At 40.6% G+C, this 144,179-nt stretch overlaps 2 protein-coding genes across 5 annotated transcripts; both read right to left on the minus strand.

Moving 5' to 3' along the window:
- Positions 1–837: 837 nt before the first annotated feature.
- Positions 838–11,104, minus strand: ABHD10 (abhydrolase domain containing 10, depalmitoylase). Its single transcript, XM_063126830.1, has 5 exons — positions 10,982–11,104; positions 8,509–8,692; positions 7,031–7,142; positions 5,685–5,822; positions 838–3,699 (listed from the first exon to the last, which is right to left on the minus strand). The coding sequence occupies exons 1-5, from the start codon at positions 11,073–11,075 to the stop codon at positions 3,364–3,366; spliced, it is 864 nt and encodes a 287-aa protein (XP_062982900.1). The 5' UTR covers positions 11,076–11,104; the 3' UTR covers positions 838–3,363.
- Positions 11,105–16,957: 5,853 nt separating this feature from the next.
- PHLDB2 (pleckstrin homology like domain family B member 2) lies at positions 16,958–114,045 on the minus strand. 4 transcript variants are annotated; one of them, XM_063126838.1, is made up of 21 exons: positions 113,960–114,045; positions 96,204–96,313; positions 90,054–91,393; positions 75,868–76,251; positions 73,075–73,218; positions 71,005–71,142; positions 54,156–54,284; positions 51,920–52,075; positions 50,509–50,619; positions 49,441–49,530; positions 47,141–47,284; positions 44,904–45,077; positions 43,381–43,515; positions 41,945–42,044; positions 40,000–40,014; positions 31,713–31,920; positions 30,479–30,569; positions 29,179–29,325; positions 25,293–25,512; positions 24,210–24,295; positions 16,958–21,127 (listed from the first exon to the last, which is right to left on the minus strand). In XM_063126838.1, the coding sequence occupies exons 2-21, from the start codon at positions 96,247–96,249 to the stop codon at positions 20,987–20,989; spliced, it is 3,999 nt and encodes a 1,332-aa protein (XP_062982908.1). In that variant the 5' UTR covers positions 96,250–96,313; positions 113,960–114,045; the 3' UTR covers positions 16,958–20,986. The 4 variants fall into 4 exon arrangements, with proteins under 4 accessions (XP_062982908.1, XP_062982909.1, XP_062982910.1 ...); XM_063126839.1 differs by lacking the exon at positions 40,000–40,014; XM_063126840.1 differs by lacking the exons at positions 40,000–40,014; positions 44,904–45,077.
- Positions 114,046–144,179: the final 30,134 nt, after the last annotated feature.

Genomic DNA, 144,179 nt, shown 5'->3' on the forward strand with positions numbered 1-144,179 from the left:
CCTTGGCACTTTACAAATGATCTCATGATTTCTGAAGGAATGGAATGTAGGCAAGTAAAAGTCAAGGCACTAGTTGGAGACTAAGGGCTGATCTACTCTTTAGCATGCTGCAATTTGTAGGGAAACCAGCAGCCAGTGCCAGTCAACTCACTGAATTTCATGATAAAATGGATAGCCCAGTCCAAGCCTGCAGTAAGCAATAAGCTGATCTTTGTACCATAGGTTGTGTTCAATTCGCGTCCAGTGAATAACACTACATGAACTCTGTTCTGGGGCTAATTTTCAATGCTATTATTTGCCTGAATTAGAAAAATGTGCTTACTATACAAAGTTTACACATGCCACTATTCATGGGATCTGTGAGGATGAAATGCAGAACATTGAGAGTTTTGCAGTCGCTGAGCTTCTTTAAAAGAAAATTATCCTGTTTTAAGAGCAAATGAACCTTTCACATACCACACAAACTTCTCAGGTGGACAGTGCCACAATAATGTAATATATAAAAGCACATTTCAGAACAGCATCTCTTTATTAAAGGTACTGAACAGCATGCAATGCGACCGGGGGTGGATGGGTGAGGGGAATCCTAGCTTTCGTCATTACAGTTCATGTCAGGTCATAATTTTCACACACTTGCAACACGGCTAATTTCACTCTTAAAACATTTCTACTCTGCATTTAATTGGACAAGACACATTTCTTTTCGTACAGAATTTTGTACATTTGAGAAAACTGTATTTAGTCAATGGCATTTTTGGCATGGCAGTTCTCTATGCTCAATTTTCTGACAAGAGAGAATTGTATGAAGAAGATATAAAATAGGCAGGAGAGACTAAGAACTGGGAGATAACCTTAATTGGCTAGGACAGATTCCTTCTTATACCCTTGCAACATAACAGAGAAGCCTATTTGGGTAGTCTATAGCCAAATACTGGAACAGTTACAGATCTTACCAGTGACAGTGCTTTTACATTAACACATTCTCTACGAATACACAGAAATAGCATCATAAAGGCAGTATCAGAGAACAGTTTTTTGTGATGCAATATTCAGCACAACTGAATTTATTACACGGAAGTCAGTCCCACTGCTTCCACCATAGTACCTCCATGTCATACTGTGATCCAGTAGATTGCACATGCAACACAGACTTGTGCTTTTGTTGTTTAGCAGGTGCATACTCAGGTCATCCAGGCTTGTGTAGACATGCAGTGTCATGTTTCTCAAAGTTGCCAAACCACATTTGCTACCTTACAATTAAAGGTAGCATTTCCCCTAGAGATGTGAAATACGAAGAGCTAAGAATCCATAAGGCACTTCACCAGACTCCCAATTGCTGTGGAGTCTCAATGGGAATAGCACCTACTGAGAGAGAGATTTTCTGGAAATTAAGCATCTGACAACATCAGGTATGGTTAACCATTGACAAAAGGCAGACTCACCATGACTTGTCATCTAGAACTTTTTACAATGCATGAAGGATTTAATCTTACATTTCACACTAGTCAGAATCCCTGTATGTGCAAAGGGAACTTTTCCTTTGAAAAAAATGCCACGTCCTTGGGAATGCACGTGCAACACATACCTGCAATAACTAGCAACAGGATCCATGTTTTAGATTGCTTCCATGAACTGTAACAAATAATATTTGAACCTATGATCTAGTAACATCTCCTTTTCACAGCAAAAATTAATTCAGTATTTGGCTTGAAATATGTAGAATTTCATCTTAAAAATTGCATAACTTACATTGACTTTTTTTGTTGAGCTATAATGGCACCAGATCTGCTGCCTCCTCACTAAAGGATGAAACCCTCAAAAGAACTGGGAGAAACACTAACCCTAGAATGCCATGATGACATTGCTTTTTCAAGGCTACTTTCAGAACAATACTTTTTAGTGATGACATTGGAGTTTTAAGTAGCATTACTTAGGAGAAAGCAATTCCTATAAAAGAATTTTATCCCCAAACCATGTCTATTTATTAGAAAGCTTGAAGATCCTCGTCATTGACAAATAAAGTATTTGCAATCACAAGATAAATCAAGCTTGTGAAATATGCAGAAGTCCACTTTACAAATACGATCATCTTTGGCAAACCACCAGTATATAAAAAAAACCAGCAGTCTAGAATGGAAGCATTGCACTGTTTACATCTAAGATATACTTATGATCTGGTTCTACTCTGTGTGACTCAGGGCTTACCTATACGCAGCAATAAGGGCACATCCTATGCACGTTTATACAGACAAAAGTCCTACAACTCCCAGTATGGCTGGCTGAGGAATCCTGTAGTCTGTAGCTCTCATCTGTAATTATAATAGGCAGGAAATATTTTTCTGTCTAAACATGCATAGGATCACAGCCTAAATGTGACATCAGTGTTTTCTCTCTAATTAAAACCAAACAGGATGCAGCCAATATGGATTGGGACCACAGCACCCATCAAGTAGCAATAATAAAAAGATTCCATTAGCACCACAGGGATTTTTTCTATTGCTGTGTTTTAATTAAAATATCACTAAACCCTGATATCACTGTGATGCATTTAACGTTATAAGTTGTTGGGCCCTGCTATACCAAGCCCTAAACAAATTTGAAATAAAGCCCCATTAGTTTCAATAGGCATCGTTTCCTGCAGTGTTTAGGCATCTGATAAATAAGCTTACAACTAGAAATATTCCTTCTTTGGCGCAGAGATGTATATTAAGTGAAGAGTTTGTTTGTGTGTTTACTTTGGTGTCTGGCTGGGTCTAAATTAATATAATGTACAGCTGTAGTAGCATATCACTCCTATGCAGGAAACACATAACCAATTCAAGCTATTTTAGGTAATTCAAGATGAAATGTGTATTTCCCTTAGCTTTTAATACTCCTCAGCATTAAAAAAAAACCTCAACTATTCATGGTAGAAGTAACACATGAGTATTTCAGGTGCATTTCTAGATAGCATGGATTTGGATTGATAAATTACGTTTCATAACTCAAGTGGAAGGACATTATAATGCATATTTATTTAAAGAGTAAAAAAGGAGGAAAGGTCACACAATACTTCAAGGTAAGTAGTAGGTACTGGCACAAGAATACCCAGGTGTGAAAATGTAAGAAATACATATTGCATAAAAGTCAGTGGTAATTTGAGTGGGGGAAGAAGGGATTGAACAGCAGCATTTTATTCACATTTTATTGTTTGTGCAAATGCAGCATTAAGAAGATAGCTGTATTTACCAAAATAAAAAATAAAAAGGTAAGAAAATAATTGTAACTCTCCAGGTCCTTCAGGCTGACCAGTTACCCTTTGAACTTAGTTCCCCCCACCTGCCATCTGAGCTTTCTTCTGCTTCTGTCACTGCACAATGCATGCTAGGTGCTCAACTGTTCAATCAAGTCTTCCACAGTGTATATCATAAGTTTGATATCATCCTTCTCTTTCATCCGGTGTTCACCAGCTTTGCGGAGAATAACATCCACATCTCCACTGACAACGTTCTCTGCAACCTTCAAGGAAGTCTGCCATGGGATATCTTCATCCTTTATGCCATGAATAAGTCTCACAGGGCATTTTATGGGAAGAGGGCTACTCAATACACAGTGATTTTCTGCTTCCTGAATGAGTTCATATGGCAGAGAGTAAAATCCTTCTTCATTGTGCTTGGTTGGCAACTTCCATTCACCTTTTTCTTCTATTTCCTTTTTGGTCTTGGAAGTTAAACATAAAATAGACCGACTTACTGGAAAGGAAGTGAAAGACAGCTAAACCCTACTTTCTGTACAAGGAGAGATTGTCCAAGTGTTGACCCTTATACACATATCATCAATGTGTACTTATTTGGGATGCGGAAGATTTTTGTGGATACATAACCCACATTAAAAAGATATGCACTAACACTTTTGAGTTGTGCTTAGAAATGTAGCCAAGTAGTACATTGCCCTAGCTCAGTTAACAACGTAGCAGTTATATTTTACACTAACTGTAGTTTCTTCAAAGTCAGCCCCGTGTACAATACATCGAAGTAGTCTAGTCCAGAGAATACCAGAGCATGGATAACTCTGATCAGTCTCTCTCTGCCCTGGAGGGGTCTTAACTAGCATATATCCAGCCTCAGTTGGTGAAAAGTCTCTAAACAACTTGTTCTGAGAACCTTCAAACTAAACACCTTAGCCTTTAGGGGACCTGAGGGCAACCTCACCCCCTCAGACCTATCCAGTTCACGGAGGTGCCCAATCTGGCCCACAGAGGTGAGCATCTTTTGCGGGGCCCTCCCCTCCCCTCCCCTCCCCAAGCTCCAACCTCTGGGGAAGAGGAATACCCATTGTTTGCCTTCCCAATCAGAAGACGGTTGATATAATGGGGATTTCCCCACCCAACTCAGACAGAGCTTGCAGGAGTTGGTCCTGCAAGCTCTTGGTACATCCCTTCCTATAACTCAGTTCAGAGGTGAACAGTACAAGAAATATGAGCTGGTGCTTATAGGAGCTGACTCCTGCAAGCACAGGCCAAGTCTTTGGCTCAGTTCAGGCAACACGTTAGTCAACGCAGTGTGAAAACTCCACTCAACAGTTGTGTTTATAGGTGGTCCTCCCCACACAACATGTTCTAACTCTACCGGTGTGTGACTGTGGGCTACCGTGGAGTTGAGTAAAATCTATCGAGACGTTTGATTGACAGTTCCTCCACCCTCTCTCCTTCCCTGGTCCTCCCAATGGTATCCCATCAGCCATTGCTGCAAATAAACAATCCCAACAGCTCTCCTAGACCAGCACTTGCTCTTCTGTCATTCTTGCCAGGGAACTCTGTAGCCAGTGGGAAAAGTCAACTCAACGCAACAGAAAACTCCATGGAGCCCACCACACAACACACAATGGTTGTGCAGGAACTCTCCTCTGCACAGCATGGAAATTCTGCGTGGAGTGTTTTCCAAACAAACTCCACCATTGTTTGGAGTTTTACTGCCAGACAACACATTTTCCAACAGTGGTGTAAAAACTCCACTTTGGAGTTCTAAAGCCACCATTGAGAAACATGTCTGAACTGAACCCTTTTCTTGTGCTCCATGCCTCTCTCTGCACAGAGAAAAAATACATTTTGAAAATGGGCAGAGCAGACCAGATGACTTCACAGGAGGGGGAGGAACTTTGGGGTGAGAGTCCTAACCCCTTGACTTCATCTGGCTTGCCAGCTTGATCCAGTGGAGCAATCCAGTCCTCAGCCCAAATGTGACTGCCTATTCCTACAGGGTGACCACCACCTTTTAGCAACAGTATGTTCATCATCAGGATCTAGCTTCAGCTTATTAAGTCCATTACTGGCCATATATCAATTCCACATTTCTACTGCCTCACCCAAGGAGAGGGGGAGAGAGAGAGAGAGAGATCTAGGTGTCATCAGTATTTGCCCTGCATTACTGCCACAAGGTCAAGCAATAGTGCCCCAGCATACAGCCTGCCTGTCATGATGACAGCCTTTTAGCCAGTTATGCCATAAAATGTAAGAAGGGACATATGCAGATATCCTAATAATGGAAAGTATTTACTCTTAACTATCCTCAAGTGGCTTGCAAGAAGGAAGAATGCTCTCTGCAGCACTTCTTTCTACAACAGTAGTACCTCACATCCTGAAGTTCTACACTAAAAAGACCCCAGTGTCCTTGCTTTTGATCAGAGAATACAACATCTCTTCTTACCTCTACAGGAAGCTGTTGAAAAGCTGCTACAAGATAGTCTGCAGCAACTGCTATTCCAACGAGTGCAGCCACCTTTTCTGGACGGGCAATTGCTGCATGAAGCATCAGCCATCCGCCCAAACTGGAACCAACTAAAATCTTAACATGAAAACAATATTAGTGCTTTTGTGTTATAAAAACACTCCACAAACTTTTACTTGTGAGTTCATATATACTGACCAATGGTGCCACCTTAAATTAAGTCAATTTATTTATTTATTTATTTATTGCATTTGTATACCGCCCCATAGCCAAAGTTCTCTGGGGGGTTCACATAATCTCTGGGTGGTTCACATAAATTAAGCTGCTTTATGTGATATGAGCATTGCCTATGACAGGAGTACAGAACTGTTTTCTAGTGGGGGGGGGGGGTTTGAAGTGCAAAACACCAAGTCCATTACAAGCCAGGGGCTACACCCCCTGTACATCCATGACACTACCCCCTTTTTCCTCCAGGATCCAGGCTGCCCCACATTCCCAACACCTGCTGCCCTTCATCCCCACTGTTATCTCCAATCTGAGATCGCAGCAGGGGGATGCCCTCCAAGGAGATTCCTCCAGTGGCATGGCTTGGAACTTAGGCCACACTCCCTGGGCAAGCCCCAAGAGGTAGGATTGGCCAGGATTGGGTGCCCTATGGGTCAGTATTTCTGCAACACTCGCCTATGATCACATAAATACCAGTTGACCTGGCAACCATATTTGCAGTCAATGGCTATGTTTGGGTGATCATATCTTTGTTTAATAATCCTCTTGTGCTTCACACTCAGCCACTTTAAACCATGTCTTAAAAATCTGGCTGCTAAACACAGTTTCCTGGATTGGATGCAATGGGAAACTATATTTAACCAAAGACTTCCTGGCGTGTGAAGGAAGACTGTGAAAATGAAGCAACCATGTGTGGGGCAATGAGGCTTGTTCACCTCTCTGCTTATAACACTGAGATATGATTGTCCAAACTATCCAATGTTATATAACTTAAATGGTATCCCTGGGCCTATCATTAATGTAATTCCCAGGCAGTTGAGTGCCTCTAATTACTTGCTGGTTTAAAAAATATTATTTCTTTGGAGGGTTTATATCAAACTTCCTACCTGTGCCCTCAAAGCAGCTTTATTTAAAAGGCAGTTTTACACAATTGTATCATGAGAAACAACCATTTCCCACTACTTTATCAACTAGCAGCCTAGTTCCTGAAGTGTTTTACAAGTCAAGGATATGTTTGCTGACAGCAGTGACATACCCAGTACAGGGGCAACATTTCCAACCATAAGGGGTAGTACAACTTGAAAGAAAAGAAAATCAACCTGTGGTCCTTGAGTGAGTTCATCCAGTACAGAAAGAACATCCTTCCGCCACTTTCCCAATGTACTCTCTTTAATATTGCCTTCTGAACTCCCACAGCCTCTGTAATCAAACCTGTAAAATCAGACAAAAGAGGGGTCTAAATGAAGGCATAGCTTTGCACAAGCATCATTCAACAGGTCTACCAAATGAAAATAGTTTGGGAAAATGTTACCAATAATTTAAATACCATATTTCTTCGATTCTAAGATGCACTTTTTTCCCTAAATAAGCAGCTCTAAAAATGGGGTGCGCCTTAGAATCGATGGCGTCTTAGAATCGAAGAAATACGGTAGCTCAAATATAATTCACTAACATCAAGACATTAAAACAATGTTCAGGTGTCACCAATATGCAGATGACACCCAGCTCTATCTCCCCTTTTCATCAAACCCAGGTGAGGCAGTGGCTGTTCTGAATCAGTGCCTGGGCACACAAGACAGAAGTACTGTTAGTGTGTGGTTTGTCTGTCAGGTGAGTTGATGTTCAACCTGCTCTGGAAGGGGTTGCACTCCCCCTAAAGGATCGGGTTCATGGTTTGTGGGTACTCTTAGATCCAGAACTTTCACTTGAAGTGCAGAAGGATTCAGTGGCAAGAAGCACCTTTTATCAGCTTAGGCTGATATACCAACTGTGCCTTTATCTGGACATAGATAGCCTAGCTACAATTATCCATGCTCTGATAACCTCTCATCTGGATTACTGCAATGTGTTACACGTAGGGCTGCCTTTGAAAATGGTCCAGAAACTTCAGCTGGTACAAAATAGGGCAGCACATTCGTTAACAGGGACTTGTCAACAAGACCACATCACATCAGTCCTTTTCCAGCTTCACTGGCTGCCAGTCCAGGTCTGAGCCAGATTCAAAGCACTGCTATTAACATTCAAAGCCCTGAACAGCTTGAAACCAGGTTATATAAAGGAACACCTCTTTCCATATGTACCTGCCCAAACAATATGATCATCCTCAGGGGTCCTTCTCTGTGACCCCCTGCCAAAGGAAGTGAGGCAGATGGCTACCAGGAGGGCCTTCTCTGCTGTGGCACCCCAGCTGTGGAATGAGCTACTTAGAGAGGTTCACCTGGCACCTACATTATACTCTTTTGGACACCAGTTGATGACCTTTTTATTTTCCAAGTATTTTAACAGTTTATCATCTTTTAACTTTGCTATTTTAAATCTGTATTTTATAGCTGCATTGATCTCTGCATTGCTGCTCAGTTATAACCTGGTTGTGCTTTTATATTGTACTTTTATACTGTGTTTTTAAACTGTTGTTTATATTTTGAATGGTTTTTACGGTTTTAATTCTTGTGAACTGCCCAGAGAGCTTCGGCTATTGGACAGTATAGAAATGCAATAAATAAATAATTTACCAAGGCAACTTAATAAGAAGTGTTTGCATCTCATTATACACTAGAATGTACTCTTTAAGACATACCTTACAAAAGCATGACCAACAGATTTGCAGTAGTCTTCCAGTGCAAGTGCTTTTTCGCCATTCATATTTGAAAAAAGACCGGGGAGGAAGACAACTCCAGGATTCTTGCCTTTTAGTTTATGGTAAGCTAGATTTGGATTATCAGCTCGGTTAAGGAAACTGTGCGATGATTTTTGTCTACAACCTGAAGAGAAAAAAAAATCAAACCATTTATATTTTGCCTGTTGGCAGTATTGAAATACATTCTTTAAGACATCTAGGTCTGACATTGGCTGCTTAATACTCCTTGAATTATTTGCCTTATTTTAGACACACTTTTTAAAATAGTATTTTATTGTACGTATTTTCAAATAAAACAAAACAAAATACATGAGTCCAAAGACAAGAAAGCGTGATACACATCCAAACTGAACATTCACATCAAATAAGACAGATCTTCATAGAAATAGCAACAATACAGAATCAAAGTGATATTAACTCCTTCCCAAAAGATATGTGATTGAGAAATTATAGTGAGGAGTTACTGTTTATGTAAGAAAAATATAAACCACTTATCAACAGATTAGTATGAAAGTATTTTTTCCATCAGTTACACATATTTGTTCTGTAACGGTGTTTTAGCAACAATGTACATTGATGGTGCTATATAAATAAATAATAATAATAACAACAATTCAAGATCAGTGTTGGCTGTCCTGTCATAATTTGAGTTTGACAAATTCTAAAAAAATTCTATGATGGAGAGTGTATTCCACCCTTGCATTTAATTATTCACTTGGTCCACATAGGTAACCAGAAATTCTACACAGGTGAGTAGATGGAATTCCATTCCACATACCCCACTCCAGTGGGCTGGAAAAAGAGTCACAGACCACTCTGTTCCTCTTCTGTCAGTTTGCTCATCTTCTGTCCTGGCTAGGGAGCAAGAAGTTTCACATCCTCTGCAGCCAATATGAAAATCGAGCAAGTGGGCAGGGAAAGGACACAGTGATTCATCCCTCCTCTGCCAGCCCACTGCAGTTCAATTCTGGACATCTAGGTGAAACCTTTTCCAACACACTCACCATAGAAACCAAGCAAGCTGTTGGAAGGCACAGGAAATGCCCCATGTCTTTTCCGCCAGCCTGCTGCATTTCTGGCCTGTTATACGTGCTAGAAGCCAGTTTTATTGTAAAAAGCAGGTGAACAAAACTTTTGGCAGACGAGTAAGTTTTGGAAGCTTATTAACAAAATTGGTGTATTCATTAACTAGACGTATGCCCAGTAGTAAATAATCAATCTTCCCAAAGCTCTTAGTGATTGGAGCCCTCTGTCTGGAAGCACCCCAGGTTTGGGTCTGGCCAGAGCATGGAAGGAAGGCAACCAGTTAACTCCACAGGCACCACCTTGAGTCCTATGATGGAAGGAAAAGGGGATATAAATTATATGTGTTGGGGTTTCTTCTATCCACCTCTACAGCAGAATTCGGTGCAATGTTTTACTCAGAAATCCCATTTTATTCAATGGGGCTTATTTTCGGGATAAGTGTACACAGCATTGTATATACCAAGTCATCCACTCTAACCCCCACCCTGCCTACCTACCTGAGTCATTGGTAGTGGATAAATTGAAACTCAAATAATAAATGGGAGGGGGTAGTGGAGTTTAGAGTTGTAAAATTGTTAGTCTAACTCAGCCTTCCAGTGCAACCCATCTGGAGTGCTCCAGGTTGGGAAAGGCTTGTCTAAGAACATAAGAAGAGCTATGCTGGATCAGATCAAGGGTCCATCTTGTCCAGCATTCTGTTTACACAGTGGCCAACCAGCTGCCCATGGCAAACCCACAAGCAGGAGATGAGTGCAAATGCACCCTAACATATTTTATGCTGTACTATTTGGTTTTAATTTTTGTGAACCACTCAGAGATGTTCTGCTATCGGGAGGTATAGAAATGAAATAAACTTGTTCCATCCCTTTCAATGGGTCTACTGAAAGTAGGGCTAACACTGGATGCAGGTGTGGGGGGAGCAGCTGTGTGGGCAGTAAGAAAAATCCATATAGAGTAAGACCTTTATTAAGGCCAACTCAAGGATCACTCTGCCTCCCGTGGTGGTGGTGGTGAGAGTCCTACAACTCCCAGCATCCCCTAGCCAGCAGGGGAGTTGTAGGGCTTTTTTCTGTCTAAACATGCATAGGATCGCGCCCTTAGTGCGAATGGCGTGCTAGGCGCTGTGCAGGACCTGGAAGCAATAGACCATCTAATTTATTAGGACAGGGCAGGGGGCGGAGCGGGCGAAAGGAGGCCAGGCGGAGACGGCTGTAGAGGAGGAAGGTGAAGCTGCGCGGATCCTCCTTGCTACAGCATTGAGGCGCTTTCGGCGGGGGGGGGGAGGCGCAGCCATCCTTCTCCTCCTCCTCCTCCTCCTCCTTGGCTAGCGACTCCGGCTGCCTCGCCATGCTTCAGGCCGCGCCCGCCTCACCCCGCCTGCACTCACCCAGTAACTGAGGGAAGCCCAGCCCCGTCCTCCGGGCCACGGCCAGGCCCCAGCTCAGCCTCTCCCGCCGCCACAGCGCTCTCGCCGCCGCCATGCCCCTCCAGCCTGAGCGACCCGCCAGAGAACGACACACGCACACACCCCTCTGCCCTCCCCACCGGCAAGGGAGCATGCGCGCGGTTTGGTGGGGCGGGCAGAGGAAGAAGAGGCGACCGCGACTACGCATGCGCCCTGCTCTAGAACTAGAGGAAAAGAAAAAGCTTTAACTCTATCCTGCTTATCTCTATGGTTATGTACTGGAAGATTGATTGTTTAACGGGTAGACTGACAAGTCCTATATGCGACTGCCTGGTTGCTTTTGCTGCTTTTTTTAGCCTGAGGGAGTGAAAATGATGAGAAAACACGGAGAAATCTAGGAATTTATACTGTAGTTGGGCAGCACCTCTCCCCAATCCAAAAAGCTGAAGCAAAGGCACGAATTGAGGGTCTTTCTAACTCAGGTCTCTGCTTCTAAGAAAATAATAATAATAATAATAATAATAATAATAATAATAATAATAATAATAATAATAATAATATACATTTTATATCCCCCATAGCCGAAGCTCTCTGGACAGTTTACAAAAATTCAAAACATTAAAAACAATATGCAAAATTCAAAAACATTAAAAAATGCACAACAGATAGTATACACAGAGACAATATTACATCCAAAAACAACTTTGAGCAACTAGCCAAACTGTAAAATATATCTAGGATTAAAACTCATCACATGCTGCCAAATGCCTGAGAAAAGAGAAAAGTCTTGACCGGGTGCCGAAAAGATAACAATGTTGGCACCAGATGGGTCTCACTAAGGAGATAATTCCACAATTGGGGGGCCACCACTAAGAAGGCCCTCCCCCTTGTTGCTGTCTTCTAAGCCTCCTTCGGAGTAATACCTTAGATATTGAGTGTAGAGTACAGGTAGGTTCATGTTGGGAGATCCATTCGTCAAGTATTACGGTCCCAAGCCATACAAGGCTTTATAGTTAAAACCAACACCTTAAAGTGGACTCAAAAACATACAAGCAGCCAATGCAAGTGGGCCAGAGTTGGTCTTATATGTTTGAACCTTCTGGTCCACATTATCAATCTGGCTGCTGCATTTTGCACAATCTGCAGCGTCCAAACTGCTTTCAAAGACAGCCCTACATAGAGCTTTATCACACCAGCGTTATACTGCAGTCACTGCAAATTGCGTACAAAGGACTCCGAAGTTTTCCAGTTTATAATCTGCTTTTATTGTGAAGTACTCCCATGCATCCTGCTTTAATTGTGCTTCAAAGGCAAAAGACCTGCCCTATTTTGGTACTACTTTTCAAGCGAATTACTTGTTGTTCTCCAAGTGGCCACTGGGGGTGCAGGAGCAGGTTTTGATATGTTTAAAGAAAAATTAAACAAATGCTTACATCTGCATAAGCTTTAAAGATAAAGACATCAAAATTGGCACAGTAATAGATATTAAGGAGAGCTTTAAGCATACTAAATTTGAATCGGATTGGGTCATCCGTTGATTTTTTACATTTCCCCCCTTAAACCCATTTCCTGGTATGCAAAGGATATTAGGAGCACTGCCGCCCAGGGTGTGATTTGACAACAATGGCGACAGCTTAGCGCTGTAGGGGATAATTAGAAGGAAACAGGTATGTGGGATGAAGCTAATAAAGTGCATTGCACTCTACTTCGAGGTTACCAGAACATAGACAACTAAAGTCAGGTTATCTCTGTCCAGGTAGGGGCTGAGCCACCAACCAAAGTTGGTAGAAGGCACTCTGTGCCACTGTAGGTACCTGAGCTTCAATGGACAGAGATGGTTCTAGGAAAAAATCTCAAGCTATGAACATGCTCCTTGAGCGGGGAGTGCAGCCCCATTCAGAATTGCACTATTTATTAGTTCTTAAAGTGCAGTTCTATGCATGTTTGGACATTAAAAAAAAAACCTACAATTCCTAGCATGTGCTAGCCAGTATGGCTAGCTGGAGCATATTGGGAGTTGTAGGGCTTTTAAAAGTCTAAACATGCATAGGATTGCACCCTTAACCACTTCAAAGTTGTGTGTTAAGTGCAAACTTATAATTGCTGTGTTTCAGATGGTGCACCTGTGGCTGAAAAAGACTGGCTTATGACAGTCTTTAGCTCTGATTTGGGACAGTGTAAGAAATGGGCCAGAATGGCCCTTTTATTTAAGAAAACCATGCAAAAAAATAGTGACATGTGTTAGAGACACTTGAGAACAATATTTTAGGATTAAAAACTATTGTAATATATTATTAACCCTATAATGCCCAGCACACATCTGGAACAGAATGGAATGGCCTGGAATAAGCCAAATCAACAAAACTCTTAAGTCCATCACAATTGCTTGACAGGTGATGGATTTGGTGTTGAAGTGCTTCTCACACCCATTTTGAGACTAGGAGAAATTTAGGATAACCAACTGGAGGAAGAGCAGTGGTGGTGAGTCCTCTTTGCAATGTATATTTGTATGTCAGTCAGGGACAGCTGAGTAATGGTACATGCCATTGTCAGAGGGAGAGTTAGTAATGGTACATTCCATTGTGACCCTCCTATGTTGATCACAATGGAATTTGCTGAGGCTGAGCTAGGCAGTTGGAAAATCACTTGAAGACCGGGACTGCTGAAGATGCTGTTTGCCTTTGGGCTTACTCTGTATTTTCATTCTACATAAGTGATCAAGGCAACACAGGAGAGCGTTGAAGTCCTGCTTCCCTTCTTACATTTGGGAAACATTTCTCAGACAACTTTTGACAATGCAAGCCTCCCTCTCTTGCTTTCAACCACTTTAAGTATCTCCTCTCTGGAGAAGGCAAACACTTTGGAAGGGCTGGGATATGGCCTGCCTCCTGGTCTTCAGGGGCTCTGATCAGATGTTGCCTGCCTCCTTTGGAAGAAGAGAAGGAACTCCTTCCATGGATACAAAGGAGCCTCAGGGGAGGAAGAAAGGGAGGGTGAGAGAGACAGCGATTTCCACCTTTTATTCCTGGGGTCTCTTGACTGATGCTTCGACACAGTGGCTACTAGGAGGGCTTTCTCCGTTGTGGCACCCTGGCTGTGGAATGAGCTCCCCAGAGAGGTCCGCCTGGCACCTACACTGTACTCCTTTCATCGCCAGCTGAAGACCTTTTTATTCTCTCAGTATTTTAACACTTAATTGTAACTTAAATTTAAATTTTACTGTTCTAATTCTGTATTTTAATCATATCAATTTCTGCTGCATTGTTTTATCCTGGTTGTGCTTTTTATACTGTATTCTGTATTTGTGTTTTTAGACTGTAGGTTATTTTATTATGGTTTTAATTATTGTGAACTGCCCAGAGAGCTTCGGCTATTGGGCGGTATAAAAATGTAATACGTACATACATACATACATAGGCATGCTAGCATGAACATGGAAACTAAATCCCAGAACTAGGCCATGGGCACTTCTGGGCACTTCTCCTCATGCTATTGTGGCTGAATAGGAAGAGGTGGCAGGATGAGTTTGTAGACAGGTCACACATCCTCATCAGACGATTCCTCCCTCTGGGGTACAACTTCTGGGCATGAGATTGAAAATGACCCCTACATGGGTACTTCTGGTCCTCCACATGTACAGCAGGGCTCTACACCCTCATTCTATTGGTCCATGGAGGCATGATGAGCTCATAGAGGAGTCACATGACCTCATCCACTGATCACTTCTTCTGGGGCAGGACTCCAGAAGTGGGTCTTCCGGGGATGGGATTTGGACTTCCGGCACGGGCAGAATTAATCATCTGCCCCATTAGAATAAGATGCAAGGCTTCAAGGTTGATGTGACGTAGCCGTATTCACTTCTCCTGTGTGTGTTGTGCTCAGTGCATGTCTGGGGGATAAGACCTCTCTCTGCCCCACTGCAGGTTGAACCTGCCACAGTGTGTCCTTATGAGGCATATGAATGGGGCACCATGGTAAAGCAACGACTTGAATGGCTCTGCCTGGGCACCTGTTTTTGGACTGGAGGGAGGTATATTGCCCTAAAAGGCAGCTGTAGAAGCAAGAGGCAAGCCAAAACTGAAAAGTCCTCAAAGACTCTGCTAGCCCTCGTAATACTTCAGTTGACTGTGTTGTGCGCAGTGCGTGCATGGGAAGTAAGACCCAGAAACTAAAAAAAAAAAAAAGTATTTGAAATAAATCGAGGAGCCATCTTTAGCAATTGCCCTCTCTGCCTCTGTCTGGAGACTAGGAGCAGCGAAGCATTCTCCTGTGCTGAGGACTCAGTCAGGTGCTGTTGTGCTTGTTGATTGATTGGTATTTAATCTGAAGTAAATCCCGTTTACTGGGGGGTGGTTTCTTCCTATTAATTGTGTAAATTTGCAGCTTAAGAACCTGGGTTACTCTGGCCTACATCCCTGCACTCGCCCTTGCCAGTATGCCATGTTTCAGTTTGCTTTCAACCAGTAAATGTTTAAAGTGCCATATAGCTCTTTGGGGTTTGGTTGGGCCTCGTCAGCTACACTTGGCAAACCTACAGCATGGAGAAAAGGAAACAGACTTTTTCTTCCCGGAGATAATTTGAGCGTGTAACTTACACATTTACCAGTAAGCTAGGGTGACCATATGAAAAGGAGGACACGGCTTCTGTACCTTTAACAGTTGTATTGAAAGGGGAATTGCTGCAGGTGTCCTTTGTATATAAGGGGAACCTGGAGAAATTTCCTCTTCATCACAACAGTTAAAGCTGAAGGTGCCCCGCCCTCTTTTAAATCTGGTCACTCTAGTATAGCTCCTGCAGCTTTAACTGTGGTGATGAAGAGGAAATTCACCACCAGTTAAATGACAAATATACAAATGACACCTGCTGAAATTCCCTTTTCTATGCAACTGTTAAAGATACAGGAGCCCTGTTCTCCTTTTAACATGGTCACCCTCAGGGCCGGCGCCAGACTATATTGCACCCTAGGCAGGCACGTTCTGAAGCTGCCCCCCCTGCTCGCTTACTGCTCCCCCCACCCGCCCCCTCCCGCTCTCAGCTTTGAAGCCAAGACGCTGGGGTTGGGGGGTGGGGCAGAGGCTTTGAAGCAGTGCGCCTGGGTCGCGGAGCCGGAGTGCGTCACGAACGAGAGCCGGGTCCGGGGCGAGGCGGCAGCTATGCAGGGTGGGGACGCTGCCGCCGCGGGCCGGCCCACTGACCCCCTCACAGCTGCTGCCGCCGGGACGTGAGGAGCCGCTGCTGAGGGGCTGCCGAGGCCGCCCCCCGCCCGGCTGCCCCTGCTGCTCCCTCCGCCTCCAACCCCAGCATCCTGGCTTCGAAGGAGCCAGGATGCTGGGGTTGGGCGGAGGCTGGGGTGGCGGCTTTGGAACAGCACACCCGGAAGCCACTCTAGGAGAGCAGCTTCCGAGTATGCTGTTCGGCGCCCTCGTTTGCTTGGCGCTCTAGGCGGCCGCCTGAGTTGCCTCTATGGCAGCACCGGGCCTGGTCACCCTACAGTAAGCCTAGGGGATGCTGGGAACTACAGGACTTACTCCTATCTAAACATGCTTAAGATTGCACCCTCAGGCTTCAGTCCTACACATTTTTACCAGATTGTAAGCCCCATTGAATGAAATGGGACTTGAGCAGAAATGTATAGAATTGCACTCTAAAACATTTAGCCTGATTCTATGCATGTTTACTTATAAATAACTCCCACAGTATCCCATATAACTTACTTCCCAGTAAGTGCAGTTAAGTATGCAACCTTAATTAATTTGATTTACAGCCTAATTCTATGCATGCTTAAACCTACTGATTCCAATGGGGTTAAGCACATCTAATGCTACACAGGACTGGATTGCACACAGATTAAAATTTATTTTCCAATGAAATAGTTTGAGTAAAAAATCAGACTCATTATTTAAAAATACTGAAATATATTTTTGAACATTTATTTAAAACGTTATTACAACATGCAAGATACAAAACAATTAAAAAAACTGCAAAATTATATAGAAGTAAAATCAGAATACATGAAAGAAATTATATAAACCATTCACTTCTGGAACTTATCTTCAAATGTTGCAAATATTGTTTACCTGATTATTATTTTTAGAACATTCAACTTAGGCTTTATGGTAACAGTTCCTTCCTTTTATTGGAGTCTACAATGGGTTAGATTTAGTCCAATGACTTCCTGTCTGGTATGCGTCATTTGCAGTACAATCCTATGCATGTGTACCCAGAAGTAAGTTCTACCGAGTTAAATAAGGCTAACTCCCAGGTAAAGGTATATAGGATTGAAGTCTTACACTGCATTACTTGAAAGTAGTTTACTGAATTTAAGGAAATACAGCCTTTAAGCCCTGACTGTAAGCACACCTAATTTCCTTGATATCTACTTTCAAGTAAATACATTTTGGACTATGTGGCATTTGTTAATTATTTTAACCACATTACTGGGCACATCATGTCAAAAAATTTTTTTTCCTTTACACAGGATATATTTCAAAATTACAACAGTTCTGCAAGTGTAATTTATTATGCATAATTTGCTCACAATTTAGTTTACTGCATTGAGAACATATGGCACTTACAAAGTCAAATGATTAAAAGAGAATATCAAACACAGACTTGAAGTTCAAAATTCAATCATTCATCTAAATACAATATCCAAAGACTAAAGATGTATTTTAAATGGAAAAAAATATTTAAGGAATATATAATCTTTACAAAACATATGGTAATCCCGTGAGTACATTAAAACTTCAGACTCTCCTGGGCTCATGATGGGTGGCCATCTCCAGACCATCAAACAGTAATGGATCCACTTGGTCTGAAATCCATCATTTGCCATAACATCATAGGAAGGTGCCTTTTTTCAGGTACTAGCTGATATACCTGGTGTTGCTCGGGCCCCCTAAGATATATGTCTGCGAGGTAATCATCTTAAAGTAGTAGGCTGGTGCTAGGCCTGTGAGTTAACTTTTAATCGAACTATATCCATTTCTTTTTTCCCCTCCCTGACCCTCAGGACAACCCTGCAATGTAGGCCAATACAAGGCCTGTGAGGTAACATTAAAATGAATTGAATTTGTTTCTTATTCTGTCTCATCCCTGACACATGGCCAGGGCTGCCTTGAAGCCACCACCATGATTTTCCTTATCCCCACAGAAAATGAAAACTACAATTCCCAGAATGTCTTTCGCTGCGGTGCCCAACTTGCCCAATGGGGATCCTGCCACTGAAACTCAAGGGAAGTGAAATCTGGCCAAGACAGTCCACATTGTACGTTGTGATCAGTGCCCATACACAGGGTGTGAGGGAGCCAGCCACCTGACTGTTAGCTTAGTCATTGCCATTGTCAATGGATCCAGAGCTGCACCCTCCTTTCCTCCAGCTCCCGATGGTGCCTAGTGACAGCAGCCGGCCCCAGGCACTCTCCCTTCAGGCTCAGGATGAGGAGCCATTTCCAGATAATGGCTGCCAAAGCCCAATAAGCCTTCCCTCCCGCCCAAGGCATGCTGGGAGCTGTAAGCATAAGCCTAGATCTGTGAATGTATTAACCATTGAACACTGTCTGAGGTGTGGTGGGAGACAATTGGAGAGTGGGTCTTCTTAGTTGTGGCACCCTGCTTGTGAATTTCTTTCTCCCGGGCAAGCTTGCCTAGTGACTGCATTAATGGCTTTCCAGTGCCAAGTGTTCCTCCCCCCCGCCCCAAGGCCTTTTAAGTTGATGAGATTTTTTTATGTTGCTTTTTTTCTGTTATATCTAAACTACAACTTTCCAAGACAGATGCAGGAATTACTGAATAAAGTTTATGATTTTTATGTAAAAGCCTACCATTGAAACAGAAGAGTGAATGGAGAAATGACTGAGAGCTGAGGCTAGAATGAAATGGTGGGCAGGGTTGGTGGCAGTTGGAGAAAGTCAGGCAGAAGGAGAACAAAGACAGTTAGTGAGAGGTCAGGGAAGCGGGAGCTGAGTTAGGATTGAGATAGTGGCCTAGGTTTTTCATTATTATTATTTAAAAATACTTAAAACACCAAATGTCATGTTTTTAGATTTTTCTGGTACATTGTACAGAGACGTATCAACGTGCCAAATTTCAAGATTCTAACTCATATGGAAGTGGGTAAACATTTCTGGTCATACGTCTCACACACATACTTTCAGCTTTATAGGTAGAGAAGACACTTTGTCCTACTCTGACTGGCAGCAACTCAAGCAAATGTTTTCTTATCACCTGCTATTGGATCCTTTTTAACTGGAGATGCCAGGGTTTGAACCTTGGACCTTCTGCATTCAAAGCATGTGCTCTTCCACTAAGCTCTGGTCCCCTGTTTGTTCTTCGGATACCATACGGCATAGAAATTAGTATAATTTATTAACTCTACTTGATTTAGGGGAATTGTAATGACATTTTATGTTTACATTTTTGGAATATTTATCACAGAAACAACCTCCTTCAAGTACATTTGGGAAACAAAATGCTTAAAGATTAAAGAGCAACGTAAGGTATGAACTCACATGGTAATTGAAGACATAAAGAATGCTGTGACGACACCCTAGAGGATGGAATCAGAAGCACAGCAGTAAGAGGAGTGAGCAATGGAGCCAGCTGCATTGTTTACAATGCGGAATAAGTTTACATGCCTTCTGTTCAGGCATCCATTAAACTGCAGCCATTGTGTGTGTGTGTGTCTGTGTGCATGTGCACACATGCTAAGAAAGAGATACTCCTAAAGTCAAGGACTTTGGTTGAAGACTAATTGTGTCAAAGAAATCTGCCTCAAATTCTGGTCTGTAAATCAACTAACCCTTAGAGAGTATTCAGTTACATTAAAATCTCTCATGGTTATGCGAAAATTGAGTACACAAATATTTTCAATAGGAGTACAGGATATTATTCTCTCACCCATCTGTGGCTCTATGATATATCTATAGGGTCCAAAAATTGTGAATGAAGCTTTTGTCAATTGACGTCTTTTCTGTAGTTTATATAACAAAAAATCTTGTAATTTATTTATTTATTACATTTTTATACCGCCCAATAGCCGAAGCTCTCTGGGCGGTTCACAAAAATATTGTAAGTGGGGTGGAGGGGAGATTGTGGGTTGCTAAATTGCCAAATGGCCTTTTAGATGCAGTTTTTAGCTGTACTAGTCTATCCTGCTAAGAAGAATATCTTAATTTTTAAAGAAATGAAGTAACCACCATAAATAATGACATGCAGAATGTAAGCCCTGTATATATGGATTTTCATTCGATGCTGCCCTCTGAAAAGGATTTCTCTTGGAGGATACTCAATTTTGTGTTAACTTTGAAACTGACCTCATACTTGTAACTTCTGTCCAGCATTTTCAGAATAACATCATAATAGTATTAATATTTTGAAACTCCATTTATGAAGTTTCGCATTTATGAAAAGAACTGAAAACTCTTTACTTATATAGAAACAAGGTCTTATCATATAGTGTGAATCTTTGGCTCTGTAGTGAATTAAGACAAAAACACCACAAACTGTGGTTTTAAAATTTGTTATAAAATACCTATAAGGAAAATAACATTAAAATTGTAGAGAAACCCTGTAATTAAATATAGGCATCATACCTTCCCCTTTAATTTCTTGATACTGAATACTGAATATATCAATACTTCCAACCTATGAAATTTATTTTTATTAAGAAAGTTCTGTATGACAAAATTTGTAAGAAAATGCCACAGAATCTGTGTGCCAGGCTTATGGTGATCTGATTATCCATTTTGGAGCACTACAATCTTTTAGGCAGATTTTCTTTTCTCCTGCAATAACAGTGATTAACAAATCTAAGAATTAATGCTGCTTTTACAGAATGTGTATCATTTTGAAGCATAATGGTACGTGATTTTTTAGTTTTTGCTATTTCATGTAGCTTGTCAAATATAACTAAATATGGCTTTTTACCCCTAGATGTGAGGCTTTTATTGCATTATGCCCTGTCAATGAACCTTTGCACCATTTTACTATAACATGAAGTGGGTATAGCCTTCTGCCCCTGTGACAATTACATCCATCCATATCCGCATAGCTTCTGGTGTGGGGGCCACCATGTAATATATTCTGTCATGAGTCTTAACGCTGAAAGTAAGCAATGGATTAGGACTCTAGAAAGAAAGAAAAGTACATAAAATCAATTGTATAATATGACCTTTCAGAATTGACTGTAATGCAGTGAATAAATGCAAATGTAGACACTTTGTGAGTAGCGAGTCTTTGCCTTTCGCAGTTGATAGTAGGACTGTGACCACATGCAAAGGAATACAGATCTCCTGTACCTTTAAACTGTTGTGTAAACAAGAGAATTTCAACATGAAAAGCTTTCCTCTTGTCTGGGAAGATGCACTTGTCAAAATGTTCTCTCTGAACAACTACGAACCTCATTCTTTGCATCAGGTTTTCATGTTACAGTAGGAACTAGCTACAGAAAGAGTTCTCTGGATCACAGCCTACAGTACATGTATAAATTTTCTCTGCTACTCCTTAAACGCTAACGTAGGAATACAACAGTGTTTCATGAATTTATGACTCAGTATCCTGCCTGTGTCTGCACTACACTATGTATACACACCCACACCGCACACCCCATTTAGCCCATGTGAAGAACAACTGTATGACTAAGAATAACATTTGTATGAAAAGCAGAAATGGCTCTTTTCTCTACATCAGAATCCCCATTGCATTTCTCTGCCTACTGCAAACCATGTCAGTTCATCTGAATTAGCCAAGTTGGTTCACATTCTGTGAACTGTTAGGCCGGACCATACATACATTACCATCATGTACACTGAATATGCATGAAGGGTGGAGCAGGTTTGCACTTGTTAGCTCCACCCTCTCCATACGTGCATTCAACATAACTTATGAAAGTTACTATGAGCGAGGTAGATAAACTGGAACGGGCACATCTTAAATACACTCATAAATTACATTGATTTAATTAAAACATACTTATTTAGAACTGACTGTTATTTTCAAAGGCAATAACCAGATTCCTAGCATTCAACTGTATGGCTTTAAATAAATGTTGAGAATATAATTGAAATATATTGAAAATATAGAGACATGCACAACAAACAACTGGCTATAACAGGTAGAAGTATTACCTTGGGAATAATTACAATTCAAAATGTCTATTAATATTAACAAGGGCAAATATATTCATACAAAAGTATTCATATAAAAGTAAATTAGTTCAATAGTAATACTAATACTATAAAACATGTTAATGAGTAATTACAATTCAAAATGTTTCTTAATTCTAACAACAGCTCACATACTCATGCAAAAGTAGATTTACCCATACAGGATAGAATTCAGTTCATGAGTAATACTATTAAACAGATAATAATGATAGTAAGCAGTAGTGAGTTGATGACAACTCTGGAATTTACTGTCATTTCTATGTTTCATCAGAAGAGGGAGCTTTTGTCAATGAGTATTCACTAAGTTGCTGTGCCATGTCCCTGTCAAACACATATCCTATTCTAAAGAAACAAGATAAAGGCGAAGATAACTCTCACAAGAGCCTAATGGAGATATAAAAAATGCTGAGAAAATTTACTTGTAGCAAAATTGATACCTGAGAACTTGGGAAATAGTATTTTGGAAGCAATTGACTAGACTGTTTCAAGAACTCCAGGAGAGTAACATCATTGTCGGACTGAGATAATGAAATAAGAAAGCAAATTTTGAAAAACAAAACTAGTTACAGCCACTTGCAACCTACTCAATTTTAACACCCAGAAGATTTAGCCTTCCCAAGTTTGTTGCTGTGGAAATCTTGCTCCTGATAGAAAATAAATATAAGCACATGGGAAGTGATATGTGGTTTGTGTGAAAAAGAACGCCACAGAAAACATTTATATAGTCTAAATGAGGGTCAGCTGTGCTATGGCGGATATACAATTTATAGAGACAAGGTAACTGTTTCAGATTAACTGCACATAAATTGAGATCCAATTGATATGAAGGACACATGTTGATATCCTGGCTAGAAAAATGGTCAGAGAAATTCAAAAGATAAAGGCAATAAAATGTTAAAGGAAAAGTTAAAGAAAATAAATTAAAAAAAACAGACCTAGTTTGTCATTTAAGCCTACTGGAGCCATGGATTTTAAATTGTCTATCCAAAGAGCTTCCCTCTTGGACAATGCCTCAGATAAACAGTGTGTTTACGAGGGATCTGTTGAATATGTTTCAAAGCAAAAAAAACCCCAATGAATCGGATGACGTTGTTATAGAAAATGCACAGTCCACGGAGCTTCTGCATTCTGTGTGGGTATCTTGCTTTTATGCTCTGTGATCTTAGGTCTAAGGAGTCCAACTGTAGTTCATTCCATGTAATTTATGTCATCAGATATTACTATCCTAAGTTATATGCTGGACAAACTTCTAGATCCATTATCTATTTAATAATATTCACTCATGAACTAAATTCCATTCTGTATAGGCACATCTACTTTTGTATGAACATATGTGCTGTTGTTAATATTAGAAACATTTTGAACTGTAATTATTTTCAAGGTAACTCATTACTGCTTAATATCATTATCATCTGTTTTATAGTATTGAACTAATTTACTTTTGTATGAATATGTTTGCTCCTGTTAAGACATTTTGAATTGTACTTGCAAGGTATGCTTCTACCTATAATAGCCAGTTGTTTGTTATGCATGTCTCTATATTTTCAATATATTTCAATTATATTCTCACCTTTATCATACTGAGGGTCCCTTGATTTGCTTGATGTTCTTGCCTGAGGGCTTTCCTCCTCCTTGCCTTTGAAATCAATGTTGATGTTAAAACTCGCGAGATCCTAGCATCCAGTTCAGGTAAATTTTCTCTTCCTCTTTGGCCATAGCTAGACCAGGCCTATATCCCAGGATCGTCCCGGGATCATCCCTGTGCATCCAAATGACACACAGGGGATCCCAGGAGCAGGCAGGGACGACCCCTCCATTTGCCTGGGATAATCCTTAGGTCTAGCTAAGGCCAGAGTCTTTCCTTTTATTTCTGTATGCTGTTGCATTTACCATCTGCTTTTTAACAATTAAATGGCTTTCCAACTGAAAACTCCTGGAGATGCATGTTTTCCAATAATTAGCTTCCTGTCAACTTCAGCTAAGGCACAATAAAACTTCAACTAATAAAAAAGTAAAACTATCTGTGTAGTTTTTTTTTTTTTACCTTATAAGCATTCTTTAGATGATCGTAATAGACTTCTTCAATGGCTTGGAAATAAATTACTCCTTTTAATTTAGTTTCATGTTTGTCTACAATAAGGGAAAAAAACTGGGTTGAAACTAACACCGCACCAAAGGGATTAAAGGGTTAGGTATTCAAGCAATAAATCAAAGTCAGGACTAACATGTTCATTTACGAATTATCCAAGGAAAACCTTGGCTTTTTTCATCAGTAGGGTTAGTTTTAGATAGCAACACTAATTCAACATGTCCATGATGCATAGATTTAGTGGAAAGAGGAGAAGGAGAGGCATAAGATTGCAGCTGGAAACAGATTTTGGAAAGAAAGAGATCTGTCTGTGGTTCCAAAGACCACTGGCCATTTTGAGGTGGGTGTGTATTTTTGATCAGGAAAGGGGTTGTGGGAGTGAAGCCTTGAGCTGGTGGCTCAGTTAAGAGTGGGATCAAGTCATCTCTGGTTCAGAAGGTGTGTGTGTGTGTGTGTGTGTGTGTGTGTGTGTGAATTTCATCATTGTGGTCTACTGGGCAGGGAAGTTTAAACACCAGTGTGTCATAATGAGGATGAAAATGCCCCCCTTTTCAGCTGATCTGTATGGATCAGGTGGTCATGCAGCACCCAACATCCTGACTTGCAGCTGGAAATGACTACCTTAAATCCATTTGAAGGATATAGTGTGGCTATATTCACAGCCTGTTAAATAAGTCAGATCATTAGTGTGTAGTCCGTAATCAATATAACATCTTATAGGGTATTTCCCTGGTTGTTGAACAGAATGGAAAAAATGCTGCATGCATAGAGAAGTACTTTAATACTGTAACTGCTGAATTACTGACTTTAGCTTCAATCCATGAGATAACTCATGGATATATTCTTAAGTAAATGTTGATAGTGACTACATACATTGGAGAATTAGGGAAGTCTATGAATTATTACAAAATATAAACAGATAAGCAAGACAAGTAAGATTAAATTACAGTTGCAGAAATAATACAATAGAATTAATACAACTTATTAAGAGTCAAACCACAGAAAGACCCCCTATGTTAAGCAGAGCATACAACTCACCTGCATAATAAGAAAATGTTCTCTTGTTTCTATCAAACACAAACCATCGTTTTTTCCACGTTTTAATTTTCCCTCCCATCTTAATTAGAAAACCTCGGCAGGTCTTCTCAGTAAGTGAGACATGGTAACAGGTCTCTATATTGTGGCCAGCTGTCTCTACGTGGCCGCGGAGATCAAAATCTTCCTTTCTGACCGGCAAATAACGAGTCAAAGGGCGAGACTAATTAGAAAAACAGCAAACATAAATTTTATTATTATTATTTATCTAGTTATACATAAAATATATTGCTATACATTCAAAATCTGAAACAAAATACCCAAAATGCAACTGCTTTCTTTTCCTTTTCTTTTATTGCTTAAGACAACTCATCATAAAACTTGTAAATGTATCAAGGGGCTGAATACATACATACATACACACACACACACACACACACACAGAGAGAGAGAGAGAGAGAGAGAGAGAGAGAGAGAGAAGCCCTGAAAGCTTATGAAAAAGCAACATCTTGACCAGATTGTATATAAAGTACCAAAAGGTTAATGTTAGTGAAATTGTACAATACTGTACAATACAAATGTAATTGAATAGGATGCTCCTTGTCCTGATATATACTGACCTGTAAAGCAAATAAAATTTCATTATTTCATTAACATATGACATTTTGGATCTTGCTAAGAAAATCCAAGTAAAGCTGGCACTGTCTAAAAGCCTGGCACCCAAATCTTACACATATTTTACTTGTCAACAAATCTGTAGAACCCACTTCCTAGTTAAAGAGTGCTTAGTCAGTATCTTAGAAAGTGTCATGTCTAACCCTACTGCCCCTGTTTTGGGAGAAGTTGTTTCAGGTAATCAATCAGATTCAGAACTAGAAGACACAGCGCCAGACACCAGTAGCCTGTACCAGTGGGGGAGGAAGCTCTCATGGGTGATTCCCCAGTTGGTAATCAGCCCTCTCCAGAGCTTACTCCTCAAGGCCAAATCCTACACACTCAGTGGGAAGTGAGGTTTCTTCTGGAGGTGAGCATCCTGACAAGCTAGCTGATACTAAGGTCTGCCGGAAGCTGAAATGCACAGCACGGAAGGAAGGCGTGTGAAAGCCGTTTAGATTACGCCAGAACCTGCCTCCGCACCAGGCGCTCTGAAGTTACGGGCGTTTGAGAAGTGTCTTCCTATTCTTCTTGAACGGACAACTGTCTCGCTTAGTTTGCATAGTTTTGCCTAGGGGGATGTTTCCAAGAGGTTAGACTCTATTCAGGTAGAAGAGACATTTGTTGCTTAAAAAAAGCTTTTTGGATTACCTAGCAAGCCTTGTCATTTGCCTCCCATCGAAAGCAGGAGTGTTCTGAGAAACACAACAGAAACCGAATATCACCAGTCATCAGGATAAACTTTCCCTTATTTCTCGCAGAAGGATTCAATTCCCCATATGACATTTTAAAGTTATACCTCTCACATATTTAGTGTACACCTAAATACGTAAAGTGTGCATAGATGAACATGTACTTGCCCAGCTATAGAGCACAATTTTAATCAGAAAAAGGCTGAAGGAGGAAAAGTTTAACTCATACTAAGCACCATGATCCTGATCGGAATTGGGGGCCCCTAGTGGCTGTTTTTTACAAAAATATAAAGAAACAGCTTATCATGGGTCTCCATCACATTGCCTAGTTTGGTCTTTAGGGTTCACTTTGGGCAATACAAGCATGACAGGCAACCTTGGTGGCTGTATTTATTTATTAAACACATTTTTACCTCACTCTTCAGCCAAAAAGGCTCTCAGAGCAGCAGGCATACAGTCAATGAAAACAAGGAAGTCCCTGCCCACAGGCTTACAATCTAAAAAGACATGACACAAAAGGAAAAACGGATGGGGAGAGAAGAGGAAAACAAACTCAGGCACAAATCCTTAAAGCTAAATAGTAATTCTTATAATGACCACTTGAAAACAGTTCAGGGACAGAAGGAGCCTAATGTAGGGTGACCATATGGAAAGGAGGACAGGGCTTCTGTTTCTTTAACAGTTGTATAGAAAAGGGAATTTCAACAGGTGTCATTTGTGTGTATGTGTGTGTGTGTGTGTGTGTGTGTGTGTGTGTGTGTGTGTGTGTATGTCTGATCGAGAGAGAGAGAGAGAAAGCACCTTCTCTCCTACCAACCTGCCCGGTCATTGAGGTCATCCGAGGGCATGCTCCTGGTGGTTCCACATAGACCCATCCACTAGGGGAAGAGCCTTCAGCGTGGTAGCCCTCTCCTATGGAATTCCCTGCCTCTGGAGGTCAGGCAGGTGCCAGCTTCGTGTTCCTTTCGGCACCTCCTGAAAACTTCATTGTTCCAGGAAGCCGGTCCTTTATGACCAGCCACGGTTCACAGTTCACTTTTCATTTGGCTTCTTTTAAAAATCTATTTTAAGGTGTTTTATTCTGTTTTTATTTTATTTTATCTTGTACTCCGTTCCAAAATTTTGAATGGGGAGCAGTATATAAATAGTGTAAATAAATAAATAAATAAACAAAGGCGTTTCAACAAAACCTCTCACCCACATTTCTCTCCAGGACGAGCCATGTTTCTCACACATTGACTGCAATCCTCAAGTAATGACTTGCAACTGAATGTGTGAAAGAGCCATCCCAGATCGTAGACCAGCCTTCTCCAACCTGGAGTCCTCCAAATGCTTTGGACTCCAACTCCCTTCAACCCCAGCCAGCTTGAGCAGGTGGGAGTACTGGGAGTTGTAGAACAAAACATCTGGAGGGCATCACGTTGAGGAAGGCTGTCATAGACAGAGCTTCGTATCTTTTGATGTCACTTAACACAGTCTTTTTCAATGGAGGCAGTGCCCATTGCAAGTGATCATGTGACAAGCAATCAAAGAATACCTTTCCTAATGGTGTTTGTACTTATCTCCCAGCGTCTACTCAGGTGTGAAATTTAGTTAGCTCTCCTACAGTCATACCATACTAGACCAGGGGAGTGCAGACTTCAGGTTTGTTAGATATACTAGCTTTTCTTACTATAACTCTGATGTCCATCAGGTAGAAAATAGTGGGGTGTGTGTGTGTGTGTGTGTGTGTGTGTGTGTGTGAGAGAGAGAGAGAGAGAGAGAGAGAGAGAGAGAGAGAGAGAGAGAGAGAGAGAGAGGGAAAGAGAAGGACATATACTTAGAAATAAGGAACATGCTCAGCCCAGGGAATTTGTTTTCATATCATAACAGAACATATAGCCTTTCACACAAACATCCACTTCTAATTTCCTCCTAGTTTTCTCAACTGTAGCAGCATAATTTAGAGGGGAAACCTCACCCTTTTGTTGTTGCTCATATTAAATAATAGGGAATCGGAATCCTTTGCCAACCTCTGCAAAACACTCAGACATCTACCAGCAGACGCTGATCTAACTTCTTTCCACCCCTATACTAGCTTACAAGTCTGTGTTATTCCCTGATGGGTGCATTTCTTATCATGCCTAAGAGTATCACTGTGAAAACAGAGAATCTTTCATTGTGCAAACAGTTCAATGTTAATACCCTCACATCTCAAGCTTGCTTGCTGAATTAAGAATGTGAAAGATTAATGCTACTTTCATGGCCATCCAATTCAGAGACTATTTGTGAAGTTTATACAATTGGAAAACAATTAACACATTATTCTAATGGCAATTGGAAAACAACTAACACATTATTCTAATGAGCTGAGTTAAAGCAAAATCTGGGTTACAAATTTCAGTCATTTTGTCATGAATATGACTGACGCTTGTAGGAAGGTTTAATTATTTGTGTGTTAGCGCATTAACACAAGACACTTGTTTTATCTGGCAAATGCATTGTTGTGTATTCAGTTTTCTTTCCCATTCAATACCTTATTTTCTTGTCTATAGATTACATACCTGGGATCTTTGTTTTTCACGTATTTTAACTTCTTTTTCAATTAGTTTTTGGCGCTGGCTAGTTTCTTCTTGCAACCTTTTTTCTAGTTGCTCTCTACGTCGTTTTTCTTCTTCTAATGCTCTTTTTTTAGCTTCCATTTCTCGTTCCTAAAAGCCACATCATACAATGTATTATAAATATTCTCTTTTTTTAAAGTGTTAAGTATAGTTTAATGTCAAACACACTCCCTTCAAATTCATTCATCATGGTAAATATGCTTGCCTCAATTTGAAGGTTTTACATTTTAAAGATTTCTGTTGACATCTGTGTCAACGAGTTTGTGAATAAGAATGTGCAACATATACTGGCTATAATAAAATATAGCCAAAAGACGTTAATGGGACGTTTTTAAATTTTGTATACTTTTAAATGTTTACTGTTTTAACTTTTGTGAACCGCCCAGAGAGCGTCGGCTGTGGGGCGGTATATAAATGTAATAAATAAATAAACAAACAAACAAACAAATAAATATGCCTAGCCCACAACGGCTGTAATAATAATGGTAAAGATGTGGGGGCTTGCTCACGTACAAGGAGAAACGTATTGAAAAGTGGAACGATGGTTCAGTCATAAATACATTTACGATATCCCCGGTTTAAAAAACAAGTTAAGTCATTTCAGATAGTGATCAATTGCTTCTTCCTGAGGCCTTGGACAACACTCAGTTTGAATCCTGTTTCTAATACTGATAAAATAGACGTGATCTAACTCAGGATGAAGGGACACGTAAAACTTATTTGAACCCAATATAGTTATATTAAAATGTCAATACTGCATTAAGCCAGTGTCCATTTAAGACAAGTCATGGAGGCCAATAATTTTATAGACTTCCAAATAAAGGTGGAAACTATTACTCCTCTTATATCAAGACATAACTGAGTCAAGGGCAGCAAAAGGCATTTTGAGACTCTGTGGCTGCAATGTGCTATTTGATTTTGCAGGGACCTCTTGGTGTCTACTTCTTGGACTCTACATGGCTTCATTAATGCCTCTAAAAATACTGGTGCCTCAAGCAACCACTTTGGTTTGCTTATACCTCCAAGTTAACCTGAATCTCTGGACCATAGTATGTATTTAGTCGTCCTATGATTTCTTATACAGGATCACTGTGTACTTTTTAATGTTATGTTTAGCTGGCCAGATTGTAACTTTAAAGGGACTAGATGAACTCTTGTAAAATAGAACAATTCCAGAACCCTAATGACACCACAACCTCAAACTGTATTACTCCAGTGTTTGCAATTACTATTTTTAGCTTACCCTGGATTCAAGCAATCGTGACTTTTCAGCATGAGCTTGTTTCAAAAGTCTTTCCATTTCTTCTATTCTTGCAACATTTGAAGTACTAGCACTGAATAGAAAATAATAATTGGAAAAACAGACCCATAATAGGAAAACTGAACAGCAATAACTGAATAGTAAAAACAGCAAACTCTGACACAGTTTTTAAAGTTACTGTTCCTTTAATGAGCAGCTGGAATGGAAACAGTCCGATGGAATGTCTGTTGAGGAAAAGCCAAAGGCAGCTGGTCTCTCAGTAGAGCCAAGGGAACAGCCCTGCTGCTCTTCTTTCTCTCTGCTCAACTAACAAAACTGTATACTAGGGGTGGGGAACTGGACTGATTCCAGGTGCTGGGTTGCCTATCGAGACCAATCAAGGGGGGCAGGTGCTGTCAAAGGGCAGGACTTTCTCTTGAAGCCCCTTCCAGAAAGCTCCACACCCTGATGTCATCTAGCCCAATTCCCCATGCAGAGAAAGGCATGGAGCAGTGGTTCCATGTTCCTCTCAGCACAAAGAAAGGATACAGCAGCTAGTTTTGCCTTCTTCTCACCCAGATGGCGAGGGCCAGGTGAAGTGGCTCCACACTCACTGGGTGCCTGAAGGACCCTGCAAAGTGCCAACTGCATATGCAGTCAGCTTTGCTCCACCCTTGCTGTCCCTAATCCAAGAATGCAAATAGGGAACAAAGCGGACTCAGCTGGCAGCTCAAGGAGTTGACTGAGTCCTGAACCAGCTTTGCTTGCCTCCCCTTTTCCAATTGGCTCCTCTAGGCACCAATTGGAGAAGGGGAGAGGGAGCAAAGATGGCTTGCTCCTCCTTCGCCTTCTCTGACTGGAGAAGATGAGGGAGAAGTGAAGTGGACCAAGCTATGGACTCAAGAAGATCTCCAGAAGATCATGGCACAGCTGCTTCTATCCTTCTCCCTTTTTGGAGAGGGCAAGCCTTGCTTGAGGCCCCATGGGCTGGATAGGATTCCCAGAAGGAAGACCAAATTTGGCCTGCAGGCCAGAGGTTCCTCATACCTGATATATATGCATGTACATGCTCTAAAATGTTGTTCTGTATGGCCACAAGCAATCTATTATGTGTACATTAAGGGACCTCTAGAAATAAAATCCTTTTCAGATGCTGGCTGAGTAAGTCCTTAAATGGTACGTTCTAAAATTACAGTGCTAGATACGTTACAAAAATGAAATGTTGTCATTACTTTACCTGGAAATATTATCTGGGGAGCAGGCAGATATGCTGGTCTCCATGCTGTCAGAACTGTCTAAGCTTAGAGTGTCAAAGGCATGGTCCTTGAAACTATGGTCAGGATAATGGAAGGTGTTAAGATATACATTAGATTCAGAGGCAGTTCTGCTATAGAATTCAGGAGATTTCTGGCTTTGATCATCACATATATGTTGGTGGTTATAACCTAGAATGAGAAGCAAAAATATTAGTTGACTTTTTAACTAATTATTAGTTAATAAGTTATATTAGTTATAATATAACTTATTAGTTGACTTATAAAATTAGTTATTTATTAGTTGACTTATAAAATTAGTTGAATTTTATATTTATAAATACTCTAAAATGAAAAGCACCACACACAATTTCAACACTATTTCATTCTGAGCTCTTATCAGGATTCAAAGCAATGTATTTCTTTTATTAGTACAACCTCTCTTAGGAAATTGACAATACACTGGCTTTACTAGCATCTGACATATTTCTGATCAGTATTTTGTCATGGGTCTCTTGAATAACTCACTGGGCTGGCACAAATATAGCACTAAACCAGTCTGCCTATCCTGGACTCATGTGCTGCACTACCCCTCACCCAACTGCATGGCTACAAGGAGGAGTTTGGAAATGTTGCTTCTGTTTTAGATTAACTACTTCTTGCCACATTGTCTGCATCTGACAAAACTGTGGTTAATTGTAACTTTGTTTTGTTTGAAACAAGCCAACTTCAAACCATGATTTATGAAGCTGGCTTGTTTCTACAAACCACAGTTAAGACCAACTGTAGTTTAGGTTTTGGCCGGCATGCTAAAATGTGGATGACCTAAACTGAAAGCAGAAGGTTCTGGTCTGTGACAGAGGAAGAAAGGGAAGGGAGAACCCAAGGTTAACTGCGTCTCATTCTTGTAATCGTAAACCAAGGATGCAGAACTTCTTTTGGACTGAGGGCCAAGTTCCACTTCAGAGGAGTTTTCGAGGTCTGCATTCCAGTAGTAGATGGGCCCAAAGGCAAAAGGGATAAAGGCAAACGAGCAGGGCCAAAAATACCAGCATCTTTTAGCTTAGAGTTCTTACAGCCAATGACTAAGGTAGGCACTTCATCCTTTCAGAAAGGGAAAAAACTGGACAAAACCTGTGTAAAGGGATGGGGCCAGATAAATGGAACATGGCCATGTAGGGAATCCCAGACGACCAGATTGGGGCCCCAGGAGAGCCAGATTTGGTCTCCAGGCCTGAGGTTCTGCAGTCCTGTCCTAAACCATGGTTTAATATTACATCTGAACTGCCTTCCTTGGGGAGTGCCTATAAGGGGGCAGGTTGCCGCCTTCTTAAGCAAAACCCTGTGCTTTCTTTGCTGCATGGTGGTGATCGCTAATCCCGATGAAGAGGGGGGCCGCGGGGTTTCCAGTGGCCATTGGCTCACTGGGCCCATCCCCTGCCTTATGCCCAGGCAGATGGCAACCAATCAGGAGTTGCCATCTGCCCGGGAGAATCTCCACCATGACTCTGGAGTAAGGATAGATGGATGCGCCATACTGGTGGGTTCAAAGTGGCTGCAGCAGACAGAGGAGGTAGGAAAGCCCCATAGCACAAGTAGAACTCCAATTACAGTTCTCTGGATCCAAGTTCATGTTATTAATCCAGGCATAATTTCTTTGAATTAAATACACCTTCATTTATTTCTCAGTATTTGTTTACATTTTTATATTACTTGATTCTGGAGAACTGGAGCTGTGGTAGTACAGAGTGTCTGTCCTGTTGCTGAGATAATACTTTTATTATTTTGGCTATATGGCATTTATTATGGTCCATGACAGTAACAGAATCCTTTTACAAAACAAATACTGCAGGGGGAACATTGCTGATACACAAGGTGTTCGACTTTTTAAACAAGCAGTAAAGAAATATGCTGTACATCCTAGGTGAACAAATGTAAACAAGGCTGCAGTTGATAAACTACGTTAATGAACAACGCCAAAGGCACACAACTGCATGCAAATAATTGCTATTTGAGAAACATAAGATGCCTATATAAACTCTTACAACATTTCTGTGCAGATAAAAGGCCAGAGGTTATATATACAAGCAAAGTTGAAGACAAATGACCACTTGTAACCCGTCAAAATTGTATCATATGAATGTTGCATGGATGACAGTTTACAAAACCATGCAAGACTAACAGCTTCATAAGTAACAAGCAATATATGTTCTCATAAATATTATATAAATAACACAATGTAATAATTAACTGCTGCATGTTGTAAGAGTTTATATAGGCATCTTATGTTTCTCAAATAGCAATTATTTGTATGCAGTTGTGTGTCTTTGGCATTGTTCATTACTGTACATCCTAGGTGGCCATATTTACTACTAAATCACTGACAGTACAATCCAATACATGTCTACTCAGAAGTAAGTCCCACTGAATTAAACAGGACTTACTTCCTAGTAAATGTATCAGTGTAGCCTATATATGTTTCCACAAAAGACTTTGAATGCCATAATGCCCTTTAGTCAAAAGTAAGGCTGTGGATTTCAGTGAGACAGTCCCAACAACAATAGTTTGAGCATTCTAGCTGATAGGTACATCTACATCCTACTTAGGGCAAGTGTCACATGTTAAGCCACACTGAATGTTTCCTGAGTGGGGGTATCTCCATGCAACAAACTGCTAATGCACAGTGGCTTATTTTGGCAATCAGAGCATATTTTTTGCTCCATTCTGAGGGGAGGGTGGGATGGAAAACCACTGCATCTAAGGGCTCATCTACACCAAGAAGGATATTCCACTATGAAAGCGGTATGAAAGCGGCATATAAAAGGCAGGAGCCACACTACTGTCTTATAGCGGTATTGAAATGCACTGACAACTGTTGGGGCCCATAGACACATACCACATAGCGCTTTCATAGCATTCAGAGTGTTATATTCTGCTTGGTGTAGATGTGTCATGGGCCTCAACAGTTGTCAGTGCACTTCAGTACCACTATAAAGCAGTAGTGTGGCTCCTGCAGTGCACTTCAATACTGCTATAAAGCAATAGTGTGGCTCCTGCCTTTTATATACCGCTTTCATAGTGGAATATCCTGCTCGGTGTAGATGACCCAAGTGGCTTGCTGCGTGGCAACAGCAGTTGGGGTAGACATTTAAAGCAGCCTGCACATGGAGGCCATTTCATGAGCATTGGGTCTTACTCAGTAACTGGATGCACAGTTTCAGTGATCCTGGTCACTGCACTGTACATGTTCAGGGAACTTCAAGCCCACTGCCACCATCCTTAGTCCACATGGCTGATGAGGAACAACTGCAGGACCAGAGCAGGATAGTTTCCTACTTGTTAGTACAAGATGGGTTCTTGGAGGGAAAGGACACACTACTTCCCTTTCTGGCACAGGGAGAAACAGTTACCTGGGTCTTTAAAGATAGGAACATAGGAAGCTACCCTATACGGATTCAGACCCTTGGTCCATCTAACCCAGTACTGTGAACTCTGATTGGCAGCAGTTCTTCAGGGTTTCAGGCAGGATTCTTTCCTGGCCCTACTTGCAGATGCCAAGGATTGAACCTGGAACCTTCTGCATGCAAAGTATGTGCTCTACCACTGAGCCCTCGCTTAGAGACTAATGTCAAGCACAATATTTTAAAAACTGACTAGATGTTCAAATCATTCTATTAGAATAGGTTGTAATTCATATAATTTGGAACCAAGCCATTAGTGCTACAAAATGCAACCCTAAGACAAACATTATTGTTATCTTATGCACAAGTAACTTTTGCTAAAATTCTGGAAAATATTATCAGGATGTATTTTGCAACAATGGGTTAAATTACCTTTAATACTTGCACTTTTGGAATGACTAATTGCTCCTTTTAAAAAGTTTTTTTTGTTGTTGTAAAAGAAAGGAAGAAAGAAGAAGAGAGAAATTACTATCGCTGGAATTTGGGTTACAAAATCTAGATGACATCTCTGAAGTTATTCAAGTACTGACAACTATTTCTAGCTACTGTATTAGTCAACTTGCTCCTTACTTGTAAGGATAAATTAAAATAAATCTACCACATGACAGCACTGGACTTTTTCAAACTACATGCAGGAAATAACTAAGTAACTAAAGCACATGCATGAGTTATAGGTAAGGTAATATTGCTTTAAAACACACATTTATTATAAGGATTTTTTTTTTATAATAGTGAAATTATTTTTTCTGTAATCATTTCCAGAGAAGAAAGTTAACTGCAAGACAAAATGCACACACTGTTCTTTGGGTAGAATACTTTGTTTTACTTAGTTATAGGTTCTCATATGGAATCCTGCGTTCTTTTTTTCTGTTTGCATGGAAGTAAACATTCACTCCTATTTATTCTCAATGCCAACGTAGCGCATGATGGTGTAAGTATCAGAAATATTGAAATTATATTCTGGGTTGGATGGAAGAAAGAAAAGGAAAACAGGAGCAAGAATTGGAATTCCCAAATGTCCATGCAACTAAACTTTTTGACAACCTCCACTGAACTAGATGGAGGCACAAAGGCTCCTTATTTGATGTGCACAATTTCCCATTTTGAGAACAAACACGAAACAGAAAAGCCCTGAAAGATTAATGCACATGAATGTGACTGGGATAATTTGTCTTCCAGATTTTTTGGGCTCCACTGTGCCAGTGCAAGAAAGAGTATCCTGCCCGCTGCTACAGCGTGTTGAGTGTTGCATGTGGAGATATCCTCCTGGCAACAGTTCACAGACTGGAGCACATGAATTAAACACAACTGTGGGTCAGAGAAAAAAGGCTGATGAGGGTAGCAGAGGAGATAATTTAATCAGGCAATCTGGAGACAATAAATTTGGAGAGAGGATCTGGGCTATCCAGATGAATGTAGAAGCTTGCAAGATGAAAGCATTTCTCTGTTTGTCATCCATTGCATCTGTGGTATAATGCTCCTGAACAAGGAGGTTCTATTTAGCTATTCTGGGTATTAGCTATCCCCCATAAATCTGTCTAATCTTTTTTTTATATAAGCCATATAAGGAAGTGGCCGTAATGCAACTTGTGGCAGTGCATCCCACACATTAATGATGTGCAGGTGTTAAGTAGTAGTATGTGTAACACTGCTTTGTGCTGCCACCTAAGTTTAGTGTTCCTTTTGTCTCTGCAGTCATTGGAAGTCTGAGTAAGGGGAATGAGGAAAGAACCATTTGCAACATGGAGTATTAGGGATTGCAGATTGGGTCTGGGGTGGAAACGTTTGGAGGGAGAAATTATTTAGGAGGTTTAGTGTTTGGGACTTTGGCCAGGCCACACCTTTGTCTTGTATTTAGCTTGTGGTTTTGTGTAAGTCATCTCCCCCATTTACTACCACATTCTGTCCCCAACACTACAGGCTAGCCAAATGCAGCCCAAGGACAATTTATTTATTTATTATTGCATTTATATCCTGCCTTTTTTCCTCCAAGGAACCCAAGGCAGCGTACATAATCCTCCTCTTCCTCTCCATTTTATCCTCACAACAACAACCCTGTGAGGTGGGTTGGGCTGTGAGTGTGTGACTGGCCCAAAGTCACCCAGCGGGTTTCCATGGCTGAGTGGGGACTAGAACCTGGATCTCCCGACTCCCAGCCCAACACTTTAGCCACCACACCACACTGGTTCTCATTAGCATTTCCCTGTTGTTTGTCCCCAGTGTATGGCATTCAGAGATATATTGTGGATAACAGGAGGAGCTTCCATGGGCAGAACAGACAGGAGAAGCATTGGGTGAGTGGAGCCAAAGGGAAGGTATGGTCGGAGTACCTTTGCAGTATAGGTATTTATTTTATTTATTATTTATTTATTACATTTTTATTCCGCCCAATAGCCAAAGCTCTCTGGGCGGTTCACAAAAATTAAAACCATAATAAAACAACCAACAGGTTAAAACCACGAATACAAAATACAGTATAAAAAGCACAACCAGGATAAAACCACGCAGCAAAATTGATATAAGATTAAAATACAGAGTTAGAACAGTAAAATTTAAATTTAAGTTAAAATTAAGTGTTAAAATACTGAGAGAATAAAAAGGTCTTCAGCTGGCGACGAAAGGTGAGACTTGTGGTGAGACTTGTGGCGCAAAACGAAACACCGCACCCCATCCCTGCCTTTTTCAAGCATCAGCCCTCTTTGTGGGCTCCGCTGAGAAAAAGAATGCAGGACCGTGTTTCCTATTGCACTCACCACCATGCAGAGATATTTTTTTAACTTTTAAAAAATGTGTATGTGTGTGGGGGCAGAGATGTCAGCAGCAACACAGACCGACAGATGTAAGACTGTCCCTCCAAAAATCTTAAATGTGTTAATGTGTCAACATTATTCTTCAAATTTAAAACAGATGTATTATTATTGCATTTTTTATATCCTGCCTTTTTTCCTCCAAGGAACCCAAGGCAGCGTACATAATCTTCCTCCTCCCCATTTTATCCTCACAACAACAACCTTGTGAGGTAGGTTGGGCTGAGAGGCTATGACTGGCTCAAAGTCACCCAGTGGCTTTCCATGGCCAAGTGGGGACTAGAACCTGGATCTCCTGACTCCCAGTCCAACACTTTAGCCACTAGAGATACAAATCTCTATGCACTGTCTAGGATTGCAGAACTTTATAGACAGAAAAAAGTCCTACAACTCCCAGCATTCTCAGCATGGCTGACTGGGGAATGCTGGGAATTGTACGATTTTTTTCCTGTCTAATCGTACATAGGATTGCACCCTTAAGCATGAAGGATATTCTATTAAATCTGAAGTTACAAATTCAGAGGGAATGACCATATTCCATTCAAATTTACCATTGATCCATGGAGGCATGCAAAACTACATTTGACAGGAAAAACAAATGGGATTAAATGGTTTTTAGAGGTAAACAAAAAGCCTAATGCCAGAAACATATGGAAAATAAAAACATAAAAATGAAACAGCAACACCGGTTATTTTAAACAGACTGTTCCAATGCCATTTATCTTCTGCAATGGAACAGTGATGAAATCATAACTATTCTTCTTAAGTAACTGCTTTCTTTATAAGGAACACAGTCAAGTAGATATACATGCTTTTTCTGAATATATATATATATATATATATATATATATATATATATATATATAATGTAATATTGGCTATCAATGTTTTGAAATGTTGCTGCTTATATATATGGGGCTTCCTCAACCAGGCAATTCTTTCCCTCTACCTACAAAGGGCATTTCTGTTTTTTAGAGAATAAAGGGAGAGCCACTTAAAAGAGGACAGAAGCAGCCGTAATGCAGCTACTGACAAAGTGGTAATATCGGCGGGTAAACGTGTAGCCAATTGTACACAGCAAGAGAGGATAATCATTGGCTATAAGCTTTCAGCCAACCATGTGGCAAAACTATATAGAACTGTTAGGACAACTACCTTCCTATCTATCAGAGCAGCTTCAGCAGTCATGCAAATAGCCGCTGGAAGCCTTACATAAATTGGAAGAGAGACAATACTTTAATGGGTCAGAAATGGGCAAGCAGGCTACTTCCCGTTTTTGTGGGCTAGCAGCTTTTGTGAACTTATCTGCAGGCTTGTGTGGACAAATACCTTGGACTTGTGTCTTCACAGTTAAACAAATATCAGGTTGCTTATATATATCAACAGCAAGGGATTTACATGAAAATAAATATTTGAGGTTATGGTCTTTTTCAGCCACCACCAAAGAAATTAGGTAGCTCAGTTTCAATACTTTATACGAAGTATTCTATTTGCAATTCCAAGCTGTATTAATCTGCAGCAATGTTCAGAGTTTATTTGTCAATATTAGTGCTTAACAATGTGATTAACAAGGGATTAACGATGTGGGAGAAAGCAAGGCCAACCAGAACCTCCTCCACCATTGCCTTCTCCTCCTGTTCTCTCCACCACCACATGTTGGGGGAATGTCAGCAATGGGAAGCTGCTGAATATTCACAGGTTGTCCCCGTGACCTGGGACCCTGATCGCAAAGGGGGAGCCCTACACATGCTTGGCAAACCTCCCTGTGGCAGATATTCTCTCTGATGCCTGGTTGGCAGGCAGGAGGGGCAGGGCTAGCAAGGGATGTGACATGATTATTAATTGCATGAGAGGGAGGGGGTGCCTGAAGGGCCCTATGCAAACCTTGGGACCTTCCAAAAATATTCCAGTGTAGCGATTTCTAAATGACTTGACAGTGTCCTTTTCCCCAGTGCTAAGCACAAAACAAACATAAACAACCACGCAAAGGGTGTTTCTCATACCTTTTTTGCCTTTTCCTGATTTTAATAAGACACAGAGAATTAGAGAGAGAGAGAGAGAGAGAGAGAGAGAGAGAGAGAGAGAGAGAGAGAGAGAGAGAGAGAGAGAATGTTATGTTGTAGTCATTTAAAAGCAGGAAAATGTTATTTAAAATAAATATTCTTAGAGTATGCAAAGGAAGAACTGTTACTGCAGAAATCAAAGATAGGAGAGATAGGTTTGTTAGTCTACCTCCTGGCAAAGCATTTTCCTTAGCAGAAGTATATTCTGGACTGCAGTATTAGCTCTCCCAATCCCAAAAAAGGCCTTATGGTTTCAATGGAACATATTTCCCTATAAATGCGTTTAGGTTTTGAATAAGACTTTTTTTGAAGTACCCACTTCTCTCAGAACGCCACAACACAACCTGAAAGTCTCAGTTATTTCAACAATTCTAACATTTTACAGATTTTGGCTGCAATCCCTTGTGGTGCACACCTGAAATAAGTCCCATTGAATCCAGTGGGGCTTATTTCTGATTAAACACATTTACGATTGCAGTATTATTTGTACTGCACATGTGCTAAGCCTGGCTCATGCCAATGAAACCTTGCCTGCAGATATCAGCAAAATGCGGCTGCAAGGACAGAGGCTTCTTACACCTCCCATTTGCCATTGTGCAGTTTTCCTTAGCACCTGTAAATGTGAAGGAGCACTGAATGTGTACCATAGTGGTACAACTTCAGTTTACTGATGAACAGCAGCTAAGAATCATTTTTCCTCCGTTAATGGTTTCAAAAATTGATGCTAGTTACTAGCATTCAAACTCAGGCAGGATCTACACTACTGCTTATAATGGTTTATAATAGTTATGAAAACTGTTCAGGTCCAGGACACATTACATACACCGTTTTCATAACATTTTAAAAGCATTATATCCTGCTTGGTGTAGATCGGGCCTCAGTTCAGGCAGTTGTTGCAGTAATACGTAATTCATGTCTAGTGAAGACTTAGGTAGCAGTTCCACAGATGTTACAATACATTATGGAGGTATCTTAAGCTTTAGGAATACATTCTGCAATACTAGAATCTCAGGTCAGCTGTTGGCCTGACCTTATGTAGGAAGGAGCCTTCAAGATCTAACTCACAGGTGGGCAACCCTCAGCCTATTGAGGCTTTCTATGCAGCCTGCTGGAGCTCCATGGAGTCCCAGCCACTTTCCCCCTCAACCCAGCCATCAGCTGGGCAGTGGAGAAAAGACTGCTATTTCCAGCACCAGGACAGTGAACTTGATTAGGATTGCTTGGCCCGGAGAAGTGGGGTGGGGGTGGGGAGGTTTTAACCTTCTTCTGCATCCCTAGCAATCCCAATACATCCAAGATAACTATTACTTTATCTCACTATATATATGTATATGCATGTGTGTGCATTTACATATTTGTGTATGCTGGGGCTGACGGTCAGGACCTCTGCAACTCTGCTGAGTATAGACACATCTTAAGAAATAAGAGAATTTCTAGCAATCCTCTCACATCTGACACGTAAACACTCTATGTGCAGGAAAACTGACATGGGGATTCTTAAGGGAAAACAGATCCCCATGTAGTTCCTGATGTGTACTGTGGGTTGGCACAGAACCAAAAGAAGAGATTTAGGTATGATTAGGAATGGAACATGATTTTTAGATCAGTCCAAACCAGATTTTGTAAAGCACTATCACTCAGGCAATAGCCAGAATAATTTGGAGACTCACAACCACGAAGATATGCTTGATTAGTCAATTTCTAAGTATGGCATCCTGTACTTAATCAGTCTACTTATACTTATTTAATGATTAATGTTAAGACAATGTAATTAACAGCCATAAAAGCATTGTGGCTGAATGAATACAAGTGATCAAATGAAGAAGAAAAGCAATTATTACTGTGAAAGTGGATTCTCTTTCATAACTTTCTAAAATAGCCTTACCTTTGTGAGACCTCCTTGATTCGGACTCCTTGGTTGTGGTCCCCAAACAATGAGGAAGTACACTGCCACAGCTATTGCTTTGTCCAAGTGGAAGATGAGCCTGCATGGAATGTTGCAGCTTTAGTGTACATTTTTTTTCATACCATTAATCTATAGAAGAATCTAAGTTCTGCATATGAATTTCATGAATGACTCTTGCTTTCTGTTCTATACACTCCTTTGCAAATTTGGAACTTGCATATCTCCATTCCTCTCTTCTGGTGAAATTCACAAACTTTTTCTGCATCTGGAGGTTGTGCATTCCAGCCTAGGGCCTCAACTAGACCTACCGGTCTAGCGTGACGGAGGGGTGAAGATCTTGCAATAATTTTATCGCGAGATCTCCCCCTGTTTACACATGGCGCATGACAACCTCAGGGGGAGAGGACGTTGCGCCTGCCATTTTCTTTTTCTAAAAAAACCAGAAGATGCACACGAGCACTCGTGCGCTCAAAGGTAGGTGTTTTTTTATTAAAGAAAAGTAAGCTCCCGCTCCCCCCACCCCACCCCCGATGGGTGCAGAGCTCCTGGGAAGCTCTGCAGCCCATGTGCAAGTCCCGGCTCCTCGCGAGTAACCAGGAAGAGCTGGGACAAACCGTAACGCCCAGCCACACGTTCCGCGGTCTCAGGGTCAGCCCGGGACCGTGGAAAAACCGAGCTCAAAGAGTAGGGCGAGATCCCGGGGCAAAGGAGGGATCATCCCTCCCTGATCCTGGGATCCCCTGTGCGTCACGTGGACGCACTGGGACAATCCCGGGGATTGCCCCGGGATAAAGCCCCATCTAGCTATGGCCTAGGAGAGCTGCACAAATTCCACTTTTGATATTGTAGGGAAGAGCAGGAGACAAGAACCATAAATGATGCCCACTTCCTCTCCCACCACCACATTTGCTAATGTCTGAAAATGCTCAAAGATAGGGCCAAACAACATATTACGCTAATCACATGGCATGTAGTTGAGACTGCGTTGTTGTCTGGTTTTACTCTAGTGTAAGCACATGCAGCCCTGATTTGGATTGGGATCACTGTGCTCGAGGAGGGTTAAATCTCCTCCGCCATTTCCCCCAAAATCCCCCCCAGAGGGGTGTTAAAAAAAGGAAAAGGGTCACTGTTGACTCCAGTTTGGCTCATAACCTGAGAGCTGTCCAAGGGAGGTAGGATTGCTCTCTCAGTCCCACTGAAATTAACGGGACCTATGTTAGTTGTGACTTACTTGGCTCATTAATTTCAATGGAACTTAAGCATGACTAATTAATCCAACCCACTGAGACTATATAACAAGATAGAGAAGATTATCCTCAACAAATAAAACCAAATTAAGAATTTAATTCTTGTCTTTCTTTGACAAACTATTGTTTTGTATAATGTAGATATTGTATTATAATCATACTGCTTACCTTAACACTTCGTCCAAGAGTAGAACTACTAAAATGGGGGGATACAGAAGAAGCCGTTTTCTTGCGCGGCAAAGTATCACTCATGTATGGACCCTCTTTGTGCTGCTTCTTTCTCTCCTCCAGATTTCTGAAGTGCTTAAAATATATAAAATTCCATTGTGCTTATATAGAAGCCTGCATACTCTAAGTATCTTTCTATTTCTTCTTTTCTTTTTTATAAAATCCACTGTGCATTTCTGAAAAAGCTGAACGTTATTTTCAAACAATGGGCAAGGAAAATGATAGGGCAGATTTTTAAATATCTAAAACGTCTTGAAGTGTGTAAAAATTACACCATAGGGAGAAAAAAATATTTACACTGCAATCCTAAATTAAGAAAGTTTTTTTGGGGGATGGGGGGAATAGAAAAAAACATGATGTCCATATGGAATGCCCAACAGTCAAGTTTAGCTTAGTTGCAAGTTATATTTGACCTATTCTGCACTTTGTAGCTCTACTAATGACATCCCCCCCACCCCATTTTTAATTTTTATTAAATTCGAGTGTGCTCTACAAATTTGGCAGGGTGGCTGGTTTCAGCATGGCTGCATGTTACCCACCCCTGGTATGTAGGATTGCATCCTTAAACAGTTTCCCCAAATGACTGGATTCACACAATTATAGAAGGAAAATAAGCCACAGTGGCTTATTTTTGCTCCCTGCTTGTGCCGGTCGTTTGATTTCCTCAATGATTGTGCAAACCCACCCAATGTCAACGATTAACACACACACAAATGTAAAAATAAAGAAATCATGATGACTAATTTGAGGGATAAATGACCAGGATAATTCCTTGAACAAGTTCCACTGATATTGAAGGGATTTGTACAGGAGACATTCTGAAAGCTTTGTGATCATATGTCCCATGTCATGATGGTTAAGATAAACAAACAAAGTGTGACATTTCCACTACAATAAAAAGTTTTCCATACAATAAAAGAATTGAAAAGCACTCTGAGCATGAAATAATGCGACATAAATTATAAATCATGGCAGCTACTGTCTGACCAAAAAGACAAAGTTATTTGGTCAAAAGGATTACAATGGCATTGTGATTGGATTCACTGCAGTTTATTTTAAACACAGGTTTTTATACACTGGTGTCATGGAAGTGAGGAGGGGAGCAATCTTGTGGTCCCTGGGAAAGCATCCCATGAACCATAGGATATTTCAGAATTCCCCCTCTGAGGCTGTAGATACTGCTGTTTCTGTCTTTTGTTTTCCCATCTGATCCAGCAGCTGGGGCTGTGTACATCAAGTTCTTTAGGAAATGCTAGAAATCCATCTATCAACCAGAGGGGAAAGGGAGTGGCAAACTGGATTCAGATGGCCCACATCCCCTTCCCCTCCAAACAGCTGATCCATTGACAGTATTTTAGCTTGAGCCCTGACTACTCTGCATGCACGCCATCTGACTGGGGCAGAAAAGTCCATGCAAAGATAACCACATCATTGTCAAGGCTGCCTGCATCCAGGCACGTTACCTGCGATTGCCTTCGGTGTTTCTTAGCTGGGAGAGGAGGTGGTGTGTCAGGTAAAGGTAAAGGCTCTACATTTGTAGCCCTGACCTCAGGCCAGTGGGCTGGTGAAAGTTGTGCAAGAGGGCGAGGAGAAAAGGAGTGAGGAAACACAAATCCAGAACAGAGAGATGGTCTTAGCTTTATAGAAAAGAGAGAAATTATATTCAGAGGGTTTTTTTAAAAAAAGACACATACGCTGCAGACATTAAACAAGGAGATACAGGTTTATTGTGGTGTAAGCTTTTGTGAACTACAGCCCTCTTTGTCAGATGCATGAAGTGTTATTAACAGTTGCCAGATGGAGAAAAATGCAAACTACACTTCCTCACATTTTGTTGGAGGTGTTTGGTTATAGATTTCTACTATTCTATTCAGGGTGGGGTTATCCAAAGCAACAAATAAATAAAATAAATGGATACTAACAATGAAATGAAAAACTCACTTCTTTTTTACTGACCCTGTTCAGATGACACACTAAAGCCACGTTGGTTAAGCATTTAGAGCTAAACATTATGGCTTAGTGTGTCATGTGAACCATTCTTAACCATGGTGGCTACATAACCACGGTTTAAATGCTCTCACTAACCATTTTGTTGCAAAAGTCTTAGCGGCTTAAGCGTGGCTTAGCGTGTTGTCATAACAGGCCCAATGTAGCTAAAATTCTTCCTCCTATTGTGACTAAACCATTTAAATTAAAATTAGGTATCCCAACTCAACTCTGATAGCTAACAGATACTGGGAAGGTTCTTACTTAATGCTAAACCAGGGTTAAGATCTGCTTACATAAGCAGAAAGAGCCCAAGCAAAGCCTTGGGATCGCTCATGTGCCCCCGCCCCCAAAACCTCTCCTCTTCCCACACAACCAGGAGAAAGAACAAAACAGAATTCAGTTTCACTTTGCCCAATTCCTGGTTTATAAGCATGTGAACTAGCAATAAGCTATCTTCATGGGTTATTAAGCTGGCCAGTTTAATAGACCAGAGTTTATTTAAAGGCATGATTCCTGGTCAACACATAATGACAAGCTAGGAACTGGCTAATGCAAAATGGAATCCTGGTTTATTTCTCCTCCTGACTGTGCGGGAGGAGAAGAGGGGAGGGAGGTGTAAGTGAGCCCAGCACTTCCCGTGGGCCCCTTCCTGCTTGGGCATGTAGCACTGACGTTTACCATGTTGTGACTGCAGTCATAATATATTATTCATAGCAGCAGAAGATTTACTTTTGATAACAAGTTTATTTCTTTTCAGACTCTCAAGTGAGCTAACAAGAAAAAGTGAGGAAAGCAGCCAGATTTAACATTCCACCCAAACAATAGTAAATATTGCTAAGTGACTTTACAGAAGGGGTGGGCAACATATGGCCTATACAGCACATGAGGTCCCCCAATCTATAGTGCACCACTTAAATTTGCACACTCACACAAAATAATCACCGCAAATCAGCAGTCTGCCATTGGCTTAGAAGTGACAAATGTAGCTTTAAGTTAATATAAGCTCCATAATATTTGCCACTGAATTCTTTTTCATAGTGGTTTGTTGCCAAATATTTGGCAGATTTTTGGCTGCCGATTTTAGGTTGTGCATCAGCAGATGTGCAGTCCATGGAGATGGGGGTCCAGAAGAGGGAAGTGGTCCCGTTAAGTTGCCCATTCTTGCTTGACTGCGTATTCTATAAACATTTTTGATTTAAACTCATCTTGCAAAAGATTAATTTTCTGCTTAAGGTGCTAAAATAACATGGCTGACTTTGAATATTAAGCATCTTGACTTGCTCCACCTCAGGCAGCAAAATATCTTGGACCAACTCTGCTGAGCAGTATCACATTTGCTCGAATGTGGAAACTTCCTGACTTTGTTGTTGTTCTCTGGAAACAAAGGTGGTGTGTGACTCTGCTGAGTGGGCAAAGGGAAACCATTTTCTAATTAACATTCTACAGCTTCTAGATCACTTGTACTTTCTCCTTCTGGTGGGGGTGCGGAGGAAGAGGAGGAGGAGGAGGAGGAGGAGGAGGGGAGTGGATGTGCCCAGGACATACACGAGATTTCTCCCTGAAATGAAGTTAACTTAGCTTTCTACCCAATCCATTTTAAACTGTAAAAAGTAATAATAATAATTCAATTTTACAGTTAACCTCCAAACACCAAGGGAACAAAATGTTGAAAGCAAAATGTATACAAATGGGAAATGTCTCTCAAACAAACCTCTTTATTTTGTGGCTGGCTCATCAGGCCAGCTGTGGAAAGTTCAGTGGGAACAGCATCAGCAGCAGTAGGGGGTTGAGTGGAAGGGGATATATTCGTGGAATTGCCATACGGCTCACTAATGTCATTTACACTCATATAACCCTAAAAGGAGGAATTCAGAAGTTAAACATAAAAAAGAAGCAAAAGCCAAAAGGCATGCAAGGGTATTAAGGTTTCCATTTTGCTGTGAAAGTTAGTTTAGAGCGATCCAGCCAATTGTCTGTGGTATTACAAAAATGCTTCATTAAATTATCAAAAATCATCAAAATTACATACACTGAAAAACTGAATGCTTTAGTTTTCTGAAAATGATTATCCAATGTTCATTGTATATGTTTTTATAATAAAGTATACCCATTACAGTTTAATATGTTTGTTTAGCATGTTTAAAATACAGCAGGAAAAAAATGAACTGCTAGATATCAAATGTAACTCCTGCTATCTCCCCTCAAATAGTCAGATTCATGGACAGTATGACTAATTCACGTTCACAAGGGCCTACCTGTTCAGCGTTCTGTCACCACACTGGAGAACAAGATGTCTATGGGAAGCCAACAAGCAAGAGATGAGTGCAATAGCACTCTCCTGCTTGTGTTCCTATCATCAGGACTAATAGCCATTGATAGCCTTATCTTCCATGAATTTGTCTAATCCCCATTTAAATCCATCCAAGTTGGTGGCCATCGCTACATCTTGTGGGAGCGAATTCCATAGTTTAACTATGTGGTGTGTGAAGAAGTACTTCCTTTTAACTGTCCTGAACCTCCTGCCAATCAACTTCATGGGATGAGCCCAGGTTCTAGTATTATGAGCTTATCCACTTCCTCCACACCATGCATAATTTTTGTACATCTCTATCCTGTCCCTTCTAAGCTAAAAAGGCCCAAATCAGTGTTGCAACTTTTCCTCATAGTTGCTCCAGCTCCTTGACCACTGGTTTCTCTTTTCTGTACTCCAGCTTTACAATATGCTTTTTGAGGTGGGGTGACCAGAACTATACACAGTAATACAAGTGAGGTCACACCATATACTGTATTGTACAAAGGCATTATGATATTGGTAGCTTTATTTTTTATTCCTTTCTTTCCAATTCAATGCTGTAGCCACTGGAAGAACAACCACATGAGGGCAGCTCTTCTCAAATAAGCTGATTTTATGAAGTGGCAGCCTGCAAATTTTTTGGTTATTTTCACATAAATCTTGAACAGAAGAGGAATTAAGCTTCCAGGTCAATCTCCTGCAACGTATGTCACTTCATTTCAAGGACCTACTATACTGCAACTGGATGTAGGAATCATTCTTTTAAACTTAGAAACCACCTGCCTTCAATTTGGGACTTAATTCACTTTTAGGCATTTAGGGACAATATCTGGTGTTTTGTAGAATACATTAATGATTTTGCTTTTTTTAAATAAATGGATCAGAGCAGCTGCAATTTTCAGTTAAAATATAAACTCTTTAAGGACTTCATTAGCAGCAGCAGCAGGAGGAGGAACAGCAGCAGGAGGGTTTTAGGCAAAAGCAAGCACTGAAAGGATACTGGAAGGAATTGTGTGTCATCATCCCCCACCCCCGAATTCTAATGGAATGCAATTCCTGAAATTCAGGTACAGTTCTAGGAGGCACTGTCAAAATTGTGTATAGTTCACACTCAGTATGAGCAAAATGGGGAAATATTGACATTTAACTTGGTTTTTGAAGAAATGCAACCTCATTTGGAAGGAGTTAGAAAGGCTTCAAATGAACACTTACTACATTTCTAGGGTTTGGTTATTATACTATTGTGCATGAATGATTTCCATACAGATGTGCACATGTATGTATATTGTCACTTTTGGAAATTTTCTGTAACAAACACAGGAATACCATGCCACAATGAAGCAGACAGAAGGCCAATGTGCTGGTGGAGGGGAAATGCATACAAAACAAATACAATACAAAACAAAACAAAACCCTAAACAAGACACAGGAACATGATCAAATTTTAACCTTCGTAAACTGCCCAGACAGCTTCAGCTGTGGGGCGGTACATAAATGGAATAAATAAATAAAAGAATTGAAAACTACCCTGCTTAGGTAAATTGACCATATTTAAAACATAAATAATTACAATTGCACTATCAATAGTAGCCCTTATACATACATAGAAAACTGCAACCACATGTCATTTCTCAGTGAATATTATAAAACGTGTTGCGATAAATCACAATCTAACATGAGTACAGCAGTAATCATTTTCTCCCAAGTTTCACTTTTACCTCTTTTAGACTGCTAGGACTTACAGGGAATCCTTTTCCTCCTGATAGTGAAGAGTATTTCTTCTCTAGATTGCAAAGGTTCTCTTTCTCCTGTTGAGAACAGACTGAAGTTACAAATTTTGACAGTCACTTATCTCAGATATAAACAAAGATGATCACACACGGTCTCGGGCTTTGTTCACACTTCCCTTCTCCTCTGAAATAACAGAACTAGTGTAAGAATATATGTAGTCAAATAATGCTTCACTTGGGGACTGTTCACAAGTAAATTCCATTCTCAGTTGAATACTTCTAGGAAATGCAAGATGTGCACGCTTCAGGAAAACAGAATGCTGGGAAGATTTGCATGTTTTGAAGACTCTCTCACACTACCTTACAACTGCTTTGTTCCCAATTTCAATTGCTCAAATTATATAGTTTCCCCCAGATCATTTGTATAAGTGTATACATGCAATATAATATTCAAACCTGCTTTGCACATGAATAAAATGAACACCTGAATCAGCTAAGCATTAATAACATGAGACTAAAATATGAAGGAAGTATCATTCAGGTAGATACATTACTGTCCCAGGTACAGCTCTCTGGCTTACCATAGTCTCACTATAACTCTGAACAAAGGTTAGCTACTTCCTCTTAAGATCTATCCAATCCCTAATTTATTTATTTATTTTTATTTTATCCTATTGCATTTATATCCCTCCTTCTTAAGGAACCGGTCAGCAAACATAATCCTCTTCCTCCACTCCATTTGTGAGGTAGGTTGGGCTGAGAGTCTGTGACTGACCCAAAGTCACCCAGTGGGTTTTTCCATCTGTTCACTCCAAATTTTATTATTTATAACATTCTGTAATTGCTCTATTATTACCCAGAGACACAAATACTGCTTTTTAGCATGTTTTTAAATCTAGCGTTTGCCATGCACAATTCCTTATAACAGAACCACCATGGTTCAGTTTAATAAACCTTTGCAAAATGATAGCACTGGTTGGTAACACAGAACAAAACGTCTCTGTAGCTATACAATTATCATACTGCTGTTTTAGAAAATCAAGAAAAAGTGCTTACCCTTTGCAACATCATTAGCAGGTTATTCTTCTCTTTGACAAAATGATCTTGTTCTCTTTGTGCCTGCTGGACAATATGATTGGCTTGTTTTTTGAGAGCAGAGATTTTTTCCTATTATAAAGATGAGATTAACGTATATTTAATGTGAGTTTGGGAATATCATCTATGCAGCACAGATCCTGTTCACCAGTAGTTGTGCTCCTAGTGCTAATAATCCCTCCTTAACATGTTTTTTTTTTTTTTTGTGAAAAGGGAAAGGATGAAAGAAATGCCAGGGTAAACACGAGAGAAGGTTAGAAGTTGAAGCCTAGTCATTTAGACTCCCCATAAAATTCCATGAATGAGGCAAGGCAATGGCGCAATAAAAGCTTTATACCCAATAAAAAATACTCATAGAGGAGATTGAAGATACTTCTGCACCAGCGACACTTTATTTCAGTTTTTCTTCACATAACAATATAGTGGGGTTGAAGAAGTTAATCTATTTATAGAGCAATCCAAAAAGCATTTATTCAGAAATAAGGTCCTTTTAATTTCAATGGAATGTAATCCCATGAAATTGTGCACAGGATTGCAACATGAATTCATTCCATCTCTATTCTTGTGCAACTGCTTATTTCAGAGCTTGGTTATATCTCTAACCTGCAGCTCTTCAGGTATTTTGGACTTCCAACTTCCATCAGTCCCAGCCAGCACAGTCAATATTCAAGAATGCTGGGAGTCCAAAACATCTGGAGAGCACCAGATTGGGGAAGGCTGCTTTAGGCCTAGATCCTGGAGGTGCAGCTTGTAACGAAACTGACTATTTAAACTGTGTATTTATGGACACTTTAGACAAGGTTTTAGGGAGAAAAGCTTTCACAGCTAGATTAATGGCTACAGAACTGTCTGAACACTGACTGTATTGTAGGGAAGACACAGTGCTTTATGCAAAGGTGCTAACCTCTCTCCTTTCTCCCATCATGGTGAGGTCTTCTACATGAGGCTGTTAATCCGCTGTATCTATTTTTGGTTTCGTTGCAGAATTGAAATTTGAGCACTACTTTCATTCCTGCTATATAAGCTCTAGGTGGCACTGGTATAGTGGAATAGTACAAATACAAAAGAAGAAACACGCTTTCTTTTGTTTTCACAATTAAATGCCACACTTCCCCTGCTCTAAAAGAATTTGCTGAAACTGCTGTTTAGACACAGAAACAAAACTGGAGGATCACAAAATTTTCTATGGACCCGTAAACAAAAAGGGTTTGTAAAATCCAAAATATATATAGATTCTCTCAGATATTGATTTTTGTTTACTGAACCAAATGAGAACTTCAGTCACACAGCTGATTCTGAACTGGAATCAAACCACAAAAAAGTAATGCGTTGACCCACTTTAAAACAAACAAACAAAAAACAGGTTTTTTACCTTTCTACTGACAATGGTGCGCTGATATTCAGCTACTTCACGTAGGAGTTGCTGTGTTAAATTCTCTTTCTCTTCATCCAACCTGCTCTCGTTTTCAAGCTGCTGAAACTCTAGATCTTCAAAGTGCTTGCTTTCCACCTCCAACAGGTCAGCATCCTTTAATAACAAACACTGGTGTGAATTTTAAAAAGGCATATAGTGATAGTGAAAACAGAGTTGCATCGCACTCCTAAACGAAAGCAAATCCCAGTTAGTTCAATGGGGCTTACTCTGAAGTGGGGTGCACAAGGGATGGCAGCCTAGTAAAGTAAATTCAAGTATTTATGGGCTGTTGTTCTTGCAGCAATCAGTGATATCAGATGGTAATTCACTTTGGGGGGAGTTTTCATGCTAATTATCTCTTGGTCACTCTGCAGCCTGACTAAGAGATGTGGTGCAACTATACAGATGGAAGGTCAAAGAGAAGTTTAAAAACAAGGGACCAGACTGGGTCAGCAGGTTTGACCTCTCTCACATTCTCCAGGGCTTCTCCTTCCATGATTGTTGCCTCTCATCAAGGAGTGACTGCAAGTTGGATAAAAGGGTTAACTCATAATTCTCTTGTCTAGGATATCAGCAGGACTCTGTTAGAAAGTGTTTAAATTGACCAAACACTGTACTTTAAATGAAAAAGAGAAGATGAGTCTGAACTGGAACATTTTGCTGCATTTCATTCCATTTTACTTATGCTGACATTGTCCCAGTAAAAGTCTTCAAACATTTCCCATATACTCCTGCTTCCATCTCTCATAATTGTGTGCTTTGTGTGCTGCAACAGCAAAACAACACAACATAAAAATTAACACCCACACCCACCCACTGAATTTGTATGATTGCACTCATACAACTATTCACCTAGGCAATAATTCTGAATTGGCCCCTACACACTGGGGGAACAGAACAGCGAGGAAAATCCAAAGGAACCTTGAAGCAGGATCATGAAGTATCCAGAGTTCTGAAAGGTCAGAAACCATTTCCTCCTCAACAGATGAAAAAGCTGCTGAATAAGTGGATTTGTGCAAAGTCAGATGAGAAAACATTTTAAAAAGGGAAATGGCTCCAAATATGAAGGAGAGGCTGAACACTGTCTGGGGAGAAGGAAACCACAAGCCTTTGTATCTCTAAGCAAGATACAACCTTTGAAAAACAAAACAAAGAACAACACCCTCCCTTGAGAAATGGCATGCTGAAAAGAGACAATCAATGATTACAGGCTCTGTCAACCAATTACAGGCTGCATCAGCTCCTTGTACAGCTATCAGCGTAAGAGAATATGGAAGGGATGCCATGTATACTTCTGACAGTCAGGGAGTTTAGACATTTCTTAACACCATGGGAGCTCCATCCAGTGGTGACTTTGCCTTAATGGAAACCACTTCTGCATGCACAAATTAGAGCGCTCAATTTTTGCTGATACTCCCCCCCCCCCGCACTTAAGCCTCCCACTTTTCTTGAAAAGTTGCTCCTAGGGGTTGAGGGACCCTCTAGAACACAATTATTTATGCATTTATTTAATAAAGTTATACCCTGTCTTTCTGGGCAAGAGCCTTCCAAGAGAGCCTATAACAATTTAAAAACAACAACAACAAATAACTTAAAATACAAGAATAGAATATGGCTGCAACAGGTAGAGGGAATCAGCAAAAAAAAAAAAGAGGGAAGGAAGTATTTAAATATAGTTTAATGGGTAAGAAACAGCTTCTGGAGGAGGAAGTGTCATTTCATGGCAGATTACAACTTCAAAAAGCCAGAGGCCATTTTATAGTGCTGCAAAAGAAAAACCTAAAAGCAACTGTAAATGTAATGAGAGTTACACATTAAATACCAGGTCACAATTATTATAGTTGGAAATTTATTTAAACTCACTTACAGCATAATGCCCCCAAACCCAACAAAATATCACAGTTACACACATAAACACCTCCCCACCATCTTATTAGCCAATGGCAAAAGGGTGCTAAGCATTAGCTGGTTGACAACTTTTGAAGTATGTAGCACAAACCAATTCTTAATCCACCTCTTTGCATTCTGTTTATTTGTCACCATGCAATCCTCCCATTAGCAATGCAGGAAACCAGTATTAAACCTCTGAAACAACAGGCAGTCAGTAAGAAATCTTCAGACACTTGTGCTCGGTCATGTTACAATTAACCAGTAGAAGAAGAAAAAATAACCAAAATGGATCCATGCTACTGACCCTGTTTAGCTGCTGTTGTAATTGTTCCCTCATGGACTCAGGGCAATTATCAAGCTGGGTCTTCTGCTCGGAGTAAAGCTCCTGAAGCTTTTCTAGTTTTTCCCTTTCAGCATCAAGCTTTATTTTTTCCTGGAGTTTGAACCAGAAAAATAAAGAACAGAATTACCTTCAAACCCAAGCAGTTGTTAGTGGTTCTGATGGTGTGCCAGGTAGAGTGGGGGTGGGAGTGAGGGGTAAGGCGATAGGGTGGGATTTGATCAGTACTAAAGGTCACAGCAGAGATGCTTCACATTGCTGGAGGTCTGCAGCAAATGAGCGTGTTCTACAGCATGAAAGCACAATTATCTCCGTATCATTTTAATATACCTGGCAATGCCAAATGATGTTTAGCCAACATGTTAGATTTATCCAACATTATTTTTATTCTGCAATTGTTACATCTCAAGCATGAAAAATTAAGTTTATCCCCTTATAAAATAGTTTTAAAAGATGAAGTCAGAAGACTGGAAGCTCAGGGACAGCCACTAAAAAGTTTCCCTACAGCTGCAGAAGGGGGGTAAGGCATGGCTGCAGGTTGCAGGTACCACTTGGTACACTTTTAAGCTGCTACCGCATTGCACATGGCCATTTAAATCCACCTTCAGTTCATGGCGATTGACATGTAATGTAATGGTTTGTCTCTAGGGGAGACACTACCCCTAACGTAAATATGTTGTGCTAGCATAAGGAATCTCTAGTGCAACACCAATAGCATTTGCTGGCATGAGCGGTTTTCTGGGGAAACCTGTAGTGCCAGCAAATGCTATTGGCATTGTGCTAGAAGTCATTTTACTCTGGTGCAACATAATTTATGTTAGCCATAGAGTCACATTCGAAACTTCGCCTTGGTTCCAAATCTTTCAAATTTATCTGTAAACCATATGAGTTAAAAACGTAAGATGTCCCCAATTAAAATGGGAATTTTGCCACCGATTAACACAGAGAAAGGGCTGCATCCTTACTTCTTCAGTTTTTTAAAAAAATAAATGCTAGGATCTGAACATGCCATGCAAATATTGCGTCATATGCAGCTTGTGGGCATACTCACCCCTAACATACAGTTAAGTCTCATTAATTTATTTTTTAGATTATCTAAATATATTCCTAAAACTCTGACATTCTTAATTAGTGAAACTAATCAAATTAAGGGAAGGGTTCATAGTTTAACCACAGGAGTCAATGCAGTAATCTGTTGTTGTTGTTTAGGAAATGTCCTTTAATACTTTCAAAATCAATGGTGGATTAGCTATTTAGAAACAGAAGGGACAGCATGTTAGTTTTCAAATGACAGAAGGTCAGAAAAAGATAAGATCTCACAAAGTGAACTAAATGGGATATTATCCAATATGACACAGAAGGAATAGGAAGAGGCAGAAGTATAATGGTCTTTAATACAGTTTATAAGCAGTGATAGGATGAACTGCAGCAGAGCATAGAAGAGTAACTGGTTTGGAGCAGGAAATTCTGTTTCAGTAATCAAATATGCTGAATGAACAGAATTGGTTCAATTCACCCTAAGGGAATGCTACTCTGATCGCTGAGATAAATTTGGTTCTCATACATTCAAATCCCTATTTGAAAGATGTTCATTTCCCAAAACATGTACATTTCCTTTAAACCCAGGTACAAACAGGTTGAAATTTGATATTTGGCCACTTACTGTGTTTCTCATGAATATGCTATTAGATGCTTGGATTTCTCCAGAAGAACAAAAGCTTTTAGACCCATAAATCCAGAGAAAGATCAAGCATATATGATCAACTAGAGCCTTTACCCTAGACCAGGGGTAAGGAGAAGGTAGATCTCCAGATGTTTTGAACTTCAACTTCAAGTATTCCTAACAACTGGTCATGTTGGCAGAGTCTTCTGGAAATTAGAGTCCAAAAAATCTAGAGATCTACGTTCTGTCCACCACTGCTACAGACTATTTCTTAAAAAAATATTGCACAGTTTCAGTTTTTAAGACAGCACTCCTTTTTACAACAGAAGAACAACGGATCTCAGATTTCAGAATTCTGTGGGCAAATGTTATTTCAGCATTAACAGTACAGAGTCACATTATCAATGTTTACACATATTCGTGAAAGAACTGTAAATATAACCCACTCCGGCTGGTTATTTTGACAACTCTCCATAAACAACATACATCAACTTATCATCTGCTTTGCTGGCACCTATTGATATTCCTGTACTTATCATTTCTTGCGGGGAAGGCTAATTTTGAAACCTGCTCTGTTTGCCTCCCTCATAATCTAAACAACCACTAGTACCAAACTGGTATACAAGGGGACTATTAACACAGTAAACTCCTTTCAAAACGATTCAAATTGAGCTATTTGTTTATTGTTTGCCCTAACAACTTCCAGGTTTCCTGCAACTGCAGCATTAAACTCAACCATATTTCAAGCGTCCAGCTAGTTTCCACCCTTTCATTCATTCATCACTTTATAAATTAAAGAATAGTATTCATCCTGTTAAATTAAAGATGCACTGGAAACTCTATAGTCTGTAACTCTGTAACAATCAAGAACTAACAACAGGATCTGCTGGCATATGTACCTGATGCTGCAGACTATTGCAGTTCCATATGGGGAAAGTAGTTCTTGCCTTAAGAGTAGACTTGGCCATTCAGCTAAAAGTTATTAATACAGAGAATGTTATTTTGTATCACTCTCTTCCCAATAGACCGTTCTGGATAACCCAGCCTCAGATCCTACTGGTATAAAATGAGTGTGTGTGTATTTGTGTGTAAAAAAAAAAAAAAAAAAAAAAAGATTCACAATATGATTATGGAAATCCACACAACAAATAGTTGTCAATGTTATAGCTCATGCATGGATCACTTACCACTAGAGGTCACTTTTTGCTATCATTCCTATGGGATCTATAATGTGCGCCTTCCTCCTGGAGAAATAAATGCCTTTATTTTCTAATTTAGCATTCTAGCCTTCTCCCAGAACAAACCTATAACCTTCCATTGGGCTGTTTTAACCCTGAGGTCTAGTTTTTACCTGTTAGGCCCAAACTAAAGAAGATGCTCAGTGATTGGGTTTCCTGTATTTCTAGCCACTGAGGGAAATGGGTGGGGGAACGCAGGCATACAAGAGCCTAAATACACCCCCCTACAGGGCAAAGAACAGCTTGGGGTGGAGATAATTTAGATAAGGAAAAGAGTAAAAAGAGTTAAGAACCATTTCTCTGGTACTTCCTCAAATTCAAATTCCTCCCATGAATGTGCTATTTGTGGCACTGAAGCCTTATATGGATTTAAAAGTATGGATAAAGGGGAGAGGGGGAGATGTTACACCCACCTCCACAGGATACCTAGTGTGAAAAATACCTGCATGGGGACTTAAGCACAGAGATGGGAATCATACAATTAGTACATTACACATTATAAATTGTGTTCTGATTACACAATTTGCATCTGTACATAGAGGGGAGCTGTGAAGATGTTCTTTTCCATACATGGACACTGGGTGCACCAAGACGGTGGGGTGAGCAGGCAGAACCACAATTCTCCCCATGCGCATAATGAACATAAGTGTTTAACGCAGTTTCTCCCAAACTGCGGACAATGGGAGCTGTTGTCTAAGACATCTGGAGGGCACCAGTTTGGGAAAGTTTCATAAATCTACACCTATACACTGTTATCCACACATGTTTAAATTAGCTGTTGTGGACAATATAACTCCTGGTAAGGCTAGGATAAGAAAATAATCTAAAGTAGGCTATCCTAGTTGGAGACAATGGAAGCTGTAGTCCAACGCACCTGGAAGGAACCAGGTTGGGGAAAGATGTTTGAAAGCAATGAAGAACAAACTATATCACTCTTTGTTACTGTATCTTTTACTAAGGTTGCTGCTGAATTCTTGGAGATATCTGTAGCCTAGCAAATAGGTTAGCCAACTTGATAAAAAGGAAGTCACGGAAAGTGTGAAGACACTCGAACAGCCACAGTGTTGCTCCACTGAAGATAATGAAAAAGTTAATTCCAACGGTTTGCTCTTTATTGGATGGGAAATGCTGTTTATCGAAGCTGATTAGTCCTCTTTAATCAGAGCAGGAAGTGATATTTTAAGTATAAATCTACATCATGTGTTCAGAAAACATTTATGAGACCTTGCCCGGTGTGACTTACTACATGTTGGTTTGATAAAGAGGACAACTACTAAATAAGAGCAATACAACACATTATTTTTGAGCTACAATATACTTATATGCAAGATCATAAAGGCCTGTAAAACTATGGTTTATATTGAGACCCAGGCCATAACTAGACCTAAGGTTTATCCCTGGATCATCCAGGGGTCAAACCTGTTCATCTAGGTGACACGCAGGGGATCCAGTGCTCAGGCAGGGGCGAACCCTGGATGATCCCAGGATAAACCTTAGGTCTAGCTGTGGCCCAATAACCTTACAAACTAGATTACTGCAATTCCACTAGTTATTACAATATGAAAACTGAACTAGTGAATGGATGTACTGCTGAGTAAGAACAGCTCTAAGCCCTATACTTAAATTGCAATCGTGTATTTACTCACATGTAACACGCTCTAGCACCAAGTTCCAAAGGCAGCAGAACAAAGATACATTAGAAATGTCTATCTGATTGACACAACAGATCTATATGATGTATGGCAACTTTCATCAAAAAATATTTCAATTCTTTTCAGTGCAAAATGAGTTCCCTGCATGGTCTACATTTGCTAGGTGAGGGCAACAACTCCCTGCTATCTCATTAGATACACTGGCCATGTTTGGATATCACAATAGCCCACGATGGGTTCATAAGCTATGTACAGTAGCTTGTTTTTGAAATAGTCCACAATCCCTTGCCACATGAGTGGGCTAATATGTTACTGTGAGTAGCTTATTAAGCTACTGTGTGTAATTTAATTCACCCCCTGCCCTGCTGCCGTCCTCAAGTCTGAGCAGTGGCGCTGTTTCACCTCTAAAGTGCTTGGAAGTTTGTAGTAAGGAGCACCTGATCCAACATCAAACCCGATTGAAACTACTCACCAAGGAGCGAAAATCCCCAGTGCACCAAAAGAGGTGATGGCTATAAAGCCTTGGGGCTTTGCAGGATTGGGACAACGCTTCACAGGAAGGCTCTCCTAATCGGGAATCACCCGATCCACCTTCAAAACCCTACATAATTACACCTGGGAGAAGGATAATCCAGGATGCATTAAAAGGGGGTGACACAAATAAACCTTTGGAAAATAAGCAAAAATAAAGAATGTACATTTCCCCATAGCCTAAAGTGCACAAGTACGAATTTGCGCATGTGAATTTGCACAAATTCATATTTGCATGAACTCTCATTTACATTAACTCTCATTTGTGCAAATTTGCACCTGTGCAATTGTGCACTTTATGCTATGAGGGAAATGCACATTGTTAAATAGTCCCTACTGCAGACTGTGGGTTATCAGAGTGGGTTATTTTGGGCAAATAATCCATCATGGGTTAAAAAAATTCCTACCAGATTACACAATAACCCACAATGGGTTAAATAATCCATGATGGGTTCTTTAACCCATCATGGATTATCGTGGATTTTCCATTGTGGATTATCGTGTCATATAAACCTAGTCACTGAGTGTCTGCATTTCAAAAGGAAAACAATGATGATATAGCACCTAGCACACCACCAATGCCAGCTGATATTAAATCACAGTAGTAGTGCATTGCCCATTTTGAAAGAGAGAAAACTGTACTTTCAGATAAAACAGTTTGTATAGAGCTGCTGTCTCCAACTTCCATGCTGGGTTGGGATAATTGGAGTTGTAGTCCAACACATCTGGAAGGCTCCAGATTGGTGAAGGCTGCTGTTGAGCAACAGGAGTGATTTTTAGCCCTCCAGCATCGGGTTGGCAATTGTACATACATATCGGGCCAGTTTGCAATTAATGATAGCCCATTGGTAAACCAACTATTGGGAACAAGCGGGAGAAAGCGGGCACGCTGCCTGCAATATACTTGCCACTTCCACATTTACTCAGCAACCTGTAACTCATTTTTAGGTTGCTGAGTATGCCATTCTAATCTGGGCTGCTGGGTGTTTAGGGACTAAACCAACAAAAGCCAGCAGTCCAGGTTTGGATGTCACACTCAGCAGCCTATGTCTGTGGTTTACTGAATAAAAGCAGAAGTGGGCTGTTGTTAAGTGCAAAACAGGTCAATGAGAAGGGAGATCCTAGCTGCAAGTGAATTCTTCTGTTTCCTAATTGCAGTTACTTCTACTAGATCATTCAGGTCTATGGAACAATAAAATTTATTAGTGTGAATTTCATGCTGCTTCTGATCTTGTCAATTGCACACCTCAAAATATAAGAAACATTCTTGATTATGCTGGGATGGAGACCACGCAATGATAAAAACAAAAAGTGAATTAAAAATAAGCATATGTCCTTGTAAAAGCATAGGTGTGTGTGTGAGAGAGAGGGGGGGAGGGAGAGGGAGAGGGAGAGAGAGCATGGACTGTAGAGTACTTTAATGTACTGAAAAACAAACAAACAACCCCAAAATCTGGGATAGGAGTATGTAAACGGTGACATTACTGCAGCCGCTATCCACTAGAATAGCAGTCCCAGTTCTGAAGCTAGCAAGCTTCACAAATAAACATGTGTACCCCAGGCAAAAATAGCTCTCTATAACATCTCCGGCTTTCTGAAAAGCTATTGTGTCTTACTGTCTATACAGTTTGAAAGACTTTTCCGAATTCCTAGAGCTTCTATTTCAAACACTTTTCTTTGCTAGGGTATCAAGGAAGCTGTAGAGAAAAGCTAACATAGTAGTTTATTAGTCAGTGATGCTAAATACAAGGATGTCATTGAGCTCAACTTACAAGGGAAGCCATTAATTTGGAAGACTAACAGCTGCATGCTATGGATGGACATGGAAACCTGACACCAAGTGGAAGAGCCATTTCCTTTTTCATTTTAAGACACAGTGTCTCAATAAAAAGAGGCATGGTTTCTGCAATATCAAAAGCAGCATCTCCTATGGAACAGGAACATGATTATAAACAAAGCAAACATTTTCTTTCTTTTTTTTAAAGAACAAGAAGAATGCAACTTTATCTCTTAAAGTAAACAACCACTGGTCCAGCCATGTGGGCATGAATAAAGTGTGAGCTGAAATTCTAAAATACACTTAATGCTGGGTAAACACAGTGGGACTTTCTTCCAAGTAAGCATACATTGGAGTGCACTGGATGTTTAGGTTGTAAACTAATTATTTTCCAGCCATAGTTTCCACTTAATTTATTCATTTATTTATTTTTGAATTTATATCCCACTTTTTTCCTCTTGAAAGGAACCCAAGGCAGCTTACATAGCCCTCCTCCTCTTTTTCATTTTATTCTCACAGCAACCCTGTGAGGTAGGTTAGGCTGAGAGTTGGTGACTGGCCCAAAGTCATCCAGTGAGTTTCATGGCCAAGTAGGGACTAGAACTGGATTTCCAAAATCTCAGTCCAACACTCTAACTACTGCTCCATACTGACTCAAGATAATAAATTTAACATTTCAGACATTTTGTGCTAACACTGTCTTGTATCTAATGTTGGTCTAACTTGTCCCAATCATTTGAATGGATCTACTCTAAGTAGGTCTAACAATGGATACAACCTATTAAACTAAGCATGTGATCCACAGTGAGTATGTGCAATGGAATTGTAGAGCGGAAGGGTACAGGTGAAAGCAGGAGACTCAGGTGTAATTGACAGCTGACTATGCCTCTTACGTTCAAGAATAATTCAATATTACTACAGAAATGTATAACATTGTTTCATGAAAGTTACGTGGAATGAACAACAGAATAATCCACATTTTCCCCGCCCCATTGAATTAGATCTCTTGATAGGATAGAGCTTTGATAATAATTTTATTTAAGGCAACAGGGAATCTTTACACACCTCTGTATGCATATGTGTCAACATTAAATCAGAAACTATCATCTCATGCTTTTCCTTTTTAATCTGATGCATTTCTACTGAAACAGACATCTGCAGGTCTCTACGCAAGATTTGCAAGGTACAGCAATTGAGACAAGCCACACAGCTATGCACAAGTAATACTGAAAGCTACCAATGGGGAAAAAAAGTTCCAAAACACTGAACAGTAGTTTGTGATGCTAGCAGGGAATCAGATTTTCCCCCTCTGGCAGTTAGGAAGTCCTAGGATGCATACGCATGCGTAGTTTAGAGGATATCAAAGAACAGCCAATCCCAAACTGACTACATACCCTTTGATGCCTGAAAGGAACCCACAAGCTTAGCCAAGAATCCAGCTGGGAAGTGGCCCAGATCAAACTTCTGTTTCTTAGTGCTGCTGCTACCATTCTCCACTTCCTTCCCCTGTTCACGATAGGTCTTTTTCCACCCAGGTGAACATGCATGATAGAGACCGGAGCTCACTGTTTCCCTTTCCACTGGATCTTTGTTGTTAGGAAGACCTGGGCATCCTGGCCAGGAGATAAGCAGCAACAGAGGAATAGAAGCTGCAGAGGTCCAATGGCAGGGGGAAGCTAAGAGCAACAACCCATCCTGGATATACTTTCCTTCCTCTCTGGCAGCTGTGACCGTATCAAATATCACCACCAAGAGTCCCTGCATGGATTCCCAGCTGTGGCTGGAGGCTGTGAATCCTATCTCTTCCCCACACATGCATAAACAAGGCAAGAACCTCTTTCCTCCAGGGGAAATTCCACTGGTAACACCTGTTTTCCACCAGTCTCATCTTATATCAAAGCCTGTTTCCATTGGGAAAATGATTTGCTTTAAGCAACATTATGGAAAAGGCATTTTACACATAAGCAACCCTTTATAATTACAAATAGCCCAACATAATTTTTAGAAGCTTCTGCAAATATTAAAGTCAGTTTTGAATTATAAAAGATTATTTTTTAAAATTCCAAAAATGTCAAGTTATTTAGAATTGATGGTGCAAGTTGGGTAAGTATTCAAGATTAACAAGAAAAGGGGAGAAACATCTCAGGATGCTGTGGACAACTTTATCATGAACAAGCGCAACATGTTTCGGCCTCTGGCTTTCTGTTAGGCCTTCTTCAGGGGGTTCTAACAAGGTCTTCAGAAATTATTTACAACAGGTTGTCTTGTATCTATTCACAAAAGTATCATTATAAATAAGTTGTAAGTGATCTTATTTGGGTTAAGCAATGCAGGAAGGCTCCTTCCTTAGTGAAAGGGTTGAATCAGCTGAACCTCAAGTCACTCTTAACACTTAACATTCCCACTAGCAGTATGATTCTATGAACTAATATAAAGTTTAAAACAAATGAGAGCTACTAAATATGTGAGCAACACATTTGCAACATATGGACAATCATCCAAGGCTTCATAAACCAAGGTTTATCAAACCATGGACAAGTGCAAAGATCTTGGCTTGTATAAAGCCAGAGTGTGCTATGCTAGCAGGCTGTAGAGCAGGCACTGTAGGCTTCTAAGAGTGTAACCAAAAAAATCCTGGCTGAAGCCAAGGTGGGAAAAGTTACAGCAAATAATCTTGCCTAATGGCTCTGCCAGTCACATATGGAAGGTCAAATCTATGCATTTACCAGTCTGAAGAATCAGTCCCCAGATATAGACTAAAAAGTTCTCAGTGTTGTAATAAGAACTTAATCCCAGAATAGCTGCAGGATCAGCACCCTCTTTGTTGAGTACCTGTCACCCTCTCTTTTTCATTTAAGATGGCTCTAGCAAGGAGTTGTCTCAACCTCATTGTTTCAGTCTGGAAGAGCTATTGTAGCCACCTGGAAATCATTACCTCACCTCTTTGTATTTTTGCCATGCTAGGCATGACATTTTTTGTTGTTTTGAAACTCTTGTTTGAACAATATACGAGCTCCAAGCATTCAGTGGGCCAGGTTCAGAGATTGGTTCCATTCATAGCTGTTGGACCAGTATCATCTGGGTCCATGCTACTGAAAACCACCTTGGGTCTCCTTGCCACCCAACTGTTGGAAGGAGTTCCAACTACTTTTTGGAGTAGAGTCACATGGGCAAGCCCAGAGAGAAACAAAGGTACAGGATGCCACAGTTCTATCGTGTTTTGCCCAGTCTCATTTAAGTCTGACCACTTAGGTTCTTGCTGCACTACAGGTGAGAATCTGTGATCCATTGTAGCTCTTTTTAATGGGCATATTTTTTTTCCTTCAATCACTAGACTCAGGAGTTTCAATGCACCCCAAACTTCAATGACAGGAATGGGAGCGGTATCTTTGAAATTCTATCCTAGTTTCAGGAAGTTCTTGTATAAATTGTAGCCTCCTTCTCTACACACTTTTTTCTATAGTGTGTGTTTATGTGGAAATTTGCTTTAATTTTGCACTATATTTGGTCAGAGCCCCAACCACTTGGTGCAGCCTTTCCCTGGCTGGCTCGTTGGAAGAAGTGAGCCTGGACTCAGATTTCTTGCTTGCCTCATTGTGAACAGCCAAGGTTTTTCAAAGAAACTAGTTTGAGGCATGGTGGCAAGTTTCCGTTAAAAGGAGCAAAGCTGGGGGGAAAGTAGTGCACAAAGCACTGGAAAGTGGAGTGAATGTGTTTTGAACTCTACGTGACCTCCTCCTCTATCCCCTTTTGTACTCTGGCCATGCATCAGGACTGCCCCAAGCACACCACCTCTTGCTAGGACAAACCTCCGCAAATACTCTCTCTTCTCCCCACCTTTAGAAGCTCACCCCAAACCTTCATTTTTACTTCTCTAAAGTGATAGGGACTCCAATTTATTTATTTATATTTATTTATTGCATTTATATACCGCCCCATAGCCAAAGCTCTCTGGTTTACAAAAGTTAAAAACAGTATATTACTTGTCTTAATCTCCACTTTTTGACTAATCACAAGCCCATCCTAGAAGCCTATGCGTGTGTGCATCACGGGGAGGGGGGGTGTTCCCTTGGAAGATGTCCTATTATTAAAGTGAAAATATGTATCTTGAGGACGTGTGAATCAAATGTGTATCATAGAACCTGTCTAGAGGAGCACATTCAATAACACCTATTACATTCAAAATATTAAGAAACCCAGCAAATAATTTGCGTTTAGAATCCCCCATTTTGGATATATAATAAATATTCCAAAATATTTGGAGGGCACCAGGCTAGGGAGGGCTGCTTTAGGAACATAAATTATATTGTGTATAACTTGGTTTGTTCGTAAAATTATCATTGAAATTAAACACTTTTACAAGTAAACACATTTGTAATTATTCTATACATAAACTATACTTTTAAATTTAATATACCAAACAAGATAATCCTATGAACAGAACAAGTTATACATAACACATTTTAGGCTCCTATTTTACATCTGACCAGGGGGAACTTCAGCAAGTAGTCCCTGAAACATCTAAATAATCCTAGAAGACAGAAGAAGCAGGAAGAGCTGGAGGCAAAGGGCAACTGTCCTTGTTTTAAGGAAATTTAGGGAAATGCCTAAACCTGTTCCTATTTCTGGAGTGGAGTTTAAGAAAACTTGATCTGAAAGAAACACTATTGAGATTTTATTTAGCTGGAAAAGTCTCTGCTTAGGAATGGTAAGCAACCATATTTAATTTAAGAACCTTTAAGCAATCTCAACCTATTATTTGAAGAGTGCCGTTTTATTCACTTTTGTAAAGTTTTCATTAATGAACATCTTATTTTTTGTTCATGATGAAAGGTTGTCTCTAGTTCTGGTGTCAATCCCATGCCTATCCTATAGGAATTAGGCTACTAAGTTTCTCTTACACAGAGAGGGTTTATTTTAGTGGCAGAAGTTAAGAGGCTTTATAGAGGAGACAGCATTTCCTAATAGTGAGGTATAAATGAGAACTTTATTAAAAACCGTGGCAGAGAGTTCTGTAGACCAAGCCTCAAACTTATTTTTTAAAAAGAAAAGAAACATAGGTGGGATAACCCACATGCTTCTCCATCGCATCTGGTGGCAGGGACCACCAGCTTCAGTCAGTTGTGGATGTGCTTTTTGTTTTTTAATTGTTATGGAATTATGGGGTCTGCATTACAGAAAAGCAATATTCTTGGTCACAAAATTCTTCAATCCTTTGTAATGTGATTAGGGTCTCTGAAGTATGAAAAAAAAAGACGAGTAATATGAAAAGTCCTTCTTTAGTCTATTTTAAGCATTCAGATGGAAAAACGATTATCTTTTAATTCGTGATATCTCTTTTTAAGAATTTCACAAGCTTCAGGAACAGGTGGTCTACAATGGTCAGCTGAATCTGTGCAAGGCTTCCTGTCAAACAGGTGCCCAGATCAAGAATTAATTCCAGCACTTAACTTTCCATAAACATCATGCTATCACCATTACAAACAGAACTGCGGTCATTTGTGCTGTATTTCTATGAATGAAATGGGTTTTAGCTTTCGAAAGTTGTACACAGATATAATTTCACTATTCACAAAACTCCATTCACTGGTGGAACCAACCGGTACAGCTGTTTATAAGTAAACAGCAATACTATATAGTGAAATATGAGTGGGAAATGATACTGCATGGGGTTTTAGATTGCAGAAGGATATTAACAGTGCAATCCTATACAGGTCTACTAAAAAAAAAAGCGGCACTGAGTTGAATGGCCAGGTAAGTCAGTACATATTCTAGAAAGGGTCAAAAAGATACATAAGCAGAGCCGTGCTGTATCAGACCTAGTCAGCATTCTGTTCACATAGTGGCCAACCAGCTGCACACAGGAAATCCACAAGCAAGAGCTGAGTGCAACAGCACCCTTCTGGCCATCTTCCCCAGGAACAGGAGTACATAGGCATACGGCCTCTGAAACTCAAAGTAGCATATAGCCATCAGGACTAGTAGCCATACCTGGTAAGGATGCAGGTGCAAATTACACCTGCTTATTATAACTAGCCCCCAGCTGTTAGTAAAATACAATTAGAAGCTAAACGTACATATCCGTACAAAGTTTGGCGTCTAACAATATCTTGTAATGCCATCACTGTCTAAGATTATGGAAAATAATAATTCTAAATGAAAATATTAGCAAATTCTATGAAAGTTTTGTGGGTACAAAAACAGATTAATAAACATAATTCTTCAATCATAATCATAATCATAATCGGCAAAGGCCAACATGTCCGTCTAGAAAAACCGCAACGAGCGAGAAAAGAGAGATAATAATAATTTTATTTATTTACAATATTTATATACCATTCCCCATTCAAAATTTTGGAGCGGTGTACAAGATAAAATAAAATAAAAACAGAATAAAAACACATTAAAATAGTTTTTTTAAAAATAGTGATGATGATGGTATAAAGCAGCGACTGAAACAAAGAGCTCATTTAAACAAAGAGTTGAGAAGAGTAAGTGCCAAGTGAATGACTCTGGGGAGGGGATTCCACAATCTGGCTGGGTGCCACCGTGAAAAGGGCCCAGGCTAGGTCCAAAGAGCTTCCAGCCATAGAAGGGGCCCTCTTTCATGAGTGGAACTCTTTCTGTTCGTGAAATGGAATATTTTTAGAGCTCCAATGCTCTAAAAACAAGAGCACCCACAACAGGGTCTCTGATGATGAATCTCAATGAATGGGCAATTTCATATGGGAGACCATTCTTCACATAACCTGGTCCTGGACCGGAGGTGAACAACACCCAGCCTGCATGGAGCCCTCAATGGCCATTTGTGCACCCTATGTGTCCATACCACCAAAGTAGCCATCCAAAGCCCTTCCACTAATAGAAGCAATGGGGAAAAAAGTGCACTTTATCTCCTCTCATAACTCTTTCTCCTCCTCACCCCATCAAGCTGTGCATGGGGCAACACTTGCCTTCTCCAGCTCTGTCACTGCCATGAGCGCTATCACTGTCAAAACTATCAGCAAAAAGAAGATGTGTGCTTTACCTCCTCTCCTAAACCTTTCCTGTCGAGCTGCGCCTGCCCCACTCTTCTTTCCCACCTTCTTTTCCTAGTTGCAAAAGCATGACCACACATTTGCCCTCTGGTTTACCCAGAAACCTGTGAGAAACAGTCTGGTCTGTATTATCATATGGCTCTTTGGTGAAAGAGGACACTCTACCATTCTCCCGAATCATAGAGTTGTCTGTATCCAATAAGTAAAGTAAGTACATGACTTGCTGGGTGGATGAGAGGGAGGTGGAGACAGAATGGGGGATTGAGGATATATTAAGTACAGTAGGGGGCAAAATTAAGGGGAAATTTAAAAAGGAAAAAGAAACAAGAAACTGGAAATTAAGAAAACAAATTAGTGGAACATAAAATCTGAAATAATGTGGAAATTAAAGCACAAATAAAATAATGTGGAAATTATTAGGAAAATTTATTAGGAAAACATATAAACATAATAACATCAAGCTGTGATTCCTTGATGACACCACTTTTTTTTGCTCTATCCCTGTTCCCTTTAGATGTGTGGCTCCCGACCAGTTGCCCAACATCAAACTAATTGTCCCCTGTCCTGACCTAGAAGGATAAGGCTTTTATTAGTCAACTCAAACACTTTGTATTGTGCCTGGAAACAAATTGGGAGCCAACAAAGAGCTCTAAGCAGAAAAGCCTAGCTAATGACCTGTAGCACAATCCTAAGTACAAAGGGGCAGATTCTCCACCATTTTCAAAGTCCTTCTGGCTTGCACCAACTGGTGTGATAGGTGGGGGCAGGCGTCTTACCTGACCCTGTTCCGCATAGGTAATTCTCCCCCTTCTTTCCCCACATTGAAACCAAGGGGCGGGATGGGGGAATTAATTGTGACAACTCCAGCTGGGCTGGGGGGAGCAGGAAAGGAGGCAAGTGTGAAGCTTCCCCAGAATCCAGCAGATCCAAAGCTGTCCCCATCCTGCCCCTCCACCCATCCCCTGAATGCCCTGTTTTGGGAGCAACATGTATGCCCACAGAACTTTCTGCAAATACAAGTCAGTCTTCTGGGGCAGATGTGCCCCTTCCACTGCCAGTGGAGTTCCTCTCTGCTGTGAAGGGGTATCTCCACCTCATGTAACACCCCCCCCCCCCACACACACCTTTTCCATTGTTCACCACTCTTTCTGTTACTTGATCTTTCCTAAACGAAAGTGTCTGGTCACTGACACTTTTCAGAGGCAGCACCAATAATGTGCATTCTCATAATCCTATCTGATATTTCACAAGACATAGATAACAGATGCGAAGTCATCTTTTCCCAGAAGGAAAAGGTGGATGTCTTTACACTTCAAATGACACTTTAAAAAAAAAAGCAGAAGGTTTTCATACTAGGAAGCTTGAAACCATAAAATATAATTAACAATTCAATGTTAATTCTCTGATCAGAGAACCATGGGCATTCTGGTGTGCTTGTGGAACTCCAATGGAGTAGAGTTCCCCATGGAGTACTAATGGGAGCTTCCATTGAAATGCAAATGGAAGCTTTGGAGATGAGATTTTTATTGGGACTGTGCCAGCAAGACAAAGAGTTAATCACATCATCCTGCCCCATGTTCCTGAGGCTACTCATAGTTCCCTGTGGCCGCTGTTTACATAACAAAAATATGTACATTTAAGGCATGTCTCAATTGAGCCTTAGATGTTTCATGAAAGTGTGACAAATTCCCTATGACTCTTCTCTGCCCTGTCAAAAAAGGAGATGTGGTGGGAATAAATATGAAGTAGACAAGTGGGGAGAGATATCTATACTTTCACTGTCTTCCACTAATCTGTGCCAAGCCTCTTTCTTCCTCAAAGAAAACCTCACTGTTTTTAACTTTTGTAACTTGCCAGAGAGCTTCAGCTATGGGGTAGTATATAAATGTAACAAATAAATAAATAAAATCCCAAATACATGTTTTATCCCCACAGAGGGAGACAATCTGGACTGGATGGAGTGTAAGGAGAAAGGATTACGCATCCACATGCAGTTTTCCATTTCTCACCATTCTTTTCCAAAGCTCTATTCGTGAATAAAGGTCATTTGCAGATTTGTTATTGGCATTGGTGTGCAATGTCTAGTTTGGCCCTAAACTCAGTGACTATAAAGATTCTCATTATTGTATAATCTTGCATTTCCTAAATCTGATGGCATTTTATTTATTATTTATTTATTTATTTTTATTTATTTATTAAATTAAAAGGCAGTATTCAATGCTGTGCGTGTTCTAGAGGGACATACTTCTAGGGCAACAGGAAGCTAGCAGATCCTGCAACAATTTGGAAATGAGCCAAAACACTCATTTCCAGAACAGGACAAGTCAGTGAACTTTGCAGACAGGAGTTTTGGATACTGCCCAAAATGTTTTCACATTTGCAGGTTTGGCTTTAAAACGTTGCATAAAACTTCTTAATGTGATTCCTTACTTGATGCTTTTTTTCTATTTAAATTTTAATTTGACAGTTTTCTTCATCTTATTTATTCTGCAATAGGTTATCGAAATTATGGATAAACAGGAATATCATGGGTGTAGCCATGTGAACTAAATAAAATTTAAGCTGAACTCCTACATTCATATGTGATTTTACTATAACCAAGGGAACCTGATTGCATTACACTACAAAGAAAATGGTTCAACGAACACAATATAAAAAATACTACAGTGTATGAAAAAACAGATTATTTCCCCTTAGTTCTTGTTGTTCATAATTCTACATAATTATCTTAATAGTTTGTTTCTTCAATAAATAACTGCCTTATAATGGAAATATCCATGCCAGTTTCCACAAACTCATGAGAGCAGTCATCAAGTTGCTTCTAATTTTAAAAATGTACAATGTGACACAAATTTCTTTTTCAGATACTGTTTCCTAAAATTCTGTGCAAAAAAATGTGAAATAACTTTATTTACCTTGGTCTTTTCACCAACAACATTTCTCTCCAGCTCTGCTATCTTCCTGTTTAAATGATCTAGTATTTCCTTCTCCTTAAGAAGTTCAGCTGTTTCAGATTTCTGCTCCCCATCCAATAGGGCACATTCCATATCCATCTAAGAACACAAAACAATTCTCAGTCTCAATCTAGCTTACACAGAAATCCTGACACATAGTTTTGGAAGGTTTATTTATGTGTGATGCATTTTTTAAACAACAACAACAACCCACTCCTGATGCAAAATCACATTAACGTCTCTCAAGATATTTTAATATATGTGCACAAGCAAAATTATTGAAAAATATTGAAAACTGAAATCAAACTTCAAAGCTGTTTATTTGCTGGGTGGATGCCTCTACTTCCTTGTGATATTCTAATTTCCTAGTGGCAAGTTGTTGCATTGGCTACTTTTGAAACAGCTATCTCTCCAATTATATCCCACAGGATTTAAATTACCCTTCAATCTGGTGCGCTCCAAATCTTTTGAACAGCTCCCATCAGCCTCAGTCAGGATGTTTAATGGTCAGGAATGATTATAGCTGTAGTCAAAAACTCCTGTAGAGCACCAGTTTGGGAAATGCTAACTTAATAAGCTTGGTTTGCAAAGTAAAGTAAAACAGAAATTAATAAGGATTTACATTTGTGCTAATAAATGATGGGTAATAGATTAAAAGAAACAGGGAGTTTCATTTCCTTGGACTTTGGCTACTAAGGACTCCTCTACAATATACCCAAGTAACATATTGCAGCACATATTTGCAAAATGTAAAGTATCAAGTACTGTTAATTAGGACTGAAACTTCCTGTTATGCAACGCCCATAAGACTGCAATCCTAAACAAGCTAACTAGAGAGTAAGCCCCATTGAACACAGGGCTTTGCTAGACCTACCTTGGAATCCGGACCTGTAGAGGGGCCAGGCCGTGCTAGAAGTAGTGTGGGCTGTCGGCCCCGTCTACATGTCAGACGTGACGAGATCTAGGAAAGCCCCGTTGCATCCGCCATTTTCTTTTGTAGTTAAAGGGGCGGTGTGCAGGAGCGCACAAGCACTAAAAGTAGGGTTTTTTTAAAAAAAAAAATGGGTTCCCTGTTCCCCCCTTTCCCCGATTCCCCCCTGCGATCTCCCCTGCCCTCCAATCCCCCGATTTCCTGTAGCCCTCCATTTCCCATCCCCCGAAAGCCTCCATTTCCCACCACCCCGTTCTCCCATAGCCCTCCATTTCCTGCCCCCCGAAGGCCTCCATTTCCCACCTCCCCAATGTCCCTTAAGCTGCAATTCCCACCCCCCATGTCCCTTAGGCCGCGATTCCTGCCCCCCCATGTCCCTTAGGCCACGATTCCCGCCCATGTCCCTTAGGATGCGATTCCTCCCCATGTCCCCCCAGCCCTGATGGCCGCAGTGCTCCTGTGGAGCACTGCGGCCGGTCCACCGCTTTTCCCAGCTACTCAGGAGTAAATGCGGTAGCTGGGAAAAGCGGTGGACCTGGCTATACGCCTGTGGTCTCGGGCTGAAAACCGGGCTAAAAGAGGTGCCGGTTACCCCAGGCCCAGGGAGAGTTGACCCCTGCCTGAGCCCGGGTTACCCTGCGCGTCATCTGGACGCACAGGGACGAGCCCGGGCCTCGCACCGGGCTAAAGCTTCATCTAGCAAGGCCCACAGTGGGATTTAGTTCAGGGTAAGCATGTCTAGAAGTCCACTGTAAATATACAAAGCAAGAGTCTAGACCTCAGGGCAAAATGTATCCCATGAAGTGCTGGATTGAATGCTGGAATCCAAGCTGCAGTTCTGATGAAATTCTCCTGCCCCCACCTGCTATCTGACCCAACATGGGAAGCTGCGATTAGATTCTCACTTACATGGTACTAATGCCTAACACCAAATATGTTGGTTCACGGTCAGCAGGTGCATCAGCATCAGGGGTACAGTGCCTGAATAGACATTATATGCACCAGTCTTTCAGCAATCTGTATAAATGTCTCAAATATGTATGCATCACGTTACAGCAAGGTGCAGATTAAAATTAAATCTTATAAAAATAGGCTTATACCTCTCGGGAGGATTCATCCATCTGGTCACTTAAATCTTTAATCTTTTGTTCAAGTTCTTCCAAATTATTCAGTATTACAATGCGTTGTTCTTCCATTTGATTAAGTTCTAATGCTCTTTGTTCATCGCTTATGCAGTCTGGTGTCTGAAATTAATCAATATATTGTTCTTTTAAAAATAAGAATTCTCAAAATGCTCATTTTACCATGATTATTTGTCTTTTTAAAATAATAGTAATAATGCCAGCAACAAAATTTTGCTTATGTTAATAGATTTGAAAGAACAATAAACATCACACTTTATAAATGATTTTTTTTATTAATCTTGTTTTGTCATATTCTTCAAAAGCACTCAGTCTTTCATATCTGTTTTCGTACTAAACAATGAGCAGTATCCAATGCTGGGGTTCTCCCATTATTAACCATGTTGCGCTAGCAGGATTAACTGTTAGCGCAACAGGAAGGCAGCACTTGCTAGTTCAACCCAAGAAACTAGCCAGAACTACCACTTCTGGACGTCCCATTCCAGAAGAGATAGTTTCGGCTAGTTTCTGGTCTTGCAAACGTCCCATTACTCTAACAGTCATTCTCACTAGCTCAGCAGCAGCATTTTATACTGTTCAATATTAGCAGATACAAGCATCAAAGCTGTTTCCTGAACAACTATTTCCAGCATCAAATTCCATTAAAACCTAACAGAGAAAGAGATAGACAGCACAATCCCATGCATGTTTACTCAGAAGCACACTTAGGCTGCTTGCCCTATTACTTCTGAGCCTACTTCTATGTTCAATGGGACTTCAACCCTAAATGCTTAAGGAAAGGCACTCCAGTCTCCTGATTATGAATTTTGTTTTCCAAAGGCAGCTGACTATCCTGCAGATGTCAAGTTACTTGCATAAGGTCACAAGAGTATTTGCTGTCAATATCAGAGCTACAACCAGGCCTTAGTATCCGTTCTCAGTCTTTTGATCTATATTATTAAATCATATGTCTTTCTCTCACACCTAGATTAATCTAGATTTGTAGCTAGAACTATGGGATTCTAGAGCAAAGAATGGATTTCATTCAAGTGAGTGCTGCTATTGCTATTACCACATTATAACAGAAGATCCTTTCTAATGAATTGCATTCCTTACTGGCTCTAGTAATCCTAGCAGGAAAGCCTTCTTTTCACAAGCATCCTGCTTAGCTAATACTGACATGGTGTCTTGGATTTCATCTTCCTAGTGGAGAATTAGAAACAGGATCTCCCACTTGTGGAAAGCAAAGAATAACCATAAGGATGAAAGGGATGCAAGACTGCAATCCTTGAATTCATAGTATCATAGTTAGAAGACACCTCAAAGGTCATCTACTCCAAGGGTGGGCAGAAGGTAGATCAGGATCTATTGTTAGATATCTGAGTGATTTGCAGAAGATCACTAAGGATTTTGGACTCCAAATTGTTTAATAATTGCAACAACTTTCCCCCCAAATTAGCATGCTAAAGTGACGAAAGTAGGGGGGACCAAAAGTGGGTGTTTTTTTGTGTGTATGAAAGGTTTGTGGTACTGAAAACATATTCCTAGGCTGAGATGTACTGAGACATGGCCTGATCTTTTAATTCTAAGTTTTTGTCTCTTCCTACGCAAGTATTATGCAGGTGTTGCTAGCTGGTGGACCTGATAAAGTATATTCTGCAAGCTTGCAGTCTGCACATCACTGAGCAAGACCTTTCAGTCCAGGAAATCTGCTGCTAAGCATCCCTAATAAGTGGTCATTCAGACTCTGCTTAAAAACTCTCCAACGAAGGACAGCCCACCACATTCTGAGGCAATCTATTCCTCTGTCAAACAGGTCGTACCCTCAAGAAGTTCTTCCTTTCCCTACAAAAAAGGAATTTTGACTAGTTTGAACCTATTGGTTCAAACCATTTGAAGAAGAAGAAAACAAATTTGTACCATCATCTATGTGACAACTCTTCAGATATTTGAAGATGGCTTTGTCATATTACCTCTTAATGTCTTTTCTTCATGCCTTACTCTATAGAGGAGCTACAGTATATTTGAACCACATGTCAGCACTGGAAGGGAAAATGTCACCTGCTTTATTTTGAGCTATAATGGATGGATGCTGCTCTTCCTATCTGTCACACAGAGTGCTGGCTAAGGTCTGTGCACTTCCACCACTGTGGAGTAGCCAGGGGTAGAAGGCCTGGCTCAGATCTGCTCTGTACACAGTTTGCACTACTACCTGAACTAGGTTTTGTCAAACAGTGGCAGCAGCTGAATTTATTTATTTATTTATTACATTTATATCCTGCCTTTTTTCCGCCAATGAACCTAAGGTGGTACATAATCCTCCTCTCCATTTTATCCTCACAACAACAACAACCCTGTGAGGTAGGTTGGGCTGAGAGGCTGTGACTGGTCCAAAGTCACCCAGTGGGTTTCCATGGCCAAGTGGGGACTAGAACCCGGATCTCCCGACTCCCAGTCCAACACTCTTAACCACTACACCACCACTCAAATAGAACTATCCCCTCTTGCTCCTTGGCAATGGCAGTGAGTCACAAACAGCACTGGACCTGAAGACAAATGGGTTACTATTCAGAGAAGAAGGAGAAATGACAACTGTACTTCTCTGGATTGTGGCCACAAAATTGACAGCTTTTGTGCCAAATCTTCCTAAAAAATCAAATATGCACTATTTAACTGGAAGTTAACTTTTCCCCCTTTGACAAAAGCATAGAACAGTTTTAGCAAAGAATGGGATTTCCAACTAGTTCCTCCTACAGAGTGTTTTGCTATTACCTTTGACATGATGCTCAAATAGGAAGATTCATTAACACCCTTCAGGAATGAAGAAGAAGGTAAAGGTGAAGACGTCCTGTGGTCAGTTAAATGTTTATTTGTTCTAATCCCTCTTGGAGAAAAGAATCCCATAGCATTTTGACCCAGCTCACTGAATTCAGAGAAGTCAGAGTCTCCAGTAGGTGATTGCAAGCGGTTTCTGATTCTTGTTTCTGGGGTCATCTGAGAATCTTCAAATACAGAATCTTCATCATACAGCTGAAGTTTTTCAAGTTCTTTATTAATTTTTTGAACATCAGCTACAGTTGTGACAATGGCAGGATCACTGTCAGGTTTGGAATATTCTGCACACAGGTTAAGAATGGTCTCCAGACGTTGGCGCTCCTAATATTGAAAGAAATCATGAAAAATATTAAAAGATGAAGTATTGGATACATACAGAAATTAATATTATCAAGTTGCATGAAAAAGGATAAACTGATTTAGCATATTTCCTAAGTGTATTTCCTGGGGTACAGACCCCAATGATATCAACCAAACTTCTAAGTAACACATAACTCATGTATCCACTATCAATTTAAATGGACAATATAAACATACAATAAAAAACACAAAACAGCAGAGCAAGCTAAACAAATCAGCATACTACTCTAAAATGCCTGGGCAAATGAGTAAATTTAAACCTGGCTCCAAAATGATAGCAGCATCGACACTGATCAAGTTTCAATGGGGAGTTCATTCCAGACACAGGGCACCACCATAAAAAAGATTTCTGCCTAGTTCCAAGAACCAATATATTTCCTGTTTGGTTTCCGCTGACTAGTTCCTACACAACAAGCTTCGTGTGGCAAAGAAATCCAGGTAAGCACATCCTCTGAAGTTCTCAAGACATGTTGGTATAGAGAGAGATGTGCCACTTGGGTGTCAAGCCACTTACAGCTTTAACGGTAAGCAGCAGCACCTTGAACTGGACTTGGAAGAAAATAGGCAGCCAATGTAACTGCTTATGAATCAGTATAATATACTCCCATCTGGCTGTACCAGTTAAAATTCTGGCAACTAGATTCTGCACTATTTGAAGCCCTTGAATAATCTTCAAGGACAGCCTCATGTACAATGCATTATTCTAATCCAATTGGGAGGTTACCAGAATATGGATCACCACAGCAAGATTATCTCTGTCCAGAAAGCTGGTTAAAAGCATTCTTGTGCCACCAAGACCACCTGAGCCTCAAGTGACAGTGGTGGAACAAAGAGTATCCCAAGTTACATGCCAGCTCTTTCAGGAGGTGTACAAGCCCATTAAGAACAGGTTATACAACTTATTCCTGGACATAAGAACCACCTACCCACAATGCCTCCATCTTGTCAAGATTCAGCTGACATTTACTGCCCCTCATCCATCCCATTACCAACTCCAGGCACTATTCCAATACCTGCACAAATTTACCTGACTCAGATGACCTAGAGAGACAAGCTGAGTGTCATCAGCATACTGATGGCATTTCACTCCAAACCCCCTGGTGACCTCAGCCAGAAGCTCTATATAGATGTTAAAACATGGGGAGAGGGGGATGGAATTTTGCTGGCTGCATTCAGACAACACAATAGTCAACAGTGCTTGACAGTTGTTTATCTAGGGGGTACTCCCTACATAACATGATACTAATCAACCGTGGTATGGATTAGGATCAGTGCTGAGTTGACTATTAGTTCACATTAAGTTGACTCACTCATCCCCCCACCCTTTCCCCCCTCAGTCCTCCAGCTAGTATCCCATAAGCCATTACTGCTGAAAATCTATCCTGCCGGCTGGACTAGAGCGGCAGCCACCACTTTGACCACTCTTGCCTTGCATCTCTGTGGCTGACAAAATAACCAATGGTGACCGAGGAAATAACCAATGGTACCCTTCACACAACATGATAACCAATAGTGGTTCAAATAGCCAACTCTACACAGCATTGGTTATTTGCATTGGTTATTTCAGCCAAATAACCAACCATTAAAAAAACTCCCTCCACACAACATGATAACCCACAGTGAATTAAATAACCAACTGTCGACTATTTAAACCACCATTGGTTATCTCATCAGTCATTGAACTCAGTCAATGACAGAAGAAGACAGTGATGCCACCATAGTCACAAAGTAGGTATGATAATGCGCTGTCCTGTCATCGTCACTATGAGACTTGCACCTTCTGTGTTCCAGGTTTTGCCCTGTCTGTTTCATAGCCCACAGCTCCTAGAGAACCAAGGAGCTAACTGGGCTCTACATCGCAGGAGAGGATACTTGGGAGTGATCATGTTACCAGCCTTTCCCAATGCACCATTCCATAGCAAGACCAGGGCTTCAAAACAGGAGTGCCAGCCATGACAACAGGAAGCTCCTCAATATACCAGACTCTCTAGGGATGGACCAACTTAATGGGCCTACCACCCCTGCAGAGGGGATATCGACTGGCTTCAAATTCCAGAAGTAACACAAGCTTGAGTCTGGATTCCAAATTTCTTTTTCCAACATAAAACTGAGTATTAATATGTGTTACATATACCGTTTGACATGTGTTTAGTGTTGGACTTCAACATTATAAAATACAACGTTAGACACACTAATGCTTTCAGCAGTGCCTGAAAAAGTAACACTGAACTATGACATTAGTAAAAGGGTTAACAGTGCAATCCTAGGCATATTTATTCAGAAGTAAGATCCACTTGTGTTCAATGGGACTTACTTCCAGGGTTGTGTGCAGAGGAATGCAACCGTGCAGAGCAATCCTATGCATGTTTTCTGAGACATCTCATCCTGTTCAACTGAGCCTGACATTGAGCTCTACTAAAAAAAGTGGGACTTACCTCTGAGTAAACATGCATTGCCTTATTTTGTAAACCTATTTTAAAACCATTTTTAAATCATACATTTTTTTTATTTATTGTATAGAAGAGACCAGTTATGTGGAATCTTCTATACCATTTAAAATGAGTAACTTTTAAGAAATTATGAACACCTACAGGAAACAATTATTTCAGTAAGCAGAAGTTCAGATCTTATAATGAAAGGTTATAAATCCTAAAATGAACATTTTTGAATATCCGAATCTTAAGTAAACTATGTGGGTAATTCCACTGGTATTAGAGTACAATGTAAGAGATTGCTGAATCATACCAGTTGAGAAATCCTTCTAACAGTTCTCTATGCTTACATTTTGACATATGAATACTCTGAACTTGTGCAGTAAAATAATTGCAAGACTGTGGCCACAACTGTATTACAACACCATGGATTTGCGAAAGCTGACATTAACACAGGGTTTTAAAGTTTTAAACGGATAGTTCTTCAGGATGCAAGTTAATCAAGTTACAGTACCCCACTTCCTTACTTCAGAGGCAGTAACAATGAACACATGCACTGACAACTCAGCTTAAACTACTAAATTATCATATGTTAACTAGTGTTCCTTTAACCATGCCAGCCTGCACATATGTATTCAACTTTTGACTCCAAATTCAAAAGTAAGACTAGGCAAAAACATAGAAACCAGAAGCAGCCCAAGTCTATTCATGTTTGCTCAGAACTAAGCTTGCTGAGTTCAAGGGGCTTACGGCATTACACGTACCCAGAAGTAAGTCCTGCTAAGTTTGAGTGTGTATAAGATTACAGCCCCAGTCTCAGCTGAGAAAATTCCAGATGATTATGAATCAAAAGGACTTTGCTCACTTCTTTTTTTTCAGCCTGGAAATAATATGCCATTTGAAATTAACAAATTGAGTGTTCTGCATCTCCATGAAAAAAATGTGTGAAAATATATGAGATGAGTCCAGAGTCATCCCTAAAAGGTAAGCTTTGCACTTGCTTCTGAACTCTGCCTTCTTATCATAAGCAAAGTATTAACATAATCGACGAGAGCTACAAGTGTAGTGTTGCTAATCAATTGTATTCTTTTTAATTATCCCTTAATGTGAATCCACCCCCGGTTGTTGTTTTTAACTCCTCTTCTCTCAAGACAGGCAAGACAGTAAACTTGAAAGACAAAATGACAATGAAATCCTTGCACCTCAAAACTCCTTTGTTCCCTCCAAGCGTTTTCTCCGCCAGCCTCCTGTTTCCTCTTCATTTGCTTTGTCTGTATTTGCTCTCTTCCTCTTAAGCCTCTATTCTTTGAATAGCCAACCCATTTCTGAAAGCACCGTCTGACTGCTGGCCAGGAACTCCAACATTTATCCATCCTTTGATGTTGCAGCAGCAGGGCACTTTGCTGGCACTTTTGCTACCCTCACTGCAATAGTGAAGAGCTGGGATAAACAATACACGATCACCAAGTCCACCCCCGCATACAGGACAGGATATGTTCCTTTTGGCATCTCTCCTCACCCACTCTTTGGAACACAGGAGATATCAAATGAAAGCCCCACACCAGCAGTTTACCTTAGTCTAGCTCAAATGCAAGACGGTGATGGGTGGTGTGGTGGGTTTTTTTTTGCTCTTAAGAGGTTCTGACAACAGGCTATATAATTTGTACCAAACTCTTGAGTTTTGGAGCGCATTGATGTTCTCTAACACCTTTTATTTTTTAAAAAAAATCTCAAGAATCTCAGTATTTTTAAAAAGAATTTCCATCCATTGTGAATCTAGAGAAGCTTCTAAAAAGAACTGCTTATAGTTTAAATTCAAAGCACAAAGAGCCTCATGACAAACAATTTAAAGCAAATGTATGCTTTTTAAAGCAAATATATGCTTTTTGAAACTGATAGTGGCAAAGCTGAAAACAGATTTGCCACACTGTTTAGTAAGAAATCACAAGTCCCAAAATGCCCATATTTACAAGAATGCCTCCAAGTAACAAATATAGCTTTCTCTGCTGTCATCGGTGCTACAGAGGTAATAGGAGAATATGCTACCTCATTTCTATTTTAATATGCACAACATGGTATCACAGAGCTTATGCACAGGAAGTTCTGTCGGCTGCTATTTTGCACTGTCTATTCTCATCATTCTATTGGCTGCCAACTAGTCCCCGTTTCATTGCACCTTCGTTCTGTGGGTCACACTATAAATTAATTTTGTTTTGCAAACCAGGAACTGGGAGACCTGCTGCAACTAATAGTGCATGCATAATAAATAGTTTGTTTCTGTGTAACACAGTACAGATCATGAAATATAAAACGCCCAAATTACAGTATACCATTTCTTCTATGGGGATTCAAAGGAAATTAAGTGGACTGGCAAAACCCAGTGAAATTATTAGAAGAAGTGTATGCAGCTCAGTAGGTGCTGAGCATTTCACACAAGACTGTAAATGAAATCTTTATCAATACTATATTTTCTGCACTAAATATCCTTTCAATTATGGCAGGTCCTGAGGAATCCTAAATCCTCTAAACCACAAGATGTAATTTACTATTCTTATTATTAATCCAGGGCTGATCATGACAAATGTATATGGGGTCTTGTTTCTGGCTAACCTCTCATTCACTGTTACATAGGTTACTGCCAAATTCTCCCCCGAAAGGAATTTGGAGGGAAATTATGGTTCTGTTAAGGTGGCATAAAGTGCAAAACTGGGAAACAAACATACATGTATCTGATGCTTCTGCAGATCCCATATGTTCTACTTGTACTGTTGTCTCATATGTGGCTCTTTCTTATACTCAGATCCATTTCCTGAAAATTTGAATTCAAGCTATGCTAAAGCCTAGATCAGCATTCCGGTCCCCGCATTTCAGATTGGAACTTAAGGCTGAGAAGAACTGACACCTTAAGGGCAGCTAGTGAGTTTGTGTCTGAGGTAAGATTTGAATGAGAGATTCCCAGCTCACATTCTTGGTCACTATGCTACCCCTGCTCTCTCACCTGTAGACTACAGTAGACTACAAAACTCATAATGCAGGGAAACTGCAATATACTTGAAATAATGTTGTGAACCTATATAACAGGAATTAGGAACCTTTCTCAGCCCTAGGGGAAATTCTCGGGGCCACATTTCAGCGGTGGCTCGGTCCAAAGGAGGCAAAATGGCCACCAAATGGGATTCTTACTTAAGTAGATCATGGTATAAGTACAAACTGTTTATTAGATTGATTGGTATAGATGAGAACCTTGATCTGCACATTACATTCCCCCTTAGGCTACTGAATATGAAAAGCAGACATTAGATAAAATGGTCCTAAAATCTGCTAATCCAGTCTTGCCCAACCTGGTGTCCTCTAGATCTTTGGACTTCAACTCCCATTAGCTCCAACCAGCACAGCTAACAATCAGAGATGCTGGGAGTTGTAGTCCAAAATATCTGGAAGATTCCAGATTGGGAACATTGGTGCTCATTTGTTGAATGGAGTATTGCACATTTACGTGGCACTGAAGAATCAAGTGACACATTGCAGTCTTCAATTATTTCTCAACAGTTTTCACTTATTTCACAGCAGGACTTAGTAAATAAGGCTGGCCCTATGTATATTAATATCCTAAGAGAAATACTCAGAAGTTGCCCCCTTCCCCTTTAACTATTCCAACAAGGTTCTGTGCTCACTAATCACTCCTCTGCAATCTTAGTTCAATGATCACATCTTTTCATTCTTTTTCACATCTTTTTCTTAGTTGCACTGCTGCTATCACTTGTCCCCTTCCTGTGCCTATTGTTGAACAGCCATGCTGGATCAGGCTATGGGTCCATCTAGTCCAGCACTCTGTTCAAACAGCAGCCAACCAGTTGTTGACTAGGAACCCACAAGCAGGACATGAGTGCAACAGCATTCTCCCACCCCTTGTTCCTCAGCAACTGGTGTATACAGGCTTACTGCCTCTAATACAAAGAGGAGGTCCTCCATTTCCCCCTCTCCTGTGAAGAATACTAGCAGGATGACACATGATGGGTGAGTTGCACATGAGCACAACACACACACTGGGATATTACTGGGATGGAAAAATCCTATCATTTTCTGTAGCAGAAAAAATTGTCACCCTGTCAAGGGTCACCAAATGGTAAAGCTGGTCCTATTTCTAAAAGCCTAACATCCCATCTGATTTCAAAATTATCAAGATGCTTTCAATCAAATGAGCTACTGAATGACTGTGTACCACTGTAATTTACAGTAGGAACATGGTAAGAGTATACACAAGGAATATAAGTAGTAGTAGGGAAGCTCTCCAGCACCTTCTCAAAAAGATCTTGATTCCTAGTTTCAGAATAAATGTTGTAACACGTGTTTCCTCAACTTATATTTTATTTCATTGTTCATTCAATTTAGAAGTCTCCCAAATACTCCCATTTGGCTTGTACCACCAAGCTAAGCCTGTTGATTGCTTAACCAGCTATTAAAATTAGCAGGAAACAACTCTGTGACTTATCAGGAAAGCCAGTGTAGTGTAGTGGCTAAGGTGTAGGACTGGGAGTTGGGAGATCCGGGTTCTAGTCGCTACTCAGCCATGGAAACCCATTGGGTGACTTTGGGTCAGTCACAGACTCTGAGCCCAAACTACCTCACAGGGTTGTTTTTCTGAGGATAAAATGGGGAGGAGGATTATGTATGCCGCTTTGGGTTCCTTGGAGGAAAAAGGCAGGATATAAATGCTAATCATCATTATCACCATCATCATCAGGGTTGGATGCACTGAATCAGTGTGCCAAAAAACTGAAAAATCTTATTCCCAGGAGTGCTTCTATCATTTAGATGACCTGTTCTCATTACAAAGTTACTGATCTGGAATGCAAAGATGTCCTTACCCCTCTTGCTGTTTAAAACACTGATGTGAGATGTAAAAGAACTGAAACCAATCATATGTGTGCATCAGAACCGGATTTTAAATTACCGGTACATAGCACCATCTAGAGGTAAAACTATGCACATCCTTAAATTAATGAACACTATGTGCTTTTACTCAACTTGGACAACAGGGGCAGAGTTGTCAATTTCTCCTTATTGCTCTACACAAGCAGCTCATATCTTAACTTCAACATGTCAGCAGCATGAGCCATGAAAACAAGGGGGGATCTACACTATTGCTTTTAAAGCGCTTTAAAGCACTTTGAAAACTGTATATGCAGTGTGTCCTGGGCCCCAACAGTTGTCAAAACTGTTACAAAGCGCTTTAAAGCAGCAGTGTAGATCACCCCCCCAAACAGAGCTAAAAGGTTCCTACATTTGTAACAATGGGCTGCACGTGCCCAGTTTGCATATCATAACCATTTTTTTAAAAAAACCTCTGGGTTGTTCTGAAAGCAGAAGTAAGTCAGTATGTGGTTCCTGCCACCCAACTGCTCCCACTGGGATTAAACAACCTAGGGATGCTCCATCCTTGGGTTGTTAAGCGTGACATGCAAAGCAGGATTTCTGACTTTTTCAGGAAGAGAAACTCTCTCTCTCTCTCTCTCTCTCTCACACACACACACACACACACACACACACACAAACAGAGAGAGAGAGAGAGTTAACATATTGAAAGGGTTGATAGCATGTGTTCATACGTAGAAGAGAAATTCTCAGATATACCACACTATTGTTGAATTGCTATACCAACATAGTCAGGCCTTAGCTAGACCTAAGATTTATCCCGGGGTTGTCCCAGCCTGCTCCCGGGATATCCTGTGTGTCATTTACATGAACAGGGATGACAATCCCAGGATAAACCTTAGGTCTAGCTAAGGCCTCAGTCACACTAACTCTGTGTATAGAAACTGGTGACCATATGAAAAGGAGGATAGGGCTCCTGTATCTTTTAACAGTTGCCTAGAACAGGGAATTTCAACAGGTGTCACTTGTATGCATGCAGCACCTGCTGAAATTCCCACTTCATCACAACAATTAAAGCTGCAGGAACCCTGCTCTCTTGACCAGATACAAAAAAGGGCAGGGCTCCTGCAGCTTTAATTGTTGTGATGAAGTGGGAATTTCAGCAGGTGCTGCATGCATACAAATGACACTTGCTGAAATTCACTTCTCTATACAACCGTTAAAGATAGGAGCCCTGTCCTCCTTTCCATAGGGTCATCATAGGGTAGTATCTTCTGCTTTCATGGATTAAATCCATGCTTTATCTCTGCTTGGTAAGGCAGCAATTTCCGGCCTATTAGTCATTTATTTGCCTTACTAAGAGTGGCGCTTATAGCAGCTTTGGGGGTTGGGATTTAGATCAAGAAAATACTACAGGGCAAAGAGTGAAAAACACAACCACTCTCTTCTTCCAGTGCCATTTCCCCCATCCAATTAGCAGGTCTACTGCTGCTTTTAGTGTTTAAAGAAGTAGGGATATCCCACATCTTGTCTGTTTTGGCCCAATTACAAGTAAGAATCACTTCCAGGAGTCCAGCTGGGAAACCTTTGTCATTTTAAGCTGTTGATGTGCCACAAATGACTAATAAGGGAATATGTGGGCTGATAACAATTTTGGTGAGGTGGTAAATTTATGGACTTACTTGTAAAGCTGCCCAAAACATATTTTAAATTGTAATGCTTGCTTAGAGGAACAGACTTTATTAAAAATATCAAAGAATCTTGTGGCACCTTAAAGACTAACAAATTCATCCTGGCATAAGCTTATATAGTGATGTTGAATATTTAAACATATTAAGAAAACCACCAGGTTTCGAGTAGTTAAGTGACAAGCCTATCTATTCCTGCTACCATGGCATAATTATCGATGGTACACAGCTAGTAATAATCACATCAGCTGTACAATCCTAGGCATGTTTATTTAGATTTAAGTCCCACTGTATTCAATGGAGCTTTCTCCCTAGTAAGTGTGTTCAGATATGTAGCCTTCATTTACTTTTGTTTGACAGTTGGCTCAAACATGAAGGAACTTAAATGGTATCTCTCACTTGACCATACTACCTCAGAATATAGATCTATTCTGAAAAAGAATTCCTCCGTACCATGGTTACAAAAGTTTTGGACATTTTATATCTCTGCTTGGAAGTCTGAATTAGTTCTCAGAACAAATGACTCTCCTTTCATAATTCATGCTGACAGCAACTTAAATCTTTCCTTTCTTTTTTGACTAGCATGTCAAAATTAGTGACTTGCAATGTAGTCCTATGCCTATCTACTCAGAAGCAAGTTCCTACATTCCTATTACAGGATGATGGCTGTTAAGAAAAAAGTGCTGGTGTAAGGGAAACAATAGCCAAATAAATAAGAAAATATATATTTTGTCATCTTATCTTTAAGACAAGAATAATTTCTTAGACATTTACAAGGATATAATTACTGATTCCTCTCATTATATTAGCTCTATACAGTATACATACACACCAACAGTTTCCACACTTTCTAAGTATGGTTTATTTTGGGGGGCTATGGGATATCCAGTATGATTCTTTGATGTCTCACTTTGCCACTGAAACATTTTGTTCAGGTCAGTCCTATTGCTCCTCTATCCCCCATGGGGATGACACATGATACCAGGGACTCACCAACACTACCTCTTCCATTGGGAAGGATGCAGCACAGGTGAAGTGTCCCCGGTTGAGGCTGAAGTAGGGTGACCATATGGAAAGGAGGACAGGGCTCCTGTATCTTTAACGGTTGTATAGAAAAGAGAATTTCAGCAGGTGTCATTTGTATGCATGCAGCACCTGGTGAAATTCCCTCTTCATCACAACAGTTAAAGCTGCAGGAGCCCTGCCTTCTTGACCAGATACAAAAGAGATCAGGGCTCCTGGAGCTTTAATTGTTGGGATGAAGAGGGAATTTCACCAGGTGCTGCATGCATACAAATGACACCTGCTGAAATTCCCTTCTCTATACAACTGGGGCCCTGTCCTCCTTTCAATATGGTCACCCTAGGCTGAAGTTCAATGGGGCTTACTCCCAGGTAAGCGGGTATAAGAATTCAGCCTTATTCATTCACTGTACTGTGCTTTGATTTCCTGGGCAGGATCTACACTACTACTTATAATGGTTTATAATGGTTATGACAACTGTTCAGGCCCAGGACACATTACATTTATCGTTTTCATACTGTTTTTAAAGTGGTATATCCTGCTTGGTGTAGATCGGCCCCTGCTGTCACAGTTGAAACACAGAATGGGTATTGCATAATTCCCTGCATTTAAGATAAAGCACAACATCAAGAGGCTTCTTTGAAGGACAGTAGAATTGCAGTTGCAGAGGAACTGATCTTTTGAAGAAGGGGGGGGGAAGCATCAAGCCAAGGATGTAATCAGTTTGTCCTACAAACACACACTTCCTCCCAGGGTTGTGCAAGGCTGTTCTTTTGGTTCTTAACGCCTCCAAATCGTTTGAACATGCAGTCCCCAATCCCAGTCCTCTCACTGGCTGACATCAAAGGCAATTGCCCTTGCAAAATGTTAAAAATGGGAAACTAAATGAAGTGGGAGGAAATTCCTTCACATGTAAACATTCAGTCTCTAACACTTTAACATTACAGGATGATGGCTGTTAAGGAAAAAGTGCTGCTGTAAGGGAAACAACAGCCAAATAAATAAATAAACAAATTGTCAGCTTATCTTTAAGATGAGAATAATTCCTTATGCTTTCACAAGGATATAATTACTGATTCTTCTTGTTATAGATTGCTCTTTCCAGCTCTATATACATACACACCAGCAGTTTCCACATTTTTCAAGTATGTTCTATTATTTGGGGCTGTGATTTACCCAGTATGATTCTTCGATGTCTCACTCTGCCACTGAAACATGTTCCTCAGGCCAGTCCTATCCCTCCTTCAAGTAGATTATACTGAGAACGACCATCAGCACAACGCTTGGTGATTTTTGCAGAAGAGATCAGCAAAGCCAAGAGGTTTACAGCTGGTTCAAAATGCAAGATTTCTCATCCTTTAATACAGGGGTGATGAAGTTTTTTTTAGCCTGTGGGCCAAATTCCATTTTAGAATGGCAATTTTAAATGCACTTGGGGGCTGCATTCCTGAAGCAGACAAGGCTGGAAATCCAACCCACCCCCCAAATTGTATTGTTACCAACTTGTAGAAGGAAACATATCTACTCAGAAGTAAGTATGATCAGTATGTCTACCCAGAAATAAACAGGACAAGCCTCTGAATGTCTATTCAGAACTAAGCAGAGCTTAATCAGTCAGAAGCACTTTCAAATAGTGCAATGCAAAGGGGGATCCCAGCTGTTATCTCCAATTACAGATTGGAAATTACAGCAGGGACTGCAGATAGCAGGAGTATTCAGTCAGCGCTGGGAGGACTTGCTCATCCCAGGACCAGCCAACGGCATTCGAGCACAGTGCAACACCCCCATGAGGATGACACCTGACACCAGGAAATTGGCAACACTACCCCTTCCGCCACTGGGGAGGAAGCTGTGCAAGTGAAGTGTCCAAGGCAGAGGCTGGAGTGCTCCCCCAACCCGTGCCCCCATTGGGGAAGGTTGGGACAACTTTATCCCTGCTTGAGGTGGCTTTACTGCATGAAAACTTTTCCGCCAGCCAAAGTCCATGAACAAATCTCCAGCTAGCACTTCATCCAGGGATCAGATGATGCCAGGGGCATGGCCACATCTCCTTCCCTATAGCTTTTAAATGTTGAGTTTGTTCTGACTCTATACTGTTAGCCTCACCCTACCCGGTGCCTGTTTACACTTCCCTGTGCCTGTTTGCATTCTCTTTCCCTCCTTATTGTTTACTACAACTTTATTAGATTGTAAGCCTATGCGGCAGGGTCTTGCTATTTACTGTGTTATCTGTACAGCACCATGTACACTGATGGTGCTATATAAATAAATAATAATAATAATAATAATAACATTCAGCCCAAACATGGCCGGGTGGAGAGTTTGCTGCCCTTTTATGTATTTAATTTTGATTTTTAAAAAAGTCAGTTATTTTAAAAAATATATTTTAGATATTATATTGTGAAGCCTTATTTTAGAATAAATAAACTATTATTACTACCACCACTATTACATTTCACACATATATGAGGTCATTTTCCCACTGGTTTCTAAACTAAGAGTCAACAGGGCCAATTCACTAGGAGATTTTTCTGTTCAAGGCCCACTGAAATGGATGGGAGCAGTACAAGGCAACTTTCCAGAAAATTCAGCAGTCACTCTTATTAGTTATAAAGTGAAAAGTATAATGAAGCCCAACCAGCATCCATCAATATTTCATTTCTAAGAAGACAGAGTGAGGTTTAAGACTCCTGAAAGTTATACCTTCTCACCTGGAAGCATTCCCCTTTTGCAAAAAATCGGAAAGGCAAAAGCAAGTTATTAGGTATTTTTAGGGACTGAATATGGTTAAATACTGGGTGTGTATGGAGAGAAACTTACAAAGGTACAATATTAATTTGAGGTCTTGGAAACTCAAGGAGTTGGTATATTAAGAGCAAGCTGAATATTGAGGGGGCTGGATAAATTCCTGGAGAAGGCTATCAGTTCTGATAGTTATGTGCTACCTCCAGTATCCAGGGCAGTAAGCCTGTATGCATCAGTTACTAGAGAACATGGGTGGGAGGGTGCTGTTGCACCATGTCCTGCTTTTTGGGTCCCTAGATGACAGCTGGTTGGCCACTGTATTAACAGAGTGCTGGACTAGATGGACTCTTGGTCTGATCCAGCATCCAGCATTATGTTCGTATTGAGGAAGGTGAAAACATTCACATGGTATTATAAATTGTATATAGGTTGGGTTATATTTTAAGAAACTAGAGTGTTTTCATATAATACTTTTCCCCCTAAATAAATAAAACCTATCCAAAAATGGAAATATGCTCTGATTAAATAATTTGACATGTATGCCATCACAGAATTTTCTGGTTTGTTTCCTTTAGCAAAATGCATACAAGTATGCCTCCAAACAGCTTAGATTGGAGACATGGGTTTACTTATCCAACTACCACAATACAATGACATCAACTTTTTTCTGTAAGTGCTGAATCCCTAGAGTATATAATTTGTGGCTTTTAAGTATCTGGTCATTTTGGCAGAACACACAGACTAAATTGCTGTAATTTTTATCAATTTCCTACACCATACAGATGGTTTCATTACACTGGTTAGATTTTAAGACAGCACACTACAAGGCCAATTAACTTTAGAGATTGACATAGTAAACACTGTTTCACCCACATACAAGGTCGAGCACCCCAATTTGGAAACAGAGGCTGCAGCACATCCCAATCCATAGTTTTAACATGGTAAGGTTTGCTTTGGAAACAGCACCCGTTGTTAAAAATTAACTGGAAAGAAGCATTACCAGTCGTTCCATCTCTTGCTCTTTAAGCCTTTCTTCCCTCTGCCTCCTGTGGTAGTCCATTAGGTCATCTCTTCCAGAAACGGAGCTAATGCTATTCTTTCTTTCCCGAACAAAAGAAGTCTGCTTGAGATTTTCCAGCTCTGTTTCATCAAACTCCATGGAACTGCTGGAAACTTTCCTTCTGACAGGGAATGCTCTCTCAGAAGAATCAACAGGAATAAAAGAATTATTGGGGCTGGTCCCAGAAAGTCCAACTCTATCAAAGTCGTCAGATGCGTATGAGGAAGAAGAAGCCAGAAGCATTTTCCGAGCTATGCGAGGGCTTGCAGGAACACTGAGAGTTGAATTCACATAGGAATTGGTTTCAGGTGCAAAGTTTGTATATGGTGACACCCCTGAGCTATAAGAAGAAAAATTAAGGTAATTGTCAGCATCCAGCATACTTTGAGGTAGAAGATCTTTGTCTGTAGTCTTTTTTCTTTTGGAATTACCAAGGGAGCTTCTTGGGGGTAAACTTAGCGGCACGAGCTGATTTTCTGTTGATTTGTAAAGCCTGGGTAACGAACGGCTATAAACTCCCATATGGCTCAGCGAACCGCCAGAATACTTCCTGGTTCTAGACCCTAGAGCTTCCATTATTGGGTCCTTCTGTTTAGGTGCCCTGGACTGAAGTGACAGAATATCCTGAATATTCATCCTCCTGCTTTGCTTTGGACTGGAGGGCATACTGGCAGTTCCAGAACTGCCGACTGGTGAAAAAATAATCTCATTCCCTGAGCTTCCATTCCACATCGCAAGAAGAGATCCAGAGTTTTTCCGCCCATCCACCACTCCTGGGAAGTAGACATTATCATAAGATTTATTTTTATGGCTATACTTTGAGTAGGGAAATTTATTCAGATGTCCAAACTGTTTTTCATTTTCTCTGGTAGCATAAATATCAAAGTCTCTCTTCCCTTGGCTGTACCCACTTAACGATGGAGACGTGCCTGAAATGGAGCCTATCTGCTTTGCAGAGACATTCTTGTCTGAAAGATAAGAGCTCTCACAAGCCAATGGTTTGCTTCCTTGAATTTTGGTCACAGACGACATACTTCTAACACTGGACGCAGGGCTAGACTTGGATGGCAAAGGCTGTGAGAGGGTTAAATAAGAACCAGAGTAGTCACCATTTGCTTTTAATTTCAGACTTGATGAATATTTTTTCTGGTTGAGCCTGTCCATTATGTCCTGGAGATCATTTTCAAGAGAATTCATGGCTACCTCCTTTCCTAAACCAGTATTTTGTAATTCCATCTGGCTTTGAATGTGGCTGAACTCTTCCATCATCTTACTGGAATCTGAAAGGAGATCAAAGAAGAGGAAGAGAAGAAAAAACAGTTTTAGCAAGTGAATTGCTTATCTTTTTACCTGCATTAAGGTTACAATTCATATTTAGAAAACTCATATAACCTGAAAACCATCATGACTTTCTAGCAACGATGATAATAGTGATGATTACTTTCAGCAAATATGTTTCAAAGCACTTCATAAAAATGACTAAGCCTTCAAATAACCATCTTATAAGAAAGGAATCAAGGAGGGCAGGTAGGTCAGTAGAAATAAAATCTACATCAGTCCTGCGTAACTTGTGACTCCACCAAATCAGAGAAATAAGGTGGCCCATTAGGGGCTCATTAATGTCCTGTTTTAGCTGCCTGCCTGAGATTGAAAAGATGGGGGAATGGGCAGGGGAGGGGAGGGGGACACAGAGTCAAGAACTTGACTGGCCACAGTACACATGTGGTGGGCTGCAAATGACTTGTTGGGTCACAACCAATATAGGCCTAACCTCTAAGTTAACCCTGAGTTTCTTCATTTATATCCTCTCTCCAAATAATATCCCTCACATCTTGCCGCCCAATAAGAGATAGCTGTACCTGGAAATACTGACAAGGTAATACTACATTCAGGTTACTGCATTCATTGCTTACAATCTGTGTGCCTATTCCAAAGCTGTCTGGATTGAATGGGAGACTTAAGATACTTCCAGACAAGGCTTTTATTGCACTTTCCTCCTGGCTCATTCAAGGATTTGCGTGGGATCCAGATGACATCTTCCACTCCTGGCCCCACAGTGTTTTACCATGGCTTCTTTTGCCTTTTTTCTTAAAGTAGAAAATCCATTAAGTAAGCAAAGATGGAATAGCTGCACAATGCCTTCTCCTTAGTAACACTAGGAGCACTCTGGCTGGATCTACACTACTGCTTTAAAGTGCTTTATAACAGTTTTGAAAATGGTATATGAAGTGTGTCCTGGGCCCCAACTGTTGTCAAAATTGTTCTAAAGCACTTTGAAGCAGTAGTGTAGATCCTGCCTTTGTCTGGAAGCAGTTGACTTCGAACAAAACCTATGTTAAAAACTAAATTTAAAACCATTGTCCATTGCCCTTGTTTAAAACTGTTTCACTTCCAACCAAAATACAATCATGAAAAAGTATTTTATTTTCCACCTGCTTGCCAAAAAGCACACTCCAACTTGAGCTCTCAGAATTTCTCATACTAATGGGATGTCATTTCTAATAAATGGCACAGCAAGAAGAATGTAGTTTATTCTTGTTTTTATTATGGTTGATAGCAGTTACTTCAAGAAAAATACAGAATTTGGAAGGTCTGAGATAATTCACAAAATCCCAGGCAATCACAGAAATCACAATTGGGCTAACATCCTAAACACACTTACCTGGGGAAAAATCTCATTGAAATAAGTTGGACTTACGTAGTAGCAAACATGCCTAAGAACTAAATGTAAGCCATGAGAACAGCTTAACAGTGCACTCTTGTGCATATATACTCAAAAATATGTCCCACTGAGTTCAATGGAAATGACTCCCAGATAAATGGGTACAGGACTGTAGTTTCGAGGCAGACTTTCCCAACTTGGTGTCTTCCAAATGTGAAATTTCACATCAACCTGGAGGGAGGCTTTAAAAAAGAAAAAAAAATGTCTTTGTTGGAAGTTTCCAACAAAGACTTTTTTTTTCTTTTTTAAAGCCTCCCTCCTCTTATCAGCCGGGTTGATGTGAAATTTCAGGCCAAAAACAGGAAGGGGAAAGCTTAAACCCCCTTCAGAGTGCCACAGTCCTGATCTGTATTGGTGTCACACACACTTACATTAAAGTTAATAATCCATGCATGACTGGACAAAAGTGTAGTTTGGCCCACAGACAAAAGGAACTAGGTTTGCAAGAATTTAACAAAAAATAAATCGTTCTTTTCTTCAAAGCTACATACATCACATTTTAGATTTTATCACTGGTGATGCAGAAGACTATTAATATGCAACAGGGAGAAGAAGCATATGGAAAATATTACACATTGGCAAGAATTTTCCATTACTCCACCCAACACGCACAAGAACAATTTGATTCAATTGCTAGAGTCACTATCTGTAGCTTCACATATTAACCCAAGATTCTTCACAACACACCCTTTCATGCATCACTTTAATGCATAAAACTGCAGCAGGATAGGTTTCCCATCTGGACATTAAGGATCATAGCAATTATTAACAAGATGCCAATAACCAAGGAAATCACTGGCCCTTCGTGATCACTGCAGACTTAATTTTTGCCAAATTTGCTAGCTTCCTATAGCAAACCTAGCAAGAACTTGTAAAGCTTCTTGAAATGGAAACTCTTTCCCTAGGTGGATGGTGAAACACATGCTCAGAAGCACTCTTTATTGTTTCTTCATTTGTCTAGGGCTGAACCTAGATACTCAAAATAAATTTATGGGGCTAATCTCTGGTTCTGATTAAGCCTGTGGAATTTTAAAGAACATTTAGGAACACGTAAAAACATAAGAAGTACCACGCTGCAACAGACCAAGGCTCCTGGTAGTCCAGCACTCGGTTCACACAGTGGCCAACCAGGTATTGATCAGGAACCCACAAGCAGGACATGGGTGCAACAGCATATTCTGATTACAAGGAGACTGAACACAAGGATTAGGCCTGTGGGCTTGAGGTTCACTGATTTAAAGGTTCTTAAATTGAATATGCTTGGTTTCCATTCTTAATAGATAAAAAAGTCTTCCCTAGCTAAATAAATCCTCAATGACTGGCTTTGTGTGATCACGGAGGTAAAATAAGCCATATTTTCCCTCCATGATCTTGTGAAGCTGGTCAACTTACTATTGTAGAGTTCCGTCGGGCCAGCTCAGCAATGACCCCTTTGTAAATACATGTTCTCCTTCTGTCAATTTTATTAATGGTGCAGCAGGATTACTTAACTCTCGTTTATTCAGTCTCCCTCTGACTATAGTTACTTGATTGAAATTTGTTTCAGCTTTGCATTTTTGCGAAATCGGATAGACAAATATTCTCTTTCTTTGTAATGCAAAATGGTTTTTCTGTAGTAATTTAATTTGTATTTAATGTAGAAATATTTTTTTAAAAAAAATCTTGTGAATCTGGTCAATATCATTTCCTTCAGACCAGATTTCCCTAAACAACAACCCAACCAATTCCTCAGAAATAGGAACAAAGGTTTTGACTCGGTTTGCACATCACAAGAAGTCACCTTGGGTTAATTAACCTGCAGGACTCTGAGCTGCATGCCGACCATTTTTTTGGAATATGCAAGCCATGATTAGTGCCATGATTAGGGGGCATGATGCTGCTCCCCACTCATGTGTTCACTTGAACACATGGAAGAGATTTTATATGAACTGTTTTCTTACAGAGACTGAATCCTGTATGAAGCAGATCTTACTACATGGGAATGATTAATCTCTTCATCAGAAAAAGAGAAGAGAGAAAGCATAAAGGCAAAATATGTTATTTCTTACTAACTGGTAGTAGGGTAGATTTTCCCTATCTCATCTTATTGATATATCCAGATTTATTTTTAAGTAAAGATGTTTAAGCTGTTTATGATATTGGGTTTCTCCTGCTGAATGACGACTTCTGAAATGGTTTTATTGGCACTTCCAACTCCGTACGCATGAAACACTTTGTTTTCATAGGTGGGAGAAGAACGTTCTCCAGCTGAAGGTCAGTGAGAGTTTAAATTGATTAACTTTCACTGGAAAGTGCCTTCCTCATCTGTATGTATACACGTATTTGCTAGTTAAAGCTATACTCAAACACTGTCTTTTCCTACTTGTTTGGTTTCTTAAAATAGGCAGATAATTGGAAACTCAGCATTATTTAACTGACAGCCAACAAAATGAAGCTGATTCTTGCATAAAATGCATTCAGTTTTTATAGTCTACAAAAGCTGCAATAATCTCTCTCTATAAAAGACTAAATCAATGTGTGGCACATAGCAACGCATGTCACACTGGAGGTTCCAAGTTAAGAACTTTGTGTTGCTCAACAACAGGATAAATAAACATTGCTGGGAGTGGGAGGGAGCAGCTGGGAGGGAGTGGGATAGAGAGGCTGGGAGGGAGAGGGGGAGTGGCTGGGGGGAGCCCAGAAAGGAAGCCGAGTGGGGGAGCCCAGAGAGGAGGCTGGGTGGCTCGCTGGTGCGCATGGAAGCCTCAAGTAAGTCCCGTGGGTCTGTGGCTGGGAGAGAGCAAGGGGGGAACAGCTAGGAGGGAGAGGGGGTAGCAGCAGCATTGAAACAGCAGCTGGGAGTAACTTCTGGAGAATGGGGGAGTGGTTAGGAGAGAGCAGGCAGAGTGGCTGGTAGAAGGGGAGCCCAGAGAGGAGGCCAGGGCATTGGGGCCTCAGATAAGTCCTGCGGATCAGTGGGTAGGTGAGCGGGGTGGAGTGGCTGGCTAGGGAGTAGGGGAAAGCAGCTGGAAGGAAGCAGTGGGAAGCGGCTCAGAGGGGGGATTCCAATGCACTCCCAGTTGGCCTTGCACCCGGCTTTTCCAAGCGCCCACAGAAAAGCTGGAAAAGTATGGAAAAGTATAATACAGGGGGAGGGGGGATACTAGCGCAGATGCTCTCTGTGCGAGTCAAGCTAGCCTTAAATATTCTTAGTAGAAGTAGGCTTCCTTGAACACAGTGGGACTTATTTCTGAGGAAATGTGTATGGGCTTGTCCTGTGAATTACTAAAGTTATTTTAATTACACCACAGACTTGGACATAGAAATAGTTACAGAACCATCAGATGTTAAGGTAGCATTCCCATAAATATAAATAACGTATCTTATACCTGTCGCAAGACTCTGGTAGGCAGGATTAGTCCTGTTTGACATCATGTTGTTTGCCAGAAGAGACAGAGGATTATACCCAAGTGAGACAGAACCATGTAAATTTTGTCACCTGAAAACAAAACATTGTTTTATTAAACTGTTGAAAGTAATGTTAGGAAATGCTTTGAAAACATACATTGACTTTATCTATTTATCTAAAACATTTAGTCCTGCATTTAGAACTAAAACAAATTACAACACAGCTTATAAATTTAAAATCCAAATACACATTAAAACAATAACCAAAACAAACAAACAGAACCCCACTAAACAAACAGCAGAACAGAAGCAAAATCTAATAACTAATTACCTTAAACAGGGTGAGAGGGGGCCACCATAAAGCCAACTAAAGGAATAGATGAACTTTATGGTGTTCTTCTCTCCAGCAAAGGAGATCGTTACCTTGTAGTGGTGCTGGAGCTTGAACACCTCAAGGATGCCATGAGCTAAACCGTGAAGGGACACCCAAGATGGGAAGGTCATGGTAGAGGGGTCAGACTAAATACAATCCCTGGGGAAGGTAATGGCAACCCACCCCAGTATTCTTGCCGTGAAAACTAAATGGATAGTACAACCAGAGATATGTCAATATACCATCGGAAGATGGGACCCCCAGGTCGGAAGATGGTCAAAATGCTACTGGGGAGGAACAGAGGATAAGTTCAACTAGCCCCAGATGTGATGACGCAGCTAGCTCAAAGCCGAAAGGACGGCTAGCGGCTGACAGTGCTGGTGGTGAACGACGAATCCGATGTTCTAAAGATCAACACACCATAGGAACCTGGAATGTAAGATCTATGAGCCAGGGCAAATTGGATGTGGTTATTGGTGAGATGTCAAGATTAAATATAGATATATTGGGTGTCAGTGAACTGAAATGGACTGGAATGGGCCACTTCACATCAGATCACCACCAGATCTACTACTGTGGACAAGAAGATCACAGAAGAAATGGAGTAGCCTTCATAATTAATAATAAAGTGGCTAAAGCAGTGCTTGGATACAATCCAAAAAATGATAGAATGATCTCAATTCGAATTCAGGGTAAGCCATTTAACATCACAGTGATCCAAATATATGCCCCAACAACAGATGCTGAAGAAGTAGAAGTAGATCCGTTCTATGAGGATCTGCAGCACCTACTGGATAATACACCAAAAAGAGATGTTATTTTCGTTACAGGAGACTGGAACGCTAAGGTGGGCAGTCAAATGACATCTGGAATTACAGGTAAGCATGGTCTAGGAGAACAAAATGAAGCGGGACATAGGCTGATAGAATTCTGCCAGGACAACTCACTGTGCATAACAAACACTCTCTTCCAACAACCAAAAAGACGGCTTTATACATGGACTTCATCAGATGGCCGACACCAAAATCAGATTGACTACATCCTTTGCAGCCCAAGGTGGCGGACATCTATACAGACGGTAAAAACAAGACCTGGAGCTGACTGTAGTTCAGATCACGAACTTCTTATTGCACAATTTAGAATCAAACTAAAGAGAATAGGGAAGACCCACAGATCAGTTAGATATGAGCTCACTAACATTCCTAATGAATATGCAGTGGAAGTGAAGAATAGATTTAAGGGACTAGATTTAGTAGATAGGGTCCCGGAAGAACTATGGACAGAAGTTCGCAACATTGTCCAAGAGGTGGCAACAAAAAACGTCCCAAAGAAAAAGAAAACCAAGAAGGCAAGGTGGCTGTCTGCTGAGACACTGGAAGTAGCCCAAGAAAGAAGGAAAGCAAAAGGCAACAGTGATAGGGGGAGATATGTCCAATTAAATGCAAAATTCCAGAGGTTAGCCAGAAGAGATAAGGAATTATTTTTAAACAAGCAATGTGTGGAAGTGGAAGAAGACAATAGAATAGGAAAGACAAGAGACCTCTTCCAGAAAATTAGCAACATCAGAGGTAAATTCCAGGCAAAAATGGGTATGATCAAAAACAAAGATGGCAAGGACCTAACAGAAACAGAAGAGATCAAGAAAAGGTGGCAAGAATATATGGAAAAACTGTATAGGAAGGATAATAATATTGGGGATAGCTCAGACGTTGTGGTCAGTGAGTTAGAGCCAGACATCCTGAAGAGTGAGGTTGAATGGGCCTTAAGAAGCATTGCTAATAACAAGGCAGCAGGAGACGACGGTATCCCAGCTGAACTGTTTAAAATATTGCAAGATGATGCTGTCAAGGTGATGCATGCCATATGCCAGCAAATTTGGAAAACACAAGAATGGCCATCAGACTGGAAAAAATCAACTTATATCCTCATACCAAAAAAGGGAAACACTAAAGAATGTTCCAACTATCGTACAGTGGCACTTATTTCACATGCAAGCAAGGTAATGCTCAAGATCCTGCAAGGTAGACTCCAGCAATTCATGGAGCGAGAATTGCCAGATGTACAAGCTGGGTTTAGAAAAGGCAGAGGAACTAGAGACCAAATTGCCAATATCCGCTGGATAATGGAGAAAGCCAGGGAGTTCCAGAAAAACATCTATTTCTGTTTTATTGACTATTCTAAAGCCTTTGACTGTGTGGATCATAACAAACTGTGGCAAGTTCTTGGTGGTATGGGGATACCAAGTCATCTTGTCTGCCTCCTGAGGAATCTGTATAACGATCAAGTAGCAATGGTAAGAACAGACCACGGAACAATGGACTGGTTTAAGATTGGGAAAGGAGTACGGCATGGTTGTATACTCTCACCTTACCTATTCAACTTGTATGCAGAACACATCCTGCGACGTGCTGGGCTGGACGAATCCAAGGCTGGAGTTAAAATCGCAGGAAGAAACATTAACAATCTCAGATATGCAGATGACACCACATTGATGGCTGAAAGCGAGGAGGAGCTGAGGAGCCTTATGACAAAGGTGAAAGAAGAAAGTGCAAAAGCTGGGTTGCAGTTAAACCTAAAAAAAAACCAAGATTATGGCAACCAGCTTGATTGATAACTGGCAAATAGAGGGAGAAAACGTGGAGGCAGTGACAGACTTTGTATTTCTGGGCGCAAAGATTACTGCAGACGCTGACTGCAGCCAGGAAATCAGAAGACGTTTACTTCTTGGGAGGAGAGCAATGACAAATCTTGATAAAATAGTTAAGAGCTGAGACACCACACTGACAACAAAGGTCCGCATAGTTAAAGCAATGGTATTACCCATAGTAACCTATGGCTGCGAGAGCTGGACCATAAGGAAAGCTGAGCGAAGGAAGATAGATGCTTTTGAACTGCGGTGTTGGAGGAAAATTCTGAGAGTGCCTTGGACTGCAAGAAGATCAAACCAGTCCATACTCCAGGAAATAAAGCCAGACTGCTCACTTGAGGGAATGGTATTAAAGGCAAAACTGAAGTACTTTGGCCACATAATGAGAAGTCAGGATACCCTGGAGAAGCGGCTGATGCTAGGGAAAGTGGAAGGCAAAAGGAAGAGGGGCCGACCAAGGGCAAGATGGATGGATGATATTCTGGAGGTGACAGACTTGACCTTGGGGGAGCTAGGGGTGGCGACAGCCGACAGAAAGCTCTGGCGTGGGCTGGTCCATGAAGTCACGAAGAGTCGGAAGCGACTGAACGAATAAACAACAACATGGTGTTCTTCTAGGATTTAGGAAGAAAGTAAATATCCCGATGTTTTGGACTTCGACTCCAGGCATTCTTGGCCATTGCCCATGTTGGCAGGGGCTTCTAGGAGGGGAAGTTGAAAACACCTAGAGATCTCCCTTCTGCCTACCCGTTGTATTTGGTTCCTCTCACTGAAATGAATGAAGTCCCTGAAGGTGGTGGAATTCCTTCTGTGCATTACTGCACTTCCCACACATGGAAGAGAGAATAGGATTAGGAGAGCTTTCCAAACAAGTCAATGTTGGCTGTGGATGGTGGAAGTTGTAGTACAACACTCCTAGAGAGCACCAGGTAGGGCAAAGCTGGATTAGAGTGTATATTGCTACAGTGTATTTTTCACTCAATTTCGCCCATCATTAACTGATCTCTCTTTTAATGTATTTATTCTTCTACTTAGTCTGTCCCATCCAAAAAAGCACATGCCAGAATAAAAATAAACATAATTTGAAAGCATAACAGATTCTAAAAGCTCCACACAAGTATCCCCTAATAGAGGTTAACATAGGCAAAGAGCAGCCAGTCCAAACATCTTTTATATGATCCTTCCAAAAGATGCTTCAGTGTGGACTGAAAGACTGGAAAGAAAACACACAATCATTAGGCAGGATCATAATGTGAGAGAGCGAGAGCGAGAAAGTGCTCATATTTATTTTCATCACTACATTTAGTCGGCATGCCACACACAGGCAACCAATCTCCAGACACGCGTTATTCAAGTATCATAAAAATATTTTTTATCTCAGCAAGGTGCCTTGTGTGCAGATTTTAAGACAGAAATGTTTGAAGAACATTCAAGAAAGATCAAAGGGGCAATAGAAATGTTATTCATGTAAGAAAATGGGAACAAAGTTTAATTCCAACAGCTCTGCCTTCATGAACAATCCTTCATCAAAACAAATGCATGAGCCAAGTTATAGAAAACAAAGTGGGAGAATTATTTGTACTTGATGTTTCTAAGGGAATTATACTAAAAGGAAAATAAGGATATATATTTTTTAAAAAATCCAAGCTTACAGTTTTCACTACCTTATATGAAGAAATATTTAAATCTCTACCAACCTAGGAATAAGCTAAAATAAACATGTCAAGCATCAGATCACTTCTTGTGTGATCCTGAAGAACATCAACATTTGTTTTTATTTTTTATTTTTTTGGTAAAACTTTATATTATATTACACTTGCTGTTGCGAATGAGGCAAAGGCCATGTTCAGATGTAATGCTACACCATGCTTTAGGTCCTATTACATGAATGAGCCTAGCTTTCCGCAGGTTTTATCATTTGATACTGAAATTTACTGTTCGTTTTCATAAGCCACCTGGGTCTTAGAAGGTGGCTAAAAATATACTAAATAAAGAGGCTTTAATATTGTTTTTAATGTTCTAAAGTGTTTTTTATTGTTGGATTGTTATGTTTTATGGCACTGACAGGTTTTTTAAATTTTTGATTTGTTGTACACTGCCTTGGTAACCTTTGTGAAAAGGCAGTCTAAAAATAATAGATAAATCCTATATAAGAATATGGTAGTGTAAGCTTTATTACTCGAGATCTACCAGATAGTTTTTGTTCATTTTTTGTTTTAGCTTGAGCTATGTAGACGTGCAGAACACTCTGAAACCTTGAAAATGTTCAGAGCTTGAGCTTTGGGCATCTTGGGAAGGGAGAAGGGATGAGGCAACGGGGAGGTTATTGCATATGCCTCACACTGTGCATGTACTGTAGCATGTGACATAGTGTTTCTGCACGAGTCATAATGCTGTGGGCTCTTAGAGTCCTGGGCCAATGAAAGACCAGGCACAGAATGTTGGGAAAGGGACTGAATAAAAGTCAGTTGGTGATAGACAAAGAGGAGCTAAGGAGAAAGAGCTGAAAGGACACAAGAGATAAGAGAAAGAAAAATGTTACATCACATATTTTCAACCTCAGACTTCAAGAAATAATAAACAAACTTTTTAAAAAAAGAACAAGGAAACTGGCCAAAAATATTTTTATCCAACCATTATCGGACTACCAGCTCCCCATGGCAACATGGGATTTGCACTAGTAAATAGACAGGAGCTGATACCAGCCAAGTAGGCACTACTGAGCTTGATCGACCAATGGTGATATTTATTATTTATTTATTTTATTACATTTATATACCGCCCCCCAGCTGAAGCTCTCTGGGCAGTTTACAACAATTAAAAATAGTAAACATTAAAAGTATACAAAATTTTTTAAAAACATAAAAACAGTATAAAAACAACAACAGTATCCATTTAAATGGATACGACTTGGTAAGAAGCTTCCTGTGATATTCCAGGTTGATAGGAGTATCAAAAGGTGTTTTGAAGTAGACTTAAATTCCAACTTTTCTTCTTCAAGCAGTAAAGCAGTTCATAGAAACAAGTCCCACCAAACCCAGTGGGATTTATGTCTAAGTAAATATGCATAAAATGAGTATGTTAATATTACTGGTCTTGGAAGGACAGATGGCCAGGAGAACATTTGACCAGTTTTGTCTAGTGCCCCAGCTACACCATTTGTTGGGAAAGAAAGATCTGGCCACAGCGATTCACAGGCCAGCAGACTGATGCATCCACATCAGGCAGTGGGGAAGCGTTTTGTAATGCTCCCACCCCATCCCTATGTGCCTTTAGAGCCCACCATTTCCAGCTGCCTTCCCATTATGGAACTTACCACTGCAGGAGAGCAGGAGGCAGGGTTCTCCGTAGTAGCCATCCTTTCTCCCATTGCATCCCCCCCGCCCCGCTTCCCCTTACTGCAGCCACAACTGAGAGAGATTGGCCAAATCCTCACAAGAGCACAATCTCTTGGGACCACATCTTGGAACAACAACTTCACTGGCTTCCGCTTTGTTTGCGGACACAATTCAATGTGCTGGTTTTGACTTCCAAAGACCAACAGAATGAAATACGGGTATCCGGGGTTAAAATGGAAAATAAAACTAACCTTATTAATATATTGTAATTACTACCTTATATCATTTGCACAAACAGGATTCTCTACATACTTTTCTGTGGTGCTTTTCGTTACTTTAGGTGCACCATCATCATCTTTAAATAAAATGTCAACAAACCCATGTTTTTCTTGTGCTAACTTCTCAAATACCATTTACCTAATTTGATAATGCAAAATCTCCATTCCAACATAGAACAGCGTGCGTTTTTGCAAAATATTTTGCACTGGAAACATTCATACCTTTGCCCACTGACACTGACTGAATCATTGTGTTAACCTAATTTGTTACTCTAGGTTTATATTCAAACAAAATGAAGATGCATAACAAGGTCTAAAGCTACCTTGCTGGTAATATGATCACCACGTTGCAAAATTTCTCCCATAAAAAAAAGTTTTGAGCAGCCAAAATATTCTAACAGTTGCGATGAAGTAGTAACAACAGTGATATAGGATCACACAGGTACAAGTTTATTTTGTGCCAATTTATTTATTTGATTTGTACCCACTTTTCTACAAAAAAAAATGGCATTCAACTTGCTCAACATTTTAAAGAGTATCTCCTTTCACTGGGGATGCCTGCAGTAAACAAAACTCCTTACTTCTGCACATTCATAGGGAACTCCAGCGAAGAGTATTTTCCAAAACAATGAGCAAGCTGGCACAAAATAAACTGACACCTATGTGATCCTGTATCAGATTTCTTATTTTTGGGCTACTTTTGCTGCCTCCTTGTTGTTGGCTGTGTAATGTTGAAGACAGCAAGATGTCTCATGTTAGTAGTCATTACGTTTAAAAGTCAGGGTATCATTTCATATAGCATTTACTATTAAAGCTTTCCTACACAATAGTCCAGATAGAGACCTGCACAGTAAACCCCCTATAATGAAGACTTTCTTTCTTTCATTTTTTCTCTACCATTTTGTTCCAATGTTTCCTTTGATTGACAAGGACCTCTCAACTGAAATCAGAATAGAAATAAAACTGCAAAGTTCTAACTCATTAAGAATTCATCATTGCCTGCTGAAAACCCCCCCCAGCTATCTCCATGTACCCCCAAACTAGATCATTACTGTTAGAAGCTCATAAGACATCATAATTGAGCTTATTTAAGGCAGACAGCTATATGAATCTGCCACAAAGCTTTTGCTTACATATAGGAGAAGCACAGATAGCATAAGATGGCTACAAGATGAGATAGCTAGCTTAGAGAACCAAAGATTTGTTCTGAGGTCCTAATTTCTGTCAGAGTAAATTTTTGGAAGTACTTGCTTGACTAGTAGAGTCAATTTGACTTTACTATAGAAGAAAAGTTTAAGAAAGAAGTTTGTGGTTGATGTTCTTTTTTTAGATATGTTGCCAGGGTATAGAGACAGGATGTTTAAGAAGAAATTGGGGATGTTCTGAGTTTCTCTGGAATTAGCTGCCAGTAATGTCATTTTTTAGAAGGAGGCACTTAGGTTTAGAGTAAGAGGCTTAGATAACACTAGAATACCTTATAATAACTAATAAGTAAGCTAGAATATTTCTTCTTGGAGATAAGGGAGAGGACAGATACTCTGCCGGCACATTTGTTGTAAGTCTGAGGGCACAATCGTATGAAGATAGGCATCAACCTCCAAACAAGGAGGCTGTGGAGTATCCAATGCAGGGTGGCTGGAGCACGGAGGCGATCTTTGCCTTCACTCTCCAGCAGCCCTGTATTTTTGATAGATGGGCAATTTCACTCATCTAGCAGTGGTGCTTTGGAGGGTAAGGGAAGGAGGCTGGGGCAGCCAGAGGAAACATTGTATGGTTGTGGATGCTAGAAACACACTGGCTCTGAGGGGGGAGTAAGGTTTCTGGGCTCTGAGATCAGAGCCCTGTTTCCAACCTCGGAGCCCAGAAACCAAACAATCCCATGTCCACCCCACCCCACTGTCTAGGTGGACATAGAATTGCTCCCTAACTCTTTTCTTTCTATTCCTACATGAAGTATGAAAAGTGTGTGTGAATTATTATTATTTATATAGCACCATCAATGTACATGGTGCTGTACAGAGTAAAACAATAAATAGCAGGACGCTGCCGCATAGGCTTACATTCTAATAAAGTCATAATAAAACAATAAGGAGGGGAAGAGAATGCACCAAACAGGCAGTATAAGAGTCAGAACAAAATCAAGTTTTAAAAGCTTTAGGGAAAAGAAAAGTTTTTAGCTGAGCTTTAAAAGCTGCGATTGAACTTGTAGTTCTCAAATGTTCTGGAAGAGTGTTCCAGGCGTAAGGGGCAGCCGAAGAAAATGGACGAAGCCGAGCAAGGGAAGTAGAGACCCTTGGGCAGGTGAGAAACATGGCATCAGAGGAGCGAAGAGCACGAGCGGGGCAATAGTGTGAGATGAGAGAGGAAAGATAGGAAGGAGCTAGACAGTGAAAAGCTTTGTAGGTCAACAGGAGAAGTTTATATTGGATTCTGAAGTGAATTGGAAGCCTAATAAAAGCATTCTATTATATTTTAAACTGTTGTCTGTGTGTGAGTGAATCAGTACATCTCAGCATCAATGCAGTCACTTCTCTTAGTCCACACCAAATTTTAGCAGACAGGAACCTGTCATAAATTTTAAACTGAAGGTTTGTAAAAAACAAAAAAAAAAACTGTCTTGTACCAACTTTCCCAACATTGCTATTGTAGATTTCAACATAGATTTACAACCTTAAGGTGCAATCCTATGCATGTTTAGACAGAAAATGTCCTACAATTCCCAGCACTCCCCAGCCAGCCAGGGAGTTGTAGGACTTTTTCCTGTCTAAACATGCATAGGACTGCACCCTTAAGTAAGGTAAAAGTTAAGATATTCTGGTAATATTTTAAAACAAGTTACATTTATCCTCTCTGTGTACAAACATGTGAGTACGGAAACCATCTCTGCTATGCTATAAAAACAGGCCATAGTTTTAATTCATTCAGAAATTATTTTTGCATATATCTCAAAATAATGGGGGAGGAAGGGGAAGAGATAATCTTATCTTATTTTAAACTGCCTAAGGGCAGTTTATAAACATCCTGTGCGTGTTTAGACAGAAAATAATGACTGGTTGGGGAATGCTAGGAGTTATAGGCCTTTTACCATCAACAATGCATAGGATTGAGCCCTAAAATGACTAGGCTCTTCCATTTTTTAAAAAGTGGCAGAATAGTTTAAAGGAAGGAAAATCATAGTTAGAGGAAGATGGGGATTTGCTACAAAAATATCACAGACTAGGAAAATATAGCATCAATTAATAGAAATGTTGATATTAATACAAAGGGGTCTAAAGCTTGAATCCAAAAATGGCATGAGTAGAATGCACTTCCATTCCTGGGGCAGGGGAGGGGGCAATTATCAATTTCTGCCACAGACCCCACATCATGCCATTCTACCCAGGGGGTGCCCAAGTCCAAGCATCATATTTTGGAGGTGGAGGGGGGACCACAGAGGAAAGGAGAATCAGAAAAAGTATGTTTCATCAACAGAGTTCTGCTCCATTCATGGACAGGGAATTAGGGCCCAAGTTTCGCTCTTAATTCATGTTCAGGGATAAGCATTAACCAGATGTTTTGGACTACAACCCCCATAATTCCATGCTGGCTGGGGCTGGTCCAACACATTTGGAGGACATCTGGTTGCCTACCCCTGATGTAAAGCTGCTTTGTAACAGCAATCTACTGAAAGCTGACAAATTGCTATGAAGTTCTTCTCCTCTAAGCAAAGGTGGTGTAATAGAAGAAGACATGGAATATTTTGGTTAGAGGAAGCACCTTTCATCCCCCACCCCCCACTATCATGTTGAAGGGCCAGTTCCTCACTTTCTCTTTCAACAGGTGAGTCTAAAATGACACTTCATCATGTGTAACTTAGGGAACTCAACCTATCAATGGAAGAAGAGTTATGGCCCCTAACATACCTGCTCATACTGAACTTCATGCCCATCTCAAAGTCGGCATGTGCTTGATATTGTATTCTATAAAACTAGATTTCACTACATTTCTTTTACTTCTCTATAAGCTTTACCATCAGATAGAAAGCAAAGTATGGTATATTCATACCAGAACAGCAAAAAAAAAAAGTTAGTTAGTTAATTGCATCATGCCAAAAAGACCTGACAATGATGGAAAGGCCTAAACTTCCCATATGGAAAACATCTGAAAATTTCAAAAGTTCCATTGTAAGATCTGTTTCTGCTTTCAAATATGGGCTTAACGAATCACAGAATAGTTACACATCGTTTTGATATATTTACCATGCAAAAATAAATCTGTAAATCAGAATGATACATAAAGAACAAAGAATTCTCTTCTAAAGTTGTGGGGAACAGTAGAGGCAGGATCAGAGCCCAAAATTTGCAATCTAGAAAGTCACTTACTTTACAGAGATTCCAGTGGTTTTACTTTTGACTACTGCAAAACAAGTGGATTTGGGACTACAAATGCATGGTATGTTATATGATTTGCTTATTGTGAGATTGTGTTTTGACATATTGGACACCCACTATGTTCTCTGATGCTGATATATTACAAAATAAAGGACATCTTCTTAATAGGAGAGAAGTTGGATCCTACCTATTTTAGAACACATCTGTGTATCTATTTCAGATCTGAACACCAGAAAACTAATATTAAAACTTCGTCAGGTTCATAAAAAAACCATAGCACATATTTAAAGTAATTTGGGATTTCTCATGCAAATATGACTTATGATCAAAGAACATAGTAAACCTCTGGATTTTTCTTTATTATCATTGTATTATTATTGTTTCCAAAGCCTTCCAGGTTATAAAAATAAGGCTTTGTTGGATAAATGGACTTCAGAAAGGAAACAACAACAACAAAAGATAAGGTAAGTAATTCAAGGGCATATGCTTGGCTGCAAACATTTGGAATCCATCATCATTATTTAACACCTTATTCAACACTTACATAGTAAGATATTTTCATTCACATCTCTTCTTCCAAAGAAAGTATCCACAACACATGAGGCGTTGTATACTATTGTTTAACATTTATCAGCATTGTTTCCCATCATTCTCCAATATAGTTCCCATAACTCCATAGACTGGAAAATGACTGGAAAACGTTTCAGAATTTTAAGAACTTCAGATTCCAGGACTATGTTTTGCACACAGGGCTGAAGATAAATTAAAAATAAATTTGGTAAGTTATTCATCAAATTCTTAGGCATCAGTATCAAATGTGAGGGTGCCTAAACAAAATAGTACCTCAAGTTTCTCCAAACTGTACATAAAAGCTTGAAGTACAGCAGATACCAACAGAACCTTGCAGATTACTTATTATTATTATTATTATTATTATTATTATTTATTTATATAGCACCATCAATGTACATGGTGCTGTACAGAGTAAAACAGTAAATAGCAAGACTCTGCCGCATAGTAATCAGTGCGCTTTTGTAATGTTCGGATATTTTTATTTAAGAAGTAAAATTACATCTGTACCTATTATACATGTTAAACTCTCTAGTGGGGCTAGAGTTGCAGAGGTATTCTAGAAAGAACTATGGGCCCAAAGCTAGCAATACTAAATATTAGTTTAAAACACACACACACACAACTATCTATCTATCTATCACATTTGCCATTTGAAAGTATTGTTCTTGTAACACCACAGGTTTTCTGGTGTGGGAAAAAGCAAGCAGAGGAAATTCTTATGACTTTTTCTTTTCCTCAAAGGAAATCATGTGGAATACTGCAAAAGCAGCACCTTTTTAACAGAGTAACATTTATTTTGCTAATGATCTATCCTTTCGGTGACCACATGTACTGCAAATAGGAAAACCATATTTAATGTTATCTTTGCTGCCTTCAGGATTATTTCAAAATGAAAATGTTGGATAGGTATTGATGGCCACACTTTGTAGTAACACCTTCCTTTTTTTTCTTTCTATCTGTGTGTGTGTATACACATATAATTTTAGATAGATTAGACAGATTTAAAATATATTCATGAATGTCTATGGAAACTAAAATGCTCCCTTAATAATTTCTGAGTGTTATCATTTTTAATGTGTGATTTGAATCCATTTATTCTTATGTGTAGAGACAGTCCATTTTAGCCAACATAAATGGTTCAAGGCCACTGCTGCATATGAAGCCACTGATATCATGTTAAAAATTGTACAGGTGAAGGAACCTTTGATGGTATGTTGTCTGGTGATATTTGGTCCCATGATAGTGTCACCTAAGTAGATATGAAGGTAGAGTTGGCACTGGGTTTCTTCCAGAGGCTAGTTCTAAATTGATACAAATCAGACATTAACAGTGGTAACTGAAGTTAGTGGGGAACCATTTTACTCTCCCTGCACATTCAGAAATAACTTGGAAATTGCTATACTTAAGCAACATTTCCAAAAGGAGACTTTAGTGCAGTAGTCTTCAGAACAGGGACTCACTTTTAAGCCAAAGCCACATTTGGGGACATTTTACCATATATTTATACAGTGGTAGTGATGTTGTTGCAATTCACTTTAGGTCAGGCTGTACGTCCCAACACCAGGGGTGTCTCACTAGTGCGTTCCAATGCTATGAGGCTGCTGAGTTGGAATTCATACAGAGATTTGACACTTAAAATACTTTGGCTGAATGAGACTAGGAGTGGATAACTCACTACAGAAAGTAATTCTACCTCTCCAGGGTTTATGTAGATGATTAACCTTGTTTTGTGAATTCATGACCAGTTATGCTGGTGACTGATTTTGGTGGGGCTGTGAATCCAGTTTGCATTTCAGTCAGACCCAGCCAGAATTCTAAAGGAGCTATCCAAGGTGCTGAACCTATTTGGGAGTTACGGTTCAACACCTTGGATAGCTGTTTCTGACTAAAACCCAGAATGGATACCTACTCTAACTGCATCTTTTACTCTTTTCATTGAACTTTGCATTTGAATCTGCATTGTAATAAGTCAAACCTAACAATTGCATTAGTGGGCCTTCTGGCTTGCAAACTCAAGTGAATTCAAGAATATATAAGCCAACCCAAATAGCTCCAGGGCTTTTTATTTAACACTGTCTCTCTTTTTCCCTTCACAACTGGTATTTTTGTCCCCAGTTTCCAATGTCAATATCCCCTCCCCCCCACACACACATTTTGTAACTCACTGTCTCTATTTCCAGACTCCTCTTGATCACTTATCCTTAAGTTGTTTACTTGTGGATTCTGCTTCTCATACTTCTACCTTATATATCTGTCTCTTTTGAAGGCATCAGTGATATTTCTGGCTTGGACTTTGCTTTAAATCCAAGTAAGACTAGTATCTTCTAAATGTGTTGCAGCAAACACAAATGGGAGGCAGTCTAGGAGCCACAGACTGGGTTTGGACAACACAATAGTCAATGGTTGATTAAATAGTCCACGGTAGACTAAATAGTCCACCATTGACTATTGTGTCATCTGGTGAGCATTTTCCACACAAGAGTTGATTATTTCGCAGAAATAACCAGCACAAATAATTAACAGTGTGCAGAGTTGACTATCTGCACAACCTTTGATTATTGTGTCAGTTGACTATTTCGTGTGCCTACAGAGTTGTGAGGCAAGAGTGACAGAAACCCCTGGTGTTCTTGCCCAGCGGGGCTCTGTAAGGCATGTGTCACTCATCCCAGGAAGTGCTTCCCAGAACATGCATATGTATATGGATCCATTTTCAAGTACATTTTTTATTCCAATGAGATTTCCTGAGATCTTCCAAGTCTCTGTTCTGTGAAGAGATTTGATTAATTCTAGATGAGGCTTCTAATGAGCAACTCTCCTGCATTGTTCACAGCATAGAGCAGAGGTTTCAGATGGTGTCATCATCCACTGAACATAATTTATTTTCCTTTGATTTTTTAAGAAAAATCACCATAAATGCAATAGATTGCTCTGTTCAGAGACCAGATAGAGATGGACAAATCTGTCATTTTCAATTTATCTCCGTTCCTTATTTTTCCAGTCTTAAGTTTGTCCTTTGCACACACTTTCCCCTAAAATATGCATTTCATACACCTTTTTATTATTATTGAAGAACAGCATCACAACATTTGGAGAAATGTGAATACCTAAGGATAACTGCTTTTCAGTTAGCATATTGGTTTGGGAAGAGCAAACTAGGTAGGCTTGCAGTAAAATGTGAATCAAACAAATTTCTCCTCCCTCCAGCAAATGGTTTCATGTCTCAGTGGTTTAGTGGTTCAAAAAAATCAGAAGATAGTCAAATTGAACTTTGTAGCGGTCTGTACTGTTAGGACAAATAAGATCCCTTATAAAATAGAAGATGCATCAGTGTTAGCAAATTAGAATTAATGACACCCCACAATTATCACCTAGAAAGCAGAGCAAGTTGGAAGTATGCAAATGTTATCCACAGGTTGAAAGAATGCAACTGTATCTTTATTTTTGCAAACTGCGTTAGCTCAGAATATATCCTTTCTAAAGTAGGTTTTAGAGGTTACAACTCATTCTTTTATCTCTGCAAGCACTGAAAATAAATTCACTCATACAGCCTCCTTCCCTTTTGTTCTGCCTGAAATTGTTTATCGTAGAGGTAGTCATAAGATGGACCTGTATCTACTGGTAAATCTCTGGATGCTTTGCAGTAGATTGCAAAGATTGCCAAATGAATGTCAATAGCAGCAACAAAATGATTTCTCCCCCCTCCCCCCACAATTCTAAATTACACTCCTAAAAGAAGAAAGCTTGGGGTAAATAGCAATGGATTTGTGTGGGAAAGGACTGTGAGTTTCATTCAGTTTTGGTACTCAAAACAAACACAGGGCCCAGACTTCTTTAAGTGTATGTGCACCAGCCTCCAGCTGGTGGATCCAAAGGTTCTACTTTTAAAAACAAAAACAAAAATACTAGTATATCCCACAAGCCTGAAGTCTGTCCATCCCTGGCCTATAATATAATCAGCATTATATTCTTCCTACTGAGCAAGCTACTAAAAATTTAAGTTTTTCCTCACTTGAGAATATTTCTATATGATGAAAAAGCAGCTGCTATGCAATGGGGTTAGAATATTTAAAGGAGTTCATTCCAAGAACCAGGCACTCTTTCACCTCCCACATAGCTGAATCACAGTGGGACCCGAATTTAGCGGGTGGAAATGCTCTGTAACTTGCTTAGCATAATGGTTAACCTAGTTTTGCAAGTCAATTATTATGCTTGAATTCCATGCTCTGCTCACTGTAAGGTGACATGCTTCACAGATCAGTCAAACTTAAGCAAAGATACTGCTTAACACCACTATAACTTGCGTGCATAGGAATTCTACTCTGCAAAGTGTAGTCTTCATAATATTCTGTGAAGTAGGTTTGTATTTTACATATGGTGGGAGATTTACAACATACTATGGCAACTATGGGTGCTACCATAAGTGCTAACTACTAGCAGGTGCATGAATGCCCAATTTCTGCAGTTCTTGCACTGAAATGTCCATGCTATTTGAGCATCTCTCCAGCACAAGTTTTCCTTCAGACATTGTAGTGCAAGCTCAAAAAGCAGATACAATGCACTTGTGGGGAAACACTTACTGTTGAGATTTGAGTCTCCTAGATTCAAGTCAAACAATCTATCCAATGGAGCAATTGACCAGGTGGAGGAGTTTTATCCTTTTACCAACCTAATTATCAGTTCAAGATATTATACCTCATTTCCCCCCAAAATTATCTAAACAGATATATTGTGCCATATGGCTATGTGGGCATATTATACCACAAAGGGGGGAAATGTAAACAGTGGGGTCAACTGAGAATAGCACTCCATGAATCTGATGAGTCCACAATTACGTGCAACAATAAATCTGATAGCCTTTAAGGTGCCATAAGATGTGTGTGTGGTTGCTGTAACACACTAAGGGTACAATCCTATCAATGTTTAGGCAGAAATAAGTACTAAAACTTCCAGCATTCTCCAGCCAACATGACTGGCTGTGGGATGCTCTAAGTTGTAGGGCTTATTTCTGTTTAAATGTGCATAAGATTGCACCCTTACAGTTGTCCATTTAGAATCTATCTCCATCTTAAAGTTCATCATTTGTTTTATGCGATCTTAAGCAAACCCTCTAACTTTTTTCTGCACTCTCTTGACCACAACCAGTGTGCTTGTGCTCAAATTCAAGCAGTAAAATCACATCATTTACTTTTGCTTCCTGCAGACAAACTCGCTATGCTAAAGCATCACCAGACAGATCCAATTTTTGAACGCACAGATGCTGTGTTCGGGTTCCCAGAGGGTGAGACAATAGAGCAAAGAACGCTTTGTTTAGCAAGCTTTAAAAAGTTACAATCACTTGGGATAACATGCAAAAGAGAGAACAGGAGGAAATACTTTAAACCAAATAATAAAGTGAGTGAGAGGAAATTGCATAGTTGTGTTTGTGTTTTCATAAAATCGTTTTCAAGGCAAACACTAATCCCCCAGCTACAGCGGGTTCCTAACCGAAGCTCTCCTGAATGATTCTCAGAGGAAGGGAACAACAGTTTACATTAAGTCAACAGTACCTAGACTTCAAAAAAAAAAAAAAAAAAAAGCTGTGTTGCCCCTGTTTTCCAAGCAGAGACTCTAAATCTAATCTGAGCAACCCCTTTTAGCAGAAATGTGCAACGTTGAAAAGCAAATGCATCACGGACTGCTAAATAAAAGGGCAGCGAGATTTAATGCATGTAAAGCGACCAGTAAATCTTCACTCAGGAAAGACAAAACAAATCTGCCTGCCATTGAGATTAGAAGGGATCGGGGTGGGTGAGTAAGGATTGCTGAGAAGGCTGTGGGTTTTTCTTTTTCTTTTTTAAAGTAGGCTGCTTTCCTAGAGATGCCTTGCCTAAGTCTTCCCTACATTTCCCTCCTTTAAAAACCTAACTTCGGGGCAAAAGTTTAACATTCTCCCCAGGTTTTCTCCGGTTTCCGGACTCAAGAGGACACAGCCCATTCTCAAGCAGCGCCCCTTGCCCCACAACAAGCCTTCTGCGCCTTTCCCCTCACAGCTGTTCTCCCCATACAGCCCCTTTGCTCCCTGGTGTGTGTGCGCGCGCGCGCGCGCGTGTGTATGGAGGCGCTCCCAGGACAAAAGCAGCCTGTCCCAATTGCTGAACATGCAGCAGCCCCTCACTCACCTCCTCGCCCTCCTGCCTTTTGTGCATCCTTCTCCTTCCTCAGCCGTTCCACAGACTCCCTCGCGAGGACTTACAGGGCAGCAGCCCGCCCCTCCTTTTCTCCCCGGTCCGACAGGACCCCCCTCCCCCCTCTCCTCCTCCACGCACAGGCGAAGCAACAATCAGTCCCGCCCATCAGGGTATCCCACCTCCGTCCTCCATCAGAAGGAGCGCTACCACCCCTCCCAGCTACAATGGTTCGTTCCCTCAGGGACAAGGTTTAGAAGGCAGGACCGACGAGACGATCGGGAAGAGGGGAGGAAGCCAGGAAGAGTTTCTGAGCTCAGGAAAAAGTAATTAGGGCTGCAATTTACATCCAGTTTCCTGCTGGGAATAGTAAAGCCACACTAAATTCAAAGGGACAAGTACCCCGCCATAGGTGTGCGTTGTAACTACCCCCCCACCGCCGTGATCGCAGAACAAGGGGCTTGTGGCACTAACAGAGCTATTGTTGCATAAGCTTCCATGAACTTTGTCTGGCGTCTGAAGGACTTCAGCCCACGAAAGCATATCCCACACAGTAAACTGCAATCCTATATCTGCTTACCTGCTTCTAAGTAGGATTGCGTTAGTGTTTAAGGTGACAAGGTTCTTCCCGCACCCTCCCCCCTTTGTTTTGCGCTTGAAAAACGCAGCTTAGCCCCTAGAATACAGCTGGATGAGAATACAGTGCGAAATCCTCTCTTCAGACGTGAGGTCGGAAGCGAGTTTCAGCGACACGAGGCGAGGTTGTTTCTTTGCCAAAAGTCCGTGCGCCTAAAGTCCGTGCTGGTGCCACACTTCGGACCAGACACGACTGGCATCCTCGTCCACTAACCGAATTATATTTGTAAAGCATTGTAAAGAGGCAACCGATTTGCAGGCTGAACTGCTCGATGGTCATTTTTTTAAAAAAATAATAATAATACAAATCCCTTGCCAGAACTACTCCCGCTGACATCATGCGTGCAACTCTTCACCCGAGCAATGAACCCAGAGGGTTTTAGGAGTTGGTGAAATTGAGAAATTTCTCCGGTAAACTTTGCATAGCTTTTCTGCCAAGGGCAGGCTGCTGTCGGCGAACAACAAATAGTTATTCATCATGAGTCAGCTTCCTATCTGTGACATCAGCAAAAACAGAGCGAAAATTGGAAGAAGGAGCTCCAGAAGGCCTTGGGGAAGGGCGGGAGAGGGGGAGAAAACCCTTCCCCTAAGAAGGCTTACCTTCTTCCTCCTTCTGTCCAAAACTCGGGCTGGAGTCAGGCTCACAGGAAAAGGATGTCTGCAGGCGGCTCCACTCCCTCCCTCGTGAATCCAGCTGTGTTTATTTGCCCCTCTTTCACCGAGAATTGAAGACATTGTAGAGAGGGCTCCCTGAGGGAATGAGCCTAAAACTCAGGACTGGCTAATCCTTCAGTAGCACTTATTTAAGGAAAGGGTTGGCAGAAGTTCATCTCCTTAAAGTGCTTGCTATCTAAAGAAAATCACAACAGGCCCGGCTCTAACTTCCTACTAAGTCACAGGACATAAACAAGGAGAAGAGAGCTTGTTCCAGCCCTGTGTGACCTTACACGGGAATAGCTTAGTGCTTTTTCTGCTCTGTTATTTTATTATTCCTTTGGTCTCATTTGTCAGGACCAGTCTTCATATATGTGCCTCTGCAGTGAACAGACATCAGTGCTGGCCCAAGACATTTTGTTGCCTGATGCGAAGCGGAAAATGCACACACACCCAAACTGCACAAAACCTTACGCTGGTGACTTTATTTTGGTCCCTGAGGCAGACAACCTCACAAGCACTTCTCCCCCTTCCTGGCAGTAAATGTACACTCATAATAAATTTAATAACTTAACAATTTGTTGCTATTTCATGACCCCCCAAAACCTTCTGCATTACTCTGCCTAATTGAAGGGCAGGCCCTGACAGTCATAGAACAAAATGCCATAATCTCACCAGACAGCACATTTCATGTTCCTCCATCCCATTCAAACTAGAAATATGCTGTACAAAATTGTATGAGTAAAATATAGTCCTTTGTTAGGTCTGTGCCAGCATTGGCCAAATGTAACTCTATTAGTAAAGGAACAGGGTGCATGCAGGGACTGTTTGTGCCTAGGTAGGTTAGGTTAGGTAGCACTTCAGAAAAGTATTTCCTGGCAAGGACAAGCCTGAAATTGCCATGGTTTCTTGTTCTATTTTACCAGGTCACATTGTGACCCTGCCTCTCACTTAGCCAAGTTTGCCTATAATTATACAACTATGCATTTTGATAAGTTGCATTGAGCTAGAGTTGAGCTATGTATAATGACATAGTTAACTGGATCTTTTGAAGGAGAAGCAAACTGCAGCGTGTAGCAAAGGAAATGGATGGGACTTACTTTGACAAAAGCCTGTGTTCAGAAAAATATCTCGTATCTTGAACACATTGCTGACAGCTAGAAACTTCTACTTTGCCAAGCATAACTTATTATGCACCGTTGTCCCTTCGACTTTTCTCATTACCTTCTTTGCTTCCTACAAGTATCTCCCACACAATAATACTCTGAATTCTGTTTATGAGAAGTTATTTGGTACTTTGTTAAATGCAACATTCAGTGTAACACTCTAGCTAGTAACTGCTGGGAAATGTTCTTTAATTTTTTTTGATAATTCGTATCTAATTCATAATTAGTAACTTGCAGTTCAAAATTACATTTAATCTGGCGAAGAACAATAGTATAGTGTAAACATGAACGTTCAAAACTAGTCATAAAATTCCCACTGTCTAGACTGCTCCAAAAGAGTAAAAAGAACCACAACTATTATAATGTTTATTATAATTATATAGATAGAATGATAAAGATCCCTGACATGGATTGTAATTGGCAAAAGACCAAATAACTTGTTCTTTTTTAACAAGCTCACAAATGCCTAGCAATTTAATATTAAGAATAAAATGTATTTCAACTATTTTTACTATGCTTAAGTGAAGTACTTATAGAGTTGAGCAATAAGAAAGACTTTGTTGCGTCCTTTTTTTTCTTTTTTGTATCTTTTTTTTAAAAAATAAACCCTTAAAAAAAAGTTAATATGTCTTGTTTTGGCTAAGATGCAAACCCTGAAGTCTAGCCAGCTCTTACAAATCCATTGTTCTGAGAAGGAGCCATGATGGAATTTGCCAAGATTTCATAATAATGCATGCTCCATCTTTTATTCTGTATAAATACCAACTTAACAGTTGAATACTTCGTAAACTAGATTCTCTCACAGAACTACTTTTAAAATAGCAGTTCCGTTAGTTTTCCCAGATGAAAATCCTTCAATATGATTACAATGATTATAATTGCCAGGTTGGAAGTAACATAGAATATAATCAGAGCAAAGTTTGAAGGCACATGATAGCAATCCTATTGAAACCCAGCAGGCATGTGTGTGGTCAGTGCCTGCATAGAAGATGACTTGGGGATCCTCATTATCATTGCATTTATTATGGTCACTAGCAAAGTTAATGTTAAGCATGTAAAAGATAATTAAAAAGTAATATAATAGCAAAATGCATTTGTAGAATTCCTTCTCTCAGGAGGATAACAACATTTTTCTTTAATTTGCATTGAGGTCATAAAAACTTAACAACCCTTCCGGTGATTCAAGAGGACACATCTCTTAAAGAAATTAGTACCAAAGTTGTAGAGGTGCTTCCAGAAAATGCTGTTAATAATGGAAAAATTAGCTTCTTTCTGCATTCCTTATACATGGTACAATACAAAAGGACATGTTGAACAGATTCTATTACTCCCACATGACAAAAGACATGTCCCTAACTTGGAGACCCTATGCATACAGCCTTGAGTTCTATGGTAGAAGAAAGATAAGATAAAACTGTAATTAACTGTAATATTTTACATTTATATAGCACAAGTGGGACCTGCAGCAAAATGTTGCAATGTGAAATACTCCCGCTATTTAGGGTTCCAGCAGCCAAATTCTTTTCCGTTCTCCCCACTCAACAGTCAGTTAGCATTCCTGCTGAGAATACTCAGTTCTCGTTTGAAGTTTGTGTGTATATGTGTGTGGGGGTGCTTCCTGCCCCCTTAGGGTTTTTAATAAAGTTTTTTGGGACTTATGCAAACATTGGAGTTCCTCCAAGCCTGCTGATATTTCCTTCTTATGCATGGATTTTGCTGCATAAGGACCCACACACAGAAAAATACGTCAGTATTAGTGCTTCACAGACACATTCTTGTTGCTATAAGTAATTCTGTAAGACACAACAATATTATTAACCCAAGTGCATACCGGGGTGGGTAGGAGGTGGGATGCCACAGCTTGCATCCTTCTTCCCTAAAATTGTTTTCATCCACAGACAATTTGGGCTCAGAAACAGAGCATTGAAATTCCCCCTTAATTCTGCGGTCAATAGAAGGGAGACCTGAGCCTCCATTTTCTCCATAGCAAACTTTGGGCAGAAATATCTGCTACTCCTTAAGTTAGATAAGAGAAAGAAGCTACTTTCTCTTTTCATCAGCAAACAGCAAAGTATTTTCATCAGCAAACAGAATTTACATCTCCATCCCTGGTTAGGGCTAGTGCTTGTATATTTTCCATTGCTGCCAGAAATATTCAGATAAAGGAACTGTGGATGAATCAGAGTGTACACACATACCTGTAATTAATAAAACACAAACAAGGAGGTGTAGCTACATGCAACATATTAAACATAATGTGTAGTTTTGTCTGCAACGATGGCTGAGAAGTGACTGAAATTTGGGTCTCTACAGTCCTAGGGTTGGAGCCAAATTTAGTCTACTTAGAGTAGACCCATTGAAATCAATGAGGCTTATGTTACTCCTGAATAACTTAAGCCCTGTTGATTTCAGTGTGAATTAATCTGGATCCACTTCTAGTCTGACAGTCTAACCACTACAACACACTGGTCCTTGCATATATGGTTTGCAGATGGAGAAGGGAAAAGGGTGAGACTCAGACGTAATCGCTTGGCTTAGGCCACCTAGTGAGTTTATGGCAGGGGCAAGATTCAACTTGCAGACTTCCCAATTCACAGCTCAGTCTCTTATAGTGATTTCCTATGCTCATCTTCTGAGAAGTAAGTTCCATGGAATACAGTGGGACCTAATGCCGGGTACATGTATAAAAGACTGCAGCCTTTGATGCTAAATATACCAGTACTAAGTAATGAATAAATGTTTATAATGATTATGATAAACAATGAAAAACATGTGTGTGTGTGTGTGTCTGTGTGTGATGTAAAATGGGAGGGGGGGTGAGATTTTCTTGTATGATAAAAGGAATTCCTAAAATGAAGTCCTACAAACTGCTCCAGCTGAATTACTCACGTAGATAGCTTATCCATTAACTTGAAACTGATTAAGCAAGCTTTGCATCAGCAACACTGCAGCCACAACAAACCATTTAGTATCTACATTGTTAATTTTTTCTATCTTCCATTCATTTAAGAGCTTCCTGCAAATACAATCAGAACATTATCTTAAATGAGAGAGACTCCTGATTAATTTAAAATGATTGTCTGCTGATCCTAAACAAATACAATCAGAAGAAAGTCCCATTGACTTAGGTGGAACGTACCTTCTAGTAAGTATGCTTAGGATTGAAGCTTTCATTGCCTCTGAGATGTTAACTAAGCTTTATTACTACAGATTTATTCCCATTACTCCCATTTCTTAACCTGGTATATCTGGAAAGTGTCACATGGATTGTGTTAATTAGCACCAAGCATTGAAGGGCAATTAAATGGTATTGCAACATGTATTGCTAGCCCTTGCCTAACTGGTAAGAGAGACCATTTTTGCTTCATTGACCTGGTTCGCACTTAAGGAAAAGCCACTGTGGATGAATTTCCCCATGGGGTTTTTGTTGCAGCAATGGCCACCATTTTGTATATTTGAACTATGGCAGGAACGCACCATAGCTTGTCATTATGTGCAAACCCAACGAGGGAGGGTTGTTGAGGTGCTTGATAAACCGCACAGAACTCATAGGCTGTTTTAGGCTTGTGGATCGCTTGATACCACTCCAATAACCCATCCTCACTGAATTTCTCATGTTGATGAAATTAGAAACTGTCTGGTGTACTTTGCCACTTACATTCCACTAGCTGATATACCCAGTGTTGCTCGGGGCCCCTAAGATATATGTCTGTGAGGTAATCATCTTAAAGTAGTAGGCTGGTGCTAGACCTCTGAGTTAACCTTTAAAAAAATTAAATTCATTTCTTTTTTTCCTCTCTCACCCTCACAACAACCCTACAAGGTAGGCCGGTCCTAAGCCTGTGAGGTAACTTTAAAACAGATTAAATTCGTTTCTTTTTTCTCTCTCTCACCCCCAATGCAGCCCAGGTCTGCCTTAAAGCCACAGCTCTCCATGGTCAGCTTGACCATCTTCTGCTCAGGGCTCTTGGCAGGTGCTGGGAAGCTTCCGAAAGTGGCTGAGTTGAAGCCCTGTGCTTGCCTTGGCCTGCGCTTCTTGTCCACCAAGTGCTCCTACAGGAGGCTGTACTGAAGCGCTGGGGCTGCAAGTCTGGCCGAGCTGGTCCATGCTGCACTGCCCAATTGGTGTCTGTAGGTAGGCCATGAGGGTGCCAGCCAGCTGACTGACTGATGCTTAGCTCAGTTGTCCCTATCGGTGACAGGTCTGGAGTTGCACCATCCCACCGTCTCCCTTCAGGCCCAGGATGGCAAGCCACTTCCAGATGATGGCCACCAGAGCCTGGTACACCTTCACTCCCACCCAAGGCATGCTGGGAGTTGTAGCCACAAGCCTAGCTCCTTTAATAACATGTTAATCTTTAAACACCATCTGAGGTGTGGTGGGAAACAACTGGAGAGTGGCCCTTCTTAGTTGTGGCACCCTGCTTATGGATTTCTTTTTCGCAGGTAGGCTTGCCTAGTGACTGCATTAATGGCTTTCCAGTGCCTGTTGTTGTTGTTGTTGTTGTTTTCTCCAAGGCCTTTTAACTTGATGAGATTTTTATGTTGTGTTTCCCCCCATTATAACTAAACCACAACATTCCAAGACAGATGCAAGAATGACTGAATAAAGTTTAGGATTTTTATGTAAAAGCCTGACTATACCATTGAAACAGAAGAGTGAATGGAGGAATGACTGATAGCTGAGGCTAGAATGAAATGGTGGGCGGGGTTGGTGGCAGTTGGAGAAAGTCAGGCAGAAGGAGAAAAAAGACAGTTAGTGAGAGGTCAGGGAAGCGGGAGCTGAGTTAGGATTGAGATAGTGGCCTAGGTGGTGGTTGTTGTTGTTATTATTATTATTATTATTATTATTATTATTATTATTATTTAAAAATACTTTAAACCCCAAATTTCATGTTTTTAGATTTACATTGTACAGCCAGACCTATCACCATGTCAAATTTCAAGTTTCTAACTCATCTGGAAGTGGGTAAACATTTCCGGACATACATGGCACACACATACTTTCTGCTTTATAGGTAGAGATAAGTGGGGTGGGGTGGGGTACTTGCCATTTATGAAGGACTTCCATAGCATAACATTCCATTCTCCAGCTGTAATTGGTTCAGGTTAGTTCTGGAGACCTTATGTTTGTCATACAAGTCTGGGCTGCAACTGCTAAGAAAGAATAAGTGTAGAATCAGGGCTTAATTTGGGTCAAAATTCATCAAGACTTAGCTCAGGGAGGCACTTCTCAGAGTCAGGGCTTGGCCCCTGGAACATATAATGAGAAAAATAGTACCTCTGAACATGTACAGAACAGACAAAGGGTCCATCAGCCTAGCATTCTGTTTCCAACAGTGGCCTTTCAGATTATTTCAGGAAGCCCGCACACAGCACATGTATCCAACAGCTTGCCCCTTCTTGCTTTTCCCACAGCAGTTGTATTCCATAGTTCACAGAAGTGGACAGGACTCAGAGCATCATAAGATGAGCATTTTATTGCACACTTGTTACTGCCCATTCATTTTTTTTGCACTTCCTTTAGATGATGGTGTCTGCCTCCCACATGTTTCATGCTTCTTCTGGTCTTTGTTCTATCACCAAATAGACCCCGGTAATGCTGTGATTTTTTTAAAAAACAAAATGTTCTAAAAACCATGCGATAAAAATGCCCACTGAATAGGCCATGTGGTCATTGTTTACTTCCTCATCTAGAGTATTGTGTCCAGTTCTGGGCTCCACAATTCAAGAAGGACGCAGACAAGCTGGAGCGTGTTCAGAGGAGGGCAACCAGGATGATCAGGGGTCTGGAAACAAAGCCCTATGAAGAGAGACTGAAAGAACTAGGCATGTTTAGCATGGAGAAGAGAAGATTGAGGGGAGACATGATAGCACTCTTCAAATACTTAAAAGGTTGTCACACAGAGGAGGGCCAGGATCTCTTCTTGATCCTCCCAGAGTGCAGGACACAGAATAACGGGCTCAAGTTACAGGAAGTCACATTCCAGCTGGACATCAGGAACAACTTCCTGACTGTTAGAGCAGTACAACAAGGGAGATTGTGGGAGGTTGTGGGCTCTCCCGCACTAGAGGCATTCAAGAGGCAGCTGGACAACCATCTGTCAGGTATGCTTTAGGGTGGATTCCTGCATTGAGCAGGGGGTTGGACTCGATGGTCTTATAGGCCCCTTCCAACTCTACTATTCTATGATCCTCTTTCTTCTCTTGTGTGAAGAAAGAGGATATATCATTGGACAGAAGCGGGGAGGAAAACAACGGTAAGGAAACACATTTTTCCCCCACCTGATGACCCTCTTCATTTAAGACAGAGCTCAGTCCTAGATCTTATTGTCAATGTCAGAGCTCTAGTATGCAGTATACAAAAAAGAAGGTTGCATCTGGGAATGTGCAAAGTGTCTTTTCTTAACCAATGAATAAATACTGTGTTGGTTCCATATTTAGTCATATTTAGAATAGACTCACTGAAATCAAAATAAATCCCATTGTTTTCAATAGGTCTACTCTAATTTCCTTGCCTCTGGAGGTCAGGCAGGCACCAACTTGAATTCCTTTCGGCACCTCCTGAAAATGTCATTCTTCCAGGAAGCCTTTCCTTAATGACCAGCCATGGTTCATGGTTCATGGTTCACTTTTCATTTTGCTTCTTTAAAAAAATTATTTTAAGGTGTTTTATGCTGTTTTTATTTTATCTTGTACACCACTCTGAAATTTTGAACAGGGAGCGGTATGTAAATATTGTAAATAAATGAATAAAGTTGACTAAATCTGAAACCACCCCACAGAGTGCACATAGATTCATGGGAATGGCTTCTAGATCACAGTGCATAATTTACAGCAATGATAGAATGTTAGAATTGGAAGGGACATTGGAGGTCACTTAGTTTAATCCCCTGCTCAATAAAGGAATCTGCAACAAAAGCAGCCCTGACAGGTGACTATAGTTCTTACAAAGTTCCTCCTAAGGGTTGGTCAAAATCTACTTCCTTGTAATTCCATCCATTACTTCTAGTTCTGCCCTCTGGAGCAACAAAGAGCCTGTATGCTCCATCTTCTATGTGACAGCTCTTCCGATATTTAAATACATGTTTGACCTCTTGTGCCTGTCAGTTTATAAATTAAATACTGGAACTAGTCCTCACACAATGAAGATTAAGGAAATCAATTTGTGTGAATTTCAGCAAGACTGGAGCCTTGACACCTCATGTTTTAAATACAGCGCAAATGTATCTTACACTAATAATTTAGCACTGGCCATAGCTAGACCTAAGGTTTATCCCTGGATCGTCCAGGGGTCAAACCTGTTCATCTAGGTGACACACAGGGGATCCAGTGCTCAGGCAGGGGCGAACCCTGGATGATCCCAGGATAAACCTTAGGTCTAGCTGTGGCCACTGACTGGCTTGTTGTTGGGTTATTTGAAAGTTGTTTTCCCCTCAAACAAGCCATGATGCCCAGGTTCAGATCACACAATAAGCCATGGCTGGATGCGTAATTAGGCAAATGGTGCCCAGCGTGTGCCTGCACGCGCCACCATAGCTTAAACAAGCCACTGTGGTTTATTTAAGCTGCAGTGATAATGCAAACACAGCTACTGTTCCAGTGGGTAGCACTTTCCCCATTAGTTCAGATGTGAATTCTACCTGATTTCTATGGTCTTATTTCCTGGAATTGGCAAAAAAATTGAATCCAGTCCATTTAGAAAAAGCTGATATCTTATTTTTTCCAGTATGATCATGGACAATAAGCTATATCAACAACAAGTTATAGAGACTATTTATAAAATAGTGTTGATGATAACAAACATCCTGGCAATGGTAAAATAACTAAGACTTATAGTGGAACAAAAAACCGTTATCTTGATTTAGGCCATAGGACCTGATAGAATAAAATGTCTTGTTAAGTTGTAAATCAGTGGTTTCACACTAGAGTTTCCCTTCATCTAGGAGCAGGATGCCTCAGAAGTGCAAATGAAACAATTTGTTAAGGTCAATGCATTTCAGGTTGGGGGACTCTTTTTTGGGGGAAACTGAATAAATGTCATAAAGGGACAGTTAAGATAATCTTGCACATTATCTGATAAAAAGCATTTTACTGGTATGAATTCTACCTGATTTTCATGATCTTCCAAGATGAACTGAAATCTATTCAGGTATCCCAAAGAAGACTCCTCCTGCAACTCAGATCATATTGGCGCTTGTTTTCCTGCCCAATCCTATTTGCATCTATTTGGAAGTAAGTCCCATTGAGTACAATGGAGCTTACTCCCAGGTAAGTGGGTGTAACTTTAAGAGCTCTTTTGAGGTCTCTTTTCTTTGCTACTGTACTGGTGTCTTCCCTTCTTTCCTTCCTTCCCTAAAGAGCAAGACAACTTATTGCTTTTTATTTTAAGTAATTTAAAAAGCAGCTTCTATTAAAAATACATACCCAGATTTGTGTCCATTACGTTTTCAGATAGCCCTTGTATGCAGAATATGTGGCAAGAAGTTATGCGTAAAGTGGGAGAATAAATAGTAATCAATTTTACTCTGGCAGTGTCCAAACTTTCATTACTTCCCTTGAGGTTTCCTTTTTAATTAAATCATGAATCTGAGATTACCTAAACAAGAAAGATCCTTTGCCAACATTGCCTATTTATTCTTCCCCCAAATGGGCAGAGACTGTTCCACAGACACAAAAACAACTTTCCCGTCTCTTAAATAAAATATGTAAGCTATTCAAGGCAAAAGAAGGCACTATATACAAGGATACAAGACGTAAGAAAATATCCTAAAGATATACCAAAACTAGCAGATGTGAAGTGATTGGTTAAGTTACTTTAGGGCGCAATATTATCAATTGTGCCTTTGCTGGTCGGCCCTCAAAGTCGGAGGCTTCCGAGTTTCCTATGCATTACTGGGCTGTAACTGGCAAGGTGGGAGAAATAGCAGAGGTGATCTTCTGATCTGCTGTATTTGCTAGATGTGCTTTTCAGCCCGTCTAATGATGGTACTTCAGAGGGGGAGGGAAGGAGACTGTAGGAGGCACTGGATAACTCGTATCCTGGTCTCTCCAGTCTTCTCCACTCCCCACCCACCAGAACGCCCCCTTTCCTGAGGCCCTAAGGTGACTGGTGCAGTTCTCTCCATGCCAGCTGCGAAAGGGGGATCTCCAACTCCCCCTCTGAGGTCAGAGCCCTGTCCCCAACCGCAGAGTGTTTTATTTATGAGCCATCCTATGCTAAACCCAATGTCTAGTGACATAACAAATAGGTATGTGGAAATCTTTCAGTAATGATAGCTTGTCTTTCCACACCAATTTTGCAATTCTGCCCTTTTATTTTAAATGGGAGGGAATAAAGTCTGATATAGAAGACCAAATGTGAGCTTCCTGCTTTAAGTCTCACTTTTTAATTATTCCTCAAAATAGTAATTCAAGCTAAGCATATCAATAGAGGAAAACAGGGGTCTGTGGGGAGGAACTAAGTAAATAGTTTTTTGGCTTTTTTTGGCTTTTAGGAATTTATTTCTATTTATGGCAGGGGATGAGGGAATAGTTTAAAGGTTTATAGATGAAGTGCTTTGGCATTTAACTTTGTTACAAAATAAAATACTGTCGGTAATAAGCATACTAAAATAGTACTACAACTATTTCCTACAATCTTGTGAATATGCAAACGCCCCACTGAAATCAATGAGACTTTTCCATAACTGTACAAGACTATATCCACATGATGCTATATGAAGATGTTTTCTATAAGAGATCATGCAGAATGCCTCCCTTGAGTGTCATGTCACTACTAGCTGGGTCTTTAAAGTCACACAGTTTAATAGAGAACAAGTATACAGTTAATGCTTCTGTTTTATAGATTTCCTCTTCTTCAAATAAACTTTCAAGCATGTAGTACGCTCCAGTCATATGCTTCTATTAAATAAATTAAGAGTGCAAACTTATTGGCTAGATACTCATAGGATTCCTCTGTTTATCCTAAGCTCTGCTGGCAAGAGCCTGCTGCTGGGGTGAGGGTGGGGGTGGGGGTGGGGGTGGTAGAGGCTTTTTTGGGCCCTTTCGACACCTAAGGGCTATCCCAGGAAAATGGAAGGACCGTCCATGCCTGCTCCCGGGATCCCCTGTGTGGCATTTGGATGCACAGGGACGATCCTGGGACGATCCTGGGATATAGGGCTGGTGTAGACATGCCCTTGGTCTCCCATTCCTCCAAAATTGCATTCAATATTAGACAAGCCGCTGCGTTCATCTAGGGGTGTAACCTTATGCATGTTTAGACAGAAATAAGTAGTACAACTCCCAGTTACGATAAAGTGTCAAACTTCGAGTGATGGCTAAACTAACTCATCATAACAAAAGAAAATAGATCAAGTTGGGATATCTTTAAAGTAAAAGTAGAAAAACTTTCTTGATTACTGTAAAAAGAATTTAATACATCCCAACGTGAAATACTATTTTTCTCTACATACTTCTTGAAACAACTATGTTAACAAATGGTTTTATGGTATGATCATGGTTCTAACATTATGAGAAAGACAGAGAAATATTTCCCTAATCCCTTTCACCACACCATGCATAATTTTGTACACCTCTAACATGCCCTTCCTTACTCTCCTTTTTTTCTAATCCATACAAAACCGTTCCTCATAGGAAAGTTGCTCCAGCAACTTGATCATTTTAGTTGCCCCTTTCTGCACTTTTTCCAACCCTACAATATTCTTTTTTTAAGGTGTGTTGCCCTAACTTTACACAATAGTCTAAGTGTGGTCACACCATAGATGTGTATATGGGGAGTATGATCTTGGTAGTTATGCATCTGTATGTCAATTGCTGGGGAACATGAACAGGAGGGATCTGTTGCACTCATGTCCTGCTTGTGGGCAGCTGGTTGGCTACTGTCTGAACAGAATGCTGGACTGGGGCCACAGCTAGACCTAAGGTTTATCCTGGGATCATCCAGGGTGCACCCCTGCCTGAGCACTGGATACCCTGTGTGTCACCTAGATGAACAGGTTTGACCCCTGGATGATCCAGGGATAAACCTTAGGTCTAGCTATGGCCTAGGTCTGATACAGCACGGCTCTTCTTATGTTCTTAAGTATCATTTTGACCCATTCTAGAATCATATACTGACTTACCTGGTCATTGAACTCAGTGCTGCTTTTTCTTGAGTAGACCTGTATAGGATTTCACTGTTAATATCCTTCTGCAATCTAAAGCCCCAAGCAGTATCACTTCCCACTCATATTTCACTTTATAATATTGCTATTTACTTGTAAACAGCTGTACAGATCTACACCAAGCAGGATATAACACTATGAAAAGTGGTTTGAAAACAGTATATTGAATGTACTTCAATACCATTATAAAGCAGTAGTGTGGATTCTGGTTGGTTCCAGCAGTGAATGGAGTTTTGTGAATAGCGAAATGATATCTGTATACAACTTATGAAAGCTAAAATCCATTTCATTCTGGTTTGGCACTTGATATGCCTTTAGCCTGATCCCACAAAGATAATTCTTATGCTCCTGTTACGCTTCAGTCTGTACATTTAGGCTAGAAATTGGTACAGATGAAGCTCTGTTAGTCGAGAATTAAACATTTTAAATTAATTGAATATGAGTGTTGGCCTATGGTTCTTCACTCTTTTGGAAAATGAACATTTCACCTTCTTTTTTCATACATTTTAATCAGCATTTTCCCACCTGTTTGTGAGATGACATATGGTTCAAATCATGCCATGTAATCCTGTAGCCAAGATTCTTATATATTGACGCATAGAAAGAGAAAATAGCACATATGTTTTAAATTAAACTTTACACAAGTAGAACATTAATGCACATTGCTTTTTTTCGATTTTTCAATTCAAGGAGATTAAGAGCCTTTCCACATAATCAGTTTTATAGCATATTAAATGTACATTTGTTTCTCATTTATTACAGAGATTCTTCACATCTTTCCTCAGGGTTGCACTTCTGTTATGGGGCATTTTCCAACCACATAAAGACCTGGTTCGAGGTCAAGCTAAACTATCATGGGGTAATTAACCTGCGAGGTTTTGCAGTGTGTGCTGGCCACCATTTTGAATATGTCTGCCATGGCAGGTACATGCAGTTATTGAAGGGTTAAACAACCCTCTGATAACCCTAGAACAACCCATTTGCAAACTAATGGTATTGTGGATGGAGAGGCAGGAATTTGACTATTTATCTGTAGCATGGCTATAATTAGCCCACTTTACCTTGGTTCAGAAGACACTAGCCAGGTGGAGCCCTATCTATGACATGTGGAAAAGGTATGATGCTATTGTAGTTGATATATCACACAATAATTTTGTACAAATGCTCAGGGTACTTTTCAAGTTTTCAGTTGTCAAACAAACTGTGTGTGTGTGAGTGTGTGTAAAAGCACAAATGAGTTGTGCTTTCTGTTGTGTTTTCTGTTCGGTTTCCAAAAATAAGCCCATATATCTCCTTCCTCATTCCTCACTGCAGGTCACTTGGGCACATGTGTATGCCATTAATATGGAGACAGCTCCAGATCTGTAAAGGAGAGGTGCACAGACTCGGCCTAACCATTTAACAAAGGAGAGGAAAAGAAAATGCAGTTCAATCACACATCCTGTCTCCAGCTCAATTTGAATATTTGAAGCCACTCTCTTGTTTGGCATATGAAAAAGAGTTGATTTAAATATTACAAACTGCAGATGTGAAGATTGCAAATCAAGATAGAGGTGATTTTTAAAGCCACAGAACATGTATTAGTTAGTTTACTTAATGACAGGATATTTGTGTTAACAGCAACAACTGTTTTGTGAATGGCCATTGTTAATAATGCAATTGTTACTGTCTGGTTTTTTTACATTTCATTACCCTTTGACCTCCTTGTTTACTCCTCCCACGCCAACCATGTATATCTACAGCTCAGGATAACACTTCATGCATCTGATGAAGCAAATTGTAGTTTAGGAAAGCTTATATATTTGTTAGTGTTTAAGGTTTTATAAGAGTCTGGTGTTTTTCTGCAACAGACTAACAGGGCTACCCTTCTTGAAATTATAAAACTCTACAAATGTTGGTATCAACTACAAGAGGAAGTGTACACTTAGGGCACAATCCTATGTAAGTTTAGACAAAAAATGACCTTTAACCATTTAAAATCTGAGTGGAGTATAGCTAAAGTCTCTTTACGCAATTATTGATAAGTGCCAAATTAATTCAGCACCATTTCTAGATTTAGGGCTTCATCACACCTACTAAAGTGCCATGCATGCTTCCCTTTGAGTAAACTCCATTGGGACGTACTAAAACAAAGGACAATGCTTGCCCATAGGGAAACCATACTTGCCCATAGAGAAACCATACTTGCCCATAGGGATGCATTGAAAAGGGCTTGTCCATACGGAAACATAGGACAGAATTCTCCATAGAGAAACCATACTTGCCCATAGGGATTCATTGCAAATCCCTTGCCCATAGAAAACAATGGGACAGACTTCTCCATAGAAAAACCATACTTGCCCATAGGGATTCATTGCAAATCGCTTGCCCATAGGGAAACATAGGAAAGACTTCTCCATAGAAAAACCATACTTGCCCATAGGGATTCATTGCAAACCGCTTGCCCATAGGGAAACATAGGAAAGAATCCTCCATAGAAAAACCATACTTGCCCATAGGGATTCATTGCAAATCGCTTGCCCATAGGGATCCATGGGACAGAATTCTCCATAGAAAAACCATACTTGCCCATAGGGATTCATTGCAAACCGCTTGCCCATAGGGAAACATAGGAAAGACTTCTCCATAGAAAAACCATACTTGCCCATAGGGATTCATTGCAAATCGCTTGCCCATAGGGATCCATGGGACAGACTTCTCCATAGAAAAACCATACTTGCCCATAGGGATTCATTGCAAATCGCTTGCCCATAGGGATCCATGGGACAGACTTCTCCATAGAAAAACCATACTTGCCCATAGGGATTCATTGCAAATCGCTTGCCCATAGGGATCCATGGGACAGACTTCTCCATAGAAAAACCATACTTGCCCATAGGGATTCATTGCAAATCGCTTGCCCATAGGGAAACATAGGAAAGAATTCTCCATAGAAAAACCATACTTGCCCATAGGGATTCACTGCAAACCGCTTGCCCATAGGGAAACATAGGAAAGAATTCTCCATAGAAAAACCATACTTGCCCATAGGGATTCATTGCAAATCCCTTGCCCATAGGGATGCATGGGACAGACTTCTCCATAGAAAAACCATACTTGCCCATAGGGATTCATTGCAAATCCCTTGCCCATAGGGATCCATGGGACAGACTTCTCCATAGAAAAACCATACTTGCCCATAGGGATTCATTGCAAATCGCTTGCCCATAGGGATCCATGGGACAGACTTCTCCATAGAAAAACCATACTTGCCCATAGGGATTCATTGCAAACCGCTTGCCCATAGGGAAACATAGGAAAGAATTCTCCATAGAAAAACCATACTTGCCCATAGGGATTCATTGCAAATCCCTTGCCCATAGGGATCCATGGGACAGACTTCTCCATAGAAAAACCATACTTGCCCATAGGGATTCATTGCAAATCCCTTGCCCATAGGGATCCATGGGACATACTTCTCCATAGAAAAACCATACTTGCCCATAGGGATTCATTGCAAACCGCTTGCCCATAGGGAAACATAGGAAAGAATTCTCCATAGAAAAACCATACTTGCCCATAGGGATTCATTGCAAATCCCTTGCCCATAGGGATGCATGGGACAGACTTCTCCATAGAAAAACCATACTTGCCCATAGGGATTCATTGCAAATCGCTTGCCCATAGGGATCCATGGGACAGACTTCTCCATAGAAAAACCATACTTGCCCATAGGGATTCATTGCAAATCGCTTGCCCATAGGGATCCATGGGACAGACTTCTCCATAGAAAAACCATACTTGCCCATAGGGATTCATTGCAAATCCCTTGCCCATAGGGATCCATGGGACAGACTTCTCCATAGAAAAACCATACTTGCCCATAGGGATTCATTGCAAATCCCTTGCCCATAGGGATCCATGGGACAGACTACTCCATAGAAAAACCATACTTGCCCATAGGGATTCATTGCAAATCCCTTGCCCATAGGGAAACATAGGAAAGACTTCTCCATAGAAAAACCATACTTGCCCATAGGGATTCATTGCAAACCGCTTGCCCATAGGGAAACATAGGAAAGAATTCTCCATAGAAAAACCATACTTGCCCATAGGGATTCATTGCAAATCCCTTGCCCATAGGGATCCATGGGACAGACTTCTCCATAGAAAAACCATACTTGCCCATAGGGATTCATTGCAAACCGCTTGCCCATAGGGAAACATAGGAAAGAATTCTCCATAGAAAAACCATACTTGCCCATAGGGATTCATTGCAAATCGCTTGCCCATAGGGATCCATGGGACAGACTTCTCCATAGAAAAACCATACTTGCCCATAGGGATTCATTGCAAATCCCTTGCCCATAGGGATCCATGGGACAGACTTCTCCATAGAAAAACCATACTTGCCCATAGGGATTCATTGCAAATCGCTTGCCCATAGGGAAACATAGGAAAGAATTCTCCATAGAAAAACCATACTTGCCCATAGGGATTCATTGCAAATCCCTTGCCCATAGGGAAACATAGGAAAGACTTCTCCATAGAAAAACCATACTTGCCCATAGGGATTCATTGCAAACCGCTTGCCCATAGGGAAACATAGGAAAGACTTCTCCATAGAAAAACCATACTTGCCCATAGGGATTCATTGCAAATCCCTTGCCCATAGGGATCCATGGGACAGACTTCTCCATAGAAAAACCATACTTGCCCATAGGGATTCATTGCAAACCGCTTGCCCATAGGGAAACATAGGAAAGACTTCTCCATAGAAAAACCATACTTGCCCATAGGGATTCATTGCAAATCGCTTGCCCATAGGGATCCATGGGACAGACTTCTCCATAGAAAAACCATACTTGCCCATAGGGATTCATTGCAAATCCCTTGCCCATAGGGATCCATGGGACAGACTTCTCCATAGAAAAACCGTACTTGCCCATAGGGATTCATTGCAAATCGCTTGCCCATAGGGAAACATAGGAAAGAATTCTCCATAGAAAAACCGTACTTGCCCATAGGGATTCATTGCAAACCGCTTGCCCATAGGGAAACATAGGAAAGAATTCTCCATAGAAAAACCATACTTGCCCATAGGGATTCATTGCAAATCCCTTGCCCATAGGGATCCATGGGACAGACTTCTCCATAGAAAAACCATACTTGCCCATAGGGATTCATTGCAAATCGCTTGCCCATAGGGATCCATGGGACAGACTTCTCCATAGAAAAACCATACTTGCCCATAGGGATTCATTGCAAATCGCTTGCCCATAGGGAAACATAGGAAAGAATTCTCCATAGAAAAACCATACTTGCCCATAGGGATTCATTGCAAACCGCTTGCCATAGGGAAACATAGGAAAGAATTCTCCATAGAAAAACCATACTTGCCCATAGGGATTCATTGCAAATCCCTTGCCCATAGGGATCCATGGGACAGACTTCTCCATAGAAAAACCATACTTGCCCATAGGGATTCATTGCAAATCGCTTGCCCATAGGGATCCATGGGACAGACTTCTCCATAGAAAAACCATACTTGCCCATAGGGATTCATTGCAAATCCCTTGCCCATAGGGATCCATGGGACAGACTTCTCCATAGAAAAACCATACTTGCCCATAGGGATTCATTGCAAATCCCTTGCCCATAGGGATCCATGGGACAGACTACTCCATAGAAAAACCATACTTGCCCATAGGGATTCATTGCAAATCCCTTGCCCATAGGGATCAATGGGACAGACTTCTCCATAGAAAAACCATACTTGCCCATAGGGATTCATTGCAAATCCCTTGCCCATAGGGATCCATGGGACAGACTACTCCATAGAAAAACCATACTTGCCCATAGGGATTCATTGCAAATCCCTTGCCCATAGGGAAACATAGGAAAGACTTCTCCATAGAAAAACCATACTTGCCCATAGGGATTCATTGCAAACCGCTTGCCCATAGGGAAACATAGGAAAGAATTCTCCATAGAAAAACCATACTTGCCCATAGGGATTCATTGCAAATCCCTTGCCCATAGGGATCCATGGGACAGACTTCTCCATAGAAAAACCATACTTGCCCATAGGGATTCATTGCAAACCGCTTGCCCATAGGGAAACATAGGAAAGAATTCTTCATAGAAAAACCATACTTGCCCATAGGGATTCATTGCAAATCGCTTGCCCATAGGGATCCATGGGACAGACTTCTCCATAGAAAAACCATACTTGCCCATAGGGATTCATTGCAAATCCCTTGCCCATAGGGATCCATGGGACAGACTTCTCCATAGAAAAACCATACTTGCCCATAGGGATTCATTGCAAATCGCTTGCCCATAGGGATCCATGGGACAGACTTCTCCATAGAAAAACCATACTTGCCCATAGGGATTCATTGCAAATCGCTTGCCCATAGGGATCCATGGGACAGACTTCTCCATAGAAAAACCATACTTGCCCATAGGGATTCATTGCAAATCCCTTGCCCATAGGGATGCATGGGACAGACTTCTCCATAGAAAAACCATACTTGCCCATAGGGATTCATTGCAAATCCCTTGCCCATAGGGATCCATGGGACAGACTTCTCCATAGAAAAACCATACTTGCCCATAGGGATTCATTGCAAATCCCTTGCCCATAGGGATCCATGGGACATACTTCTCCATAGAAAAACCATACTTGCCCATAGGGATTCATTGCAAACCGCTTGCCCATAGGGAAACATAGGAAAGAATTCTCCATAGAAAAACCATACTTGCCCATAGGGATTCATTGCAAATCCCTTGCCCATAGGGATGCATGGGACAGACTTCTCCATAGAAAAACCATACTTGCCCATAGGGATTCATTGCAAATCGCTTGCCCATAGGGATCCATGGGACAGACTTCTCCATAGAAAAACCATACTTGCCCATAGGGATTCATTGCAAATCCCTTGCCCATAGGGATCCATGGGACAGACTTCTCCATAGAAAAACCATACTTGCCCATAGGGATTCATTGCAAATCCCTTGCCCATAGGGATCCATGGGACAGACTACTCCATAGAAAAACCATACTTGCCCATAGGGATTCATTGCAAATCCCTTGCCCATAGGGAAACATAGGAAAGACTTCTCCATAGAAAAACCATACTTGCCCATAGGGATTCATTGCAAACCGCTTGCCCATAGGGAAACATAGGAAAGAATTCTCCATAGAAAAACCATACTTGCCCATAGGGATTCATTGCAAATCCCTTGCCCATAGGGATCCATGGGACAGACTTCTCCATAGAAAAACCATACTTGCCCATAGGGATTCATTGCAAACCGCTTGCCCATAGGGAAACATAGGAAAGAATTCTCCATAGAAAAACCATACTTGCCCATAGGGATTCATTGCAAATCGCTTGCCCATAGGGATCCATGGGACAGACTTCTCCATAGAAAAACCATACTTGCCCATAGGGATTCATTGCAAATCCCTTGCCCATAGGGATCCATGGGACAGACTTCTCCATAGAAAAACCATACTTGCCCATAGGGATTCATTGCAAATCGCTTGCCCATAGGGAAACATAGGAAAGAATTCTCCATAGAAAAACCATACTTGCCCATAGGGATTCATTGCAAATCCCTTGCCCATAGGGAAACATAGGAAAGACTTCTCCATAGAAAAACCATACTTGCCCATAGGGATTCATTGCAAACCGCTTGCCCATAGGGAAACATAGGAAAGAATTCTCCATAGAAAAACCATACTTGCCCATAGGGATTCATTGCAAATCCCTTGCCCATAGGGATCCATGGGACAGACTTCTCCATAGAAAAACCATACTTGCCCATAGGGATTCATTGCAAACCGCTTGCCCATAGGGAAACATAGGAAAGACTTCTCCATAGAAAAACCATACTTGCCCATAGGGATTCATTGCAAATCGCTTGCCCATAGGGATCCATGGGACAGACTTCTCCATAGAAAAACCATACTTGCCCATAGGGATTCATTGCAAATCCCTTGCCCATAGGGATCCATGGGACAGACTTCTCCATAGAAAAACCATACTTGCCCATAGGGATTCATTGCAAATCGCTTGCCCATAGGGAAACATAGGAAAGAATTCTCCATAGAAAAACCGTACTTGCCCATAGGGATTCATTGCAAACCGCTTGCCCATAGGGAAACATAGGAAAGAATTCTCCATAGAAAAACCATACTTGCCCATAGGGATTCATTGCAAATCCCTTGCCCATAGGGATCCATGGGACAGACTTCTCCATAGAAAAACCATACTTGCCCATAGGGATTCATTGCAAATCGCTTGCCCATAGGGATCCATGGGACAGACTTCTCCATAGAAAAACCATACTTGCCCATAGGGATTCATTGCAAATCGCTTGCCCATAGGGAAACATAGGAAAGAATTCTCCATAGAAAAACCATACTTGCCCATAGGGATTCATTGCAAACCGCTTGCCATAGGGAAACATAGGAAAGAATTCTCCATAGAAAAACCATACTTGCCCATAGGGATTCATTGCAAATCCCTTGCCCATAGGGATCCATGGGACAGACTTCTCCATAGAAAAACCATACTTGCCCATAGGGATTCATTGCAAATCGCTTGCCCATAGGGATCCATGGGACAGACTTCTCCATAGAAAAACCATACTTGCCCATAGGGATTCATTGCAAACCGCTTGCCCATAGAGAAACATTGGAAAGAATTCTCCATAGAAAAACCATACTTGCCCATAGGGATTCATTGCAAATCGCTTGCCCATAGGGATCCATGGGACAGACTTCTCCATAGAGAAACCATACTTGCCCATAGGGATTTATTGCAAATCGCTTTTCCATAGAGAAACATAGGAAAGAATTCTCCATAGAAAAACCATACTTGCCTTTAGGGATATATAGGACAGTACATTCCCAAATGAAAACTATACTTGCCCATCGGGAAACAGAATAGTGTGCTCATCCACACCAAGCATGATATTCCAGTATCGAAGTGATGTGAAGGTGGTATATAAAAAGCAGGAGACACACCACTGCTTTATAGCAGTATTGAAGTGCACTGCGGTATCTACACTACTGCTTTATAGTGGTACTGAAGTTCATTGACAACTGTTGGGGTCCATAATATATCTACACCAATCAGGATATAACACTATAAAAGTGGTAAGAAAGTGAAATATGGTATGTGTCAATGGGCCCCAACAGTTGTCAGTGTACTTCAATACTGCTAAAAAGCCCTAGTGTGATTCCTCCCTTTGATGTACTGCTTTCATAGTTGAATATTCTTCTTGGTGTTAATGAGCCCAGTGTCTCACCATATGTTCAATATACCTGTCCATAGGTAGACATAGGACAATGTAGCAACCTCTGTAACCTTGGCAAGGAAACATTGTCATAGAAAACTCTTTGCCTATTGGGAAAAGTGTTTTCCTTGTTATTCACTTATTTTACACATTTCCTGTAGACTTTATTTTATTCCTGGAGGCTTAATCTGATAAGCTATGTTTAGCTACTTTGATTCCATTATAATTATATTTAATTATTCTGTTTATTTTATTCTTTGCCCTTCATGGTTTTTCGGTATTTTTCACAGCTCTTATTGAGTGTATTTCTGCTATATATCACATTTTTTTAATGATTAAGTGGGATGTAAGTGTCTTTAAAAAGGAAAGGGAAGGCACAGGCAGGCAGCATAGGTAGTGTTCCATGACAGTGATTCTCAAACTGTGGGTCGGGATTCACCTGTGGGTTCCAACCCACTCTCAGATTGGTCCAGGTGCTACAGCTTGTTCAGAATCTCTTTGTTTGACTACCAACTGCCATGGCAAAACCTCAGCTTTTTCACAAGACTGATGCAGCAGCAGTTCCCCACATACATAGGGGAGTGAGGGAGGCAGCGGCGGCCGGGCACCTCTCCGCCGTGCCTGCGTCCAGCTCCAGCTGAGAGCCCCCTCCCTCCTGCTACCAACTGTCTCTGGAGAGGCCACCAGTGAGGGAGGAAGCAGCAGCCAGGCACCTCTCCACCGTGCCTGGGTCCAGCTCCAGCTGAGAGCCCCCTCCCTCCTGCTACCAACTGTCTCTGGAGAGGCCACCAGTGAGGGAGGAAGCAGCAGCCAGGCACCTCTCCACCGTGCCTGGGTCCAGCTCCAGCTGAGAGCCCCCTCCCTCCTGCTACCAACTGTCTCTGGAGAGGCCACCAGTGAGGGAGGAAGCAGCAGCCAGGCACCTCTCCACCGTGCCTGGGTCCAGCTCCAGCTGAGAGCCCCCTCCCTCCTGCTGTCACCTGTAACTGCTGAACTTTCCAACTAAGATTGTAGTGCCTGAATTTGCTTTTCTTCCCCCCCCTCCTCCTCCTCCCTCCCAATCCCCTTTCCTTTTGTGTCATGTCTTTTAGATTGTAAGTCTGTGGGCAGGGACTGTCAAGAAATACTTTTGTAAGCCGCCATGAGAGCCTTTTTTGGCTGAATGGCGGCATAAAAATCCTTAAATAAAATTAAAAAAATAAAAAATACATAGGGTATAGTTACTTGTGGGAGTGGGAGTTGGTTAGAGAGTAAGGCTGGACCATGAAAGGTGAGAAAGAATAAGAAGAAGGGAAGTTAAAAGTTGTTAATTGTATTTTGTATTAGCATTTTAAAATTTTGTTTTGTTAAATGCCTTGAGGAGGGGTTTTCCTCAAAAGGCAGTATAAAAATATTTGAAATAAATAAACAATGTAAACGCACAGACAAGCTTTGGGTGAGAGAAAGGAGCTCTACTTTTTTACCTTGTTTCTGAACATTTTCTGTATTGATTTTTAAACGGAGAAACACATAACACAATTTTCATAACTTTTACTAACAACCCCCCTTCTTTAGCACAGTTTGTCTTATCTCGAGTCTGTCTTTTTAGTCCGTTGCCCCTGTCTCCCTCTGTTGCCCTTGTATCATTCCATGAGCACAGTGCAGGAACCCCTACATGCATGGCGCCATGACATACCTTTAGGGATTGCATTGTTTACAAATGTAGTAGTCTGGCAATGGAACCACTTTATGTCCCAGACATGCTACATGATACCATGTCCTGCAAATGCAACAGAAAACCATTGTGTCACCTGATCCAAAGGTTCCTTTGCAGGAAGCTTGGGGACATGTAGACCATCTACTTTCCTCTTTGTCTGTCAACTGTAATAGATATGTCAACAATGGTGCCTCCACAACCTCCACAGCTGAAGATATTCTTAGTAATTTTTTATGCATTTTGGTGTAGATGGGAACTCTTTTCCTTGACTTCCTTTTCTTGCAGGCACAATTCTGATGCATGCCCGCCTGTATCCCTATCCAAGACCTTGCTGTATTACTTTTTATGGTGCTACATTCCTCCCCAGATATGGTTGTGTATGCATTTAAAACTGTGTGAATTCCACAGTCATAGGAATTCCTTTGTTGTGGTATATCCTCACACAGAAACACCTTCCAGTCTTTGCAGTCTATCTCCAATGGCACCTGGGCTACCTGATAACATGAAGCTGCAATACAAAGGAGAATGTGTCCATGCTGCTTTGATCGTTCTCTGTTTTTCATTGAATCAACTATAATTACTTCTTTTGTTTTGAAAATTATAATACCAAGTAGCCAATGTTGACCAGTACCCACAATATCAGTGTTGAATGGTATCAGCAGAAAGTCTTTGTTAAGAGCAAGATTTGTATCCAGGAAACTGTAGAATACATCTGCATTGCCCAAAGCAACACTTTTATATATGTATGTCGGGCAGAGTAGGATTTTATCCTTTAATTGGTACTGACAGATGAAATTGCAAATCGCTTCATCAATAACTTCATCTAACACCCATTTTCTAGGATGTAATGATTCCTTTAGTACAGTGGGCAGCTTTCTCAGGTATTTTTGGTCTTTTTCACTGGGTGTTGCATTCCATGGTTTCCCATGTGCTGTATCTTGGTGTTGTTTTATGGCTTTCTTTTTTGGTGTTGAATGTTTTGACAACCAAGCCTCCTGTGAAGCCACACTGAAATCTGCTCCTTCAACTTCTGAAATATTGAGGATTGTGTCAGTGATCTTGGGGCTACTTGGAAGAGGATGTTCAAGAAATGACATACAGGCAATGGAATCAGGTGCTGGATTTATGCTGTAGTCATAGTCACCAGATTTTGGTTTCTTCCTTCCAGATTTATTTGATCTACCTCTCTTTCTTTTCATGAGTGCAGATAGGGAATATGTGTGTTTATCAACTCTTTCTGTGCAATGAATTGACATTAGAGCTGCAATAATATGATAACATTGCCCTGAACTGCCGCAGGAACAATATGCAGGTTGCGGGTAAAGTGTAACTGCTTGCATTTTAGCACTGTAAACATCACGGACAGTGAAGGTGCCCGACTGACAGCAAAGATGAACTCCTCCAGATTCCTTGCACACCTTAGCCAGAGATGTTTGAGTCATGCGATAACCCTTTGCCTTTTCCACACCTGTACTGGGAGGGTTTTGATCCTGGATGGATTTAATATTTTCAATAATTGTTTCTATAGTATAAAATGGAGGGAATTCTACCTCCTGGGGTGATTTCTGTAGGTGTGAGAATTGCTGCTTTAGAGAATAGTTTCCCAGACCACAATATGCTCGTTTGAACTCATACAGAAAATACGTTTGCATATAGTACATTGTGAGTGCCATAGTGTCAACTGGCATTTCTTTCCACTCCATCTCATCCTTAATTAATTTGTTCATGCTCTCGCTGATGTTATTGGTTGCAGTTATGTCATTTCTGAATGCAGCATAATTCTGAGTGTGGAATTTTGCAGCATATTTGGGAATACAATCATTCAGTTCTTTATCAAAATATTCCTTAAAAGGTTGACTCCACAGCACACTATATTCCCCATATCTCTTCTGATATTGTTTTTCAGATGATGAATTTAGCAATTGTGCCACAGTGTCTTTTAAAACGATCAAATCATCTTTTCTCCCACCATGCTGCTTTACCCACATCCTAACATCTCTAAGAATATGATTTCTGCAATATACCTTTGGAATTTGAGGGAATTTCTCTTGCAAAGGTTGAACAATACCCCTTTCTCGGTCTGTTACAAATGGTATTTTTTCCATGTTGTCTCTTCCCAGTTTTGAAATTATTCCACACAGAAAATCTTCATGGCACGCCATAAATTTCTTGGTATGTAGGAGAAATGCAACAGGCAGTACTGGGTCTCCTTCTAAAATGATGTTTCTCATTACTAGGGGGGATAAATAGAAATCCCCAAGTTTGAAAGTGGTATCATAGGACACAAGTTGTGGCAAAGATGGATCTTTATTTGAGAGAGAGAGGAGAGTTTGTGCTTCAGCAATGACATCGGGATGTCCAAATGAAACAGCGAGACTGGGAATAAAGATAAACTTCATGACAAAATTTTCAAGATGATGTGAGAGTTCCACAAGGTTGAATATTTCATCATTGCCAAGTCGATCCTTCTGGTTCAGTTTGTATGATGCATTTTGCACCTGTTTGAGATTCCGTGGACGATCAATGGCCATATGTCTTTGAGAAGTGTTCATTGATGCAATTGATTGTAAATGTTTATAGGCTTTCAATGGCTTTTTGTGTGACTCCAATGCAATGTCCATTTTTTCTAAAACCTGCTTCATAGTGCCAGTAAAAGGCTTCTTTGAATGCTTCCTGTTACCATGACTGGAAGGTTGGTGTAATGTTTCATCACCCAAATAGTGGATAACATATAACTTCCTAGAATCTGTGCACTCCCTGAGGCAGAAGACATATCTCTTGAAACCATGCAGTAAATCTTTCCAGGATCCATCTGGGTCCTTTAGGTAGTAGTACCTTTTCAATACTGCTGGGGGGTGCAACCTTTGTCGATGGAAGTTTGACCCCCTTGCTACCCATCTGTACTGGTCAAAACGATAATCATGCTCATGAACAGGGGAGGAGGAACAGTACACAAACACCTCCCCTCCCTTTGGCAGCACAGGTGGTAATGAAATAATTTTACTTTCATCTAGGTTTTCTCTCCTGAGAATAGCTAGCACTTCTTCCATTGGAAGATCTCTTGTCCGACCAGTCATATATGGGTTGTTGCATGAATCCATACCTGTATCATGACAGTCTCTCATCTCTGTACTTGTTGGCATGCTCTCACAGTGATAATGAGAAGGTCCAAGAATGATGTTAGGTGCTGATAGTTGAAAGGATGGTAGGACTTTGAGAAGAGTAAGATCAGAGGTTCTGCAATGAAGTAGAAACTGCAAACAAGCCTCCAAAGTTTACATTAAGTCTCATCCTGGGTTCCAGAAACTGGTATGATGAAGACTGACTCCACCCAGTAGGGGGAGTAGCACTATGAGTCTGTCTAAAGCTTTGCCTTGTACTGTTAATATGTTTTTTGGGGACGGTGTAAAAGCCGGAACGGAACGGAACAGGCTGGAACAGCCCCATTATATTAAAAAAAATACCAAAAACAGTGGCATGTGTTAGCAACACTTGAGAACAATATTTTAAGACTAAAACCATACCAATATTATATCACTATTAACCCCAGAACTCCCAAAACGACGTCCGGAACAGAATGGGATGGCCGGAACGGTCACTAGGGAACGAGCGATATCAACCAAACTCACCAGACATGCATAACTAAATGGCAGGGATGCAATAAGCCCCAAAAGTTGCCCCAAAACCACGTTCAGACACCTGTTCCGGGCAAAAACGTGTATTGCGCAAAATAGGCCGTAACAGCAGCTTCCCAATGAGATAAGTGAACCAAACTCACCAGATGCACATAACTAGGTGGGACAAATACAGAAAGCTCCAAAAGTTGCCCCGAAACCACGTTCAGATACCCGTTCCGGGCAAAAGTCCGTATTGCTCAAAAAGGACCATAACGATAACTTCCCAATGAGGTAAGTCAACCAAACTCACCAGACGCACATTACTAGGTGGGACACATATTAAAAGCTGCAAAAGTTGCCCCAAAACCACGTTCTGATACCCGTTCTGGGCAAAAACACGTATTGCTCAAAAAGGGCCGTAACGGCAGCTTCCCAATGAGGAAAGTCAACCAAACTCACCGGATACGCATGACAAAGTGGGACAAATATAGAAAGCTCCAAAAGTTGCCCCCAAACCACGTTCAGATACCCGTTCCGGGCAAAAAAGTGTATTGTGCAAAATGGGCCGTAACGACAGCTTCCCAATGAGGTAAGTGAACCAAACTCACGGCCCATTTTGCGCAGTACGCGTTTTCCCCCGGAACGGGTATCTGAACGTGGTTTCGGGGCAACGTTTGGAGCTTTCTATATTTGTCCCAACTTGTCATGTGCATCTGGTGAGTTTGGTTGACTTTCCTCATTGGGAAGCTGCCGTTACGGCCCGTTTTGCGCAGTATGCGTTTTTGCCCGGAACGGGTATCTGAACGTGGTTTGGGGGCAACGTTTGGAGCTTTCTATATTTGTCCCAACTTGTCATGTGCATCTGGTGAGTTTGGTTCACTTATTTCATTGGGAAGCTGCCGTTACGGCCCGTTTTGTGCAATACGCGTTTTTGCCCGGAACGGGTATCTGAACGTGGTTTCGGGGCAACTTTTGGAGCTTTCTATATTTGTCCCACCTAGTCATGTGCATCAGTGAGTTTGGTTCACTTACCTCATTGGGAAGCTGCCGTTACAGCCCGTTTTGCGCAGTACGCGTTTTTGCCCGGAACGGGTATCTGAACGTGGTTTGGGGGCAACTTTTGGAGCTTTCTATATTTGTCCCACCTTGTCATGTGCATCTGGTGAGTTTGGTTTACTTTCCTAGTTGGGAAGCTGCCGTTACGGCCTATTTTGCGCAACACGTGTTTTTGCCCGGAACAGGTGTCTGAACGTGGTTTCGGGGCAACTTTTGGGGCTTATTGCATCCCTGCCATTTAGTTATGCATGTCTGGTGAGTTTGGTTGATATCGCTCGTTCCCTAGTGGCCGTTCCGGCCATCCCATTCTGTTCCGGACGTCGTTTTGGGAGTTTTGGGGTTTATAGTGATATAATATTGGTATGGTTTTAGTCCTAAAATATTGTTCTCAAGTGTTGCTAACACATGCCACTGTTTTTGGTATGTTTTTTTAATATAATGGGGCTGTTCCGGCCTGTTCCGTTCCGTTCCGGCTTTTACACCGTCCCTGTTTTTTGTTGTTGTTGTTGTTTTAACATTTTTATACCGCCCAATAGCCGAAGCTCTCTGGGCGGTTCACAAAAATGTGTTACTGCCTCTTTAAGAGAAACCAACTGGAACTCTGGGGAAACAAGGTGTGGTTGCCTGTTTAGATCTCTGTTAAGCTGTTGGAGGGGCTTTAGTGTAATAAACATTTGATTTGTTTGTATAACCCTGGATTATTATTATTTATTTATTTATTTATTTATATAGCACCATCAATGTACATGGTGCTGTACAGAGTAAACAGTAAATACCAAGACCCTGCCTCATAGGCTTACAATCTAATAAAATAAAATCATAGTAAAACATAGTAAAACAATACGGAATGTAGCACAATCTATGGAACAACCCAATAAACAACTCTCCATTGCTCTGCAGTTTCCCAGGATGCCTTCACTTCCTTGTTAC

Source organism: Elgaria multicarinata, chromosome 5, assembly GCF_023053635.1.
Source record: "Elgaria multicarinata webbii isolate HBS135686 ecotype San Diego chromosome 5, rElgMul1.1.pri, whole genome shotgun sequence".
NCBI lineage: Eukaryota > Metazoa > Chordata > Lepidosauria > Squamata > Anguidae > Elgaria > Elgaria multicarinata.

Coding starts and splice junctions, on each gene's coding strand:
- ABHD10 (XM_063126830.1), bottom strand. CDS start 11,075: ATGGCGGCGGCGAGAGCGCTGTGGCGGCGGGAGAGGCTGAGCTGGGGC. Junction 8,693..10,981: donor GGGCTTCCCTCAGTTACTGG/GTGAGTGCAGGC, acceptor TTTTCTCTTCAG/GTTGTAGACAAAAATCATCG. Junction 7,143..8,508: donor GTTGGTCATGCTTTTGTAAG/GTATGTCTTAAA, acceptor CTGATTTTACAG/GTTTGATTACAGAGGCTGTG.
- PHLDB2 (XM_063126838.1), bottom strand. CDS start 96,249: ATGATGTCAAACAGGACTAATCCTGCCTACCAGAGTCTTGCGACAG. Junction 47,285..49,440: donor GTCCTAGCAGTCTAAAAGAG/GTAAAAGTGAAA, acceptor TCCTCCTTTTAG/GGTTATATGAGTGTAAATGA. Junction 29,326..30,478: donor CACGATTGCTTGAATCCAGG/GTAAGCTAAAAA, acceptor TGTGGCTTTTAG/GAACGAGAAATGGAAGCTAA.